Genomic DNA, 144,179 nt, shown 5'->3' with positions numbered 1-144,179 from the left:
CCGAGGATAGTCCACGTTTTGCATTTACTATCCCTGCATTAAATCATGAAGGTCCTGATCAGAGATATGAATGGAAAGTACTCCCTCAAGGGATGGCTAACAGTCCAACTATGTGTCAAATATATGTTAACAAAGCAATCCAGCCACTTAGAAATCAAAATCCTGAACTACAAATATTTCACTATATGGATGATGTATTATTGGCACATAAAGATAAAAACATATTGCTGGAATGTTATGCCACACTTACAAACTTATTGAAAAATTATAATCTAGAGATAGCAATAGATAAAGTACAATTAAATTTTCCAATTAATTATTTAGGAGTTCTATTATCCTCAACCATGGTCCGTCCACCAAAAATTCAAATACGAGTAGATCAACTCAAATCACTTAACGACTTTCAAAAGTTATTGGGAGACATAAATTGGATAAGGCCTTATCTAGGTATACCAACAGGAGAATTGGGACCTTTATTTGATATTCTAAAAGGTCCATCAGATCCAAATTCACCCCGCATGTTAACTCCTAAAGCAAGAAAGGCATTAAAAATTATTGAAACATATATGGAAAATATGCATTTGGATAGAATTGATATAAGTTTGCCTTTATTATTTATTGTACTACCAACAAAAAATATTCCTACAGGAGTATTTTGGCAAGAAGGTCCATTATTGTGGATACATTTATCTTATTCTCCTAACACTATTCTTACTAGGTATCCTGAGGCTGTAGGACAATTAATACTCAAAGGAATAAAAGCAGCAAAGGGAGTGTTTGGAATTTCTCCCAATAAAATTATTACTCCATATACTATGGATCAAATTGATGAGTTAGCTAATGAGTTAAATACTTGGGCAATAATCATGTGTAAATCTAATGTTTCATTTGATAATCATTTACCATCTAATCCTTTGTTGTCTTTTTGGTCTAAGCATCCTGTAGTTTTTCCTAAAATGACAAGAAAAACACCTATCATGAATGCTCCAAATATATTCACTGATGGGTCTAATAATGGTACAGCAGCAGTAGTTACCCCAGATCAAACTTTTACATTTTTAGTACCCAAACAATCAGCTCAAAAGGTAGAGCTTAATGCAGTTTTACAAGCTTTTTTGATGTTTAAAGATTCTGTATTTAATTTATTTTCTGATAGTCAGTATGTAGTTAATGCTATAGTATCTCTTGAAGATGCTGGTAGGATTTCCCCTTCTTCTACTGTTTTCTCTTTGTTTTCCACTATACAAAGTCTAATCTGGGACAGAAAAGATCCATTCTTTATAGGACATATCAGGGCACATACAGGATTGCCTGGAGCCCTTAGTTTAGGCAATGATTTAGCAGATAAAACTACACATGACATACATATTTTCTCTACATTTGAAGAAGCTACAAATTTTCATAAAAGGTTTCATGTTAATGCTAATACTTTACAAAAGCGTTTTAAAATAACTAAGGAACAAGCCAGACATATAATAAAACAATGTCAAAATTGTGTGACATTTTTACCACAAGTTAATCTTGGAGTCAATCCTAGAGGACTGATACCTAACCATATTTGGCAGATGGACGTCACACACTTGCCAGAATTTGGAAAATTAAAATATTTACACGTTACAGTCGATACTTCTTCTGGATTTTTGATGGGCTCCCTTCATGCCGGAGAAAAAACTAAAGATGTTATAGCTCATTGCTTACAAAATTTTGCCACTGTGGGCGTTCCTAAACAGTTAAAAACCGATAATGGTCCTGGCTATACCTCTACCTCTTTTAAACAATTTTGCTCATCATTTGGTATTACTCATATAACAGGAATCCCATACAATCCACAGGGACAAGGCATAGTTGAAAGAGCTCATCAAACTATTAAAACATACTTATTAAAGCAAAAAGAGGGAATTGGAAAGGGGTATATATCCCCCAAAGATAAACTTAAAATAACGCTTTTTACTCTAAACTTTTTAAATTTGGATTCATCAGGACTTAGTGCTGCGGAAAGGCATATGTATCCAAAAAATGTACATAAGCCTAAAGTACTTTGGAAAGATATTCTAACAGGACAATGGAAAGGTCCTGACCCAGTGATTGTCTGGAGTCGGGGGTCTGTTTGTGTTTTTCCACAGGGAGAACAGCAGCCCATTTGGATTCCAGAAAGATTAACTAAAACAGTCTCTACAGATTGAAAAGAAGATGATTTGACTCAAATCCATAACAGCTGATATCCAGAACTCCAGCTTGGCCATTCTTACATCTGTGACAGTGATTAACCAGGATGCTTTTTTCAATAGCTATTTTATTATTGCATTTTTCCACATCATAAGGTTCTATTTTTATTTTTTGAGCTCATACAAACCTAGGTTAATGTTTTTCTGATCAGTTTTATTTTTTGACTGTGGAGTTTTTAAACATTGCAATGGAGATTTCACCTAGGTAAAGCTACAAGGCCTTTACTATTTTCTTATGTGTTGTACGTTTGTGTACACTCTTGTGTTTTGTGTTGTATGTCTGTATGTGCGTATGTCCATATTTCTTATATGAGGAGCGCTCATGAAAAAATGGATCCGAATTATTATTATTTTTATTCACGTGATTTAAATGGTTTAATTTAAATTAGGTAAACAGCTGTTAAGGATTGTTTTTAAAGGTGGTTAACAGATCTGTTTGTTTACTAGTTTAAATTAGGTAAAAGGCTGTTAAGGATTGTTTTTAAAGTAGGTTAACAGATCTGTTTGTTTACTTTCACCTTTCCTTTTCATTATATTTAATAATTCTTTTCAGGATAATGTCTCTTTAGCATCATTGCCAGAATTCCTATCTCCATCCCAGTGCCGGTGAAGAACTCAACAAGTAATGCTCAATCAAAGAGTCAACTTACTTTGGGAGGAAACTTACTTTGGGAGGAAATGGACATATTGATAGATTCCTCCGCTTTGAACTGCTTGCAGAACTTGCCTGGACTATGTAACTATCGTTTGGTGCAGCGAATTGTGGTAATGCTGGCATATCTTTGCTGATGGTGTCACTAGTGATGCAATTTTTATTTCCTTGCCAGCGCACCCCATGTTAATTGTGGTATGCTGGCATATCTTTGCTGATGGTGTCACCAGTGATGCAATTTTTTCCCAAGGAGCCGTCAATTGGCTTGGTGTCGTGGCATTTCTGTATCCTCCTCCCTTCTGCTAGTGATGGTCTAAAATTTGGGGGCCAATGGCTTATGCTGGACCGGTAGTCAGTGACGGGTATGATCCAATTGCAGTGGTATCAACCTAAGACAGGAGGCTGACGCCTAAAGGTCAGTTTTCCGATGACGGGTAAGAACCATATGTTGAATTGGACAACCTACCAGGCACGGTCCATAAGCCACATTAACCTCACTCCCCCACTGGCACCAAGGCCAAATTTGGGGGCCAACAGAGGTGAGGCAAAGAACCTCACCCCCCCACTGGTGCATAGACCTATCCACAAGTATGGCTGTATGCTGGACCGGTAGTCAGTGACGGGTATGATTCAATTGCAGTGGTACCAACCTAAGACAGGAGGCTGACGCCTAAAGGTCAGTTTTCCGATGACGGGTAAGAACCATATGTTGAATTGGACAACCTACCAGGCACGGTCCTTAAGCCACATTGCTTGTTGTTTAATTAATCAGAAGGGGGGAGATGCTGGGAGCCATTAGCCAAGTAGGTATGACAATTTCCTTGCCAGCGTACCCCATGTTGCTGACATGTTGCAGCGACATTGAATGTAGGTGACCTTGCTCAAGGACCAAGGCAGATTAGGGTGTTCCCGGTTTTAAGATAATCCTGTTTAGGGCGTTCCCAGTTTAGGTTCCAGGTTTAAGGTTTAAGATTATTCCTCCCGGGAATAGGGCGTATCCTGCTGCCTGAGTTCCCCTTGAGTTCTCACGGGATTCAGACAATATATTTTGGAGATAGAAGCCCAGTGGAGGTGGATTTGGGCAGAGAACGTGGATTTGGGCAGAGAACGTGGACTTCCCCAGAACGTGATTGTAGACGGCTGGTGTGAGTTCGGGAATAAAGAGTTGCTGTTTGAATCTACAAGCTGTGTGGTGGCTCGTGATTGTGTGCCCAGCCAGACTGCGGCATTTGTGCCCAGCCAGACTGCGGCATCATTACAGTGTGTTCTACAGACATAATTCTCCATTGTTTTCTGGTCTCTGTTTCCATGGGTTCTACCACTACTCCACACATCATGACATCCTCATTCATCTCTGGAGGTCTGAATTTTGTCAACAAGTAGATATTTCAGGACTGACTCATTGAAGCCATATAACTTAAAAATCTGTTTCACGACTTTCCACTGGAATGACCAAACTACTGAGATACTGTTCGATACTGCTCTAGTATCTTCAGAAACCAATTAGTACTATTAAGAAGACTGAGGCCAAATAGATTTTTCCCTGGATAAGATTTTCATTTTCGGGCTAGGGATGTGGCTCAAGCGGTAGCACGCCTGCCTGGCATGCGTGCAACCCGGGTTCGATCCTCAGCACCACATGCAAAGATGTTGTGTCCACCAAAAACTAAAAAATAAACACTAAAATTCTCTCTCTCTCTCTCTCTCTCTCTCTCTCTCTTTAAAAAAAAAAACCAGATTTTCATTTTCTGACCACTGAGTTTTTCTTCCTAAAATTCAATAATTTAACCTACATATATCTTAATGCCAATTATCCTACATTACACATTTTATTTTTTTTTCTAAGATAAACTACCTTTTTAATCTCCAATTTTGTTTTTATTTAGTTGAGAAAGTTGTCTTTTATATATTTGGTCAATATTTTTCCTATATCTAAAGGTACCTAGTAGATGTGCAATAAATACTCTTTGAATGCATAGATATATTTGAATACTTTTCTGTTCCATTTACTCTGCTGTCTTCTTCACAAAATCTATTCCATATGTTGATTATGATTTTTCTGTCTTCACTTTGCCTGTTTTTTTAATAATCTTTTAAATATCTTTACCCTTTCTGTTTTTTTTACTCCCCAGGAAGCATATGAAAAGGTTTTTTTTATGCTTTATGCTAGAGTACACAAACAAAATATCCAGGATTTTTGAATTTCAAAATCATAAGATTTAGCATGAAAACATCATTAGTTAATTGATATTTATACTTAACAACTGGCAAATTGTGGCATTAGAGAAAAGCTGATCTTGAGGGCACCGTGGCACACACCTATAATCTCAGTGGCTCAGGAGGCTGAGACAGGAGGATGGCAAGTTCAAAACCAGCCTCAGCAATGGTGAGGTTCTAAGCAACACAGTGAGAAACTGTCTCTAAATAAAAATACAAAAATAGGGCAGGGGATGTGGCTCAGTGGCTGAGTGCCCCTGAATTCAATCCCTGGTACAAAAATAATAATAATAATAATAATAATAATAATAATAAATAATAATAAACTAATTAATTAAATGTCTTCTTTGGCAGATAACTGATTGAAGAAAAATTTAAAATAAAAATAAGCATCACAATTTCTAACTTAAATTGATTTATGAATTTCAGATTATGAGTTTTTAGAGCTTACTTAAGAATTCAAACTGTACCTCACCTTTTTTCAAAATCTGTGTGATTCCTAAATTTTCATTTTGCGGTGCAAATAATTAAAATTCAGATAGAGGGGTAAGGGTCTCAAAGATGATGCAATTAAGAAAAGGGGTACAACAGAGACCAGAACACAGCAGGTTATGACAGGTGTGGGCTTGGTTTGAACCAAGGTAACTTATAAGAAAATACAGGGCAGCTGTGGCAAGAAACAGAATCATCAAGGTTTCACTCTTCTTTATCTTCAGTATGTTTGTCAGAATCTCGTTTCATAGTATTTCCAAATGAAATCATACTTCACTCATTTACTGATACAATCAAGCTTAAAGCACAAACACAAAGCCCCACTGTTATCATCTTCATCGTTGTCGCTGCTGTAGCCTTCATCATCGCTGCTATCACCTTCATTGTGGTCACCTTCATCTTCATTGCCCTAGTGGTTGTCATCGTCGCCCCCTTCGTCATTGTGGTCGTCACTGTCGTTGTGGTCATCATCACTGTGGTCGTCACTATCGTTGTGGTCATCGTCATTGTGGTCTTCGTTGCCTTCATTGCGGCCCTCCCCATCACCATGATCATCACCTTTTAAATCTTCCTGGGTTTCCTCATCATCTGCACCTGTTTCATCATCCTCTTCTTTCTTAATCTTTTTCTTTTCTTTGATTTTATGATTAAACATCTCAGCCAAGTGTCTCTGGTGATTCTTTTTTTTTCAGGACTTTCATGACAACCTTCATTGCCTAACTTTGGCCCATAATGGTTGACCAGGATTTCAGCAATATGTTCACTAAAGGAGGTTTTCTTAATATCCCCCCTGAGAATATTTTTTTAGCTTGACAAGAGTAAGTTTACTCCTCAATTCTTCATCTACTAGTTTTTGAAGAGAATTTGGCAGGTGCTTATGCACCATTTTGTGCATCTTTGAAGAAGTTGACCAGTGTGTCTTGCTCTTATCTTGCGGTTCTCTCCAGCCAAGGGCTGGATGTCAAGGATTGGTGGAGTCGATGCAGGGACATACAAGAAAGCGTCCATTCTCGTTGATGTCCTTGGAGCAAACCCCTGTCTTTGCCCTTTCCATTTGGATTTGTGAAATGGCTGTGTTTTCCAAATTTATACTATTCCTGTTACTTATAAAGTGTATTTCATTTCTACAATGACTTTATTTTCCTGCAATTCTTCCCTAAGTTCTATTGACATACTATTAACTTCTTGCTTGATGTATTCTTTCTCAGAACTTTTTGAACTGTGTTTTAGAGAAAACATTGTAATTTTTAAAAAAATACATAGGTTCACTGCCTTCCTATATTTTAGGTAATGCTTTTTTTAATCTACTTTTTGTAGTATGTTTTTTAATCTACATCTTTAAAGTAAAAACAGTGATTCATCTTTAAACAGGGCTAAGGAATAATGTGAAGGGGAATGATCAAGGGCAATTACCATTGTAAATTCAGTTTATTGTGGGCACAATCTCACGAAGCCTGTTACTACGTGCAGGTGGGCTGGAGCTCTTGTATGTTAAGCTAACAGTTTAAATTGAAATACAAGGAAAGGGCCATTTGGACACCTTCATTTGCTCTACAAAGATGCTCATCACCAACCTTCCTTGCTGATAAAATATTTTTTTTAAAAAGAGATTGATATATATATATATATCTGTGCTATGGACTCATCCCTCTCAGAAATAGATTAATCTTTTTCCAATCTTCCATAGGAACAAGAGCTCCTAGAGGTATTAATGTCTGCTCAGTGTTGTTCTGCATCACTGTGAAATATTTCCTCCTCCCCAGTGAGATACTGAAATGGTAATGAAGACAGTTGGTGAATAATAAACCCAGGGATAAACAGGGGCAAAATTAGTTAGAAGCAAAAAAAAAATTGTATAACTGAGAGGGATTTGGGGAGAGAAAGGGGATGACTCATACTCAAAATTATGCAGCAGGCAGAGTTAAGTATATAAGAAATTCTAATATTGGGATATGCAGTTTAAGTATGGCAGAATTTCAGAACTGATCTGCGCCACTAGGCAGACAATAAATTAAGCTCTGATTATACACAGTCATCCTCCCGACTTACATTTCCAGGACCGACACAAAAAAGCCAAAAGCAGAACAAGGATTCAAGTCCCAGGCTTGACTGCTCTGCTCCTCCCCCAGAGCCTACTCCTACTGATCTTGGGAAGCTACAGTGGGTTTCAGAGCAGGAGCTGAGAAGGATGGTAAGGTCCATGTACAGGCTGGAGATCAAAGGTCCAGAGGGAGGACATGGCTGATGCAGTTGGACAAAGGGCAAGTTCATAGGTGGGAGGACTTCATGCTGTGCCTTGGAGGTCTGATGCAGCTGACAGTAAAGTCCTTTCTACATTGTGAATATATGAGCAGAGCTCCCCAAGCTCTTCATCCTGCTACTAGTCAAATGGGTCTTAGACATTGTCAGTGAAGGGTCTCTCTTAGAAAAGCTGTCCTTGCCATTGCAAACTACACTAGCTCTCCCTAACTCATTTCAGGAGCCCCCGTGGTTACTTGAAACCACAAGACAGTCCAAACCTTACATATACTATGATTTTTGCCTTTGTCTATTTACCTCTTATAAAGTTTAATTTTAAAATTAGAGAGAATAACAAAAAGTTGAACAACCACTGAAAGACATTTTAATAAAAAAAAAAAAGTTACTTAAAACTTATGGATCATTTATTTCTAGAATTTTCCATTTAATGTTCTTGGACCAAGCCTAACCACAGAAACTGAAATGGAAAGAAAAGCACCGTGAACTGGGTCCTGACAGGAATTGTAGGTCAGGTCTGCAGTAGGAGGGCCTCTGTGGCTTCTGCTCTCAGGTTCTTTCCTCTTTGGGTGAGAATACCGTTTGCAGCAGGGATGACTTACAGATTGCAGGCTGGTCTTGTGGCCATTTTATAGTTTCCTTGAACATGACAGGCTGTTCTTTTCCTTGGTTTTCATTCTTTTTATGGCTTCTGATGTGTTTTCAGGAAGAAAAGAGGATTAAAAGTGATTTTACACAGACATATGCTCTGGTATATATAAGAACCCCAAAAGGCACGTGTGATAAAGGTTTGTACCCCAGATTGGTGCTACTGGAGGTTTGTGGAAGCTTTAAGAGGAATGGCCTCGTAAGAGGTCTTTAGGTCACTGGCCATGCCCTCAAAGAGGATAATGGGACCCAGCCCCTTCCTTTTCCTCTCCCCGTTTGGCTGCCAGTCATCAGGTGAAGAGTTTGGCTCTGTCAGGCACAAAGCCGTGGACAGAAACCTCAAAAGCTCCAAATCAACATAAACCTTTTCTATTTAAAAGTTGTTCAGCTCAGGTATTTGTTACAGTGCCAGAAAGTTTACTAACACAACATATTTAACCAGAAAGTTATAGTTTAATTTACTATTTAGCATATTTTGATTGTAATTAAGTGAATGTACAGAGGAAGTTTGATGGTTTAGAGCGTGAAGTATCAAATAAGTTTAAATCCTGCCTCTATCACTATGAACTCCTGGATCATTGACTTAATAATTCTTATTTTTCAGTTCCCCTTATGAAAAATAAAGGTAATAGGATATCATTGATCAATTTATTTTCGGGCCATTCCATTAAATGAACATATGCCCTGGAGAATTTCTCTCTCTCTCTCTCTCTCTCTCTCTAACTCTAACTCTATCTCTATCTCTATCTCTATCTCTCTTTCCCATCCTTGATTTCTTTCAAAGACTTTTAACATTTTTATGTATAAAGTCTTTATTCTATAACATACATTAATTAGATGGCCATTTAGTATGCATAGTTGAATATGGGAAACAATGTTTACTTTATGAGCAATTTAAAGAATTTGAAGAGCAGTTCAAACTGGTAACAATTTTCATTTTATATACTAACACTAAAACCTAACCTCTATGTAAGGTAGGGGTCCATAAAAAAATGCATTTAAATGGAGTAACACCCATCATCACTAAGCACTATGTCCAGTATCCAAATATTATTTTCTCCACCCATCTCCCAGATCTCATTCATGGACTAACTCCTCTAACAAGTTCTTCTCTATCAATAGTAGTTGTAAGTCTGAGATCAAATGAATCAACAGAATTATAGAATATGTTTCCTTTTCTACAATCATTTCGGGCACTACTAAGTTTGAATAAGGTTTGAGTGTGTCCCCCAAGGGTTCATGTTTTGGTGGATTAGTCTTTAGTGTAGTGATGTTTTAGAGGTAGTGTGGGCATTTTTTGGAGGTGGGTCCTATTAGGATGTCCTTATGTCATTGAAGTCAGTACTCTTAGGAGTTAAACTAGTTCTCATGGGACCCCCTGGTTAGTTCTCAAAAGAAGGTTGTTATAAAAGAACCAAGACTGACCCCTCTCCCTGTCTTTGACATCCAGTCTCAAGATGTGATCTCTTCTTGCCACTCATGCTTTCACCATTGTGACACATCTGCCATTAGATCCTCACCAGAGCTGAGCTGATGCCTGCATCATATGCCCTTAAGTCTCCAGAAGGGTGAGCTAAATAAACCTCTTTTCTTCAAAAGTTAGCCTGCCTCAGGTATTTTGTCACAGTATCAAAATACAAACTAAGGCACCTAATGACATCCTTGCTGGAGCCATCTCTTAAACAACTAAGGAAATTAGCTAAAGACACTTTCCATTAACACTTCACTAGTCATATTTTCTTTTAGTTGAACTTTCATATTTTATCTTTAAAAGATGTCTCAAAAATAATTAGGACAGATATCTAAACTCATGTCATCTTAGACATTATGCATGTTCAAAGTTTCTGTCTAGCAATTTGAAACAATGTCAAGACAATTCAGTTTCTTGATTTCTTTCATTTAGCAATCACTTAAATAATTGAAACAAATTATCTAAGTCATATCCTTCCTTATTTATTCATAATTATCCAATCAATTGAAGTACTTTCCTGTACTTTTCAACCATAATATAATAAGTACTTTAATCAGATAAGTTTAAAGTTTAATCAACTAAGACTTCTATGTCTATGGAAATGTTTTAATAATCTAAATTAAAATCACCTATGATAATTCACTCACTCCTTTCAATGGTTTTAGGTAGTTCCAGGAGCTGAGGTTAACCTTTCATGGCTTGGTGTTGTATTAAGCCAAAATCATTTTTTTAAACACAACATAAATTGCATTTTAACATCTCTATAGATTTCCATATTGACAAGAAGAAAGTACAGCAAATTCACTAAGTAAATTTAAACAAAATTGCCTTGTGTTATTAACCATTTCATCTCCATATTTTAAGGATATGAATTTGCTTGCTTAAGAATCATCTGACAGACATTCTAGTGCTTCTATTTTGAAGGGCAGGTGGGCTCCATGTCATTAGAGTCTATACTGAACCAGCCAAGGTAAACAAACTATTTGCACTTTGGAAATGATCCACGCTATTGTTGAAATTCAATTAGTGTGTGCACATGCATGTCTGTTACAGAAAAGCAAAAGAATATAACTGGGTAGACAGGTAATTACAAGTAGGTAAATTCTGGACTACTGGGTTATCAGAGGCAAAAATCTACTAAGCCAGAAAAACCTCAGATGATCTTTCAGTTCACAGTAATATCAAATACTATGAATACCAAATACTGTGAACTGAGGCTTTTTTCCAATTATACATTCTATTAACATTTGAAAAAATGGCTTTTTGTTTTGTTTTGTTGTTTGTTTGGTTTGGTTTGGTACCAGGGATTAAACCCAGGAGCTCTTCCCCAGCCCTGAAAAATGTATAATAATACTTTCACTCAACCCTATTAAAAATGTATTTACCTCTAAAAGTTTAAAATATAGAAAAGTATAAAAAGGATATAATAATAAATATCCTACGATGTCAATATTCAGAGATGATATACACACATAAATATGTGTATATACATTCATGTACAAGGACATAGGCAAATGAATGTTTTTGAATTAGAACTTTACTACTATGTATGCAGTAGCTTATCTGTAGTTCTTCACTCAAAATGATACCTTTCTTTTTCTTTTGTTTTCTTTTATATTGTTATAACAATATAACAAATATATTGTTAACTATATTTCCAAAACATATTTATTGATAGCTATAAAATATTCCTATTAGATGAGAAACTCCGTGAGCATAGGGACTAAATCTAAAGGGTTCGGGTAACAGTAACAAACATACCATAATTTGTTTAACCTTTTCTCTCTTGTTTGATGTTCAGGTAATTTCCAAGGTACCACTGCCATAAATGTTGCCCTGTTATTAGATGAATAAACTTTCCCAGACTCTCCTTTTCTCCAATAGCTGTTTATTTGTTATCTCTCTTCTACCCTCAAAGAAAATTCTATTTTTCTAATAATTCTTTGAGCTTTCATGATACAGAGTAAGAAGGGAAGAGGTGAGGTTGAAGCTGAAGAATAAGAGCTATATTGGCTAGGATTGAAGGAGGAAATTTCTGAGATTTTTGGAGGATAAGATGCAATAATAGTGGTGTTACAGAATAAAATAGGATTAAAAAAAAAAAAAACTATTGCCATGGTGTGTGTAACCTCGTCACTGAGTTTTTAAAATGCAAGTACAGAAACTGAAGTAGATTCAGGGTTTTTGGCTTTTTTTGTTGTTGTTGTTTGTTTGTTTTGCCTGCCAATATGTGCTGGGAGCCATTAGCCAAGTAGGTATGACAATTTCCTTGCCAGCGTACCCCATGTTGCAGTGACATTGAATGTAGGTGACCTTGTTCAAGGACCAAGGCGGATTAGGGCGTTCCCGGTTTAGGTTCCAGGTTTAAGGTTTAAGATTATTCCTGCTGGGAATAGGGCATATCCTGCTGCCTGAGTTCCCCTTCAGTTCTCATGGGATTCAGACAATATATTTGGGAGATAGAAGCCCAGTGGAGGTGGATTTGGGCAGAGAACGTGGATTTCCCCAGAACGTGATTGTAGACGGCTGGTGTGAGTTCGGGAATAAAGAGTTGCTGTTTGAATCTACAAGCTGTGTGGTGGCTCGTGATTGTGTGCCCAGCCAGACTGCGGCATTTGTGCCCAGCCAGACTGCAGCAAATATGCATACCTGAGTATTAGGTAGCTTAACTTTTGAAATAAAGAAAACCCAAATCACAAAGACTTAACACCACTAAAATTGATTTTTCACTCCTGTCTCTGCAATGGTGTGTACACTGAATAGACATCATGTGATAATTGGGATACTCAGATCCTTCTATGTGGTGGACTTCCCACAGGGGTCTTTCCACGTTCTACCCAGAGATGAGGAAGCAGAAGAGTATGGAAGAGTCTATGGGAGTTGCAATGGGCCTCTGGAGGTGGCAAACATCACTTTTGCTCCATTCCAGTGCTAAGAACTCGGTCACATGTTCCTCATGTGAAATTTTAAAATGCAGTTTGTTGTGGCACTGACAGCCAACTTCTGCTATCATTCCCTATTCCGTAAGGTCTTAGCACAACTGTTATAAGGTGTCAGTGTGTTCCCCTGGCCAAATGAAGGACACAGGGCCCAGGTAAGGCTATTGACATAGCCTTCCTAGGTATTTGAATTTTTAGTAAAGTGAAAGAAGGATGGAAGTGAATTGGAGTTGATTTACCCTGATGGTCATGCCCTGTCAATCTCTTCATTTTTCCCCATAACCTGAATACCCATTTATATAAGAGCTAGACATTCAGCTTTTCCTCCATACCCATGATATGCCCACATTCTTCAATAAAGTCCTTTTTTCCCCCTAACTTGGCCACAACTATCTTTTGTTACTTATGACCAAAGGACCCTAGCTAACATAGGACGTGAAGTATTTTGAAATTATGTTTGGTTGTTATCATCATTCATCAGTGTTTCTCTGCACACAATATCCCTTTTGGGTAGTGGCTTTATAAGTTTTACACAAATAAAGTTGAGATAAATTGATTTGTCCACAAACCTTTACTCTTCTTGATTATTTTCTTAGGTCAAATGCCTAGATCAAGCACATTTTATTGTACTGCAATATTAATAATGTACTTAGGCCATTTAATATCAACATAAGATCTTTTCATATGATAAACATTCCATTTCAGCTTTAGAAAATAGTTATTTTGAGCCAGGCTCAGTGACAAAAGCCTCTGATTCCAGCTACTCAGAAGGTGGAAGCAAGGGAATCACAAGTTCAAGGCCAGCCTGAGTGATGAAGTAAAATCCAGCTTCAAAATAAAATTTTAAGAAAGGCTTGGAGTTATAGCTCAGTGGTAGAGAGCACTTGTCTGGCATGTGCCAGGCCCTGGGTTCAATCCCTAGTACTGAAATTTTAAAAAAGGGAAAAAGAAAAGAATGTTTTCACTATTCTGAGTAATTCAAACACTAGAACACACCATCTAACTGTTAATGCTAAAGTTAGATGAATGAAGCTAATCATGAATGAACAAACCCCTGTAGAAATTGCAGATGCAGTATAAGCTTTCCTAGAGAGGGATGTCCTTAGCTGAAGGAGAAAGACAAGACTGTGTCATTCATTAGTGCAACTGTCTGCTGCTTATTTCACTTGAGGTGCAGTTGGCTCAGATTCAGTGGAGCCCACTCCTCCCAACTAACACCCCTCCCATCCTCATCTCTCTCCCTCTACACCGTGTGGTCTCTGAGCCTTCCACAAACCACCAGGGCATATTAAGTTTTGCCCACATAAATTAGTCATGTCTTTATGAAATTGCACATGAGGTCTTGCTGTCACAAGGAGACACCTTCTTTTAGAAGGATTTGCTTGTCTTCTTGGCTTAGGAAAGGAAATAAGAAATTTCAGGATACAGACATTCGTGCTTTTTACTGAGAGAAAAAGCTTTTCTCAGCCTAGCATATTTAGGGTAATTCTTATACAATATTATGTTCAACTATGAAATTGGAATAGCTGTCATCTTTCACCATTTATTTCAGGTGTGACCAACATAGCCCAGGGTTTCTTACTGTCCTATTTGTTGTACTACTTGAGAAATACATTCTTTATTAAAATATTACCAGTTGCTAAGTATTATTTCAACCAAAATATAATACATAGTTAATCCCCCATATCTGCATATGCCACATCTGTAGATACAAACAACTGATATTGCATCAGTACTGAACATGTGCAGATTCTTTCCACAGATCATTATTCTCTAACCACTACAAAATGACACTGTGAAGCATTTACATTGCATTAGGTATTATAACTGATCTAGACAAGATTTACACAAATTATAGGCAAACAATGACATTTTATATAAAAAGACTTGAGCACCTGTAGATTTTTTGGTATCCTTTGGGGTTCCTGGAATCAATCCCTTCTGGATATAATAGATAACTGTATAAAGAAGCACAAACATAAAATTAACCAAAGGAAAAAAAACATTAGCCAAGTAATACCAAAGTACAAGCAAACAACCTTAACAAAAATAGGGTGGAGGGGAACCAAGATGGTGGGCTATAGGGAGTCTGTGTTCCTTGTCACTCTGTGACCTGGGATTCAAGCAGTGGGAATAATGTTTCTCTGTGAGTTATTAAAAGATCTCCAACAGCTGCTCCACGCAAGAATCCCAGCCGCCTTATACTCACAGGTCCTCCAGCCTCAGCATCTAAGCAGAACCCCAGGTCACTTGCCCATGAAGGACCCCCGGCCACCTTGCCCAAGCAGGATCCACAGCATCAGCGCCCACACAGGACCCCAGGCTGCTGCTTCCATCTACTAGCCTGGGGCTCCCCTGGTTGCCTCCATGTTGGGAAGCTGCAACTGTTGCCTTAGTCCTCTTCAGGACAGAAATTGAACCTGGAGACAAAGGACAGAGTCCTGAGACAGCCGCCCTCACAACACCCTGACACCCCATCTCTGAAAGCAGCCACCTCCATCTTGGGACACCTTTGTTACCATCTTGGGTTATCCTCACTACTGGCATCGCCATCTTTAGTTGGGGTAACTCCGAGCTTGGGACACCAGCTGAGGCCTAGAAGCAATATCAAGGTACCTATAGTCCCTCAATTCCCCCCTCTCCCCGACAGCCACTAACTGGGCACAGTGCTTGCAGCTACGTGGGCAGTCTACAGCTCACAAAGCCTTGACCTGATCTGCCTGATATAAAACAGCTCTGTGCAACAGGTGAGCAGGCCCCAGAACACAGCCTACAAGACCTCTGGACAGAGTGGTTCCTGATTGGGAAGTAGAAATGAATGGGGTGAGTGAGATAGTTTAGAGACTAAATTAGAGACCAGGAATTGTGAGGCCTATGGGAGATATAAAGAGATAAAACCCACATCACAGGAGTGGGCCCCAAAGGAGATTCTTGGGGTGTAGTCTTCCAACAGGGACCGGAAAGTGCTATACCCTACCTCCAGGAGTTCCACTCCCAAGACCAACCCTCCCACCCTAATAACCTTCACCATCCTGAGGTTAGAGATGCCAGCAAACAACAGACAACCCCACCTACTGAATGAGAATGGAAGCAGGAAAAATACTGAACCAACAAAAACAATCCTTTAATTTTCCACTGAGATTTTTTCTTTTCTTTTCTTTCTCTTTTCCTGCCCTCTCATCCCCAACATTTGTGAAACGAAACACTTTTTCATGCATTAGGCTATAGAGGCCTGGGATGTTTGAATAGTATATTATAGTTGTGTTGTATCTTCTTTTATCTTCTATTTTTACATTTTTTCTTTTTCATAATTTTTATGTTTGTTTGTTGTACTCTTAGAAGATGGAAAGATCTGCCTTGTTCTTGGATAGGCAGAATTAATATTGTCAAAATGACCATACTACCAAAAACACTATTCACATTTAATGCAATTCCAATCCAAATCCCAGTGACATTCCTTATAGAAATTGAAAAAGCAGTGAGATGAATAGAGAGCCTACATTTTGGGAGCAAATATTTTCCCCTCACACATCATATAGAGCACTAATCTCTAGGGTATATAAAGAACTCAAAAAGCTAAGCACTGAAAAAACAAATAACCCAATCAACAAATGGGCCAAGGACCTGAACAGTCACTTCTCAGAAGATGATATACAATCAATCAACAAATATATGAAAAAATGTCCAACATCTCTAGCAAATTAGAGAAATGTAATTCAAAACTACTCTAAGATTTCATCTCACTCCAGTCAGAATGGCAGCTATTATGCATACAAACAACAAAAAGTGTTGGCGAGGATGTGGGAGAATAGGCACACTCATACCTTGCTGGTGGGACTGCAAAATGGTGCAGTCAATATGGAAACCAGTATGGAGATTTCTTGGAAAACTTGGAATGGAATCACCATTTGACCCAGCTATTCCTCTCCTCAATCTATAACCAAAGCATATACTATAGGGACACAGCCCACAGCAATGTTTTTAAGTCCTTAGGGTATAGACCAAGGAGAGGGATAGCTGGGTCAAATTGTGGTTCCATTCCCAATTTTCCAAGAAATCTCCATACTGCTTTCCATATATGCTGCTACAAACAGCATTTAAAGGACTTAAAAACATTGTTTGTTAAGTTTATAAATGTTTATAGCAGCACAATTCACAATGGCTAAACTGTGGAATCAACCTAGATGTCCTTCAATAGAAGAATGCAAAAAGAAAATGTGGCATATATACAACATGGAATATTACTCAGCAATAAAAGAGAATAAAATCATGACATTTTCAAGTAAATGGAAATAATACTAAGTGAAGATAAAGAAGATAATACTAAGTGAAGTTAGCCAATCCCAAAAAAACCAAATGCCGAAGGTTTTCTTTGATTATACGGAGAATGATGCAAAGTGGGATAGAGAGAATGAGACTAATAGACAAACTCTAGATAGGACAGAGTGGTTAGAGGGGAAGGGAGGGGGCATGGGCTTATTAATGATGGTGGAATGTAAGGATCATTATTATCCAAAGTACAGGTATGAAGACACAAATTAGTGTGAATATATTTTGTGTATAACCAGAGATATGAAAAATTGTGCTCTATATGTGTAATAAGAATTGTAATGCATTCTGCTGTCATAATAAATAAATAAATATGAAAGTGCTTTTAAAATACCACCTCCCAAAAAGGCATGGTAGAACCATTTTATGAGAAAATTTATAAACAAATAATATTTATTTATATAAATTATTTTGCTAAGCCCCTGAGATAAAGGGATATTTCTAAATAAGTGTTACAAATAACGTAATTCCCCACATCCAATTAAGCAAACAAAGAAAAGCTACTGACAAAACTCACTTATGATGTGAATTTGGTGTTAACATACCTTATATACAAACAGAGATATGATAAATGGTGGTATAAAGGTGTATTAAGAATTGTATGCAAAAAAAAATGAGAGCTCATGCATAATGGCATAATGTGGTGTGAACATACTTTATATACAGAGTTACAAAAAATTATGCTGTGAATGGATAAGTATAAGTGTAATGCTCTCCACTATTATCATCTATATAATAAATAAATAAATAACTGGCTTATGAATATTGACCTCCCCCAAAAAATATCCTAGAGAAAACATTAGGAAATAGAATTAAATGACATGCTCAAAGAATATTAGATTGTCAAATATTGTCATTCTAGACTTCAAGTATAATTTTATAATAGTAAGTGAATTAACATACTCTCTTAGCTGCCCCGAACAACATTTTATTCATTCGAAATCTATTCTTGATTTAAAGAAAACAAATTGTGATATAGGTTTGGATGGGTACTGCCTAAATATTATTTAAAAATACATTTTGCAAATCTAAGGCCACAATTATATTTAGTGAAGAAATAATGGAAGTCTTTCCATTAAAGTCAGAAATAAGATAAGGATGTCTTGCATCATCACAATTATTACATATTGTTCTGAACATCCAAATGAATGCAATTAATTAAGAAAATGAAAGGAGAAATACAAAATGGAGGATTCAAAATTATTGTTCCAGCTAGTATAATTTTATATAATTTATACTTTTCTGTGAATGTCAGGGGGAAAACACTGAACATTTCTGAAATTATTAAGAATCAGTGTCAAGTGCTGTGGTGTACACCTATAATCCTAGTGGTTCCGGACCTGGTCACCGAGGTCTGAGTGAATGTACATCTGCTGGACATAAAGCCTAAGGCTTAAGATTTTTGAACTTAGCATGCAGAGGGAATGTATGTCATTAGCCTGTCAGGATTAAGTGTGTTTTGCAGTGCTTAGAATTAATCTAGAATTGTTTGCTGTGAATTGATTATGTCTATTGCAGCGCCCAGCATTAAGGATTGCAATTTTCTTGATTAAGAACCTATAGAGTGAAATTGTATTGAGTACTTTGAGTGAAAAAATCATTGAAAGGGGCAGAAATGCATGGACGTTCTTTATTTCTCCCCTCGACTGCATACGGTGCAATTTTGCCCCCTTGCGACGCCCTGTCTCTAAATAAAATACAATATAGGGCTGGGGATATGGCTCAGTGGTCAAGTGCCCCTGAGTTTAATTCTTAGACCAAAAAAAAAAAAAAAAAAAAGAATCGGTAAGGATCAGTAAGGTAGCTAGTTTCAAAATAGGTACATAAGAATGCCATTGTTCTTTTCACATAGCGGTGATAAGCATTTAGACCAACACATTAGCAATGGCAATACCATGTTAGAAAAAAACTAAAAAGAAAATACCATGTTAGAAAAAAACTAGAAAGAAATATACAGCATTATGAATTATAAGATTCTACCAAGAAAGATGAAATAATGATTGAATAAGTAAAAGACATAGCTTATTTCTGGACAGGAATATTTGGTGTTGTAAAGATGTAGATCTCTTGAAAAATTTACTATAAATTTTTTGTAATCCTACTAAAAATCTCAACAGGGCTAGTTTAGAATTTTTTTTTAAATTATTTAAAAACTCATCCATGAAGATACTAACAATAAATATGAAAGGGAGGGAAACACGAACACATTTCCCTTACTGGATAATAACGCCTTGTACTTAGCAATAATTATAACAATCGTAACAACATAGATGGCAACACAAGGAAAAAACAAACAGCAGAGAATTCCACAAGCAGACTCAAGTACTAGCAGAATTTATTGTATAATGAATGCAGCATTTCCAATCACAGGAAAACAATAATGATTCACTAAAATCTTTGGGGCAACCTTGTTACGGGAAAAAATTAAATTTCACAAATTAAGTTCCAATCAGATTAAAATTTGTTGTAAATATAATAAATGAAACAAAAGAATTAGTAAACACTTTTAATAGCAATTGTGTTGAACAAGATTTTCTGAAATTGACACCATAGCCAGAAACCAGAGAGGAAATATACGTGGAATTTAGATATTTCTGGACAACAAAAATAAAATACCACAATTACAGAAGTGTGAAAGATACAGGGGGAAAAAAACATTTAGTAACACACATGATGGATTAAAAAAAAATTTCTACTATACAAAGAGCTCTTCCAAACTCATTGCAAAAAGAAAAATGATTCTTAGTCAATCCACAGAAGAAATTAAAATGGAGAAAATAGAGGTTCTGTTTCATTATTTTCTAAAATGCAAACAGAAACAATAAAAGAAATAATTTAAAACCATCAAGCTGACATCATGAATGAAGACATAGAAATTAGCCAAGGGGAAGAAAATAGGTATTATCAAAAACTGATGATGAGTATCAATGAATACAACCATTCGAGGAGGCACTTTTCTCAGTCACATCACAATTACAATAAATGTTGTGATTTTTATAATCAGTTATAAATAAGTACTATTTGATCCAACAATTGCATCTCTAGAAATTTTGTACAAAGAGATAATTACAAAATAGGGAAAACATATGCTTAAATACGCCTACGGTTGTCTTTTTAAAACCTAAATTAGAAGCACACTACCAAATATCCATCATTAGATGGTATAATAGCACCGTAAAAATATAGATATAGCTTTTTATCTATCAATACAGAATCACAAGGAGAGGTTGAGAAGCCAGAATACAGAAGGTCATTTTCCAAACTGCCCCCAACGCAGGACCAGGAAAGATGACAAACAGCCTCTCTTTGAGGTCATTTTTTTTTTAATTCTTACTGGAATTTAATACTGGACTCTCAGAATGGCCTAGGTACACAGAAGGACTGATAGAATAAAATAAAGAAAGGTAACCCACCGCAGCACCAGCAATCACCATGTGCATCCACAGGAGTCGGTCCAAGAGCGAGACTATGAGCAGCCACATTTCTGGTGGCACTGAGGAATATCTTGAAATGAAGATTATAAATGAAGATACTCTCCATATAATCCAGTATGCGACCTTTACTTAGCTTTCTTATAAGAGGGATGCTGCGCGTGACTGCGCAGAACACTGTCCGGCGCCATCTTTTCTGCACTGCGCTACGGCAGCCCGCAGGCTGTCTGTCCATTAGGTAATAGCCAGCAATGCGCAGTGTACGCAACTACCAGCAATGCGCAGTGACCGCACAAAGCAATGCGCAGTGACCGCACAAATCAATGCGCAGTGAATGCAGGCAAAGTCACGTGTGTTATAAATAAACAAAAGTTCACATAAAAGCAGCTTTTTCTTTCACTGTTCTGGGCAAGTTAACGCTTAAGGATACCCCTTGCGAAAGGGAGAACTTCTTCTCCCCTTTCTTTTATTATTATTTTAGGGTCTTCTTTAAACTACTTCCAAAGCAGACAAGAAAGCAAAGGGTAGTAGTTAACGCGTAGAAAAGAGTTTGAATCCATCCCATTTATTGATTCTTAATATTACTTCTTACGCTTTAGGGGTCTTGTTATAGAAGTCAGATCCTAAGCCCGCATGGGGGAGATATGGACCTACTTTTTCTTTTAGTAGGCGCAAGGTCTCTGTTCTAATGCCCATGTCTTTGATCCACCTGTTAGTGTAGACGAGAGACATCTCAGAGTTCAAGCAAAGGTTTATTGAGAGAATATCTGCGAGGTTGCCCTTCTGCCAGGTGCAGCATCCTGCTGGAAAAAAATCTTCATGATATACTCATGTTCGATGGAGTTATTGTAGGCAGAGAGGAGGCAAGGCACCGAGACAACCGGAAACAGTTTTATTTGGCTGCAGCTAGGTTCAGAGGACACAGCTTTTGCGTAATCAATCAATCCTGCAAACCCCAAGTTCGGGTAGTTTCAGAACTTTATACCCAGCATGTAAGAGGAGGGGTTCAGAAGTTTACAGCCTAGGGCTGGGGATGAGGCTCAAGCGGTAGCGCACTCACCTGGCATGCGTGCGGCCCGGGTTCGATCCTCAGCACCACATACAAACAAAGATGTTGTGTCCGCCGAAAAAACTAAAAAAATAAATATTTAAATTCTCCCTCTCTCTTTAAAAAAAAAAAAGAAGAAGTTTACAGCCTACAAAAGTTCACGTAAAAGCAGCTTTTTCTGGGCTGTTTTTTCTGCCCACTGTTCTGGGCAAGTTAACGCCTTCCCAAGGGTAAGGACCCCTTCCTTGGGAAGGGGTCCTTCCCCTTTGGAAATACCCCTTGGGAAAGGGAGAACTTAACTTCTTCTCCCCTTTCTTTCCTCCTGCTGCCGGCTGTTAGCATAGAGCCCAATTGGTAACTTCTTGCTAGCAAATTGCCGTAAACCATAAACATGCCATTCCAAAGAATATCTGCCCATTGAAAAAGATTAAAATTTCCTCAGATACAACATTTAATGTATCTTGATTTTAAAACATACAATTTTGTATTCCTACTAAATGTTTTAAATTTCATACATTTGCTTTTTTACTTAATATTTCCTCTTTATACTAATTTGAATGTCATTATTGAAATTTTGAGTTTGTGTTGTATTATCAGTTTTTTTCCTACTTATTCTTATTTTCTTACATGTTTATTTATTTTTTGAGAGTAAAATCATTGCATATGCAGGTAAATGGATGGAGGTGGAGAATATAATACTAAGTGAAGTAAGCCTGTCCCCAAAATTCACAATAGCTAAATTGTGGAACCAACTTAGATGACCTTCAGTAGATGAATGGATAAAGAAAATATAATATATATACACAACTGAATATTATTCAACATTAAAGAGAATCAAATCATGGCATTTGCAGGTAAATGGATGGTGTTGGAAAATGTAAAGCTAAGTGAAATAAGCCAATCCCAAAAAACCAAATGCTGAATATTTTCTCTGATATAAGGATGCTGATTCATAATGGGGTTGGATGGGGGATTGTGGGAGGAATATAAAAACTCTAGATATGGCAAAGGGGAGTGAGGGGAAGAGAGTATATATAATAGGGGACAGGAAAGATGGTGGAATCAAGTGGACATCTTTACCTTAAGTACATGTAGGAAGACATGAATAGTGTGACTCTGTGTACAACCAAAGACATGAAAAATTGTGCTCTATTAGTGTAATATGAACCATGCCAAGTGGTTCTGGTTAAGAAATCTGTCAGGTGGTCTCAGTCTTCAGTCCCATAGTGACCAGCACAGATAAAAGCAGCAGGCAAAGGTAGCATCTTACTTCAAGAGGTCTCAGGGTTTCTACATGTGCTTCTTCTGAAGCGGGGCCATGCCGTATGGGCTTCCTCACAGCATGGCAGCCACAGGTTGTGCCTTCTACTAAACAGAAGGCTCAGGGCTCCAGTAAGCAAGCAGAAAGTTGCATCCTCCTTTCAGACCGAGTTTCAGAAGTCATGCAGCACCTGTCTGCTGAATTCTCTTGCTTACAACAAGTGAGGAGTTACTGCAGATTCAATTGGGAAGAAAGCAGGCTTTTCAGCTTAATGTGGAGTAATGTTCTAGAAGTGTTCTATGTGGGACAAAACCTTAGGGTATAGCACTGGTTCTATGTGGCACAAAAGATACACTGCAGTTGTCTTTGGGGAAAAAAAATTTAAAACATGAAGATGAAACCATTGTTTAAAACTAAAATGTAAAGTTATTTTAGTGACGACAATAATTGTATGTCTTCAATAGAACTCTTTCAAAGAGTTTAAGATAAAAATTCTAAATGATCAGAGAGTGTAGTCTCAGTTTCATCTGCAGAATTCTTCTTAGTAGCTGTACCAGAAAGGTCTTCCTTTGCCCTTCCAGCCCCTCTTACCACATTCTCCTTGTGAGACTAATATTTAGGCCATGTGGACGAGCTCCTGTGCCTTCTCGCTTTAGCTTGGGTTGGACCAGTGGGGAAGCCTGGCAGGATATGGGAGGGCAGAAAGGGAAGGACATTGGCTTTCCTCTTCCCTCGCTGTGACCTTACCTAGCCAAGGATGCCTGCTACACAAGGCTGTTCCTCCCATGGGTCTGTGACTTCTCCGTCCCCATGTTCTTTTGTGGTGACATGACAGCAGCTTCTCAGAGGCTAACCTTCTTTCCTCTATGGGTCCCCTACATCTTTGCAGAAAAATCCCTGAATAGTGAGGCAGTACAGAGAATAATGGAACAACATACAACCATGGTATTTAGACCAACATTCAAGTAGGTTTAGAGCTGACTTGCTTGCCTTTACTTTACAAGTTAGCAGGAAGAACTGAGATGGCCTATCAGAGATATTCCCACTCTGGGGAATTAGGCTGCCAGCAGCTAAAAGTGCAGGAGAGAGGTATCAGGAAAATCCCCTGTTGTGAAGGGTCATGGCACTGGCCCTGGGGATCCGTGATCCACTGCAATGTTCTGTGCAATTCCCTGTGCTGCAAAACACACCTTCAGTGATGTTTGCTCATTGCTACACCCCGAACTTATTTGACTTAAGCAGGGCCCAGACTTACCCTTGTGCAGCAGAAATGGAATAGCAGCACAAAGGAGAGTCTGGTGACCAGACAGCACAGAGTGACTTACAAAGAATAGAGAATGGCTATACAGCAATAGTTGACTGAGGTGGTAACTGAATGGAATTAGGTCATGGGTGATTCCACTGTGGTATCTCAGACATGTAGGGAGGAAAAGATTATAAAACCCAGGTTATCCATCTGCCACATGTGATGCATTGTGTCAAAAGACAGGTGACTCTGAATATCAGGACACCTGGCTTTCACACATAGTTTTAAGCCACTTTAGGTGAATTTATTTCTTGCACATCAAGCCCCATCTTGGCCACATCCTACATTTTAATGATGTGGATAAGTGAGAACTCCCAAAGTCATTTTGCAATCTTAACAGTCTAATCAATTTCAATATTACTACTTATGCCAGACATATATTGCATGGAAAAACAGGCATATTTTGTTTTCCACATAGAAATGGATGAAGGGACATTTCCTTGTTTACAGGTAAGAAATAACTCAATCTTAAAAAAAAAAAAAAAAAAGAAAGAAAGAACTCATTCTTTTGCAAAGTATCCACAAAAAAAAGTAGTGTGCAAACTGGTTGTGGAAAATAGTTTTATAAAATTTCAGTTGACTTTTTATTTAATCAAATCTTTATTTAAGATGACTATGAAGTTAATTTCATCAAAAATAATTCTATTTTTCCAATGATTCTAATTACTGAAATCTTCCCAGCAGAAAAAAAGATTGGTTTATCAAAAATTAAAAATAAGGGATCAAAAGGATCACAAGGAGAGCTAGAGCTTTGGCACAGAATTTCCCCTTCATACAGGGAAAGCTCATGCACCTCTATCCTTTCCCCTCCTCTTCTCCAGATAAGAAAAACTCCTTCTACATGCAAAGACTCTACTCCACAATCACAGTACTTCTTATTCACCTCCTCTCCTATGGGTATCTGTAGTGTCTCCTAAAGATCAGTTATAAATGTTACAACTTGCCAAAGGTGCCCTCCTCCCTTTAACATGAACTTCTGCAGCACAATTAATTCTTTAGTGTTTCAGACACAAGAATGCTTGTATTTAAATTGACGGTTACCTGAAAAATAATCCCATTTCTAGGATTTTCTACTTTCATCTGCTAATGGATTAATAAATGTAGTTGTGGATAAAGAGAGACAGATTTATCTTTATACTTTTTGCACCCCCACCTAAAATCATGCAGGTCTAGAAAGTCCCCATCTTACCAATCGTAGCAACACTGGACAAATATTCTCAGGAATTCCAACTGTCCACATTTGTAATGTGTGATGCACCTACTTCATGCCATAATTAGTAGGTAAAGACACACAAAATGTCATGCAATAAGGATGGTGAAGCAAAATGTCTGCTCTTTAAGACATAAAGAAGTTATTTGTAACAGAAAGACTAGGAGAGCCTTTGGAATGTTCCTTTGGGCACAGGATCGCTCTAGGCAGGATTCTCTTGGTTGCTGGTGTCAGAAATCTAATTCGAACTAACAAGTCAAACTGAAATTTATTAGTTCCTCCATCTGGCAAAGGTCAGGGTGAAGTGAGATTCAGACCCCACAGTATTCATGGATACGTGTTCTTTCCCCTGACTCTGCTCCTCCCTTCATGGGCAGCTGAAAACCTCAGCAAGGCAGACATCACCAGGAAGGCTTTCCTTTTAAGCACTCATTGTTCAAAGACTTTAGCAAATAGGCTGTGATATTAGATGGCCTTCATTTGGAAGAAAGGCCAATATAAAGGTTTTTGCGTTGCTGTTAGGGATATAAATTGGTCTAACCCCTTCATTAAAATATTTAATAGAATTTACTGGAGCTAAATGTACAGAGTGTGTGACTCAGCTATTCCATTCCTGAATACACTCCCATAAGAACTGACTGCTTATGTTTACAGAAAGACACACACAAGGATGGTCATAGCAGCAGCATCCACAATAGTCCCTAAAATGGAAACAATCCCATCATCCTTCGACAACAAAATGGAAATATTATAGTATAGCTATTCAATGGAATATAGAAAATTTGGGGGAGGGGGAACACCTAGTGCTATACACAGCAACATGAGTGGATAACATTAACAGAACTTTGAGTCAAATAAATCAGAGAGAGAAAAAGTACACAGTACATCATTTCATTTGTGTGAAGTTCAAAAAGAGCCAAAGCTAAACTATGGCAATTGAGGTCAGAATATTGCTAACCTTTGGGGGTTTGGAGTGATGGAGATATAGTGATCTGTTGGAGCACTGAACATGCTCAATAATGAAGGGAGAGCGCTTAGTGTGGGCATGCACATAGGGAAAACTTTGAGCTTCCCAAAACATGTATCCATTTTTTGAATGTAAAATATCCCTCACAAAAAGTTTATAAAAGAAAAAAAATTAAAAGAAACAAAAGGTACCTGAAGCAAAACAAACAAACAAACAAACAAAAATGAGTGTGGGGGACTGAGAAGGAATAGCTAGTCTTACTAGGGAATTGTCTTCTGACAATAAATATGCCACTCCAAAGAATATCTGTCCAATGGAAAAAATTAAAATTTGGACAGAAGCAACATTTAATGTATCTTGCTTTTAAAATATTTGAGTTTGTATGCCTAATAAATATTTTAAATTTCATATGCTTGGTTTTTTTACTTAATATTACTTAATATTTCCTCTTTGCACTAATTTGAGTGTCATTATTGAAATTTTGAGTCTTTGTTTTTATTATCAGTTTTTTCTTATTATTCTTATTTTCTTACATGTTTATTTATTCATTGAGAATAAAACTATGGCACTTGGAGATAAATGGATGGAGTTGGAGAATATAAAGCTAAGTGAAGTAAGCCAATCCCCAAATTCACAATAGGTAAATTGTGGAAGCAATCTAGATGCCCTTCACTAGATGGGTGGATAAAGGAACTGTGGTATATATACACAATGGAATATTATTCAGAATTAAAAGAGAATAAAATCATGACATTTGCAGGTAAATGGATGGAGTTGGAAAATATAATGTTAAGTGAATTAAGCCAATCCCAAAAAAGCTAAAGGCTGAATGTTTTCTCTGATATAAGAATGATGCTTCATAATGATTTTGGGAGGGGGGGCATGAGAGGAATAGATGAACTCTAGATAGGGCAAAGGGGAGGGAGAGGAAGGCAGTAGAAAAGAGGGTAGGAAAGATGGTGCAATTAGATGGACGTCATTACCTTAAGCACATGTATGAAGACATGAATAGTGTGACTGTGCTTTGTGTACAGCCAGAGACATGAAAAATTGTGCTCTATTAGTATAATATGATTTGTAATGCATTCTGCTGTCATAGATAACAAATCAGAATGAATTTAGAAGAAAAATAAGAGTAAAACCTCTCCTCTTTTCATGGAATTTCAGAATAAATTCCCAAAAATATGACAGGAGATGATTACAGGACTTCCTCATCACACGGAATATGCCTTGGGCCTCTTCTTCCACCCAGAGGAAGTCTGTTTTGACTTTAGTATTCTTTAATAAAGGTCTCATCAAAGTAACTGGTAGCCGGCCATGTCACCGATTCCTAATAGAAAGAGATTTCAGAAAGCTAGCACTGAGAAAAAAGCAAGTTGCGGGAGAATGTACATGATATAACACTACGTATAAAATTTAGTTATGTAAATTTTTAAAAGACACAAATATTGCATGTTGAATACATACAGGCATTGATAGGAAAGATGTAGAGGAAAGGCAGGAAAATGCCTTTGAAGTGGCACCCCCTTTCTCCACAGAAAAGCCTTCTTCACCATGGTTGATTTTAAGACTGTCAGCAAAAGAGTCCATTGTAGATAAACTTCCTATTCTCATGCCGCCCTGTTTACTTGGCCACTGGCCGAGAAGATACCAGCACTCCAGGTGCTGGACACCCCCTTACTAGTTTTGCACAAACATATCCAGTATAGTACTTTGAAGAAATGTGCAAACAAGGCCTCTGGCCTTGAGCTGAGCTTCACAGAGATGTCTATATTTTTAACATAAGTTACAAATGGGCCCAGCTGGCAGGGGGAAGAAAGAAAGGGGGGAAGAAGCTCTCCCCTTCTCAGGTGTTGTCCTTGAAGAGTTAACTTGCCCAGAACAGTGAAAGGAAAAGCTGCTTTTAAATGAACTTCTGCAGACTGTGAACTTCTGAGCCCCTCCCCTTACATGTTGGGTATAAAACTCTGAAACTCCCTGAACTCGGGGTTCAGGGGATTGACTGATTACAGCAAAGGCTGTACCCTCTGAACCTGGCTGCAGCCAAATAAAACTGTTTCCTGCTAAAAACTTCGGTGCCTTGCCTCCTTTGTCCCTACAACATTTTGGCGACCCAGAGGAGGTAGGGAAGGCTATTCTGCCTCTCTTGTCTCCAGGGGCCGGCTTCCCTGGGGCAATGGGGGACAGCAGTCCCCTTGGCGTGCCCAGGCCACTCTTGGCCTGAAGGAGGATCCACTCACCCAGTGCCCTGGGGCTGCCATCCTGGAGCACAACAGAACCCACAGGCAGCAGGAACCAGAATTAGGGTTTTGGAGCACCGCCCATCTGAACAGGTAGGACCTGGGTCCATTTGGTTTTGTAGCCCACCTGACTTCCCCTTTGAGGCCTAAGCGGGTGGAAGAGAGGCTTGATCACCCTCTGTTGGGTCCCGAGTACCCTCCAAAGTGGTTGGAGCTGAAACGGACCCGGGGAGTCGCCCAAGTAGTCTCTGTTTGGGGTCAGCGAGCAGAGGGGAAACCGTGACTCCCTTTTCTGTTTGGTTTAGAATTGTTGGAATTTGGGCGGTATAGAAATTCTGTCCTGGCCATGTCTGTGTGAAAGTGTGTGAATGAGACGGACAAAGGTAAGGGTTCTGACCCAACCCGAGGGCGGAAGCGAGTGCAGAGTCCTGATCCGCGGTTCCATGGCACCTCATACAGTCTATGGCGGAATTTCACCAACCAACATCTAGGTGGAAGCTCTAGGTCGGGGGTTGATACAGACCTGCAAGGCTAAGAGGGCCCTAAGTCCCCGAGAGGGGAGCGGCCGGAGATGGACAAAGCGAGTCTTGTCCTAAGTGTGTTTTGTTCTAAGTGTGCGACACCGATGCAGGGTGGAACATGGGAGGCACACTAAGGAAACCAAGCCTTCTGAAATGTGTGTTAGAAACCTTTAGGAAGGTTTTCCTGGTAACTGTGGGGTGAGACTCACTCCATAAAGGTTGCATACTCTGTGAATTAGAGTGGCTCACCCAAGACGTGGGCTGGCCACCAGAAGGATCTTTAGATGAGAGAGTCATTGCTGAGGTCCTTCGATTGTTGTTGAAACCCCTGAACCATTTCTCTTACATTGATTGCTATCAAGAGATAGTACAAAAACAGCCCCCTTGGTTGAGAGCCTGTCTAGATGGACTGTCCAAGCTGATGTTAACCAGGAGCATAATGGTCTCTAAGACCCAGCGGAACGCAGCTAAACAGAAAACCTGACTAGGAAAGATAGGAAAGGAAACAGTTTTCCCCATGAGCCAGAAGAAACAGTTTTCCCCATGACCAACTTTGCCAAGACGACTGGGACAACAGACTGTCCCCTCAGCCACCTTGTTCTCAGAGGCAACAAATGATGGCCCCCAATACTGGCTATTCCTTCCTCTGTGATGTCCTCAGAACCAAAGGCTTCCTAGGACCAAAGACTCTTTCACCTTCCAAGATTAAGGTGGGAGATTTGTCCCAAGATCAGAGCCATAACTCAGATGAGAACTCTCCAGATGCCCCAGCAAGGGATCCAAGACATGCCCATGTTGACCAGAAGGGAAACGTCTGAGGGAGACAAGCAGTTTTGTGTGCCAGCCTTTGTCCACCATTGAGCTCATAAGCTGGAAAAACCATACTCCCTCCTACATGGAGAAACCCTGGGCCATGACTGATCTGATGCATCCCATTTTCCAGACCTGGGGCCCCAAAAAGAAGAAGGTCTAAAATAAAGAGATGTCAAGAAGCCCTCATAGAAAGTCTAAAAAGAAAAGAAAAGAGAACAAAACACACTGTCTGTGCCCAAGAGTTAGAAGGAATCGGAGCCAGCCCTGAGCCCTAGCCTAAGCCGAATGCATCTGAAGACGAACAGAGCCGAGATAAGCCTCCCGCTGCTCCAGCATCTCCCTCTCACACCCTTGATAGCCCTGAACATTTCTCTCGGTCCCACATCTGCCTACGGCCCCTCTGCCCTATGAAACTGGCAGCAATGATCAAAAGAGATGTGTCCAACTGACTCAGAGCTAAATGTCCAGGCCACCACCGTTGTCGTCCCTCTCCCTGCCCAGAGGTGCCCCGGGGGAAGAGGGGCACCATACAAACATTGCAACCGCAGCAGTGCAAGTTTGTCAGTGAAGAAATGCATAGGCACAAGCAACAGGTGATCAGTGCAGCCTTTGTGGGACAGGCTCAAAGAGCCATTTGCCAAAAATTACAATCCTAGAGGGCTTTACTGAGAAGTATGCCAGTGAGCTGATTAAGGTGGCCACCACAGTTTTCATTAATCGAGATTAGAGACTCAAAGACAGGCAGACCAGAAAGATAAAAAGGAGGATGGATCTCCTTACAGCTGCCCTCACCACAAACCCAGAGGTCACTCAAAGGGGGGTCTCACTAGAACAAAGCCAATGCTCTAAATATTTATAAGGAAAAAAAAAAGCGTGGCCAGACAAAAGGGGAAGCCTCCAATGGCCCCAGCGGGAAAACACCCACTGCCAAGCTCAAATGCTAAGCCTTGAACAGAGAAGAGATGAATGTTTTGGCCCCAGCCCCTCCTTTCAGTTTCTTCCCACTTGCTCAGAAGTTGATGATTGACAAATATGGCAGGGGTCCCATAGACACACACAACTGCATCTGATGCACGGGACCCAGCGCCTCAGGAAGGCTCAGCTGCTGCAAGCCTCCAAATGAACCAGGAATATGTTCATGTTAACAGCTGATAGTGAGCCATAGGATGCTCACTCCAAAAGGACATGCCATCCTGGCTCCAAGCCACATGCTGTGAGCCACCAGCAGGAAGGGCCACAGAGCCCCATGCACCCAGGCATACTGAAAAAAAACACAAGCGGGCAGCAACTATAGACAATTAGAGCAGGCTCCCACCTGACAAGAGGAGAAAAGCCACACAGACAAGGAGAAACACCTAGGTGGGCACAATGTGGCTGCCACACTGGGACCTGCATGGAACCGCACTGCTGCCCTCCAACCTTGGCAGACAGCCCACAGCGAGATTAACATAGGTGCCTTTTATACAAATGATGTCCCAGGTCATCAGTCTCTGCTAAGATTTACATTAGATTTAAGAGTTGGAGAATCCCAGCAGCCAAGATCCTGCACTAGGAGATAACAAAAAAATTCCTGCATCTTAAAGCGCCAGACGCTCTATGTACGCCTCCCTTCCCTAAATGACAGTTCCTCCCAGGGGCTTGAGTACACCATCCTTGGGACAGCACTGGACTCTGACTTAAAAGCCCATATCTATCAAGAAAAAGGTCAAATACTTTGGTTACCATCTGACTCGGCAACAGAACAGACAATAGCAACTGGGCCTCAAAAGAAACAGGAGCTCTGCTCAATTCCAGTCCCTTCAACCTGCCATCAGACTAGAGAATTCTTGGGGGCTACTAGGTTCAGACTTATATGGATCCCCAACTTCCAGTTATGACAAAAGCCCTCTATGAAGCCACAAAGGGGGGAAAATGGGATCCTCTTATATGGGGGTCAACTAAGCAAAAGGCCTTTGAGGACATTAAGCAAGCACTCACCTGTGCACCTGGATTAGGGCTCCCTGACCTCACAAAGCCTTTCTTTCTGTATGTCCATGATTGGTCTGGAGTACCTATAGGAGTTTTGACTCAGATGCTTGGGACATGGCACCGTCCAGTGGCCTATTTGTCCAAACATCTGGACTCTGTAGCCCAGGGCTGGCCACCTTGTTTATGGGCCCTTGCAGCCACAGCTCTTCTGGTGTTGGAAGCTGATAAACTGAGAGTTCCTCATTCAATTTTGACATCGTTAAAATATAAAGGACACTATTGGTTGACTAATGAAAAATTGGTCAAATATCAGGGCATGTTATGTGAAAACCCACGTATCCACGTTGAGGTCGTCAGCAACTTTGCTGCCCATTGGACCTGGAAAACCTGATCACAAATGTGTTGAGGTCATGGATGAAGTGTTCTCCAGCAGACCAAACCTAACAGACCGGCCTCTCAAGGACCCTGATGTAGAGTACTTCACAGATGGAAGCAGTTTTATAAAAGATGAGGTATGTTTTGCTGGATATGAAATGGTCACTCTGGACTCTACTGTCGAGGCAGAACGTCTGCCTCAGGGAACTTCAGCACAAAAAGTAAAACTTATTGCTTTGATTCAAGCATCTCAGTTGACAGTAGGAGTCTGTGTAGATATTTACAGACTCAAAATATGAGTTCGCTACCCTTCATGTTCATAGGGCCTTATGTAAGGAAAAGGGGCTCTTTAACTCAGCAGAAAAAAAAAAAAAAGGCATGATGTATGGGCAAGAAATTCTTAAACTTTTGGATGTACTGTGGGCTCCCAGGAAGGCTGTGATTATATATTGCCAAGGTCATCGAAAGGAAAGAAACTGTGGTTTCTCAGGGCAACTGGAAAGCTAACAGAGAGGCCAGGTTAGCTGTCTGCAAGAAATGGGAAGAAAATCCAGTCCCAGGTTTAAATGCTGCCCTTCTGCCTGGCCAACTAGCTAATAGAATGGGAGCCAACATATTCCCAACATGAAAGTAAATGATTTAAGACTGAAAAAGAAAATTTTCTCCCAGGTGGATAGTGGAGATTTTCTGATGGCCGGAATAGCCATCCTGGAGATTCTAACCCCAGCCTTTGTCAGACAGTTTCGCAGGAAAAACATGTTGGACATACAGCACTTGAGACTTCTGAGTCAACATTTCTATGTCCCCTGGCTCACAAGCAACACCTGGATGATCTAAAAACATTGTGATATTTGTGCTCACAACAATCCTTGTCAGGGACCAGAGCTCCCACCAGGAATCCAAAGTATAGGAGGAGCACCTTTTGAAAACTTGGAAGTAAACTTCACTGAACTACCACGCTCACGGGGCTATAAATGACTTTTGTTTTTTTGTGTATTCATACTCTGACAGGGTGGAAGCCTTTCCCACCCTCACTGAAAAGGCTAGAGAGATACTAGGATGCTTCTCTGGGAAATTATTCCCAGATTTGGTGTCCCAATAATTATTGGCTCAGACAATGGGACAGCTTTTGGGCAGAAGTGATATGATTACTGACCAAGAGTTTAAATATCAGATGAAAGTTACGTACTGTACTGCATATAGGCTGCAAAGTTCTGGTAAAGTTCAAATGATGAACAGGACTTTGAGGCTCAATTGGGTAAGCTGTGTCAGGAGATTCACTTACATTGTGATGAACTTCTCCCTATTGCACTGTTGTGGATTAGATCCACTCCCACTAGGAGGACTGGATTCTTTTCTTTTGAGATAATATATGGGAGGCCCCCCTCTTATTAGGGGACTACAGGGAGACTTAAGGGAGATAAAAAAAAAAATTAACCCTGAGTTGACAGCTTCAGGTCTTAGGGAAAACTTTACAGGTTCTCAACCAATGGGTTAGAGAAAGATTGTCAGTAAGTTTGACCCAGGTGCACACTCCTTCAAGCCTGGAGATTGAATCTGGGTCAAAGAATGAAATATTCAACCCCTGAACTTCTTTGGAAGGGCCCTTTCACTGTTATTTTATCCACCTCAACTACAGTAAAGTTTGCAGAGATAGGTCCCTGGATTCACTACACCAGACTCATGCCTGCAGCAGTGGACTGGGAGTGTTCTCCAGATGCTGCTATGCCCTTGAAGCTGACCATCCTAAAGAAAAAGGAGCACCGGAGAAGCTTGAGGATCAGAAGGACAACAGCCCTGCTCCAGTCACTCTGGAAGCTTGAGGAGACTATGGCCCTGTTTCAGCCACACAGGAGGGACTGGCTGATCAATGCACGGTGAAAGATAAACTTCCCACCTGGATTAATGAACTCTTTCAACCTCTGAGATAGTTCTTATACAGTAATGCATTGCCACCCCTTGCTTCTAGGTATATACACAGTTCTCTGTTTGGTTTTAACTACTGGTTTGTTAACAGTAACTCCTAACTGACTGGACTCTGGGTAACAAAATTTCACTTATATTTTTTTATCTTTGGCTTTGTTAATTTATGCTGTTTAACCTATGCTAACCAAAATGTTAGTCTATTATCTAGTTTGGTTTCCTTTGATAACCTTAAGAGGTTCTGTTCTACTCCTATTCCAACCATGGAGATCCTGTGAACCATGTGTCAAGACCATCCACTATATCTAAGAGTTGGTAAAACATATATTTAGGACCTATCCCACCAGAGGAAAGCTATAGATGGATGACTGTTTGGAAAGGAAAAAGAGGTCCATTGGGAGGAAAATTGATTTAGGAGGTCACCAATCTTGGGGTGAAGGTAACTGGCCACCCTAGAGGATTATTGCCACTTATGGTCCTGCTACCTGGGCACAAAATGGCAGTTGAAATTATAGAACTCTTATTTACATGTTAAACAGTATTATTCACTAACAAGCTGTACTAAAAATTATTATTAATTAGACTGCCATAACCTTTGACCTCCTAGCCACACAACAGATCAGATGCAAGTGGCTAACTATCAAAACCGTTTGGCATTAGATTACCTACTGGCTGAGGAAAAAGAAATATATGTGGAGAGTTCAACAGCTCAGATTGCTGCATCCAGATGGATGACAATAGACAAGCAGTTAAGAATATAGCCATCAACCCAAGAGAACTAGCACATGTTAGTTCATACCTAAAAGGGCATTAAAGTTTGGGTCCCAAACATGCTTTTGGGAGATGGTTTTCAACTCTTGGTAGATTTAAAATTTAACTGGTGTAATGGGTATTCTGCTGTTAACCTGTTCATTGCTCCCATGTTTGGCTCCACTGTGCATTAAAACTATTGGGTCCACTGTAGAAGCTGCTATTAAAAGGATGACAACAACTAAGGTTTTGACATTGTATAGGCTTTAAGCCAAGATGATGGTAATGATGCTCTTAAATTTAAAGAATTAAATTATGGGGAGCATCATTAAAGGGGGGAATTGAAGTGGCACCCCCTTTCTCCACAGAAAAGCCTTCTTCACCATGGCTGATTTTAAGACTGTCAGCAAGAGAGTCCATTGTAGATAAACTTCCTATGTTCATGCCGCCCTGTTTACTTGGCCACTGGCCGAGAAGATACCAGCACTCCAGGTGCTGGACACCCCCTTCTCAGGTGTTGTCCTTGAAGAGTTAACTTGCCCAGAACAGTGAAAGGAAAAGCTGCTTTTAAATGAACTTCTACAGACTGTGAACTTCTGAGCCCCTCCCCTTACATGCTGGGTATAAAACTCTGAAACTCCCTGAACTCGGGGTTCAGGGGATTGATTGATTACAGCAAAGGCTGTACCCTCTGAATCTGGCTGCAGCCAAATAAAACTGTTTCCTGCTAAAAACCTTGGTGCCTTGCCTCATTTGTCCTTACAACACCTTTTTCTGGGAGAAGAAACAAGGACCATGGGACTGAGGAGCACAATAAGATCATGGTGGTGGACACCAATTGGGCATCAGAACATCAGGCTCTGTTCTTCATTCTTCATATTCTTATCCATTAATCCTCTCAACAACCCAATGAAATACTAGATAGAATTATGTCCATTTTGCCAATGAAGCAACTGAAACCCAGAAACAGATCAGGGAACTTGTCCAACATCAAGTAGCTCTAATAAAGAGCACACAAAAACGGTGCTCAGCTTATTTACTTTTGTTGTTGAAAAAGACTTGAGGAGATTCAAGAGTTCAGACTACAGGTAAGCTGCATTCCCTGTCATGTGGCCGTGGCCATCTCGGGATAGTGTCCGGGCCTGCGAGTCTGTGCAAGCAGCTGCCATCTTCTTGCCTATTCACAGAGTAGCTCCCTTGTGAGAGCGCATCCCTGATACTTATGCCCCAAACAATGGAGCATGTTTGTGCATCAAACAATTTCAAATTAAATAGGCCTCAACACAATAATACCATATATACCTCTCTCAATACTGGATAAATCTTCCAAGCAAAAATTAAATGAAGAAAACATGTAACTAAATAATACAATCAATAATTTATACTTAACAGAAATATATAGGGAATCCGCCAGGGTTTTCCCGAGGAACAGAATGAAGAGGTAGTATAAGTATAATAGAGGACTATTTAATTTGGTTTATGCGACCAGAAGCTGGATAGTCCATAATGGCCTGCAGGCTGGAGAGCTGAAAGAACCAATAGCTGCACAGTCCAAGAGCCTGAAGCCCCAGAACAAGTAGGTCAAAGGTGCCATCCTAGTTAGAGACCAAAAGCTTCTTGAAAATCTGCTTTAGAAAAGTGAATAAGTTGAGTCCGATATTCTCTGACGATTGCAGAACCAATCACGGGCAAAGGATATAGTTCATTTGGCAGAGTGCTTGCCTTGCGTGCTCAAGGACCTGGTTTCTAATCCTCAGTAACACACACAACATTCAAGAAGATTCGAGCTTGGAACATGCATCTGAGGCTGCTTCCTTGTTCTTCCAACTTTTAATCCCATCTAAGCCATCACCCTATTGGTTGGTGCTACCCACGTTTAGGGAGGTTCTCCAATTCAGTTGGCTAGCCCACATGCCAATCATTTCTAGACACAACTTCACTGAAACACCCATCAGCCTCTTATCCTAGGCATCTCTTAATCCAATCAAATTGAGGGTTCACATTGACCATTACAGGGAGTAGTTCATCCTTCAAGGACTGAAGACACTTTTTTCTCAGAAGCACACGGATTCTTCTTTAAAATAGATCATAGTTTATGCCACAAAGCAAACTTTAGCAAATACAAATAATAGAATTACTACCCTGCATTCTCTCAAATCATAATGGAATGAAAGGAGAAACCAATGATAAGATAAAAATCTGGAAGCTACTCCAATACCTGGATATTAAAATATATGCTATTGAATGACAAATGGATAGTAGAAAAAATCAGGGAAAAAATAAAAAATTCTTAGAGTAAATGAGAACACAAACACAACATACCAAAATGTCTGGGACACTATGAAGACAGTGCTAAGAGGAAAGTTTATTGCATTGAACTTATTCACTAAAAGAATAAAAAGTGAACCAATAAATGACCTAACATTACATCTCAAAGCTCTAAAAAGGAAGAGAAAATCAACACCAAAAATAGTAGAAATAATTAAAATCAGAGATGAAATCGAAACAAAATAAACAATTATAAAAATTGACAAAATAAAAAGTTTATTCTTTGAAAATTAACAAAATTGAAAAACCCTTAGCTACACTAATAACGAGAAAACTCAAATTTCTAAAATTCATGACAGAAAAAAAAAAAGGATTCAACCTAGCAAAAGATGCAAAGATCTGTACAATAAAATCTACAGAACACTAAAGAAACAAACTGATGAAGAACCTAGAAGATGGAAGGAACTCCCATGCTCTTAGGCAGAATTAATGTTAACTTTGTCAAAATAGTCATACTACCAAAAGCATTATATGCATTTTTAATTCTAATTTGTTATATATGACAGAGGTTTCATTACAATTCATATTCACATATAGAGCACAATTTTTCATGTCTCTGGTTGTACACAAATTGGAGTGACATCATTTGTGACTTCATACATATACTTGAGGTAATGATGTCCACCTCATCCCATGGTCTTTCCTACTCCCTTACCCTCTCCCTTCCCTTCCCTCCAATTTGCCCTATGTAGAGTTAGACTATTCCTCCCATGCTCCCCCTCCCAAACCCATTATGTATCAGCATCCTTATATTAGAGAAAACTTTCAGCATTTTTTTTTTTTTGGATTGGCTTACTTCACTAGCTTTATATTCTTCAACTCCATCCATTTGCCTGCAAATGCCATGATTTTATTCTCTTAATGCTGAATAATAATATTCCATTGTGTATATATACCACATTTTCTTTATCCATTTATCTACTGAAGGGTACCTAATTTGGTTCCACAACTCAGCTATTATGAGTTATGCTGCTATAAACATTGATGTGGCTACGTCCCTATATTATGCTGTTTTTAAGTTCTTTGGTACAGACTGAGGAGTGGGATAGTTGGTGGTTCAAATGGTGGTTCCATTCCCAGTTTTCTAAGAAATCTCCAATCTGCTTTCCAGATTGTCTGCACCAATTTGCAGTCCCACCAGCAATGTATGAGTGTGTCTTTTTCCTCGCCAATATTTATTGTTGTTTGTATTCTTAATATCTACCATTATGACTGATGTGTATGTGGTAAAAAAAATTTGCATTTTTGAAAGAAAAAGTTGGCCCAAATACTCATCATGTTGAATTAGGCCCTGACTTCCTTAATAAGCCTCCTAAAGCACAAGAAGTAAAATCAAGAATCAGTAAATGGGATGGATTCAAACTAAAAAGCTTCTTCTCAGCAAAGGAAACATTCAATAACATAAAGAGAGATCCCACAGAATGGGAGAAAATCTTTATCACATGCACCTCAGATAGAAACACTAATTTCTAGGAATATATAAAAAACTCAAAAAATTTAACACCATAAAAATAAATATTCCAATCAATAAATGGGCTAAAACAGAGACCTCACAGAAGAAGAAATACAATCAATCAACAAATACATGAAAAAATGTTCAACATCTCCAGCAATTAGAGAAATGCAAATCAAAACTACTCTAAGATTTCTTTTCACTCCCATAAGAAGGGCAATTACCAAGAATATAAGCAACAATAAATATTGACAAGGATGTGAGGGAAAGGTACACACACATACATTGCTGGTGGGAATGCCAATTGGAGCAACCACTATGGAAAACAGTATAGACATTCCTCAAAAAAAACTTGGAATAGAACCACTATTTGATCCAGCTATCTCACTCCTTGCTTAATATCCAAAGGACTTAAAATCAGTATACTACAGTGACACAGCCACATCAATGTTTATAGCAGCTCAATTTACAATAGCTAAACTATGGAAAAACCTAGGTGTCTTCAAACAGATGAATTGATAAAGAAAATGTGGTACATATATACACAATGGAATATTACTCAGCCTTAAAAAAGAATGAAATTATGGCATTTGCCAATAAACAGATGGCGCTAGAAAATACCATGCTAAATGAAATAAATCATACCCCAAACACCAAAGTTCAAATGTTTTCTGATCCATAATGGGGGTGAGAGGTAGGGAAGAATGGAGGAAGTTTTAGTTAGGCAGAGGGGAGTGAGGGGAGGGGATGGGATGTGGGAGTGGGAAGGATGGTAGAATGAGACACATTATTATCTATATATCTACGATTACACAATCCATGTGAATCTGCACCATGTACAGCCAGAGGAATGAGAAGTTGTGCTCTATTTGTGTACAATGTGTCAAAATGGACTGTCATGTATAACTAATTAGAACAAATTAAAAAATAAATGCTTATAATCTAAAAACATTTTGAGGGCTGGGGTTGTGGCTCAGAGGTAGAGCGTTCTCCTACCATGCATGAGGCACCAGGTTCAATCCTCAGCACCACATAAAAAAATTAAATAAAGATATTGTGTCTACCTATAACTAAAAAAATAAATATTTTTAAAAAAATTTGAAGTAAATATGACAAAATGGTAACATAAGGTTGAATTGGTTTTATTACACTTCATCTTTTTCTATTTGTTTGAAATATCAAATTTAAAAGCTCTGCTTTATTCTTTCAAAAGTTCAAATTTGTCTACTAAGATCATTCTAAAATTCTGGTTATAGTCTCTTTTTAAAAGCATATACTTTCCTGAATTGTCTTTACCAATGGTAGACAAATTAAATACCTTTGCATTCTTCTTTATATATATTTGCTATGAGAAAATGAAAATAAAAACATCTTATCTGTCTTTAATAGACAATTTTATTATAAATTCCATGCCTCACTAGAATTCACATTGTAATGTTTTAAAAATGGTTCTCATCCAAAAATCTGTGCTTTGAATTATACAAATGGATGAATGGGAATTAGGCCAAAATTTGCTTTAATTGATTTAATTAGGTAAAGCAGTTATTTCTTTGCAGATAAGTTAAAAGCCAATATTTAAAAGCTTGCTGCAATCGAATTCTTAAGAGCCAAGAGAAAAAGCAACAATTGCTGATCCATGCACCCAGAAATAGTTTGCAGTATTAATTTTATCTCAACTTCCAAAACAGAGTTTCAGATTTCAAACAAACCAGTTATGAGGAAGTTGATAGAAAATTGTGATGAGTCTAAGCATGCTTCTCTGGAACTAGTCCCTTGGGCTGGGCTCATAGAAGCAGATGTCCACAAAGACCAGGAGCTGGGGGCAACTGGCCAAATTGCCTTGACTAATCTCAGCTGTTACCTAATTGTCCTCATTCATTTATGTTTTAAAAAGCTAGAGAACTCCCTCAGTTCTCTGCTGTCTTGTTGGCAGGACAGAGACCTGGTTGGATAACAACATGCTTTCAGTTTTGGAGACCCCTGGGAAGTCTACAAGTAACTAAACAACTCAAAAGACTCACAGAATCCTAGTCAATGAAGGAAGCACACACAGGATGAGTCTAGTCACTGTCTCCACCACCAACACATCACACTGTCTCAAATTTCCATTGACATTTGTTGGGGGGGGGGTGAGACATAGATTCAGAAAATTGCTTGCCTCAATGTAACTATGTGTTTTGTAAGGAAAGGATATGGACCATTAGTGTATTTCTTCAAGTGATAAATGGAACACAGGACCCAGCAGTTTTAATGAGAAAAATATAGAAAGGTATATATTATAACAGGGCATGTTCTCCAGAAAAGCAGAACAAAAGGACAATCTACTAGTAGTGGGGCAGACAGAGATAGAGCGAGTGAGAGAGAGAGAGAGAGAGAGAGAAGATGGAGGAGCAATGCAGGGACATTTTTATATTTTTTAGAAGTAGTTGGGCATGATACCTTTATTTTGTTTATTTATTTTCATGTGGTGCTGAGGATCGAACCCAGGGCCTTGTATGTATTAGATGAGCACTGTACCAGTAAGCCACAATCCCAGCCCTAGAGAGACTTATTATGAGGAATTAACTCACACTATTATGGAGGCTGAAAAGTCCAATGATCTCTCATCTGCAACCTGCAGACCCAGGAAAGCTGGTGGTATAGTTCAGTAGAAGTCCAAAAGCCTAAAATCTGGAGGACTGATGCATCCAATCCAAGAGAAAAAGGCTGATGTCATAGTTCAAGCTGACAGGCAAAGAGTGAATTCTCTCTTCCTCTACCTTTTCAATCTATTCAGCCTCTCAAGGAATTGGATGCTACCATCCATGTGGGGATTCAAATGCTAACTTTATCTGGAAACGTCCTCACAGACACACACAGAAATAATGCTTATACCAAAATTAGGGTACTCTATGGTCTACTTAAGTTGACACATAAAATTAACCATCACAAGCAGGCTGCAATAGGTCAGGAGAAAATATCAGGAACCAGGTATCTGAAGATGGAGAAACCAAAGTTGAGGGTGGAGAAGTCACTTTAAAATCCATGTATCACATTTCCTTTGCTCCCTTCAGAATTTCACCTTGAACTTGGGAGCTCTGCAGTACTTAGTGTGAGAGAAGATATTTGGAGGCCCAAAAGTGGGTCTCCTCAGAGTACAGTTGCAAATTTCCAGGTTCACAAGATCAATCAGGAACCATTAAGATGCATTTTGTGGGATATAAAGGAGGAGGCAATGAAAAGTACATCAGCTGAGAAGTCAATTTTTCTACTTACAAGCAAATGTATGGAAAATTGTGATGGGAGTTAAATGACAATAGCTTGTGAAGATTACTGGAATAACTGATGAGTAATAAACAACACACGTGAGCTGCTATTAATCATTGCCCATAAAATATCCATACAAATTATATATACACATACATATCATGAATAATCATGAAAATGTGAACTTGGCCAATGTCAATATTTCATACTCAATTGACTAATATTCAATATATGTCATACAAAGATCTAATCTTTGTTTTGATGACAAACAAAGCAGATGTCATCTGCTTTGCCATGGGAACAGAAATGTGATACATGGATTTTAATGTGACCCCATGATAGTGCCAATATTAATTAATTAGTTAATGTGAGGAGTCACTCAATAATGTGGGGATTTCCAGCTCTGCACTTGTGAATTTAATATAATTGCTACCCTGACACCCATTTTGGGGACTGACATAAGTTACCTGAACCTACCTAATTAAAACTTCTCCTTTCCATGTGGTTGTTTTTGATATATTAGCCCACTTATTCAACTCACTGATCCCAGACCCAACATATTCCACAGCTGGGGGCCACATCAATCCAGTGGTTAACTCTAGAGTCATGTAAGTCATGACTTTAAGCCATCCCATCCACAGCCATCTCGAGATAGCCTAAAAGATCCCTCCCACTGACCTTAACTCAGGTATAGCCCCACAAGTCCTGTCTATATCCCCAACCAGTGGTTGAGCTCCCTGTTACCTCCAAGCTTCTCATTGTCTCCTATCAATACTCCTAACCTCTCTGGGACCTGTGAGGTAATAATTTGGGTTTCACTTCCTCATTGGCTTTCACCTGATAGATACACCTAAATATAACTACCTGCCCCCCGCATCAGAGTTTTCCTAAAAAGTGGCTGGCTATCCTGGTGTATAGCTACTCTCAAAAGAAAGACCTCAAGTCCAAGTTAGAAAGATACCATAACAGTAGAAATCACTTAAATATAATTGTATATATATATATATATATATATATATATATATATATATATATGCCTTTAAATATCATATTTGTAAGCTACCCAAGGAGATCTGTGGATTATTTTCCTCCACAAACTTCCTGAACTTTCGGTACCAAAATTTAGAACTGAGTACTAATGTAAAAGACCTTGTGGGAGGCTGTGTATTTTTTTTCGGCAAAGATACTAGAACCATATACAAATGATTTGCATATTATTTCCTATTGATCATGCTTTTCCACACTAATAGCACACACAATGGGCTACATAATTCAAGTTTTCATGAGGTTTGGAAACAGAAGTTCTCAATATTTGAAACCCAGTAACCATCTGCACCAGAATCACTGATAGGCTGGTTAGAAGCCCTCTTCACTGCACATCTCACCCCAGGACATAGCAAATGAGAATCTCTTGAAATGGGGCCCAGAAACCTTTACCTTTAACAAGTTTCCTATATAATCCTTATTCAGAGTGAAGTCTGGGAAACACTGGGTTTAAGATACAAGGCCTGGTGTTCACTTGCTGGTTATTTGTCTAATAACAACCTTTGCATTCAAAATCTCTTGGTGACACTATTGAAATTCAGTCTTTCTTTGCCTTAAGAACACTTTAATTATCATTCTAAAAATGAAGTACTTTTCAGTGTTTTCAGGTAAGTGTTGTGGATTCAGTGTAACTGAAGATAGCCAAAAAGGAAAGTTGCAGTTTCTTGCAGGCTGATTCACGATTTTCAGAGCACAGACCGAAGTAGGTAGCTTCTCTGTACTATCGTTGCTCTGGTACAGAGAACTACTCTGCTAGTTCTTAGAAGTGAGCTATTCCTCTCAGGTCCTTGCACTTCCAGTTAGGACATCGTTACCCTTGTCACAGTATGCTAGAAAAGAGCCTTGAAAATTTGGCATTCTGTACAGGCAATGATTATGCTTGGTAATTTCTTCCCAGAATAATTGTGAGATTTCTCCTAATTCAGCAACTGCTCATTTTTGGTGAACGATGGTCAATATTTGTTTTTTTTTTTCTTTTTCTCCATGTTACATTTGCTCAGATCATATTTATTGAAATGTAATTTCATGTCTAAACTTAAAACGAAAAAATGAGATTTCTGTTATATGTTTTTGTACTTCATTTTTTTTTTGTATTTTTCAAATACACAGCTATGTGAAAGATTTTAAAAATTGATTACTTCATCAAAGATATACTGTGGAGCAATGCTATACACAATTCTCCTTTAAATGAATTCAGAAAAAAATCACAGCTCTGCTTGAACATGTTCTCATCTGCAAAACAGTAGAGGGTCAGACTGGATCATCGATGAGAGTCTCTAGCTCTGTGATTCTCTGTGGACAGAGTTCTATCTCATTTATCTACAAGTGTGCTATTCACTTTGTGAATGATCCGTGACAAAGTTCTATATCTACAGGTGACTTTCTACTGCCTCTCTTCGTAGCTCTGAACCACTTCTCCTACTATGAGACTTTGTGGATTTAAAGAATAAAAAGTACTTTAATAGTAGCCTAATCATGATGTAATTAAGAAAGGTAATTTGGTACCAAAAATATTACATAATACACATCAAAGATAAACTGCATATTTCTTACCATCTGCTACTTCAGACTACCATTCCTGCCTTCCACTAATATGGGTATAATTTCTTCACTTTGTTTTATATAAAGTGAGGAAAACTTAACATGACTAATGTGCAAATCCACTTTTGCTACTTGTCAACTTTTCTCACCATCTCTTTCACATTAGCCATGGTACATGTTGCTTTTACATTTTTATTGATGATCACATCATAACTCTGTTAACTTGTACTACATGAGCAGGCTTTAGTGCACTAGGAACTTAAAAATCAAAGTCTTTTATGTTAATAACTTATTTTTCTTCTCCAGAGGAAGTGTAGACAAGTGTAAGCAAGTTTGAAGTTCCATTCCATTGAATAAACTTCTGTGTCTGGGAACTACATCTTCTGAGTTGGTTCTCAAAATCTGCACATTTACATATAACATCTAACGAGGTGTTCCTCATGTATGCTTAGAATAAGTAATGACATCACAATATGCATTCCAGTTGGTGTTTTCAAAATGTGCTGACCCTCTGAAAGTCTCCAAATGGCTTCTTTGTGTAGTGTTAAGGACCATCTGGCTAGTTGAAGATAAACAAGTTTCAACATATGGACCATAGAACATACACGGCTCTGCTCCACTAGTGCAGAAAATTAAGAAAAGGTCACTCTCTTGATATAAGTGACTTGTGCAAAAGAACCATCCATGTAGTGGACAGCTTGCCCTAAGGTGCACATGGAAGAGCTCAATTATGGTTCCTGCTCTGCCGCTTACTTGGAATGCCACCTGATCATGCCAAGTTTCTTCAGTTCCTCATACGAAAAACAATGCCAAGTCACCTCCTGTCCTTCCTTCCTTTCTTCTTTGCTTCCTTCCCTCTATCCCTCCTTCCTTCCCATAAAAAAAACACTAATCCATGCCTACCATATATATGTCTCCAGCATGGTGCTAGGTAAATGGGCATATTGCTAAGGAAAACAATCAGGATACCTGCCCTTGAAGAATTCCCAAACAATGAAGAGGACACCTATCAAATGACTATCCCAGACAGAGGGGGAAAGCATATGTGAGGGTCCTGAGATGGGAAGGAGCATGGATTGCTTAAAATAATTCAACATTTGTAAACATTTATATCCATTAAACTGGGCATTTGGTTGGTAATTAAAATGCTGAAAGGAAAATTTGCACCATCTCCAGATGGCAATGCAGACAATTATTAGACTAGCATAAACTCTTTGAAAAATAGCTTGCATCTTTAAGTCATATTGTTGGTTCCATGCCTGCAATCAATGAATCTAATAAAACTGTATGAAAATATAGCCATCAAATACATATACAAGCATCTCACGCAAAGGGTGAGATGCTTATGTATGTATTGTATATGTAAATGCTTAGAGAGTTTTGAAACTGTTTAGAGGAAACTCAGGAACTGTGAGTGGCACCTATTTCATATTTACAGAATAAAAACCAAACACTAAGGCAACAATGATTCAGTTACTTTCATAAGTTCTTCACTTCCTAAGCATGGCTTGCCAGTACTCAGCCTTGCCAGAAGATGACAGCTGACACCGTAGGGTGAGATAAGAGATTAGTCATAACAGTCATTTGTGCTTCAGCATTCACAAAATATATATAAATTGTTTACTTCAGTGATTTATCTTGATTCTTAGTTAAAATGAAAGCTGTACCTCTGGCACAGACAAATGATGCCACACGCAGAGTCGTATTAATTATTGGATATTTTTCTCATTACCTTCCAGTTGCTACCCTTTCTTTTCATTTAGTGCTGCCAAACACTTAGAGCACAGTGTCTAAATGAAGTACAGCCCCTGTAGCCAGAATGAAGCAGATAGTTCAATACTTGAAAATTCAAATTAGGTTGAATTAGAGTTTGACTACCTAAGGTTCTAAGAAATGGGAAAGAAATACACTTATAAACATAAATCAATCCCACCAAATAGGCTCTGTTTTATACTACAGGGAAGAAATATGTCACTCCCTACAACTTGCTAGAGCACTTACTCTATGTTGTGACAATCTGAGATGTGCCTTTCCACCTGATGGCAAACTTATTAAAAGGACTATGCTGTAGCCATCTTTGTTCCCTCGATGCTTACAGTGTTGAATACAGCAGGAGCCCAGTAAATGCTCACTGGTCAAATCAAGGAATGAACGGTCACAGTTTAAAAACAAAATGTCATTAAATGGATGTGTCCTTGTGTTGAAATGGAATTTAGTACAGAACTGTTAGCCACCTGTTAGGATTTTAGCAAACACTTATAGTTGGCCCTTCTGCCATCCTTCGTATAGCAGCATGTATGACGTCACACCTTTTATTAAAAACCAGCACTTAAATCAATTTATTTGGGCTATAAATAACCTTTATTTGATATAATATAATAAAACATTTTCAACTTTAACAACATGTATCAGACCATAGTTAATCATTTAAATTATTAATATAAGTATATATGTCACTTTAGCAAATCTGCGGTTCAGGAATTTGTACAAGCTTTGTCTGAAAGGACAGTGCCCACCTCCCCCTTGCAAAAGGCAGCCCTTCTCTGTCTCTGTTAAGAAGCAATGTCAATGTCCATCGAAAAAAGTCCATAATCCACACCGGAATTCCACTTTTTCCTGTGAGAGGACAGCTTCCTTCATTGTAGGAAAATAATATTCTCTTTCAGTTCTCTTTTATCAAACGAAGATCTGCATTCTTTTTTTTTTCTCCTTATAGTTACAGGTGCTCTCCTCTGACCTACCTGCCTTCCTGTTTTCTTAGCTTAGACTTACTACATAGTTCCATTTCTTACAAAAATACTATCCACAATGGGACCATTTCTGTTTTCTTATCTGCCTTTAACAACACCATTTTTTATTTGGGGGAGGGGGTTAGTGGACAGAATTACTCAGGCACACATTTGATTTAAGATACAGAGAACAAGGAAACAAACTCTATATAGATGAAACAGGGTGGTGTTCTGGAGCATCCGTCAACAGGGGTGCAGGTGACCTCCAGTTCACATAACTCAGTTGAATGTACATATTTACGCTCCGTCTCCAGAAGTACCACCACCCTCCGTGTAAACCTATTTTGCCCACGTCTTCCTTATAACATACAGTATAGGGACCAGCCCCGTGGGCTCAATGCACCCTTGTATAATATGATAGTAAACAACATGCCAATAATCATGTTAATATACAATGCAGTTAGGTAGCCCTCTCTCTTCATTCAGGTAATCCTCACAAAAGGAATCCCCTCACCTCTCAGGACCCCTCAAATGTGTGAATCCAAGAAAAGTCTTTTCAGATTTTATTCCTCTCTCCATCCATCTTTTCCTGAGTTACACCATAACAGTAAGGAAGTTCACAAAGAAAGTACATTGGTGAGAAATCACAGGGACCCTGCAGAAAAGCCATACTATTTGACAGAAGCTTGAAACAAACACTGCTCTGCGAAATCGTTTGTATTAGCTGATGACTGGATTCTGTTTTCTAACACGACATGCAACATATTCAACACTATGCTTACCACAGTTTGCTTGGAAAGACACCCTTCTGTCATACAATAAAATACATTCTGCCTCATGAATGACTCCTGAATATTCACCACAATGCCTAGACTCAGAAGCATGGGAAGTGTGCATTGGAACTTGTTCCAGCTTGCATGGATATGGATGTATGCAAAGCACCAGAAACTGCTTCCTTCTGGAACTCAGTTCTGTTAGTGTGCTCACTGCTGAGATGATCTGACTATCTTACACTGAGAATTATTTTCATTTGCACACAAAATAGCACTGATCCACAGAAAAAAAGGAGAGGTCATCATCTCCCCGGTAAAATACTTTGTACAACAGATCACTGTTGGTCACATTTTAGATCAAGAAAGGATAGAAGCCACATTCCATTTTGCAGTCTTGGTAAATGATTTCGTTCTGTTTCCGCCCGTTTTGCCTTGTTTATTTCATCTCCATTATTCCACCTTGGATCATGACTCATGACCTTTTTTCCTACAGTTCAGACTTTTGTCTATAAAAGAGAAAGAAAGAGAGAGAGAGACAGAAAAATGTTTTAGCAGAACTGTGAGTTTTCATTTGGTGGTGGGTGGATTTAATATTTTACAGAAGTCAGTAATCTGAATTATTTGTGGCTTATAAGGGTTTATGAACATCTCCAAAGGGAAAGAAAAAGTGCTGTGCCTCTTTTCATAAATTTTATAACTTCCACAAGTTGCCAATCCCTTAATATATTTGCAAATCAACCGCAAATAACCCAGTTAGAAATTGTCTTTGACAATACAACTCTTGCCAAAACTGGCTTTGCTCTCAAAAATCTTTGCAAAATACTATAGCACTTGCCCTACTTGAAAAAAAAAAAAAGACTACTAATGAGAAGTGTCCCCACCTCTTCAGACTAGGAAGGTATGTTACTATAATCTGTATGTGCAGAAACTGGAAAATCCTTCCCTTGCTTCCTCCCACCCATACTCACAGAAGTGGCATGAGTCATGAAGAACTGTTAGCTAACGGCAGAGAAAGAGTCCTTTTCCCCTGGTATAGAGCCATGTTCCCCTAACTCCACACCTGTATGGGCCTCAACTTACCACCCTACACCTTGTGCTTAGGAGCTGGATCTAGTAGGTACAAGCCTAGGGCTGTGTTCCTAGCCTCAGCCTCCTGACCCTGCTGAAAGAACCCCTATCTCTTAGCTACTATGCCTTCTGTCCTGTTCACCCTCATCTCATACCCCTCCCAGCCCCATCATTCAGATGGGTGACTCTATGGATGGATTTTCCTGATCACAGGGTCCATTTCTCCATAGGACAGGGTGTCTGGCTTTGCTCCTCAGTCTCCCACAATGATGCCTGGGGACAGAAGGTACAGGAGCCCAGACCCAGCTCTCCAGGATCCTGGTTATATGAGAGTGGGGACTGGAAACAGGTTGTGCTTCACAGTCATGCTTCACAGATCTGGTCGGACCTTTGCTTCTTCCTCAGTTTGAGGACAGACCACACCTATGCTTCCTCTGCAGCTCATGTGCGCTTACACCAGTTCATGAACTCTACTGAATTCCTCCAGGACTCAGCCACAGCATCATCTACAAGTCCTTTTCCTCATGACCCAACTGCTACCAGTCACAGGGTCACAGGGGGATTCCAGCTTCCAAATAGCTCGGACACCTGTGGCCTCTTTCCCAGGCTCAAAACTAGCCTCCTGGTGCACGCCTTCCTAACAGGAGACCCCACTCTTACATTAGTCTCCTCACTCATCTCCCTTCTCTTGTTGTGACCCTGCCTCCCTGGTTGCATGATGCCCCCACACAGTCTGGTCTTACTCCTGCTCAAAAGTCTTCACCTCCTTCCTCCAATCCCTGCCCGCCTGGCTTTCTAGGCTGACCCAAATCTACCCAGTTTCTCAATATTGCTGAAGATATGCCCCAGGCTCCTCATCCACCTCCATCCACAGCTGCACCACTCTGACCTTGCTGTCAATCTGCTTTAAAAAGCCCCTACCCCCACCTCCACTCCTACCACCCTTTCTTGTTAGAATCCTACTCTTTCTTTAGACCCACCTCAATGCATATTTTTCTTATGCATCCCTCTGTACTGTTTGATTTTACATTGGACTATGTGTATTTATTATCTAGTAAGAAAACGAAAGATAAAGCAAAAGAGGATAGGACTGGAGATGTAGCTCAGTGGAACAATGTATGCTTAGCACATGTCAGGCCCCTGGGTTTAATCAGCAGCATTTGGAAAAACACAAAGTGGGGGTGGAGAGAGGGAGAGAGAGAAAAGGAGGGAAATTATCTGTCTTTCCCACTTTAAGGAGTCATGCAAAGTTAAAATGTAAGCAATCGCAAATCATAAAGCAAATAAGCTATTATTATTACTAATTGATGATTTAGTAAAAGTAAAATGTTGAATTTCAGCTAATTGATGATGAAGAAAATACTACTGCAGAGGATTTTATCCATGAAATAACAATTTTTTGTTTGTTTGTTTCAGTCTTTAAGGCAACAGCCCATCATAGGCACCCAGGGTTTTAGGAGCTGTGATGGTTCTAGTTTCCTCTGGGATCTATTTCATTTTATTTTATTTTGTACATCACTGGTTTCCATAAAGAAAGGGTAGAATCACCCTGATTTCCACAAACTCTGGAGCAGCTTATTGACAGAATTCATGGCAGGAATTCAAGGTTACTCTGCTAAAAGTTACTGCTTAGAACCACTGCAACTGACAGGGATTATAAGAGACTCTTTGAAGAGAAAAACAGTACAATTGCCAAAGAGAAAAGGGGAGAGGGAAAGAAAGAGCTACTTGGAAACAATTTCTTGACATTCTTTTAGATGGAAGTATTATAGAAACCGATTTTCAGTATTGTTCATAAATGGTATCAAAGACAGTCATTGAAATTATACTTAAAAGTGATTTATGGCAATTCAAATAAAAAAAGAATCCCTGTTTATATCACATTATCATATTTGGTTGGGTATTATCAGTATTTGAATACTTGTGAAAGGATGAAAATGATTAACATTGATAGTATTGAATTAAAATTACCAGTTCAAAAGTATTCGCGGCATTTTCCCCACTATTCACTTCGTTAACCCAAGGAAAATTCGCGAGTCCCTGCTGGGCTTCTGAGACTCTGATCAAGAAAATGGGAAAAAAGTGGATAAATAATAGGAAATAGCAACACAGTCTAGTAAATTGTTCACACAGGAAAGGAAAGTGGTTAACGCAGGAGGGGAAAACCATGGAGTCAGTAAGGCACAGGAGCAAAAGTAATAGGGACTGGAACACAAGCAGCCAGATGCGAAGCAAGAGCTGGAGAAATTAAGGAAGGCGTGGCCACTGGATGTATGAGAACCAGAGCTCTGTGGCAGGGTTAGAAGACTTGCTGGGAAGTATAAACTGGATGCCCTTTGTCATTCTTGCAGAGACACTAGAGACAGGTTATGTGTTTTAGACCCGGTGGAGATTATGAGCTATTTGAGGTTATCTAACTAGTGTTTGCATGAAAGCAACCGTGCAGTGTGGACCATGTAGGTTCTTATTCTAGCTAGAAGCCTTTGCAACACCACAGCCACCTGGACTTCCAGAAACAAGTACTATCGCTATTCATCTCTCTACTCTCCCCCCATGCCCGGCACCATGTCTTACACCCCATAGGACCGCATGTTCCTGGAAAAAACAAACCAACAAAGAGACTCTTTATATCCAGTCTTTACCTTCTGATTCAACCCACACGGTGCCACAGAATCAGTCATCACTACTTTGATGACTACACTGTCTGGTTGCAGAGATTCATGGACAGACAACTACTGTCCACATTAAGGTATCCCAACTTTGGCAACAGAGTCTGGGTAATTCTTAGCTATTGGGATGCTGATATCTATATCATAAGATCTTTAGCATTTCCTCTTATCTTGATGTCAATAGAAACCTCTCCCTATACTCCACTTGTGACAACCCAAACATCTCCAAACATTGCCAAATATATGCAGGGGAGGGGGCAAATTTACTCCTGGTTGAGAACCACTTATCTACACTAAAAGCCCAAATTCTTGAAGCTAACATAGAAGACCCTTCATAATTTTGTCTTGACTACATTTTTACTCTGATCTCCAACTCTTCCCTCACCCAGTGCTTAGCCTCAGTCAGACTGTCTTTTGCATAAGCTCCCACTTATGGCGCCTCTATGTAAAATGTCCCCTTTACCTGAGACAACACTTCTGTTCACCTTTAGTTTTCCTTTGATCACCTCATAGGCATACCAGAGCCCATATCCTTCAGGAAGGCGTCTCTGATCAATCTTAGTGTAAACTCTGAGATATTTTCCTCTTCTTTGAATCTATAGTTTTCCTGCCTCCACCTTTCCTGGTACAAAAACGCTGAGTGCATATGTCTTGGTCTGCCTGGGCTGCTATAACAACATACCATGAACTCTGTAGCTTATAAACACCAGCAATTCATTGGTATAGGCTGGGAAACCACCATCTATATACCATCAAACTTCGTGTCTGATGAGAGCTTCTCACTATATCCTCACATAGTGGAAAGAACACATGAGTTCCCTTAGGCAACCACCTCCTAAATGGCCTACCTTTTAACACTACTGCATTGGAGACTGGATTTCAACATATGACTTTTAGGGGAACATAAACCTTCAAATCATAGCATATGTGTGTGTTTCTATGTGGTCTTTCCAACAGAAATATATTCACAAAAACAAGGAAGAGGTCACATATTTTCTGTATCATCCACCTCAGTTTATGGCAGTTAAACAAAAAAACTAAAACATAAATATGACAACACTATCTAGAACACTGCCAGGTTTAGAATTAGAAAAATAATGGCTATGACAACTCTGTAGAATAGCTCTATCACTAGAAATTTTTTGAAGTTGATTGGTATTTTTAGGCCAATCAGCTTAAATGATTTGAATGTCCTATAATTCAAGCTGAGAAAGTGGTAATGAAGGAAGAGTCATTCTCTTAAATAAAGAGGCAGCAGACTATAGCCTGTGGTCTGAATCCATCTGGTTATCTCCTTTTGCAAATAAAGTTTTAATGGTACACAGCAATTTCTCCCTTATTTCAGTGAATGACAAAGGGAAGGACAAATGGTTTTGATAAACACCCTGTTGCTAGCAAAGGTTAAAATATTTAATATTTGGCCCTTGACAGTAAAATTTTGCTGACCCTTGTCTTAGACTAGCAGGAAAACAACATCCAAGCCTCCATACTAACTAAAGATACAGAAGCAAATGCCCTTGTACTTTAGATTGGCCGATTTATTTTATAAAAGTAGCATGGAAACTAAAGCACTTTTAAGCACAAACTTCCTGGGTTCAAATTCATCTCTATCATTCTCATCTGTATGACTGTGGGAAAATTATTTGATCTTTTCAAGTCCTTATTTTGTCATCTTCAGAACGAAGGTGAAAAAAAAATACTAACCCAGGGCTGGGATTGTGGCTCAGTGGTAGAGCACTCGCCTCGTGCGTGCGAGACCCTGGGTTTGACCTCAGCACCACATAAAAATAATAAATAAAATAAAGGTATTTTTTAAAAAACTAACCTATCATGAAATTTTGAGGATTGAATGATAGAATTTTCATAGAGTCTGATTACACATAGTGACTGAGAATGAATCCTCAGTATATGTGGCTGCCTCGCTGGACCCCCTACCACCAGTCTTGCCCTTCTGTCTGCTCTTGTCATACTGCCAAGACTTTCCTCAAACACATTCCCTCATCCGGGTTCTCCAAAGAACTGAAACAACATGCTTTCCTTTTCCTGTGCTGAACAGTCCTAGGACCAGGCAAGATAACCTAGCTTCTTATTCCAAGAAAGAGCTGCTTCCAGGAGATAAGACTGTGAACCAACTAAAATAGCTTACTTGTCAAGACTAATAGTTTTCTCATTAATAGTTGCTTCTAAGTCTTCACCTTATTCACCAATCCCAAGCCATTAGGTCATGAAACCATCACTTTTCCACTTTATAAACACCCAGGCTAAGCCCTAAAACTCTACCAAAATTCTCATCTTATTTTCTTTATCCAAAAAACTACTAAGACTCTGTCTAGTAGGTGTCCTCCCACTGTGCAGTAAGTCTAATGAACCTAACTTAATTAAACTAGCAGGTTATTCTAGTTGTCTTCTTAAAGAGAAGTGACTACAATTCCTAGTTCAAAAATATTCAGCAGCTCTTCACTATCTCCAGACTGAAATCATTTATTTGACAAGTAATTTGCTTAACTATTAAAAGCACATGTATTGGGGTGATTCATACCCCAATAAATCAGTTATTTTATATCCCTGAGCCTTAAGTTATTCTAAAAACTGGGATACTAGAAGCACCTACTTTTCAGGTAGCATGGTGTATAGCATGTAGTAGGTGCTCAATAATTGTTAGCAATTTTTTATTTTTTATCATTTACTATATATCAGGCACTATATTGCAAAAAGAAATCTAAGTCTTAGCTTCTTCCCTTAAGATATTCAAAATCTAATGGGCAAATACTAGTGGTAAATTCAGTAGAATCTTATAGGCCTAGACTCTCTGAAGTTGTTTCATAGTACCTGTTCTGGAACCTAAAATTATACTTTATTAAAATGTTACTTTTTATATTGTGAACAACAGAGTGTATATAAAAGAAATAAAAATAAAACCTGAGAAGCTGTGTCCAGCTCGAGAATTAGCATAGCTACAATGTTCAGTTGTTAAATAAAGTCACATGGAAAATGTGTAGCACTAGGGATTAGACAGTGTGGGATCTTGACTTAGTTGGGACACTAGCTGAGTAGGGGATAACTCACTCTCTAAACCCCAGTTACCTCTTCTGTCAAGTGACAACAAGATGACCAGGAAAATCCCTTTCAGCTGGTGAGTCCCTACTTTCTAGTCTATTCCTTCCTTCTAGGTTCAGTACAAAGGAGCACCTCTTCCTCTCTCCTGCCCATTTTTTCATTCTAAGTTTCTTTTCCCTCAGCTATCAAATATGAAGATACCTCCTGTACTTAAACTTAAGGAAAATTTTTCATTCAACTTACTGCTGACTCTACTCTCCTGTCTCCATCCTTTTATGCAACCCAAAACTTGCCAATACATGGATTGCTTGTGAAATTTCATTTCCTGATCACAGTCAGCTCTTTGTGGTCCTTTTCCAGATCTCTACACACTTTTGCAATTTCTCCCTAGAAAGTCACTAAGGCTTCCCAGACAAATTCAACAACTCTATCAAACTGCCAAGATGGCAGACAGCACTTCCTGAAAGCTCCCAAGGCTTTTAAGACGTTGCCCCATCCTCACATCTTCTGTGGCCCCATTCTGGAAACATCATTTTGCTTCCTTCCTCAAAAGAAGAATTATCAGTGAAATATGAGATCATCAAAAAAAATGTTACCAGAGGGAAGAATAATTGCAATTAAAATGATAATGTCACAGCAATTCAGATATGAGGACATAATTTAGATATGATTTATGGAGAAAGAATGGAAAATATTGCTCTCCTTGTCATCAATCACATCCATTGCAATTCATGAGCAAAATCAATCTCCTCTTCCAATCTAACTAAGTACCTATCTTTTTTTGGCTATTGAAATGTTATTGGGTGGAGAACTGGAGTCTATACTATTCTGAATTCAAATCTGATATAAATGGTAGAAAATAAGCTATCTGTGGATTTGGGAAGACTTCTGTAATATGCTTCAAGAAGTTATATAAAAGGGAGGGGAATAAAGATAAAAACAGTGATAAATGACCTTACAGGATGAACTCCGGCTTCTCAGGTCTCTCTGCAAGCCTCAGGGCCTCATGCATACCAGCAGCGGAGAGCTTCCGGTTGATGTTACGGTACTGGCAGCGGAGCAGGCTGCGGTAGGTCGTTCTCAGGTCTCGGTTGAAGAAGGCGTAGATGAAGGGGTTGATGAGGGAGTTGGCATAGCCCAGCCACAGACATGTCCTTTCCACCCACAGCGGGATGCAGCTGCAGGAGGTGCCACAGATGAAGGGCCTGGCAGTTGAGAGAACGAAAAAGGGTAGCCAGCACACGGTAAACGCTCCAACGATGATCCCCAGGGTAGTAGCTGCCTTCTGCTCTCTCTTGAAGATGGAGATGTTCTTCCTCTCCTGCCTGATCAGTCGGGACAGATTTGCACACTCTTCCACCTCCTTCTGGGCCTTCACCACGCCATTCAGGGAGATGACGCTCTCGGGCTGGGTGCGGGGGAAGCCAGGGAACCGGTGCTTGGCAGCGCTCTTCTTGGCAGCCTTGTAGATCTGGTAGTACATGAACAGCATGACAGACATCGGGATGTAAAACGCCACGGCGGTGGAGTAGATGGTGTAGCCGAAATCCTGGCTGATCAGGCAGACCTTGTCATCATTCACGTTCTGGGCCCATCCGAAGAGTGGGGGGAGAGTGATGGAGGCAGACAGCAGCCAGACAGACAGAATCATCTTTGCCATGCATTTTCCATTCTGTCTCACAGGGTATGTGAGAGGGCGGGTGATCCCAAGGTACCTAGGAGGGAAATGGAAAGAGGACAGGTGAATACTGGGATGTAAGTGGTCCACTGAGGAAGTGCTACCAGCCAGACACTAGTGCCATCCTTGCGACATCTCATCTAGGTAGGCATCATTATTCCCATTTTGCAGAAAGATGAACGCAAAAGTTATGCTTTCACTCAAGTTTCTACAATTAGAAGTCAGACGGAGAGCCTTCTGGCCCTAAAGTTAGTCCATGCTTTTTTCATACCTTGAAGTTTCTGATAATCCACACAGTCAAACATCATAAAGGTTAAATAACCTGCCCCTTCCCATGACCCACGGCCACCAAAACCAGCCAGGAGCAAGATATCAAGCTGGATGTGGGATATTGTAACACATTCTCAGAAATCAAAGTCTACCACCCTTGGATAATGATCCCATCGTGGATCACTTCTACTGTCTTAATTCAAGTAGCTTTTAATGCATCTTAACTTCCCCTTTGTAGTGTAGCAAAAGCATTTTGTTCCACCCACAGAGATTGGTGAGATATTTTGGGAATCCAGGTTTGGGAATGGGAAGTAGGAAGTGATCATTTTTTTCCTATCCCAGAAAATTCTTACACAACACCAATGTCTGAGGAACATTCTTTAAAATAAAAACAGTTTGTCTCACTGTGCCAGTTTTAAGGTGGATCACAAGAAAGGGCACAACTCTGAAATATGTTAGGCAAACCTAACACTTTCCCTGTGCTTGGTTCTATATAGAGAATAAATATTTCTTCATTTCTATTATGAAGGATTTTAATGCAAAAGGCACTCAGAAAACAGAGAAAACATGTACAGTAACCTCTTTGGCCAAATGCTTAATATTTTTCAGCTTTTCAAAAAACTTTCCCTCTATATTTAATAGCCTTAGCTTTCATTTTGGGAAAGATGCACAAAAGCACTTGAGAAACAAAGACAGATACATGTTGGTCACTTTGTTTATACTTGTAAAAGATACACTCCTGAAACATGAAAAGGAAGGTATAGACAGTCTCTAATTTGCCAACAGATCATATTCTAAAAGTCAGTCAATTGGCAAATTAGAACTTAAGAATTTTCTGCTAGAAATACACTTGATACTTAAATTATCCCACATAAGTCCAAAATCCTGCTTTTACAAGGAAAATGAGTGTCACTACAATACTTGCAATGCAAAATTGAAATACAGTAAAAAGAAATAAGCCAAATTTGCTCATTCATCAAGAACATCTCTTAATTACTTCAACAAATATAGACATCCCTAGGTATTCACAGGGATCTGGTTCCAGGACACAATCCCCACTACCACCATGAATTCCTAAATCTCTGGATTTTCAAGGTTCTTATATAAAATAGTATAGTGTTTACACATATCTTACATACATGCTCCCATACACTTTAAATCATGTTAAGATTACTTACAATGCCTAATATGTTACACATACTATGAGCATGGCTGTTGTACTATATTGTTTAGGGAAGAGTAGTAAAAAAAAAAACAAAGTCTTTATATGTTCAGTATAGTCACAACCACAGTAGGCCTAATTATATAGTGTACCATCAGCAGTTGGTTGAATTTGCAAATACAGAACATACAGAGAACTGATTGTATTAATGAAGCTCCTTCTAAATGACTGTTCTAAATGTCAGAGATACAGCAGTAAATAAGAGACAAAAATTTTGAAAGCAGAAGAAAGAGTAAAACACGTGGGATGAAGGGAAGGACTGAGTCCACAGTAATGCTGAAGGGGATCTCTGATGATTTCCAAGAGCTCAACCTGTTCATGGCACATGAGTGTTCATTTCGTAAGTTCTTCCCTACCTTTTCCTTTTTAAGCTGACCCATAAGAACTATCCTTAGGTTAGTTTCCTTAGATCTATCGGATGAAGTTAGGATTATGTTTTGGCTCCCAAATAGAATGGAGAAGAGAAAGAAGGATTTTTTTTTTTCCTGAGAATGCAAAAATAAGAACTACAGAGAAAGCAAAAAGAGAAAAGGAATCAGGGAGAGAGAAATAAAAGGAAAATATTAAATTGGGATTGCTTTGTGGAATTATTTGAGTTTCAAGCTACGGAAACAAAGTTTTTGGAAAACAATTTAAAATATACAAGGTAACCCCCAAAGAAAGATATTGGTACTCTCTGGAGGCCCACAATTAAGCTGATCCTTGCTGAAGGCTGAATGCAGACATTTCACTAAAACAAAACAAAACAAACAAACAAACAAAAAACTCCTTCCCTTGCATTGCTTCAGGAATTTGTGGGTTTCCTGAAGGAAGTCCCTTACAGATCCCTCTTCTTGGATCTAGCCCTTGCTCTCTACCAGTCTCTCTGGAAGTAGGATTTGGGGCTCCTTCCTTGTTTTCCAGCTCCCCTATGCAGACTTTCTCAGGACTTGGAATAAGGAATTTAATATAAAAGAAGTAGTCATTTTAAAATTAGTAGTAAAAAAATGGATCTTCATGAATTCTGACAACTAACCAGCAATTCAGGTAAAAATAATATTGACTTCTTACTTTTCAACTTATTAAATATAAACCCCATGTGGATGAAGGATTACCAAGTAAAAATTAAATCCTAATACTACTATGAAAAAGTGAATGTATGTCTTCCATCCTGAGATGACAAAGATTATTCTTAACTAGGATAAAAGCGCTTATGTCTAATTATTGACATGGAACCAACAGAAGACTGCATAGAAAATAACATATAGCCTTCAAATATAAGTAACAGTATTATATAATGTATTAACCTTACATGTAAAATTAGGTCTATGTTTATATCTGTGGGTGTATATATACATTGTGTGTGTATGTGTGTGTGCGCCCCGCGCGCACATGCCTACTGAGATGGCCAAAGAATATCCACCAGAGTATCAATAGCAGTTTTACTGAAGTTATAGAGATTTTAGTGGTTTTAGCTTTTATATATATATATTTTACTATGCTTGAATTTTTTTCAACGAACATATAAAAATTACTATTTTAGTTTTAAGAACAAAATAAAACATTTAAGAAGATTCTGTGATCCTTAAATTACCTAAGCGATTCTGGCAACACAATCTGGTTCATAAAATTCCTAAAAAGCTGATAATTAAATCTTATATTGTTTTATTTAATTGGTTAGTCAAAAATGTTTTATTACATTCACAAATTTGCACAAAAGAAATGGAACTCATTGGCAGTTAAAATCTTATAATTAACTATATAAAGTAATATTGGTATTTAGGGAAGTGTTTGTTCAAATTATACATTCATCCTCCCAGCATTGTATTTGATAAATCTTATCTTCAAGAGAGAGAAAGCAAAAAAGAAGAAGAAAAAAAAACCTAGACTTATTGTGAGTATTCATTAGTATATAGCTTTAATATTTATCACAATAACTATTTATGCCCACTGTTAATTAGAAAGCAGGGTGCTTATAAAGCCTTCAGAATTTAACTTAAAGATGCATACAAATGTTAAAATACAGTAAATCTCAGACAAAGATACCAAAATATTATATATTGAGAAATGTATGCAACTCACATTAGGGGTTCCATTGAAGTAGGAGTTCAGAGAAAAAGAAGATTAGGGAGCTATAATCTGCATAGAGAGGGATTGGAAGCAAATTAACTCTGCTGCCTGTCTTCATTCTAACTGTTTAGAAATCATAGATAATGGTTCTTTGATTAAATTGCTTCTCCTGAGTTTCATTGCTATGGAATAATAATTCAAGGGGTAAAAGAAACTGGGTAAAATTATTCTGAAATACAGTGGCTTTTAAAGTGTTTAGTTTTAAAAAATGTTCACACTTTTAGAAAACCTCTTATGGAAGGAAATATACACTAGACTCTCCAGCCCATAGTAGGGATTCCCCAAACTGAAAAATTATCAGAATTATCAAAATCACTGAGAAGCTTTTGAAACATGCAGATTCCCAAACAACCCTTCTCCTTGAGGAAGGTCTGGAAACCGGAAACTTGTATTTAAGATTGACTTCTCTGGGTCTTTATCCCACATACTGCTAAGTAGCCCTCTCCCATTCATTTAGCAGGACTTTATGCTTATCATATGAAAGGCTTTACCTTTATCTTATATATTTCATGTTATGGACCTGATTTCAGCTTTGCCTGAAAAAAAAAAATCATCATGAATCATGTTTCCATTATCAGCTATTAGTTGTATCTCCTAATACAGGGCTAAATGAAGTGAGCATGATTATTATGTTTCAATCAAGTTGCAGATTTTATTTATTTATTTTATTTATTCTAATTTGTTACATATGACAGCAGAATGCAATTCATTTCATATTACACATATAGAGCACAATTTTTCATGTCTCTGGTTGACAAAGTAGAGTCACACCATTCATGTCTTCATATATGTTCTTAGGACAATGATGTCCATCTCACTCCACCATCTTTCCTACTCCCATGCCCCCTCCTTTCCACTTCCTCCTCTTTGCCCTATCTAAAGTTCTTCCATTCCTCCCAGCTCCACACACATCTCCAATATATGAGAAAACATTTGGCATTTGTTTTCTTGAGATTGGCTCACTTGACTTAGCATTATATTCTCCAACTCCATCAATTTACCTACAAATGCCATGATTTTATTCTCTTTTTATGCTGAGCAATATTAATTGTGTACATATACCACATTTTCTTTATCTATTCATCTAATGAAGGACATCTAGGTTGGTTCTACAATTTAGTTACTGTGAATTGTGCTGCTATAAACATTGATATGTCTGTGTCCTATAGTATACTGTCCTTTGGTGATAGATCAAGGAGTGGGATAGCTGGGTCAAATGGTGGTTCCATTCCCATATTGCTTTCCAGATTGGCTGCACCAAATTGCAGTCCCACAAGCAATGTATGAGTGTGCATTTTTTTCCCACATCCTCGCCAACACTTATTGTTGTTTGTCTTCATAATAGCTGCCATTCTGACTGGAGGGAGATGAAATCTTAGAATAGTTTTGATTTGCATTTCTCTAATTGCTAGACATGTTGAAATTTTTTCATATATTTATTGATTGCTTGTATGTCATCTTCTGAGAAGTATCTGTTCAGTTCCTAGGCCCATTTATTGATTGGGTTATTTGATTTTTTGGTAGTTAGCTTTTTGAGTTCTTCATGTAGTCTAGAGAGTAGTGCTCTATCTGATGTGTAAAAATTTGCTCCCAAGATGTAAACTCTCTATTTACCTCACAGATTGTTTATTTTGCTGAGAAGAAACTTTTTATGAATTCCTTGGGTATCATCCTAGATGCTGCTTCCTCCAGAAAGAACCTCCAGCTTCTCATGAGTACCCTACTCTGCATTCTCAAAACATCTCCCCCTCATCAAATGCACTGTATTCCTGGTGCCCACTTATTTCTCTGGATCCTCAGTAATGTAAGGTACATTAGGACAGGAACCATGTTTTCCCTTGCTCAGCCCTGAATCAAAATCCTAGTACAGTGACATAGGCATTAAATACATATCGGTTGGAGAAAGGAAGGAAGGGAACATGCAGAGAACTATGGGGAAAGACTTCTTTGTCCCACAGACATCACAGAGAGGCAATTAGAAACATCAAAAGTGTTTGATCACTCAGACAAACCTAATTATCAAAATCAAAGAAGTGATAGAGACTTTGAACTCCATCTTCTCAGTAAAAGCCAAGTAAAGTCTCGGAGACTTTAAAATCCTAGATGCAAATTCCTTTGTTGACTTTGCAATGTCCCCCATTTATCAATCTGTGATCCCCGCCCCCACAACCAAGAAGACCCACACACATACACACACAAACATACACACACACACACACATGCATTCACACATTTCTCCATGTAACATGTGACTCAGTACCTAGTAGACTGGCACTAAATAAATATGGTCTTAGTAACTGAACAGCACTCCTGTATTTTCCCCATCAATCCTAAACAGGGCCTTGGGTAACAGCATTTTAGGCAAGAAACAGCACTGGACTTGCACCAATTCACCTCAAGCCTCCATTCTGTGATACATTTTAAATAACGTCATGGTTCATTCTTATCCTTTACTTCAAACTGTGTTGATTTTCTCCCCAAGATTTCCTGCTGCTTCTCAGCCAGCACCCTTAACACTGGATGACAAGAATGCTGGGATCCACAAAGTCTCACAGCCCTCAGGGCCACTTCTCCCACTTGGGAGAGCAGGAAAGCAGTCACTGAGCTGCCTTCTAAGCAACACGGGGATGTTTTCACCCCAGGAGAGAGCTTTCTCACCTAAACTCATGTAACCATAGGGAGGTGGCCTTTCAGCAAGGTACTTTCACACCACCTGGCTTCCATCTTAAATATTGCTCCTTCCAGGCATTTCTGGGAAGGGAACTTCCTCAGCACATATGCCCAGGTTTCTCTCTGACCTGAACCAATCTATGTTTTCATTAAATACACATAATTTAGAAGATCAGGCTGGTTAACACCTGATCTATACTCAGCATGACAAACCCTGCACATCCCAACCAGCATGATAACCACAGGGGGGCTTTCATACTCTAGGAATGCCAAGTGGCCAAGGGCAGGCCTCAGCTAAGGATGAGAGTTCATTCACCTGGGTGGCAGGAAAATGCTGTGGTACTTGCCTGCTGCTATACGTCTGTTCATGTTTCTCTATGCAGGTCAGTGATTTGTTTTTTTAACTGAGCCTATTCTCTTGCAAATTTGAAGCTAATGAGGAACCCAGATGTGATGCCTTAGCTAATGTTTCCATGTTCATTTTTTTTCTTCCTGATATCTATACACCTAAGGTAGGAACGGGCTATGAAATGCATCAACAGATGGAAAAGTGATGAGATCTAGTAAGAGTGAGAAAACCTGACAGAGTTTAACTTCCCTTATTCTTGGTTATTACCTGAACTCTTATTTTTAAACTACAAAGCCTTGAAATTCATGAATAATACAGGAAATCTGTAAAATGCCACTTTTCTGGAATAAGCAGGACATCAAGATGCAAATTGCAATTCCACACACAGCTGTACTCGATGTGACAAATTAAGCTTTTCTTATTCCTAGTCTTGACATTTGCCTTCAAGATGTTTGATCAATGTAGAAAGAAAGTACCCAGGAGAAGCGGACAGAGAAGTGGAGGCAGCCCCAGAGAGGCCAGCCACCCCATAAGAGGTCCTCAGGTAGAAAGTACCAGAAGAATACAAGGAAAAACAAGCCTCTGCATTACTGTATCTTCTCAGGAAGACCCTCTTATGCAAAGGGCATTTTGCAAGGACAAAGAGACCTCTTTTAGAATGACCAGGACAGAAATCTAGAGGAAGCTAAGAAAACCTAAGAGCTTCTGAGTCCCTGTTAGACCCAGACTTCCACATCTCACACACTCAGCCAGATTCACAGAGCCACCTTCTCACCCTCCTTTATTCACTCAATATATTTACTGCCAAAGAGTGCCTGCTTCAGGCCAGGCACCTTTGAGATCCACTAGTAAATAATACTAACAAAGCTCCCTGGGCAAGCATGCTACAGCTGGGGGCAGGAGGTGAACACCATCACATACCAGCTGCAGTGGTAAGCTGCTTCACATATTTAACTCTTGAGTTCTTGAGGGAGGTACTATCATCATTCTCATCATACAGATGAAGAAACTGAGGCTCAGAGAAGTCAAGTCACTCAGCTCCTAAACTAATCCGGGGAGGAGTCAGGATGTGAACCCAGGTAGATTGCCTCTCTCTCATGGCCTTTTCTAGTTGTTCCCTTGTTAGTTGGGTACGACAATAAGAGTATAACCTCCCAAGGGCAGGATCTGCACCCTAGTTATATTTTTCACCCACTGCCCACAACCACTAGAGGGTCTGGTTCATGAGTGTTCAGTAAATATTTATTGAATACCAGATTCACCCTTATTGCTAAAATTACCCTTACCCTGGGCTGAAGCTGCAATAGCAAGTATTAGCACCATCTAGTGGAGAGAGGCCTGGCACAAGAAAGACAACCATTAGAAGGAGTAGTTGATGGCATTGCCAAGGGGTCCCAGAGGTGACAGCAATTATCTGGATAATTCGGGTCAATGTGTGCATGTAGGTGCTTTGCCATCATCCTTCAGACCTCTGACAGTGGGTTGCAGAACCCCTTCAGGTTTACCAGAAGCTTGTTTCTTAATATATATAATAACTAATATTTCAAAACCAGAATAAATTAAGCATCCATATATTTTTAAGATTTTTTTTTCCATTTTTGTATTGTTTTATTTTTATGTGGTGCTGAGGATCAAACTCAGTGCCTCACATATGCTAGGCAAGTGCTCTACCACTGAGCTACAGCCCCAGCCCAAGCATTCATATTTTTAAAGCATCAAGAAAACCAAACATTTAAACAGAGCTCTTGTGGGACATCCATGATTATGAACCCAATACAATATAGAGGAGACTTTAAATTCTTAGAAAAGACCTCCACACTTGTGTCTACAAAAAATTGCACTGGACTTATAAAACAAATAAAGCCAGTCATTTGGAGGCCAAAATTTAGCTTGGATCTAGACCTAAAACTTTAAAAAATATTGTTTCTGATCTCTATTTCTACAGGAACTCAATCTGCATACTTGTACTAAGAATTAGCCAACTAATACTGATGCAGTACTATAAAATTAAATGAAGCCTCCACCTATACTTTGTTTAAAGTAAGACAAAATAATCAATTGTAACTCTTTTCTTAAGGCCTCTTATTAAAAATAATAGGAAAAATTTAACAAGTATTTTATTTCAATTTGTCATTTTCAGTTGCTTTTTCCCTTGAACATTAAAGCAAAGATAGAGAAGAGGTAGATGAAAAATGCAGAGAAACAGAAACAGGCCAAAGAGGCAAGAATCTGCACTTGTAGTCCCCATTTCACAACCTGGCAAACTCCTATTCACCCTTCAACACCTTGCTCAAGAATCACCTCCATGGTGAAGTTCTTCCTGTCTGCACTCCACCCCTAGCTATTTACCCCCGTTACTGAGATCCTATAGCACTTGATACATAGTACCATGATACAATAGAGCATTATTTTATAATGGTGCACTGACTCCTCCTTCTTCCCCAGAGACTGTGAGTCCTTTCTTGAGTTTCTCAGCACATCTGCCAGCTAAATGACTGCTGAGACCAGAAGTAAATAACAATCATTTGAAACAAATATTATTTCCTTTTTCCTACACTATGCTTTGTATTGTTATACAACAAAAAGCTCTTGAAAGTAGAAAAAAGACCCTGCAATTCTCAAGACTTTGACTCTTCCTTTTGTGATCTTTTTCCCCCTATATGGTCTTCAAGACTAGTCTTTCCAATCCACAAAATCAGCAATCATTGAAATGTAAACTAGAAAAATAAAATAAAATAACCAACAGCTTTTATTTTAAATGCTATTTTCTTCTCTTCTGTCCACGATAAAAGTGTGTCAGGAGGGAGGCACCTCATGCATCAGTGCATCTGTCTGAACTGAAAAGAATGTGAAAGGCTTGCTGGGAACATCAGATGCCCTTCATCAGTCCAAATGCCCAGACACGATCTGTTTCTTTAAATGCTGCTGGCAAACATTCTGTTCAAGGTTAAGAGACAATTAAGAATCACGATATTTCCATGGAAATGATAAACGAAACAGAAAGATCAGCCTGGCATGATTACATAAAATCAGCTACAATTAAACAAAAATAAATCACTAGAGGAAGCACTGTACTTGCTAAATGCATTTTGTTGGTGTAGTGTCCTGGTTAGACATTTGGACTCAAGGAGATCAAAGAGCCAGAACTCAAATCCACACTCTGCAAGGTATACACATGCTGTGCAACCTTGAACACACTGCATGATCTCTTAATGTCTCAACTGTCTTATCTTTAAAATGGGAATAATAATAGTTCAATGCTGGGTTTGCAATGAACACTTAATATGTTGTGTCTGGCAGACAGGAGACATACAGTAAAGATTGTTATTATTCTTTCTCTTTTCTGATTTATTTATTCATTATTTCAAGGAAATATATATTTAGTATACACATATTTGATAATGTTCTAGAGACTTTCACACACATCACTGCAGTTCCAATCTGTAAAAAATGGAAGGGTCAGACTCAAGAACCTGCCCTATGCCAACATCCTTTGCTTCTAGTCACGGGGTATTTGAACCGCTCCCAGGCTTCTGCTAAATACTGGATTCAAATTTCGTTGTTAAAACATACTAATTCTTTCTAAAAGTGTGATAAAAAGCATCACCCTTATGTTCCCTTATCAACTTGTAACTCTAGGGATACCCCCAAATGCTTTCATCTGTGCTGCCTGGTAACTCTACTTTTTTCTGGGCCCCTCAAGATAAGGCTTCCATGGAGACATATTTGAACTTCTTAGAATGTGACACTCATTAAGAAAATTACTGGTCTTCTTTATTTTTTCTCTTTTTAAAATGCAGTCCTACGCACATCTATTCCCATAAAAATGTAAAACAAGCAAATATAATCCTATGACATTTGTGTGTTCCACTCTAATAAATGACAAGATATTTTCATAAGGTATTTTCTGTAACAAATTAAACTGGCTGAGTAATCCATTAATTGACTCTTTAAACTGAATACTTAACAATTAATACTGCATGCACTTGTTTCTTGCTGTGATTTTAATTTTAAACAAGCATTTCCTTCTCTTTTGAGCTACTGCATCAGTTAAATTAGAGAGCAAGTTATTTAAAATGCTGCAATTTGCAATAACTCATCTGTGTGAATCCAGATTTTTTTGATACCACGCAAAAAGATGTACAAGATAGGTCTGAAGGGAGAGAGAGAGAGAGAGAGAGAGAGAGAGAGAGAGAGAGAGAGTAAGGGAAGAAGAAAATTAAATTGGATACTTAGACTAATGGGGCTGCAACTGCCTTCCATAAACACAAATTGCACTAGAAGTTTATTAAATCAGTTTTATTGCTCTTTTGGATAATTATAAGAATCAAATGTCACAAATTTTACCTAATAAATTTATACCAATAAAATTCCCCTTAATCTCTTCTATACATTTTAATTTTTCTATATCATATTTCATTTAAAAGTGATATGCAGAAAGCTTTGCTCTAAGCCCCTCTCTTTTGTGAGCACTTATCATGGACCAGTAACTGTTATGGTTCCTAGGTGGGACACAAAGAAAAATTAAGATCACCAAGTGCCTGTCCACAAGAAGATTTAAGCTTAAAGCAGACAGTACAATGCATATTTAGAGTAAGATAATATATGGGAAGTTCCATCAAAGCATGTGTATATGCACACACACATTATGTATTACGTAGTAAATAGAATATAATACATAACTAAAGAAGTGAAGAGGAGATAGATTGTAGGATGGTTAATTTCAACTGGGAAGTTAGAGGAAGGTTACATAGATAACTTTTAAGTTAACTTAATATTTAAGTTGTACATTGAACGCTGAATAGAATTCACCAAGATGATTCAGTAGAAACTACCAAGGAAACATTCAGAAGTAAATAATTGAGAAAATGCTCAAGAGAGATGAGTGATTCAGGTGTATGTAAACATTTTTGTTCATGGAGAGATCATAAAAGTTAACTCTTATCATTTTACATTGCCTCCACAACCCTCTGAAATGTAAGTTAGACCATCTCATACCAGAAGTTGGTCACTCTCGACATACTTGCTAGTTCTAGAACCCTCACAGTTCCTCTTTGTGGTCAACCCTCATTGTGGTCAGTCCTGCCTTATAAACAGCTCCCTGGGGGCCACTTCACTATGTGACAGCTTAGGTTCAGCCTGCTTGACTGATTCCACTGCCATTCACACCTCACATCAACTGCATAGAAACACCATGAAGACCAAGCAAGCCTTAGTCACAGCAGGACCTCCCAGAACTTGTGCTTGCTTGCTTTAAACCCACCAGATAAAACTCCTGATTGGAAACTTGTTTGGGTAATACTCTGAATCCAACAAAGGCATTGGCCCACAGGTCCCTTTCTCCCTCTCTTTCTACCTATACTCCATGATCTCCATGTGTGTGGGCTACAGGCATACTAAGTATCCACCAGGATCTGCAAGTAATAAAATCTTCCATCTGAAAGATCTTTCCTAATCATTGCAGGGATGTTCTACATCTTAAAGACCCTAAACTAAAACAACTAGGAGAGATAAGGCTAGCCTAAATTAAAATACATAATAGCCCCCAAAATTGTATTAGAATTGTACTTATGTCTAATGTCCCCAAAGAGAAGAAATTTTTCCAGTTAACTCTGCTAATGTTCCCTCTCAGTTATTTCATTTACTCAAGATACAATTATAGGGGCTGAGGTTGTGGATCAGAGGTAGAATGTGCTTGCTTTGCACATGTGAGGCATTGGGTTCAATCCTCAGCAACACATAAAAATAAATAAACAAAATAAAAGCACTATGTCCACTACAACTAAAAAAAATTCAAAAAATTTTTAAAACAATACAATTATAATTTCTACTAAGTTGAAGTTCAATAATCCTCTCTTGAACTTTCTTAGCAATTTCTCACCAACATGAGAATTATTCCATTATTTGATGAGAATTTTGACTCCTCAGATCTGAAATACAGGTCATAGTTGTTTCTTATAGTTCTTTAGTGTTTACTTAGGAAATCTCCAAACTGGTTTGAATACAAAAAGGCATACGAAATTAAAGAGCTTGAAAAAGAGAAGAAATAATATGTCACAGAGCTTAAACTCCTCATTTTCAGAAGCATCTAACTCTCAGAAATATTGGGTAACTCTCTTAAAAAGATGAAATAAATCAGAATATGAAATTCTTTCATAAAAACCCTAGATTTTGTTTGAAGTGGTCAAAGTACTTCATGTATACACTCAGTGACTGGAACATAATCTTGATTCCATTATTCAGATTTTCAAAATTGTTGGTTTGCAGCATAAGGCAGAGTGCTGTGGGGATTAGAAATAAGACAATACCAAGTCCCTAATTCTAAAGACTTCAGGCTCTAATTAGGCAGATAAAAGATAAATTATGAATAGAGATTTTTGTTTGTATGTTCATTTGTGGGGATTTTGTTGTTTGTTTTTTGGCTGCAGTTACACAAGAGGGAATTAATCATAATTCTTAATATTTAACACATTATGAACATTGGTCCATGAATGATTCTTTTTATTATCTATTATTTATTTCATTTATGTTTTTTAAAAAAATAAAGGGCTATGGTTATACCTCAGTGCTACAGTGATTGCCTAGCATGTGGGAATACTTGGGTTTAATCCCCAGTATTGCCAAAAATATAGTAATAATAATAATAAGGACACCATAAATGTACCATCTATCTCAAGAACTAGAATCTAAATAATCATTGCCTTCTTTGCCCCTTCCTTCCCTCACACAGGAAAAGAGCTCACTTTCTGATGACTCAATGGAACTGGTCAGATTTGAGCCAAGGATGACCAGTAGGATGCGGATAGATGGAAAAGAATACCCATATGTGAATAAAAGCTAGAGGAAATTCTAACATAAAATATTATAAGGAATGTATGAAAGAGGAGGAGGAAGCAGAAATGAATTCAACTGAAGTGCTAATCTGTGTAAGGGCTTCATGGGAGACAATGGAAGATACATCCATTGGTCAAGAATGCTAAATGCCACTAAAAGTGCCCTAAATTTATCCTGAAGACAAAAGGGAGACAGTGAAGAACATTAAGTAAGGAAATAACTGATCAAAGTTGTATTTTGAGAAAAATCAACAGGATGGAAACAGATTCGATTTAAAGGAGAGAAATCAAAAATCAAAACGTTCAGTTCAGAGTTATATAAGAAAATGTCACTGGAAATGACATCTGCCTAACATTCTAGTAGTAGCCACTTCCAGATTCTCACAAAAGTGAAAACCAAAGACAGAAAAGTCATAAAAATCACTTACATGATTTTTAAGTGATTAAGAAATAGCCTCAAATTTACCTTTTTAAAAGTTCAACAAGACACAGCTTAAAATAAAAACAAGTATAAGAATCATAAAATGGTGCTCGCTTTGGCAGCACATATACTAAAACTGGAATGATACAGAGATTAGCATGGACCCTGCACAAGAATGACACGCAAATTCGTGAAGCATTCCATATTTTTCTTAGGGCCATACCTTTTGGGCATGTATTTTGTATCTAGAGAATACACTCTCTCTTGCTCTCTACTTTCTGATCATCATGTGAGCTGCTTCCTCTTCCCTTTACCACATTTTTTCACCATGATGTTCTTCTGCCTTACCTGGAATCCCAGGGAATGGAGCCAACTGTCTGTGGACAACCGTGATCACCAAAATAAAATTTTTCTCCTCTAAAAAAAATCATAAATGTTGAAGAGGTACTGGGACTGTATCTCAGTGATAAGAGTACTTACCTAGCATGTGCAAGGCCCTGGGTTTGATACCCAGCAACCTCCCCATAAAAGTTGAAGAACAAAGATTAATCAGTAAAACACTAATAAAAGAAAGCAAGAAAACACAGACAACCATATTAATTTTAGGTAGTGTATATATAATTGAGTTCACTTGAAATATCTGTGGGATAAATATAAATTTTCCCAAAGAACTAGACAATGTAAATATATCAAAAATAATAAAAGAAACTAAAAGATTTTTTTTAATTCTAGAACAGCACCAGATGGTTTCACTGTTGTGTCCTTATTTCCAAAATACACCAAAAACAAAGATACTTAAAAAATGAAAACTACAAGCCATATCTCTCATGAATATTGATGCAAAAATCCTCAACAAATTACTAGCAAGCCAAGTTCAATAAAATATTTAAAAGATTATACACCAATATTATGCAGGATTTATTACTGGAATGCAAGGACAGTTCAACACATGAAAAACAATCAATATACAATATATCCATACTACATAAGAGCTGGGCATGGTGGCACACACCTGTAATCCCAGCTACTCTGGAGGCTGAGGAAGCAGGATCACAAGTTTTGGCCAGCCTAGGCAACAGAGTAAGATCGTATCTCAAAAGAAAAGAAATGTACTACATTTACAGAATGAAGGACAAAAGACACAAGATCATCTCACTTGATGCATAAAAAGCTTTTGACAAAATTCAACACCCTTTCATGATAAAAGCACTCAACAAACTTCAGACAGAAAAAAAATCATTTCAATATAATAAACACTGTATGTGAAAAGCCCAAAATCCAAAATTAATACCAAACTCAATAATGAAAAATTGAAATTCAGAAACTCTAAGTTCAGAAACAACGCATGAATGCCTATTCTTGCCATTTCTACTCAACATGGTATATGCTAAATGTCATGGCCAAAGCAGTTAGTCAAATATTTTAAAAAGCATCCAAACTTCAAATGAAGAAGTAAGATTATTCCCACTCACAAATGACATGATCTCAGAGAGGAAAACTCTAAATATTCCCTCATAACATTTAGAACTAAGAAACAAATTCAGCAGAATTGCAGGATTATATAATCACCATGCAAAAATCAGCTCCATGTTTTATACACTAACAATAAACAATCTGAAAGGAAAATTTAAAAACCATTCCATTAAATTGGTATTGAAAAGAATACAATACTTTGGAATAAACTTAACCAAGAAGTCAAAGACTTACATACATAAAGCTATAAAACATTGGTGAAAGAAATTTAAAAAGACAAAATCAAATGAAACCCCCATATTCAGGGATTAAAGGAATTAATATCATTAAAAAGTCCATAACTACTAAAAGTGACTAATAGATTCAATGTAATCATCAACAAAATCCCAATGACATGTTTTAAAAATAGAAAAATGCATCATAAAATTCACATGGACTCTCAATATTCAAATGGAATAGCCAAAATAATTTTGAAACAGAACAAAATTGGAAAACTAATACTTCCTAATTTCAAACATTAATACGAAACTATAATCATCAAAACAATCTGGCATAAAGAAAGATTTATAGATGATTAGAACAAAATAGTGAGCCTCCAGATAAACTATCATGTATATGGTCAAATGATCTTTTGACAAAGGTACAAAGACCCCACAATGGGGAATAATAATCTCTTCAACAACTGGTACTAAGAAAACTGATATCCACATGCAAAGGAATAAAGTTGGATCCTTACCTCACACCACATAAAAAACTTAACTCAAAATAGATAAAAGACCTAAATGTAGGGCCCCAAATCAAAAATCCTACAAGAAAATATAGAAGGAAAGCTTTATAACATTGGATTTAGCAATGATCTTTCAAAAACACAGACAATAAAAGCAAAATATAGGACCCAGAAAACTTAAAAACTAGTACATTTCAAAGCAATCAAGATAGTGATAAGGAAAAACCATGTGCAAGTCATATATCTGATAAGGAGTTCATATCCAGAATATATAAAAATAACTCCCACAACAAAAAAACAAGCACAATTTTAAAATGGGCAAAGAACTTAGACATTTCTTCAAAGAAAATGTACAAATGCCCAATAAGCATATGAAAAGATCTCAATATCACTAAGTATTTGTGACATGCAAATCAAAACCATAATAAGGGGCTCCAATTGTAGCTCAGTGACTGGGTGCTTGCCTCACATAAAATAAATAAATAAATAAAACAAAGATCTTGTGTCCATCTACAACTAAAAAATTTTTGAAAAAAAAAAAACATGAGATATCATTTCACAACCATCAAGATAATCTGTAACTTACTTTCACCATGATGTGCTGCCTCATCACTGACCAGGGACTGAAACCTCCAAAATAACCTTTCCTTCTTTTTAGATTGATTGTCTTAGGTATTTTATTACAGTAACAAAAAGCTGACCAACAATAGAATAGAGATGTAAAAATCTATAATAACATGCTGACAGAATTTAAAATAAGCTAAAAGAATCACTAATGATGACCATTGATTAATCTAAGGAATGCAAGAAAAGTTTAATGTTAGGAAATCACTTATGTAATAGAAGCATATACCAATATGTCTAACAAAAAACATATGCACTATACACGGTGAAAATAAATTTAATAATAGTAACCAATTTTTTTTAAAAAGCTCTTCTAAATAGTAATAAAATCTGCTTGAAATGATAGACCATTGTATAATGTGCTCCAACCCTTGTACACCAATTCCTTGATGTGCAAAGATAGTTGTTTTAATTCATAACAGTAATAGAAAGCAAGAATGGACCAAAAATTGGGCTGGGATGTAGCTCAGGGGCAAAGCGTCTGCCTTGCATTTGCAAAGTCCTGGGTTCAACCCCGAGTTCCAAAAAAGACAAAAAAAAAAAAAAAAAAAAAGAACCCCACCAAAAAAATAAGATTAAAAAAAGAATGGAAACCTAAATACAATATGACAACAAAAATCATTAGAGAACTAAATGTAAAAAATCTTCAAAGCAAATTTCCCAATCAGTGGATGTTTATGCAGCAAAAATTTTGATATGCACTTTTGAGTGAAACTCTCCAAAAGTAATTTGTTGCTTGCTTTCTTGCATTCTGAAACAGTTTCTACAAAACAAAACCCCATCTTCCCCTGATGACTCAGTGTCATTATTACAAACATCAGGTACAGCACTATGACACAGTTATACCCACAGGAACAGCAATCTAGGATTATTTTCCCCATACTGGGTCTAGATTTCTAGGATTTTTTTCATTCTTATGTGTTCTTCTACAGCTTTTTATAGCTTTTTATCTTAAACACACTGAATTTTTAGAGCTGGAAGGGACCTCAGAGATTAATCTGTTCAACCCACTCATTTTAGAAAGGAGGAAACTACCTTCCTCCTCCACTATGAAACTCTGGCTCCAACTTTTTGCTGTTTTAATGTGCCTGCCATGAGCAACTCATATCCCTTTTCTAATTTTCTGCTTCTAATCTGACAACTGGGAAGCCAGATAAGCAACCTTGTTAGAATTGTACCAAAAATAACCATAATCTAAATGAAAAACTACGCTAAGAAAACAGAGTAGGAGTTTTAATGTTGTTCTCTGGGGTCATGCATTGTAGTAACTTGAAATCTCCTTCTCCTCTCTTCCTGTTTTGGAAAGGTGTTTACAACATTGAAGGTTTCCTAATGAACAACTTTGACACAAAAGTGCCAATGCTCTGAGAATGAGGAACTTGTCCCCTTATGGACCATATGTTTCAGGACTCGGAACCTCAATTTTTCTACCTGTAAAAAGGATATGAATTCTACCTGGGAAGATAGTTAATGGATTAAATGAGGACACAAACTTTACACTATGCTCAAAGCATGATTTGTTTTCTCTCTACTTTTGCTCAAGCAACAGAAGCCATGTTAGAACCCCAAATTGGCCCCTCAAATGCTTAGTCTGATACCTGGTTTCTACTTCTGGGAACCCTCCCCCCAGTCCTAACTGTCCTCTTGGTTCCTGAGATGGCTTCAATTCAGCATTATTCCTCCAAGCATATCTCAGACACAAAACCCCAAGTACCATCCCAGACTACAGGCCAGGATCCTCATTTAGAATGGCACCAACTAGCTTCCTGCAACACTCAGGAGGGGCACAATTCCGGCAGCATTGATCACATAAGCTTAAATGTTTAGCCCAGGGATTTCATTCTTTTTTAAAAATGAGGACCCCTTTCAAATGTCAAAACATTTTTCAAACCCACACTTAGTAGTAATTATACTTTTAGTATCAGTTGATTGAAAAAATACAGAATGACAAAAAGCTACTATGATAGCTTAAATGTTCTTAAGTAAATTTACATTTTATTAATCATAACCACACTGACATTTATGAGGAAGGAAAATCTATTTTTTTTTTTAAAAAAAAAAAGGAGATATACTTTCAAGCTGCTTCTGCATTCTGGGAAAGTGCAAAATTCACCTCAGAATAAGTCATTCCTTTGTTTGGGAAGACATAAACCTTAGGCTGTGAAAGAGAAGGTTCCAGGCTAGTCTGATGAGGGGGTTGGGCGAAGAGAACTACATTGTTTTGCATAATGAAAGATCTGCCCAGAATGTGAAGGTTGGACTATGCAATCTCAAAAATTATCAATCAAGGTTCCAGGAAGAAACAGATTGCACATACAAATTGGAATAATTCAGGGAAACCACTCATGGAGATTTGGGAATCCATGGAGGGGAGAATGCAGCAACAAGAGAACATCCCAGACCCATAAGGAAGAGAGAAGGGGTCACATACAGGACCCAAAGGAAGGAATCATGCCACAAGAGAGCCACCATAAGACAGCAGTGACTTCTAGTCAAGGGGCACAGCAAGTGCAAGTTGGCTCTACAGGCAGGTAGTTGGGGGTGACCTCTCCCTCACCCTCATTTATCCTTCCCTGGCTCAGTTATCCTTCTCCATTGGCTGAATCCAACCAGCCATTTTTCCAGGGAGTAACTAGCATGGATAATAGTGAATAGACACATTTGAAGGGACAACCTGACCTCAGGCATGTCAAGAGTAGAACTTCTGGACAAGTATGAATATATGGGGACCCTCATGTTAGCTCCCCTCCACATCTCACCCCTGCTCACTGTAAAGGATGTTTCAAGCTAAGAGAGATGACTAAGATGTTCCTGCCTCTAGGACCTCATGTCTCTAGGTGGTCCTCCATAACTACATAACCTATTTGATTTTCATCTTTAAAGAGGATATACGATCTACCATAAACAGGCAGTATTGTCCATTATCTTCTCTGTAAATATTAAGGGGTAAGACACCATCTCTGAAACATCCAGGTTTGATTCAAGATTCCAGGTTCCCCTGGATAACTGATTAAATTCTCTAAGCCTTTCTTTATTTGTAAGATGGAGACATGCGAAGGACAGACCCTAACCCATGGGGTTGTTGTGAAGATTAAATAAGACATTCAGCATGTAGCTGAAGGTTCGACTAATAAATGGTAACATTTATTATTAATCCTCCAGGTTTATCAGAGCCAGAGCTCTATCTGCCATGTCCATATTCCAGGCAACAGGTGGGAGAAAGGACAAAAAAGAAGAACACATCCACCAATCATCTTGAAGGAAGTCCCCAGAAAGCCAAAACACAGTGTCACTAACATCTCTTGGGCCCAAATTTAGTACTATGACCACACCTAGCTAGAAAGGAATCTAGGAACTGCTCTCTTTATTCAGAGCAGCCATATCTCCAGGCAAAAACAGGGATTCCCATAGGAAGAAGATGGAGGTTGGGATTAAGCAACCATCAGTATCTATTGCAAGGGGTAGAGACCCACTGACTCCCTTCTCTGAAGCTATTCTCTCACTCAGAAGGCTAGCCTGCTTCCTTTGTCTGAGATTACTAGGCAGATTCACTACCTCCGTGTGCTCTTCCCTTGCTGGGCTACTCTCCAGCCTTTTCATCATCAGTCAATTTCTTTTAAGATCTAAGACTTAGCTCCAAAATGGCCCATGTTTCAGCTTTTGCTATCTTCTTTAAATAAGTACATATATGTATATAAGAAACCTGGTGATTGAATAGTTTTAGCACAGTTCCATCCAAACAAACTGTATGTCCTTAAACAAGTCACTTCTGCTCTCTGAGTCTTTAGTTTCTCCCATATCAAGTAGAGTGAATAATGTACACCTCACAATTCCACAGGGAGGCTCAAAGGAGATTTCTGCAAGTGAAAGTGGTCTGTGAACAATAAAGCAATAAACATCTATTAGCTGTTACCATTTCTCCCCTGAGGTGTTTCTTCTTGTTAGTTAACAGAAGAAGAAAACTGAGGTTGTTTGTGGGAAGTGTTGTCTCCTGGAAAGAACAAAGCAGAAACGCCTGTTTCTTCTCTTCATTCTTACCTTCTCAAGGCAAAGCTGTAAGAGGATTCTGTCCATTCTTAAAACCTAAATACAAGCTGCAAAAGAAGTTCAGACATGATGAGCACAGATGACTTCCTTCGAAGAGAAAGGAGATTTGGAGAAGTCAGAATGCCCCTACAACTGCTCATCACAGCAGAATGAAAACCAACAGCAGAACTCATACCATCAAAGGGAATGAGTCATAGTACCTGATGAGGAAGCAAGACTTCAGCCAGACATCAGTCAGAAGAACTAAATATTACAGCTCTTGAAAATAAGCCAGATGAGTTCCTGTAACTGTGAATAACCCAAAGAGGACCCCTGCCCTCATACATGAAGCTAAACACAAACATTTGCTGATAGCATTAAAACAATAACTGTCTCTGCTCAGATTCATCATACATCTAATACAGATCCAAATATACCCTTCACAAGATGTCATCAAATAACTACTTTTCTCTCTTTTATTATAAAACAAAATGCATATGCTGGGAAGTGCCTATAATATTCATGGATGTGTTAACAATAGTTTTAAAGCAAACCCTCATGTAATTACCATTCTTGTCAAGAAACAGGACATTATACCACCTCAGAGACATGCCTCTCTGATCACAATTTCCTTCCCACCTAGAAGTTATTGCTATCCTAGTTCTCAAGATATATATTTCCTTCATCTTATTTACATTATTTTTGGGGTACATCCCTAAACAATGTTGTTTGTTTATTTCAAATTCTATATAAGTGGGATCACATGAATGTATTTTTAATACTTTGTTTCTTATGCTCAGCATTATGTTTGTGACCCCAAAATATTGACTTAAGATATGATGCAATATCTGAAATCTAATCTAAATTATACATAAATTTGTGTTTTAATAAGCTCTCCAGGTAGTTCCATTGCATGCTCAAGTTTGATAACTATTTCTGGATAGTACTATGTAAATATACCACAATTTATTTATCTCTTATACTATTGATATACATATGTATCATTTCAAATTTTAGAGTTTCAAGTTGATTTTTTTTTCATCAAGAATAGAAATTCATTTTCTTTCAGTATTAAGAGTCTGGGAAACCCAAGTTCAAGAGCTCCTTATCCTTGTAAGGGCTGCTTACCACCATGATGGTGCCTTGATGCTGCACTCACTGAAAGAGAGGACCACTGTGTCCTCACAGGCAGCAAGTGAAAGGGCCAAGGGTGAATTCACTCCATCAAGCCATTTTATAAGTGCACAGAATTGCATTCACAAGGGCCTCATCCTTGTGACTTAACCCCTCCCACAGACCCCACTCAGTACTGTTACATATTTCATTGGCAATTGTTTGAACATGAAGTTTGGAGGAGACAAAGCATTCAAACCATAACATGAAGGAAGGTGGGGAGAGCCACTGGGGGGAAGGAAAGATGGAAGGAAGAACTGGCAGAGTCACCATGGGCTGCTATGCGGTTAAAGGAGGTTGTGAGAATGTCCAAAACAGGCCTGCCCTAGTAGCCCTGCTCTGTGGTCACTGGCTAAGAGTAGTCTTTGAGAAGTGTGGACTTGTACAAATACAATGGGAAAAAGTTCTCAGGAGCAAAGAGACCTTATTTTCCCACAAAGCCAGGGAACCCCAAACCCCACCCCTTCACCTGACTCCTCTGTCCTTCAAATCTTTACTTGATCTCTGAGAATCTCTTGGGGATTCTTGGGTCACATTCAAATTGTCTGGAGTACTCTGGGTCCTTTCTACCTTCATAATATACCCATGAACAAATGGTACATTGGCTACAGTTTTGTAATGAAGCAAAGTTATTCCTGTGAGGGTGTCCTCTCGTGTATGGTGAGATATGCATATCTCACCATACACCATAAGACCCCTAGGTCACAGATCAAGTTGAAGCCATGCCCACAATACTTGCACAAAAAGCACTTCTCAACTAAGGGACTTCAAGGGCTTTTGTGGGACGACTTATTGCTAAACATTTGCTCACACTCCAGGCACCCAAAAGAACTCTCTCCTAAGTGTGTGCCTTCATGCACAATGTGGTTTGAATTACTGGTATAGGGTTTCCCAGACTCTTTACACACACAATATTTTTCCCCAGAGTGTGTCCTCTGGTGTCTAAGATTTTTCTTTACACCAAAACTTGGCTCACACTGTCTACACACAAAAGATTTCTCCCCTGAGTGTGTCCTCTGGTGGAAAAAAGGGTTGACTTTTTATTTTTTTATTCTGATTTGTTATATATGACAGAGGAATGCATTACAATTCATATTACACATATAGAGCACAATTTTTCATATCTCTGATTGTATACAAAGTATATTTACATCATTTGTGTCTTTATACACGTAATTTGGATAATGATGTCCATCTCATTCCAAGCGGGTTATCTTTTGAATAAAGCCTTGTCCATATTCCTTTCATGCATAAGCCTTCTCCCCTGAGTGCCCTCTGGTGGAAGCCTTGTCCATACTCTTTACACAAAAAAGTTTTCTCTCCTTAGTGTGCCCTCTGGTGTCTGAGATTTGATTTCAAGCTAAAACTCTCCTCACATTGCCTGCACACAAAGCTTCTCACCTGATTATGTCCTTTGGGGTGTGACAAAGTGTGATTTTGGCATCCTGAGCACTCCTGGCATTCTAAGTGTGTTCTCCCATGCAAGGTGAAATTTGAGTTATTGGTACAGGCTCACTCACACTCCTTGCACACAAAGGGCTTCTCCACAACCTGTGCCTTCAAGTGCTTATTGTAGTATGACTTATCCCTAAACCTTCCTCCACACACCTGACATCCATAAGGCTTCTCTCCTGAGTGGTCTATCATGCAGAGCAAGGTGTGACCTCCTGGTACAGGCCTGCCCACAATCCTTGCACACAAAGGGCGTCTCCCCTGCATGTGTCATCTGGTGTGCAACAAGGTGTGACTTATTGTCAAAGCCTTGCCCACACTCTGTGCACTCACAGGTCTTCTCTCCTGTGTGTCTTCTATGGTACAAAGGTAATGCTGACTCACGGTTAAAACCCTGTGGACACTTCCTGCAAATAACATGTTTCTGCCTGGAATGTGCTTTCATGTATGAGAGTAGCTTTGTCTTCAGGACGAAGTGTTGTCCAACCTCTACACAATCCAATGTTCCCCATCTTGAATTTTCTATTCCTTTAACTCTCTTTCCTCTTTCCATAAGACTTTCCCTTTGGATTTGGCTGGGCTCTATTTTTGTCATTCTGTGCCTTCTCCTTAAGTTTACTGATTATCTTGGGGGTGGGCTAGAAAAATACCCTTGAAGTCTGCCTCTCCCTTCTAAAAGGGCATTGACAGCCCCTTTTCTCTTGCCTTTTTGCTGTTTCTCTGGCAGCTTTTGGTCTTTTGATTTTTGATTTCTAGAATTGTAAAATTCAATTACTGAAATGAAGAATGCAGTAGGTAAAGTTAAACAACAGATTAGACATGGCAGAATAATAAAGTATGAAATATATAAAGCATAAAAGGTATAAATATGTATATTTGAAGATAGAGAAAAGAGAGACAAATGAAGCAGTGTCTGAAATGACAAGAACGAACTAATAAAAGTTAGCAATTCATAAATACAAAAATTACTAAGAACCTCAAGCAGGGTTATCAATAAATAAGCAAACAATAATCAATACTTCCAGACTTAGGGACATCAGAGAAAACTGATAAAAACTAAACACCAAGAGAAAGCCCTAAAAACAATCAAAGACAAAAAGGTAAGTTACTTTCAAAAGAGTAATAATAATGTTAGCTGATGGCTGATATTTCAACCAACACTATGGATATCTGAAGACAACAGAAAAAATGTTTTATGGTGCTGCAGGAAAACTACAAATATAGAATTCTATGCTCCACAAAAATTATTTTTAAATGAAAGATAAACCGAGGCATTTTCAGTTGAGTTTTGTGCAGGGTGAGAGATGGTGGTTTAATTTCATCTACTACATATGGATTGCCAATTTTCCCAGTACCATTTGTTGAAGAAACTATTTTTTCTCCAAGATATGTTTTTGGTGCTTTTGTCTAGAATGAGAGAATTGTTTTCATGTGGGTTTATCTCTGTGTCTTCTATTCTATTCCATTGGTCTTCATGTCTGTTTTGGTGCCGATACAATGCTGTTTTTGTTGCTATAGCTCAGTAGTATAATTTAAGGTCTGGTAATCTGATGCTTCTTGCTTCACTCTTCTTGCTAAGGATTGCTTTGGCTATCCTGAGACTCTTATTTTACCAAATGAATTTCATGACTGCTTTTTCTATTTCTATGAAGAACATCATTGGAATTTTAATAGGAATTGTATTAAATCTGTATAGCACTTTTAGTAGTATGGCCATTTTTACAATATTAATTCTGCCTATCCAAGAAAATGGGAGGATATTTCCATCTTCTAATTCTTCTTCAATTTCTTTTTTTTTTTGAACCAGCATGGAAATGTTTTATTACATAAATGTAGAATATATATATATATATATATATATATATATATATATATATATATATATAATTATTATTATTATATTATACCAGTATCCAGATTAAATACCCTGCTTATTACATGCAATTTTTATTTTTTCTATACTTCTACTCATTCCTCAACATAACAGTCCTGCTCCTCATTAATTTTTTGGTGAGGTCATATGCCTTGAATGTCACAGATATTAATTATACAGTTTTGATAAATAGAATGATAAAAATCTTGACTGCTTTTAAGCACAGAATATTTTAAAGCATCTCAAAAAATCTATTTTCTTTTACATTCAACTTTCTGTTCACAGAAGCATGTTACTGCAATGGATATTTAACTATAATTTTATTTTGCCTGACATCATGCATTATAATTGTAAATACAGCTGCTGAATTATACAGAATCTATGTGAGTCAGTCAGGGTGTGTGCTTCAAGAACATTTGAGTTATTTTTTATATTGGACCATTAGCACTACTGGGCCTATCAATACTCTTAACAAATAACTATATCACTCAGATTATTTCCCAGCATTTCGATGACACATTATTTCATTGTTAATGGTTGCTATGATGATTATAATTTTCTTTTTTTTTATTAGTTGCTCATGACAATACAATGATCTTGACATACATACATTTGAGTCAAATGGGGTATAATTTCTCATTTCTTTAGCGATCTGCAGTTTACTTTGTAGAGGTCATTCGCCTCTTTTGTTAGATTGATTCCCAAGTATTCTAAATTTTTAAGGCATTTTCAGAAAAGCAAAAATTGAGAAAATTTGTCACCAGCAAACTGTCACTAAAAAAAATGCTAATGGACGTCTAACTGGACAGAAGAAAATGATCGCAGATGAAAGCGTGGTAATGTAGAAAATTCAAAGAAGTTAGAAAAGTACACATGTTGTAAATATTAATTAATCATTGCTTTAATCAAAAATAAAATAATTTATATTTTTTAATCTATAGACTTAAATGTCAGGAAAATGATAATGCAAAAGGTATGAAGAGGTAGACAGAATTAAAATCCTCAACAGTACCTTATTACTCAGCTTTATATTTACCTAAAAGAAATTACAGCATGTCTACAGAATTACTTGTACAAAAAAAAAAAAAAAACATGTTTAGAGCAGCATTATAAGTAATAATCAAAAACTAGAAACTCAAATTTCTATCTAGAGGTGAGCTGATAAACAAATTATAGCATATTCATACAACAGAATACTATTCAGCTGTAAAATGAATGAACCACTGACAGGCTAAAAACTGTGGATGAGTCTCACAAACATTATATTGAGCAAATGAAGCCAAATTCAAAAAAGTACATATTATATAATTCCACTTATATTAAGTTTTGGCAAGTAAAACTTTATTATGATGCTAAAAGTCAGGACAATAGTTATATCTGGGGACATCAGAAATTAAAAAGGGAGAGGGGACCTGTGGAAGGTTGGCAATGTTCTTTTTCATTGACAGATGTGCTCACAAGGATGTGTTCACGTTGTGGAAATTCATCAAGCACCCACACTTAAGATTGTACATTTTTCAAATGAGAAATTATATCCTATCTGATTCAAATGTATGCTATGACAAGATCATTGTACTGTCATGTGTAACTAATTAAAACAAACAAATAAAAATATATTAAAAATAAAAAATAATAAAAGCATAGAGTCAGAGAAAAAAGAAAAAAAGATTGTACATTTTTCTATATATATATTTCAAAATAAAGTTGAAAATTATATTTCAGACATACAAAAACTATACCAAGAATAAAACCATATCTAGTATCAAGATTTAAAAGATTACCAATACAATTTACATGACTGTAATTATATGATTGATTACATTTTCACCCACCCCACCAGCAATAACCACATTCCTAAATGTGATGTCCATCAAACTCCACATTATTTTATACTTTTACTCCTTATCCAAGCTTCCCTGAAAAATATATAAAACTGTTTTTGCATGTTTTAAAACTATATATAAAAGGCAATTTGGTTTCCACTTTTAAAAGATGATTCCAGGAGGAGCACAAGAAAACTTTCTAGGGTGACTATACTTGATAAGCAGTATTAATTTTGTGGATTGAATTGGACAATTAAGATCTGTCCGTTCGGTTACATCTAAACTTTATATCACTTAAAATTTCAAAAAAATAGAACATTCTACCTTCTAAAAGGAAACAGATGGGGGATGGACAGAAGTGGAACTAGGAAAATACTTCAAATACTGCAATAAATGTGGTAAACATCAAACTCATCTATCTAAAGAATAAGCAAGGAAAGATATGTCGTAGGCACAATTCTTTGAGAAGCTTCAACTGTGAAGCTGCGCAGTAATTGGAGGAACAGGTAAAACCAAATCTTAAAGACAGAAGCCTGAGTTGACCTAGTAGAAATGAGAAGGTAAGACAGGAATGAGCTAATCAATACAGGAACAAAGTCTTTGAGAGGGACAGGGGATGCATTGTAAAATTCAGGTGGTTTGTTTTTTGCTAGGACACAATGTCTTCTTGCCTTTTAACTGCAAAGAAACAAAAAGAAGAGAACAGATGCAGGGAAGACTGTTTATCAGTGGTGGGAAAATAAGAAAGTTCCCTTCTCATGGCTGCTACTTCTTCAAAGAACAGGAATCATTATTTGAAAAGGGGGGTGTGGTGAGCATTTGGAAGAAAATCCTGGGAAGGCATCCCACATATCTCCTTGTTGACATGTGATCTTAGCCAAAAGCCTGAGAAACATTTCTCCTAGTCTAATTAGACACCCAAAGAAAAATCAGAGGTTTCACTTCAGCCAGGTTAAATGCCCAACAGGTATCCAAATTCTCACAATATAATTATATAAGTTAAAAAGCAAGGATATTGTTATTCATCTCTGTACTGCACAAAGTATAGTACAACCTATATTAGGTACTCAAGAGGGAATGAATAAAGATAATTTTTTCATATTTTCATAGCACACTTTATATCATCTGCCACACATAAGAACTGAAGAAAACATTCTTTTCAGAAATAATTCAGCCTAGATGTCAAATGCATTTTCCTTTTTCTCATGTTTATTATTGTGTGTTATTAGGAGAAAATCAATTTGTTTCTTCCACTTTTATCAATTCTTCATTTTATCTAAAGAAATGATACCCTAATCTTCTAAAATTAGTTTTAAGCAAAATTCACCAATAGGGCAACTCATAGGAAAAAAAAAAAGAGATTCTCTATGCCTATATTATCATAATTTGCAACTATCATAATGAAGAAATTAGAAATTCTTGCCAAGAAGAATTAACCTCTTCTCTGTATTCATGACATTCCTGTTGGTGCTAAATCACACACACACAAAGAGTGAAGAACGGCTTTAGCTCATGTACAGGAATCACAGTATGATCTCAGCCAAACCCGAACGTGTCCTCAGGAACAGAAGCACTGGCTGTATTAGGAAACAAGTTAGCACAATGTACTATTTATCTATCATTTATCAATTATGAAATGAAAAAAAGGGTTATAAATGTATTACTAGCAGTATAATTGTTATTCATTTTATTACACTAAAGCCCATTTACCCGGGCTCCATTCATGGAAGAACCACTGTTTTGGGTGGCTGAATAGTCGGATTTCTGCTCTTTTAATTCATACATATATTTATTATGTGTATTAAACATACTCTTCTAATTTTTGTTGCCACAGCCAGACTGTAAATACATATGTTTTTGTCATTCTTAACTACAGTAATTCATAACTTCGGCTGCCAAGTTTGGTGCCAGTATTCTCACATATACAGTTCCTGCTCCGCACTTAAAATAATTCCTCGTTTGCTGTCAGAAGCTCCTGCCACAATATATAAAATGACAGAATCATTTTTTTAAAAAAACTAAATCATTAAACGCAACTACAATGTGTTCCTTTTTTTCTTTCTTTCCTTTTTTTTTTTTTTTTTAACAATATCCCCTTTCTTATCATTCTCTTTATTTACGAATTGAAAAGCCTGGTCAAGTAGCAAAATGGAACATGTCAAATATAAACAAAACACAGAGTATTTTCAAGAAGGAAAAGAAAGAAAATCTCAGTTACATGCTAGACCATCCTTTGAGGCACTGTCATTTTAAATGCGGAAGCATCAATTATTTTTCCTATGTGTCCTATATTTAAAGGTTCTATAGGACCACTAAGAAAATAAATAATGTTTTATTTCTCTGTATCATTAAACACAACACCAGCAGAATTCTGAGTGTGAATACTAAGATTTAATATTTCAGTTTCAAATAAAACAGAGTTGTTCTGTGATGGAACAGCATGGAAATCTTACTTCAAGCCGTCAATTGCATAATATTTCTAGGGCTAAAGATTAGCTGCATTTCAAAATCCTTAATCTTGAAATCTGAAGAAACTCTGGACATCTCCTAGACTAATATGACACCCAAAACAGCAATTTTTCTCCAGCATCCTTAACAGATGGTCAGCCACTGTTTCATGACTCCGGGAATATAATGAAAGCCTAGAACAAACCTTTCATATACAGAGTAAGATTCCAGTCAGTGAGCTTGCAAGAAAACAACGTTGCCACACACTGAAAACAGACTTTAACAAGAACGAGATTCAGAATTAGCAATCCTAAAAGTGTAGCGTTTGAGATATGTAACACCCCATTCTGGGACCAGCCAAGGTCCTTTCATTGGCCCAAACAGTAGCTCCCACAATCAGGAAGCAGGGTGGCTTCTTTTTGGACTTATTCCTTAATGCAAGAAATGACTCTACTGCTCACAGAATGGGTTTGCCAAGTCAGAGAGCATCAAATCCCTTCCTTCTGAAAATCAAGCCAAGGGACCCCCTGGTGGAGCTGCTAATGCTTAAAATACTTTGGTCTAAATTTCGTCACTACTATAAACTAGAATATTTCGTACTTTTCTTTTAAAAGTGTATATAGGGTATGCTGTCACTGAAATTGTTTGATTGGTATAGGGTTGATACGTGTGGGGTTGTATTTTAAGCTCAGCCCTTAATACCACGATGAGGTCTGGCTTGATTCTCCCAGGAAACGCGAGCGCACGCGGCTTAGCTGACAGCACATCAACTGTCAGACCCCAGGACGGGGCGGCCCAGCGCTTACCTGTCGATGCTGATCACGCACAGGGTCATAATTGAGGCCGTGCAGCACATGACGTCCATGGCGATGAAGACGTTGCAAAAGAAGTGGCCAAATATCCACTTGCCCCCGATGAGGTCGGTGACACTGACAAAGGGCATCACCGCCACGGCCACCGAGAGGTCGGCCAGGGCAAGGGACACGATCAGGTAGTTGGAGGGCTGGCGGAGCTTCTTCACGAAGCACACGGAGATTACCACCAGGCAGTTGCCCGCGATCGTCAGAAGCGTGATGAGTGCCAGGATGGCACCGATCACAACTTTCTCAGTTCTGCCATAGTTGATCTGTTCCCCGCAGCCCAGGACAAGTTCCGGGGTTGTGTTCCAAGTGGGCGATGGAGTAGGGGTCACATCAGAGATGGTGCCCGACAGGCTCGGCGCCCAGGTACTCGTAACCGGGTCGGGTTCACCATCGGGGTTCGCCTCGGGCGCCCCTTCCCCCTCCGGCAGGAGGAGAGAACGGAGGTGCCCGTAAAGGTCCATGAGGGTGCTGCTGTTACTCATGGCTGTGCCGCTGTCTGCTACTGACTAGGAACTTCGCGCCCTAACTAAGCTGCCTGACTCTGGTTCAACTCACCGGTTCCGCTCCAGCCATGAAGCCCACGGTGGTCTCTGGGGACTCTTGCCTCGGGCTCTCGGACCGCACGTCCGAAGCCCCCAGCCGCTGCGGGAAACGCGGGGTGCGGCAGCGCGGGGACTCCCTTCGGGAGGCGCCGCGGCACCCGACGGACCCGGGAACGCGTGGGCTCGCGGGCCGGGCTCTGCTGTGTTGCGCCCAGTCCGCCGCAACTCAGCTCTGGCGAGGAGTGCTGAGCGGCTGTGTATAAGTTGAGGAGTGCGCCCCGCCCCTCGCGCCCGCCGCCTCTCCCCTGCGGCAACCGCGCCGCGTCCCCCCCGCCCCCGCCGCCGCTGCCGACGTCTCCACCTCCTCCTGCGCCCCTCGCACTCCGGGACGGGCACCCCCTCCCGGGCTGGACTGCAGCAGCTCCCGCGCCTCCCCACTGTGCAGGCGGACGGTGGGGAGGTCCTGCACGCGCCTCCCGGGATCCGGAGCGCGTTAGCTCCGGGATCTCGCCTTCCGGCTGCGGACTCTTACCCGCTCCAAAAGACCCCAACCTCTTCACAGTGGCAAAGGACAATTTTGGTGGGGGATTTATTTATTTATTTACTTATTTATTTATTTAGCACTCAGGAGGGTGTCAGTAGACGTTCAGACTCATTGTGAAGTAAAGAACCGTGTTGGGAAATATTTTTCCCCCTTAGTTAAAAAACCTTTTCCATCACTATACCAAGCAACGAAAAGATACTTCTGTTTCCCATTTTGACCACTTATGGGAGAAAACGAAGATGGAAAAAGAGAAGCAGCCAAATGGGGTGGAAGTAGGAGCTCAGAAGACGAAGAAAGAGAAATAAATGAATAAATAAATTAATTAATTAAACAAAGGAGAGGGAGGGATGCTTTGAGGCCCTAGCATCAAAAGGAGTTGAGGGTTCTGAACATGAGCCTCCGCGGGGGTTATACCCTCTCTGTCTAACCTTCCAGGCTCAGCCCTGAAAATAGAGCCCGCCGGTTGATGAGTGCCGGTTGCCTCGTTATTCAGACTTCAAAGCCTAATAGTTTGAAATGAGGGTTAATTTTCCTATGACAATCTAGAAATCGTGTACACAAGCGAAGAAATGACCAGTTATAATGTTCTGCAGAAGAATCCTGGAGATGTAAGTTGTTTTAATACCTATTGCCTAAAATCCACTTTGGTATTCAAACCCTGTCAGAGTGTCTGATTTTTATTATTTGTGAGACTTGCTTCGTTCCATTTTGTTTAAAGGTTTTATTGGAAGATAGCAGTGATTTCTTTAATTTAAGACTCCAAAAAATAATCAAATCTGTCTTTTATTTTCTAGTTAGGCTCTAGTGGATTATATATAAGAAGAAAAGGAACAAACACCTCAGAATGTGTTGATTTGAGTACCGAATAATACTCTCATTTGTCAAGGTGGGTAGTAGCCCTATTTTTGCAGATAAAGAAACAGTTGTTATTGCAATCAACTGGAAGTGACAATTATGTTTCACACCAGGCTTATGTCATTATTATGTCTATATTCATCCCTGTGTACGCTGAAAAAAATTAAGAATCCAATATTCACAGCTCCTTTACTACTATCATTAATTAAAAGGCTCTCCCTCGCCTGGAATAAGCAAAATGATCCATTGAGTCAGAGGAAAAGTGGAAGTTAATGTCCAGGTCACAAAGCAATATGATTTAATATTTAAGGAAATACTTTAAAAAGCTGTCTTTAGTTTTCCTTTGTGTGAAAAGCATGGAAAAGTATACATGAGATTTTAGGATTTTTATAAGGACCCAGTTGTTTGTTAGTGAAGGCTAGAGGAAAACAGAAAGAATTCCAAATTGTTCCATCAGGATTTCAGAATAATACAATGATAGATGAAATCTAAAGATATTCATAAAGTATTCAACCTTACTTGTGTATTTAATCTCAAGCAGGAGAAAAATAATCTGTATATGGAGGACATCATTGTTCACCATTCTATACAGAAGAGGAAATAGAGGCAGGGAGAAGTTAAAATTTGTCCAAGACCAAATGTGACTACATTGAAATGTCTCAATTTTTGCTTCTGAGGTTTAGAGTTGTCTTCAGGCCTCTTAAAAGTGATACATTTCCCAAGGTTCTTTTGACTTTTCTCATTCTAACTTTTTAAACTCATTTTAACTCACTTTGACTTTTCTCATTTTTTTTTCTCTTGAGTACTCTAATCAGTTCAGCATATACATTCTATCTTGGCTGTTTGAAATAATGTTCCACATTAATTAATTATACAATGATTTTGAAAATTAATAATTTTATTTTTACTCCAATCTATAGTCAATATAACTTTCTATCTACACTCTTATCAGTGCTTACCCACTTCAATTTCTTAGCAGCTTTCAGTTCTTGCTTTTGTTTTGATTTAGTCCATTCAGGCTGCTATAACAAAAGACCATAACAACCTTTAAACTGTGTGACATATAAACACACCAAATCATCATGAAATACTATTTTCAAAATTACTTTCTCTTTCATTGTCAATATAGCACTGGATCCAAACTCCCCTTTTACAGAATACTCACCTCTATTTCATTATCCCTAGGATAGCCGAGTGTATTTCTTAAGAGTTGCTAGGTTTTTAATTTATAAGCTGTCACAATGCATAAACATAGTTATTGAAAATCTTGGCTTCTACAGCATTACCTTGCTTATGTTGACTTTAGATTTCATCTATCATTGTATTATTCTGAAATCCTGACAGAACAATTTGGAATTCTTTGTTTCGTTCTAGCCTTCACTAACAAACAATTGGGTCCTTATAAGAATCCTAAAATCTCATGTATACCTTTCTATGCTTTTCACACAAAGGAAAACTAAAGATAGAGCTTCACAAGATATTCATAAAGTATCAAAACATACATCTAAATTTGCTGATCCCTTTGCCCGTGTTTCCTGGTGTTTTAAAATCCTTATCAGGGTGTTGCTCCCTCCACTCCTTCCCCTGCCTCCCTGCTCTTCCAGTTATGCTAGAGGTAATAAATGAAGTGTGTTGGCATCTAAATCAAATCATGACTTTAGTTTTTATCCATTTTCTTTCTTTCATTAAAAAACTACTGCTTTAAAAAGTATCTAACCTCATCTAGATTCTTGTTGCCTATAACAGCATTCTAATAAAATTGTCAGTGAGGGCACCTGAGAATATAGCTTTCTAATGTTTCCAACTGGCAATCTTCTGCTCTCAAAACTGCTCTAGGGGAGTGCAAAAGAGAAGCACAGTCCTACAACATGAATTATCATCTTTTCATAAGCCCTTCTTCCCTCTAGGTATTCATATAGCTCATCTAAATGCATATGCTTAATCATATCTATGCAAACCCACACATGCCCATGCATGGGATGTAAGCTTAGGATAGTAGATTTGCCCATAAACCAGCATGCTCTGACAATCTAGATTTGCTTAAGGAGCTTAAGTAAAATAAAGGTTCCTATACCACAGGGTTCATTGGCAACTCTCTAGTCAGTCAGGCATGTGGATGTCCTTCCTATTTGCTGGGGTTCAAATAACTTCACATACCCAGTGCAGCTGACTTTCTACAGGGCTATTCTTTCACTTCTCCAAATGTTTTCAGTCCCTCATTTATATATTCCATTCCCTTACTCAACTAATCATCTGGGTGTCCTCTGACTGCTCATTAGGATGACAAAAGACTAGAAAAACTACAATGCTGCAATAGTCTATACTTATAATTCCACCTACTTGGTAGGCTGAGGCAGGAGGATTGAAAGTTTGAAGCCCACTTAGAGAGACCCTGTCTCAAAATAGAAAGCAAAAGAGCTTGGGATGTAGCTTACTGGTAGAGCACTTGTCCAGCATATGTGAGGCCCTAGGCTAGATGCTCAGTAACACATACACATGCACACACACACACACACACACACACACACACACAAATTCTTAGATACATATTGTACAGATTGAGTATTTTTTATCCAAAATACTTGGGACCAAAAGTGTTTCCTATTTCAATTTCAGATTTTTCCAGATTCTGGAATATTTCCATATACATAATGAGAAACTATACTATCTGTTCTTTCAGTCATTTAATAAAAATGTACCAGATACATATTAATAGGCACTGTACTACGTGGTAAGGGTGGATAGTGCCTCTTTCATTCATGTTTTAAAATAATGCCTCAACCTACATTATGGGTTTTGTTTTAATTTAGAAAACACGTGTAATCATGCTGCTTTCATTTGTATTGTCCTTTAAACTGACTAAAATTAAAATGTACTTTTTTCTTTATTTCCTTCCACTTAGAAAATTTTCATTCATAAGTGTAACCTTTCAAAATTTTCCTCCAAACAAAATAAATAGAAAATCAGAGAAAAGATACCTCCAAGAGCAAATTTGTTTTATTTATTACTGATTTTTTTTTTCCTTACTAGGACTGTTTTTGAAACATAAATGATACCTGTGCACCCTCTAGTGGAGAATCTACTTAGCAACGCAAATTCCACAAAGATAACTTCCACATAAAGCTTTTGTCAAGAAACAAATTGGGCACTGTCGGAATCCACAGTCCAAACCTGAGATGTCTAGGGAAAAGGAAGATTTTTATTTAAGTTTCCAGACTTAAATAAAAATAGATAAAAGTAGCAGTCACTCATTAGTTAAGTCACCATTCATTACTGAATGTCAAATGCAAATCAGGCAGTTTCAGGAGTTCTTAAAAGATACATTAAATTCAAGATCTTATCATATACAAGTGGAAATGTTAGCAAGACAGATACAAGGGAAGTTATCTTAAGAGAAAGAGTAGACAGAGAAGATGTTATGGTTTAGATATGGAAAAGCTCATGAGTGAGGCAATGCAAAAAAGTTCAGAAGTGAAATGAGTGGGTTATGAAAGCCTTAATCTAATCAGTTCGTTATCCCATCTGAATGGATTATCTAGATGGTGATATAGGCAAATATGATGTGGCTGAAGAAGGTAGGCCACAGACAGTATGTCTTTGGCGTTTATATTTTTGTCCCTGGTGAGCAAAGCTGTCTTTCTCCTTTCTGATTGCCATGTCCTGAGCTGCTTTCCTCCTCAATAATATTCCACCATGATGTTCTGCCTCACCTCGGGCTCAGAGGAATAAAGTTAGGCATCAGTGGACTGAGACCTCTGAAACTGTGAGTCCCAAATAAACTTATAAACTTTTCCTCCTTTTGGTCACAGCAACAACAACAACAAAAATCTGACTAAACAGAAGAGGGCTGAGGACTTAACCTCAGGATGTTCCAATATTCTAAGGTCAGGGAGAGGAAAAGAACCAACAAAGAATGAGGAGAGGATATTTTCAAGAGAAAATGAATGCCTAAGGTCTAGGGAAGAGCATGTTTCAAGGAGGAGAGAAAATGTCAGGTAAGGTGAGAACTATTTCAATAGAGTAGTAAGGATATAAGTGATTGAAAAGGACTCAAGAACTGAAAAGAAAGAAAATGGTAACTCAGAAGATAAATAACACTTGGAATAGTTTTGCTGAAAAGAGTAGTCATCAATTGGGGAAGAAGCTAAAGGGATGCGTGGTATTTATTTATTTATTTTATGTTTTGGTACCTGGGATTGAACTCAGGGACACTTAACCACTGAGTCACATCTCCAGCTCTTTTTTATATTTTATTTAGAGACAGGGTCTCACTGAGTTGCTTAGGCCTTTGCTAAGTTGCTGAGGCTGGCTCTGAACTCATGATCCTCCTGTCTCAGCCTCCCAAGGCACCGGGATGTGTGGTATTTAAAGATTATCAAAATAAAAGAAAGGCTTTCTTTGAAGAATTAGGATGCATCTTATTCTACATTTTCTAAAGCTTTTTAGATTTGGGGGACTCCTTTGATAGTCTTCAAAATAATATTTGAAATGAAAATTGCCAGGCTAGGGGTAGAGCTCAGTGGTAGAGCATATGCTCACCATGCACAAGACCCTAAATTCAATCCCCAGCATACACACACACAAATTTGCCATCATATTTATGCTTCCAATTCAAAGCAAAACTACACCTGATTCATTCTTTCAGTTACTGAATAAATATATGCCAGCTACATATTAATAGGCAGTGTACCAAGTGCTAGTGGTGGATAAATAAGGCATGTTCTCAGCTCTGTAGATGTTTACTGCCTGGTGAAAGAGACGGAGAAATAAATAATTACAGTGCAAAATGAAAGCCTCTTATATAAATAAACCAATGATATGTAAGTTCAGAGGAAAGAGGCATTAACTCTGCCTAGGATGACCAAAAAAAAAAAAAAAAATCACAGGACTAACATTTCAGCTGAAGCCAAAAGTTCTTCAGAAGACTAAAGGAGAGTGCAATGCCATTAAACATGTGGAACTCATCATAGCTATGTAGTGTAAAAGACATTGAAAATGGTAAGGGTAGACCTGCTATAGTGGCTTATAAGAAAGTCTATGTGCCTCTCAAGGTAGTTATAAATTTTACTCTGTGTAGGAAGTGTCACATTATTCTTCTAAAATCAAATTAATTTTGACCCTGAACTCCCATCTTGTCTATCTGATGGGAAATTCAACTCCCCACATTGCCCTGTTCCTCATTGTTGCACAAAATGACACAGCACCACAATGCAGCACTTTGGTTCCTCTGCCCTTCAGAGGCTTCAGGATCACGGCTGAGGCTGCACACTTAGGTTTAAGGTCCTATCGTTCCTAGGTACGTCAAGCATCCATTCCCCAATAGGTTTCCCCACCTCTCTGAGGTCCCTACTACCTGAAGAAAGTCAAACCACATCTTCTCTGTTTACTACTGAAGAAAGTCAAACCACATCTTCTCTCTAATCAGAAATTTTTTTCCCTTCCGGTCTGACTTTCTGAAACATTCCTAAAAAAAAATTAATACACTGCCCTTACAATTACCTTACATGAACACTTTAATGTTAATGGCCTAGGATTTTGCCCTCTAAGGTATTTACCTATGTCTGGAAATATCTTCAATTGCCACAACTAGAGGGATTCTACTGGTATTTAGTGGGTAGAGGAGAGAGATGCCCCAAAATATTTTACATACACAGAATAAACCCCTACAACAAGATTATGTGACCCCAGATGTCAGTGGTGCTATTGAGAGACATGATGTAGACTATATATTAAACTGGAAATGCACAACATGAGAAATAAAATATTTAGTTCATTCTTAAAAAGTAATTCGGCATTTTAAAAATACTTTTTTTATCCCAAACCAAAATGAAGCACAGAGATTTTTTGTTATTATTATTATTATTATTATTATTACTATTTTGCATTATTATGTTCAGTACAGAATTCTGCCTTGAAACCTCCAACTAGAAGCAATAGCTAGTTTTATTCATTTTCGTAAACAAAGACTACTGTGCATAAATATAAGAAAATGAATAGATTCTTTGCACAATGGATTTTTATATTCAAGAAAATAATTCTCAACTTATAAGACCCCCAAATGGTTAAATAAAATATTTTATAATATTCCCTTAACTAATTTGAATCAAAATTCACAGCTATAATTTGCAGCTATAATTTTAGAAGTATCCAATTCTCTAACTATAAAATGTAACAGAATTCGGTGTTGCAATGACATGATTTTGTGGACTTGGCAATAGTCCTTGTAGATCTCTTAACAAAATTCAAAATATAATAATAATAGTCAAATACAATTGTTTGTAGTCCAAGTCTACTGATGAGAAGAATGGAATTCATTTTGAGGAGGCAACAGTTTACCTAATTGGTGTTCAAAGTTAGTATTCTATCATCAAATTACCTGGAAATATTCATTTCTTAATGATATTCTGTAATGAAAGTTTACATAGTTCATCTTTAAGAGAGCCTTTTCAAACATATAGGTACTAACATATACTGATATGTGTCCAAAAGCAGATGATTTTAATTGACATAAATTTCACATAACTTTAACTATTTGAAAATGTACAATTCAGTGGTTTTAATATATTCACCAAAGTGTCAACCACTACCACCAGAACACTGAACATTTTCATTATAATAAAGAGGTTCATCTGTGTTGAAGCATATAGTAATACTTTATTATTTCTATGCCTGAATAATCTTCCGGTATAAAGGTATACCTTATTTTGTTTACCCATTCATGAGTTGACATCAGCATATGTTTTTTTTTAGTTGTAGTTGGACACTATCTTTATTTTATTTATTGTTATGTGGTGCTGAGGATTGAACCTAGCGCCTCACACAGGCTAGGCGAGTGTTCTACTGCTGAGCCACAACCCCAGCCCCCCACCCCCACCCCCCGCCCCACACACATCAGCATATGATTTTAACTGAAAGCATTCATAACTTGGAAATAATTTATAGAATTCTATTAGATTCTTACTGTTTTAAATGTAATATGTCATTATATTTAATGTCAACTCGTCACTCCCAATGTAAGGTTAAGTGGAATCTCCTTAACTACACAATTAAGTGGATTTTCGATTCTGGACAATTTTTTTTTTTTTCCCCCTTAGTCAAGGACCACAAAACATTGCTGGAACTGTTGTTTCAGCTGAGGAAAAATATTGTTTACAAATTTATGTGAAAATGGAAATCTCACTTTTTAAAACTTTAATAGCACAAGAAAAATGTATTAGCATTATTTGTGATTCAAACAACTTAGTTGCTATTGAAATAAGTTTAACAAGTATGCATTGTTTTGTCATGGGAGAAGAGATGTCTCTAAAAGGTCCAAGGAGTTCCCCCCAAGAAGAGAAAGGGAATTCAATTCAGGACCAGCAGGGTTCTTGACAGACCTGGCAGAAAAGAATTTCAGCATTTAGCCAAGGCACAGATGAAGTTTACTTGGAAGCAGATGCACATTTAAGGGAGAATGAAGGCTACTTCAAGAGTGAGAAGTCCCTCCTTGGGTTGTGACTCCAATACTAATAGAGGGGTAATAAGGGGTCAGAGTAGAAGTAGAGTCAGGTGGAACCAGACAATTTTGCACCAGTTTTCCCTGTGCCTGGGCTTTTCCCTCATTTTACAAGAGTGTGGGCCAAGAGCATGTCACTAAGAGTTACAACTCTTCCTGAGTGCTTTCTGCATCTCAAGGGCTCATGACCATTTCCTCTGAGACCCAGTATATCTCTCTTTGTATCCTAAATCCCTATCTCATTTTACCTTGTAATTTTATGTTGCATCCATTATGCAACATTATCAAATCTGCAGAAAACCTATTTCTGAAGTCATTTAGTGTTTGAGAATGGTGGTTAAGGGGGATTCTTATTCTGGAAAAAAATTCAATCTTCAGTCTAAGCTCAAAACATCATAATAAAACTTTACCCCTCCTAAACCACTGAATTAATATATGGTAGAATAAATCACGATAGTCAACTTCTGTTTCTGACAAAAATTTATGGAACTGATAATAAATAAATTCATGGTTGACATTACTTATTAAATAAATGACATTAAAATATTTTCAACCATTTAAAAATGTAAGAATGATTCTTGGACTGCAGGCCATAGAAAAACATGTCTGATTGGATTTGACCCTTGGACCATAGTTTGCTAATCCCCAATTATGCTAATGATAATGCAAGATATTGGTAAAATTCTATATTTCAATATTTTTAATGTAATGAAATTCAAAATCTCCCTTTGCAATTTTCATTCACACTAATTGTAGTGATTGAAAACATGAAATTAAGCAATCTGATCATAAAGTTTAAAGATTTAAATCTGAGTATTTTTTTGAATCATAGTCTTTAACTCCACTATTTATTGCTGTAACACGGAGTTAGTCCAAAATTTTCATTATGAATTAACTGATTTGGTAATTGGCACATAATTTTCAAATGGTTTCATCTGAAAACCATTTGCACTGCAGGAATGGGTTAGATTATTCCTAACCAGATGAGTTTTCCAAAGATACAATTTTGCTATATATAAACAAATAAGTTTATATACTTCTTTGAAAAGGAGACTATTGGAGTACTTACAGGGGTTATATACCATCAATTAAAAGAATCAAATCCTTCATTTATTATTCAATGGTTGGGTGAGCTAGAGATTTTAGCTATGATGACATTTATAAGTAAATTTCTTTCAACAGTATAAACTTTACTCAGCATCCACTATAGCTATTTGGAATATGAACTATGTGAGAGCTCTTGTTTGTATGGTTTTTAAGTTTAGAGTGGTTTTTAGTCAATGGTATAATAAATTGGCTTAAATTTGTGTCCAAAATCTGGACATATTGCGCTTATGTTTCATAAGTCTGATGTGAACCCTGACCCCTGTAAGAGTCTCATCTGTAGTCATGCTTAGCAATTCTGAAAAATCTACTTTAGAATTCTCAAAACTCTTCTCCCTACACAAAAATAAGCTGCTTCCTAATATCATGCCTTTTTGGAGCATAATTCCCCAAAAATTAAAATTGTTAAAATTCTTAACAACACAAATCGCTTTTGGGTATCTGTTTACTTACCACCTGCAATGAAAAGCCAGAAATAAATTAGCTTTTTCATATAATTTGTCCAGCAAGTAGTAAGCCACATTACAATATACTAAGCAATAGAATGTATAGATATTACCTTTGTAAATGCTAGTTTCTGTTTAGAACCCATTCCTTCTTTTACCTTCAATAAGCATTCTTTGTAAACTTGCCTGCAATGAAAAGCTTTTGTTTTCTGAGCAGTATTTTTTTTTTCACTCAATTCACAGCAGTATCACTGTGATGGTTAATTTTATTTGTAAACTCATCCATGGAGGCCCAGATATTGGGTTATATTATTATTCTGTATGCAACTGTAAGTGCATATCTGGATAAGATCAGCATTTTGATAAGTAGACTGAGTAAAGCAAGTTGACCTTAAGATTGGTGGTCCTCATCCAATCAGTTGAAGATGAATACAATGAAAAGAGAATTCCCTCAATAAAAGAGAATTCCTCTGCCTGACTGCCCTTGAGCTGGAACATTAGCTGTTCCCTACCTTTAAACTCCAAATAATGTCAACTCTTTCTGAGTCTTCAACCTGCCTGCCTTGCCCGGACTAGAACTGCACCATCAGCAATCCTGATTCTCAGACCTTTGGGCTCAGACTGGAGCTTACACCATCAGCTCTCTTAGGTTGCCACCTTGCTGACTACAAATCATGGGACTTGTGAGCTTCCATAATGACTTGATGATTTAATATTCATTCTCTCTCTCTCTCTCTCTCTCTCTCTCTCTCTCTCTCCATACTTTGGTTCTGTTTCTCTGGAGAACCCTACTATAATCACTTATTTTACTTGAATTAAAAAAACCAACTGTGTTTAAATTACAGTCTTTTTCTCTCCATTCACTAAAATCATCAACATGTATCTTTTCCACTTACCATAGTTCTTCCTTTGATTTCTTCCATAACAACTTTTAAGCTGTATTTTTAAATTAATTTGTTTACCCTAATTTGTTATGTATGACAGCAGAATGCATTTCAATTCGTAGAAAACATATAGAGCTCAATTTTCATGTGTCTGGTTGTACACAAAGTAGAGTCACACCATTCATGTCTTCATACATGTACTTAGGATAATGATATCCATATCATTCCACCGTCATTCCTACCCCCTTACCCGCTCCCTTCTCTTCCCTCCCCTTTGCCCTATCTAAAGTTCCTCCATTCCTCTAATGCTACCCACTCCATCCACATTATGGATAAGCATCCTCATATCAGAGAAAACATTCAGCATTTGATTTTTTGGAATTGGCTTACTTCACTTAGCATACTATTCTCCACTTCCATTCATTTACCTGCAAATGCCATGATTTTATTCTCTTTTCATGCTGAGTAATATTCCATTGTGCATATATACCACAGTTTCTTTATCCATTCATCTACTGAAGAGCATTTAGGTTGGTTCCACAATTTAGGTAGTGTGAACTGTGCTTCTATAAACATTGATGTGACTGCATTACTATAGTATGCTGTTTTTTAGTCCTTTGAGTATAAACCAAGGAGTGGGATAGCTGGGTCAAATGGTGGTTCCATTCCCAGCTTTCCAAGGAATTTCCATACAGCTTTCCTTGTTGATTGAACCAATTTGCAGTCCCACCAGCAATGTATGAGTGTGCTTTTCTCTCCACATCCTCACCAACACTTATTGTTGTTTGTATTATAAATACCTACCTTTCTGACTGGAGTGAGATGAAATCTTAGAGTGGTTTTGATTTGCATTTCTCTAATTGCTATAGATGTTGAACATTTTTTCATATTTTGTTGAATGATTGTATATCATCTTATGAGAAGTGTCTTTTCAGTTCCTTGGCCCATTTATTGATTGGGTTATTTGTTTTTGTTTTTGTTTTTTGGTGTTAAGATTTTTGGATTCTTCATATATCCTACAGATTAGTGTTCTATCTAATGTGTGTGTGGTAAAAATTTGCTCCTAAAATATAGGTTCTCTATTCACCTCACTGATTATTTCTTTTGCTGCGAAAAAGCTTTTTAGTTTGAATCCATCCAATTTATTGATTCTTGATTTTATTTCTTGCACTATAGGAGTCTTATTAAGGAAATCGGGGCCTAATCTGACATGATGAAGATTTGGGCCTACTTTTTCTTCTATTAGGTGCAGGATCTCGGTTTAATTCCTAGGTCCTTATCATAAACAGCTTTTATAATGTTGAGATATGTTCCCATTATCCCTACTTTTTCTAGTGTTTTGAACATAAAGGGGTGCTGTAGTTTGTCAAATGATGGTTTGGCATCTATTGAGATGATAATATGGTTCTTATCTTTTAAGTCAATTGATGTGATGAATTACATTTATCGATTTCCGTATGTTGAACCAACTTTGCATCCCTGGGATGAACCCCACTTGATTGTAGTACACTCTTTTTGATATGTTTTTGTATTTGATTTGCCAGAATTTCATTGAGAATTTTTGTCTCTATGTTCATTAGAGATATTAGTCTTTGGTTTTCTTTCTTTGGTGAGTCTTTGGTGTTGGAATCAGGGTGATATTGGCCTCATAGAATGAGTTTGGAAGTGTTCCCTCTTTTTCTATTTCATGAAATAATTTGAGGAGTATTTGTATTAGTTCTTCTTTGAAGGTCTTGTGGAACTTAGCTGTGTATCCATCTGGTCTTGGGCTCTTCTTGGTTGGTAGTCTTCTGGTGGTATCTTCTATTTCATTGCTTGAAATTGATCTGTTTAACTTTTATATGTCATCCTGATTCAGTTTGGGCAAATCATATGACTCTAGAAATTTGTTGATGCCTTCCATATTTTCTATTTTATTGGAGTACAAATTTTCAAAATAATTTCTAATTATCTTAAATATTTCTAAGGTGTCTGTCATGATATTTCCTTTTTCATCATGGATGTTAGTAATATGATTTTTCTCTCTCCTTCTCTTCATTAGTATGGCTAATGGTTTACCAATTTTATTTATTTTTTTCAAAGAACCAGCTTTTTGTTTTGTCAATTTTTTCAATTGTTTATTTTGTTTCAATTGCATTGATTTCAGCTCTGGTTTTAATTATTTCCTGTCTTGTACTGCTTTGGGGTTTGATTTGTTCTTCTTTTTCTAGGACTTTGAGATGTAATGTTAGGTCACTTATTTTTTGACTTTTTCTTCTTTGAAGGAATAAACTCCATGCAATTAACTTTCCTCTTAGTACTGCCTTCATAGTGTCCCAGAGATTTCAATATGTTGTATCAGTGTTCTCATTTACCTCTAAGAATTTTTTAATCTCCTCTTTAATGTCTCTTGCAACCCATTGTTCATTCAGTCACATATTATTTAGTCTCCAGGTGTTTGCATAGCTTCTATTTTTTATTTTATCATTGATTTCTAATTTCATTCCATAAAGATCTGATAGAATTCAGGGTAATATCTCTATTTTTTTGTATCTGCTAATAGTTGCTTTGTGGCATAATATATGTTCTATTAGAGAAGGATCCATGTGTTGCTGAGAAGAAAGTGTATTTGCTTGTTGATGGATGAAATATTAGTTAAGTCTAAATTATTAATTATATCACTTAATTCTGTAGTTTCTTTATTCAGCTTTTGTTTATAAGATCTACCCAGTATTGAAAGAGGTGTGTTAAAGTCACCCAGAATCATTGTGTTGTAGTCTATTTGACTCTTGAATTTGAGAAAAGTTTGTTTGATGAATGTAGATGCTCCATTTTGAGGGGGGATATATTTATAATTATTATGTCTTGTTGATATATGGTTCCCTTAAGCAATATGAAATGTTCTTCTTTATCCCTTTTGATTAACTTTGGCTTGAAGTCTACTTTATTTGATATGAGGATGGAGACCCCTGCTTGTTTCCATAGTCCATATGAGTGATATGTTTTTCCCCAACCTTTTACCTTCAGTCTATGTATGGCTTTTCCTATGAGATGAGTCTCTTGAAGGCAGCATATTGTTGGGTCTTCTTTTTTAATACCCCTCTTTGATGATTTTCATTGTTGTTTTTCATTTTTTCCTCATGGAACATTTTGCTAAGGATATTCTGTAAATTTTTTTAACTTGTTTACCATGGAAGGTTTTTATTTCATCATCAAATCTAAATCTTAATTTTGCTGGATATAAGATTTGTGGTTGGTGTCCATTTTCTTTCAGAGCTTTGTATATGTTGTTATAGGATCTTCTAGTTTTCAGGGTCTGGGTTGAAAAAACTGCAGATATCCTAATTGAGTTTCCTCCTATATATAATCCTATTCCTTTCTCTTGTGGCTTTTAAAATTCTCTTCTTATTCTGTATGCTAGGAATTTTCATTATAATGTGCCTTCGTATGGATCTGTTGTAATTTTGTACATTTGGTGTCCTGTAAGCCTCTTGTATTTGATTTTGCAATTCATTTTTCATGTTTGGAAAAAATTTGATATTATTTCATTGAATAGGTTGTTCATTCCTTTGGTTTGGAACTATATGCTTTCTCTGTCTCAATAATTCTTAAATTTGGTCTTTTTATGTTATCCCACAATTCTTGAATATTCTGCTCATTATTTCTTACCATCTTCACTGTGTGGTCAACATTCTTTTCAAGATTATATATTTTGTCTTAATTGTCTGAGGTTCTGTTTTCCAAGTTATCTAATCTTTTGGTGATGATTTCTATTGAGCTTTTAATTTGATTTATGTTTCTTTCATTTCAAGGATTTCTTTTTGGGGTTTTTTTCAAAACCTCTCTCCTTATTGAAGTAATTTTTTGCTTCCTGTATTTGCTTATGTAACAGTTTATCAAAATGATCTTTTGCTGCCTGCATTTACTCTCTTATATCATCCTTTAATTCACAGACCATTTTAGTTATGTACATCCTGAGCTTCTCCTCTGTAATTTTTTCTGTTGTACTAGCCATGGATTCTAATAATGTAATATCTTGGTTTGTTAGGGGCACTTTCTTCCTTTGTATTTTCATGTTGTTCATGGGTCTTCCCTTCTAGCACTGTGGATCTGAGGCATTACAGTTTTAACCCTAAGGCTTATAGTGTCCCTGCAGGTTTCTAAAACCTCTCCTTTAAGGGAGAGAACAGTGTGAATACATCCCAATACAAACAATATGCAGCCTTAAACCAAATAGTTGCTATTAAGATGTTTACAGTTTTGTCACAATATACAGAAATGGGAAGTTCAATTATTATCTACATTATAAACAGTAGGTTTGCACAAAGGTCTACAGTTTCTGATGGTGGACAATGAGAGAACCGGTGGTAAGGTGTAGGATGAGATGTTGAGAGGGTAGGGGGTGAGGATATAGAGTTATTAGATCTTAGAAAGTGTGAAAGAGAAATCTAAAGAAGTTGGTTAGTAGCAGGAGAAGAGAGAGAAAGTGATTTTGGGGAGACAAGTGGAAAGACAGTAGAGTACAAAAACCAAGCAAACATAAATATTAAGAAAAGTAAAAAATGTAAAAATAGGAGATAAAAGAATATACAATACCACGGTAATACACCATTCAGACATCTCAGTCCTCAGTAGCCTAATTCATAACAAGTACTTCGTTTCACAAATGTTGGGGATGTGAGGGTGGGAGGAGAGAGAGAGGGGGGAAAAATCTCAAAAAAAGATGCAAAGATTGTTTTGTTTTTTCTTTTGGAGATCAGTATCTTTCTAGCTTCCTTTCTCACCCAATAGGTGAATGAGGATGGTAAAGTTCTTAAGGTGGGAGGGTTGTTTTGGGGGGCATAGGCCCTGGAGGTAGAGTATAGTACTTGCTGGTCCCCTATGGGAGACTGCATCCCAAGGATCTCCTTTGGGGTCCATTCGTGTGATGTGGGCACCTGGCCTTACCTTCTTATATCGCCTATAGATCTCACAATTCCTGGTCTCTAATTTAGTCTCTAAACTGTGTCTCACTCACCCCCTCCCTTTCTACTTCCCAATCAGAAACCTTTCTCTTAAGAGGTCTTGTGGGCTGCGCTCTGGGGGCTGCACACCTGTTGCAGAGTGCTGTTTTATACTGGGCAGTTCAGGACTTTGTTTTGCCAGCTAGGATCAGCTGTGTAGCCACTGACACTGTGCCAGGTTAGCAGCTGCTAGGGAGAGGGTGCAGTTGGGGATTTTGGGTAACTTGATATTGTTTCTAAGCCCCAATCAGTATTCTAAGCTGGGAGTTGCCCCAACTAAAGATGGCGATGAAGGCATCCCAAAATGGAGGTGGCTGCTTTCAGCGATGGAGTGTCAGGTCCAGTGGGGCCAGGCAGTGGTGATGAGTAGCATATTCAGAGATGCAGCTCTGTGACATGCAGTATTGTGGCTGGTAGATGTCACAGGACCAAGTAAAGTGTCCCCAGGTGCAGGCTACCACATGTAGGGGACTGTGGCATGGTTGTAGTGCCACAAGACGGAGGGGACTGGAGGAGCCCATGTTGATAGATGGGAGTCCACGCTGGAATGGCAGCCAGAATTCCCACGTGGGCTGTGGCTGGGATTCCTGCACCAGTGAGCGGCCAAGAGTCCTGCACAGGTGCTAATGCCAGTGGTCCTACTGGGGCACCCGGAGGACCTGTGTGGACCTGTAATTTTTTAATCACAGGCATATTTTGTATTCTAAAGAAGTGAGAATAATCTCTAATAATCAAAGAATGTTATCATGCTAATTTTTTATAACATAGAGGTCTTCGTCTGTCATTTTCCAAGTTTGACATTAACATAGGTATAAAAATACTTTGTTTTCAAAATATACTTCACTTTCATCTTAATAATACTGAAAATAAAACTCTCTAAAGCTGTATGCAAGGATAGACTACTCCAGCACATAAAGTGAGAAAACTGTCACTGACATCATTATTACATCAGGTCAGTAATAATAAACACAAGTTTCTGGGGGAAGGTAAGAAGGTGAGGGAAGAATTACTCCTGGATTGGTGTGAGAGTCTCAGTAGAGTTCTAGTTTTATGTCTTAATGTAGGTCCTCTTGGGAAAAGTTGGGAAGATAGTTGACTTCACAGACTTCCCTGCTGTTTCGTAATTAGATCAAATGTAATATCTGCCTGGTGGAAAGGAATCTTTTTTTTTAGCCTCCCCAAGAACTCCTATAAACACCCCATCATTTGGAATAGAAGAGAAAGGTTTTGTTTGAGTTGCTGCACATCATGTCAGTGTCTCATACACATAGTCCAGTGACTTTCCAGCTAAATCATTATGGAATTTAATAATTTAATAGTGCTGCAATTGTGCTGACATGGGTATGAAGTTGAACAAGAAGTCATGGGTTTGGTTATTCAATTGACAACTTTTGACTAAGCACCACCTGCTTTGTGATGGCTCTGGATATGCCCTAAGACCTCAGCATCATGTAACTCCTCTACTCCATGCAGCAAAAGCATTACCTCTTCCAAGAAATCATCCTTTTCTCCCTCCAAGTCTTCCAAACTTCCCCCTCAGTCTGGGAGAGAAAACCCTTCCCAGTGCTCCCAACATATCTGTGCAAATCAAGTAGTGCTTTCTTGCCTGGCTCCTCCTCAGTCTTAAGCTGCAAGAGGACACAAGCTAGTGGAAAGCTTCTTGGCTGACCCAGGAAGAATGAACCATATGAAAGGAGAAAAAGACTAACCAAGATCTATAGGTCAGTCCAAGAAAGCAAGGTCTTTAGAGAGAATGAGAGGGGATCAAAGGTTACTTTGAATACAAAAAAAAAAAAAAAAAAAAGAAAAAAAGAAAGAAAGAAAAAGAAGAAGAAGAAGAAAGAAAAAATTCACCTTCTTAGTTTGTATCCATCCCATTTATTGACTCTTGATTTTAATTCTTGTGCTATAGGAGACTTATTGAGTTGGGGCCTAATCTGACATGATGGAGATTTGGACCTACTTTTTCTTCTAATAGGAACAGTGTCTCTGGTTTAATTCCTAGGTCTTTGATCCTCTTTGAGTTAAATTTTGTGCATGGTGAGAGATAGGAGCTTAATTTCATTTTGTTGCATATGATTTCTAGTTTTCCCAGCACCATTTGTTGAAGAGGCTATCTTTTCTCCAATGTATGTTTTTGGTGCCTTTCTCTAAGACAACTGTAGTTATGTGGGTTAGTCTCTGTGTTCTCTACTCTGTACCATTGGTCTACCATTCTATTTTGGTGCCAATATCATGCTGTTTTTGTTACTATTGCTCTCTGTAATATAATTTAAGGTCTGGTATTTGTCTAGATTTGGTCATATGTGAAAATGCCTGTGTACTCCCACAAAAATCAATATTTTTTTTAATAAAAAGCAATGGGTTTATCTTTTGACCTTGTTTCATTTGTGCAAGTAATATTTTTATTTAGGAAATATCAAGTATTGACAAAGACAAAATACTACTTCTTTACAAAAGTCATTCAAGAGGAAAAAAATGCTTCCACAGGAACAGATTCCTCTTCACACTCTCTTGTGTAATCAATAAGAAAACCAATTGAGACCAATAAGTAAAGGAGTACTACCTCAACATGTGGTCCACAAGAGAAAGACTTCTTGTGTACTGTTTGTGATCAGTAAATGCAGAAAGTGAAAATGTTTAGAAATAGCATTGATACATCGTCCCACTATAGAAGCTGGCTACTCTTATTTCAGTTGGTTAGGGGACAGTTCAGATGATGTCACATTGAGGAGTCGCAAAGGGTTGGACCTGCTTACTGGTAATGCATAAGAGACCACATGCTGGCAGGTGAGAGAGGAGGAGACTGGTCCTTTGTTGCGGATAGTCTGGGAAGCACTGACAGTAAATTATACAGTAGTTTCACAATTTTATGTTGTCGGATAATTAATATACCAATCTTCAATTTACACAAAATTCAGAAAAGTGGAAGCATCGAGTGTGTCGTATATACTTTGTATATTTTTTCAGATGGAAAACTGTAAAAACATTTCAGTTTCGTGACTATCAAACTTGTCTGGCTAGGCCAACTTTGGCGTTCACCGCTCATCCTAGGGAGAGCCCTGCCATCTCGTGGGGGAAGCTGTTAGGTGTAACAGAGAAGCGCTTATCAGTTCTGACTGCAAAAATACTTCTTTCAGTCCTTTTTTGAGGTCTTAAAGTTTGTGTTTCTCTGTCTCTCTCTCTCTCTCACACACTCTCTCTCTCTCTCTCACACACACACACACACACACCCCTTCCCGTTAAATCTACTTTAAACTTAAAATTCTATTTTATAACGCAATGGACTTTGGAGAAAGGAAAGAAAACTGGATTACTACTCTTTACACGGCGCAAATGTCTTGTTCGTGGTAAATGCCCAATCGCTGCCGTACGGGTGCATTTTGAATAACCCACTTTCTACATGGTAAGAGGGATGTTGGGAGATTTGAACCCCTCCAGAAGGAACCAAACATTCTCACAAGACAAAGAAGGACTGAAGTGAATCTGTTGATTTGAACATGCTAATTTTTCTGGCGCTTGAAGGCAAAGAAAGTCTCAGCGCATCCCGGAAGTAGTCATTCCGAGAGAGGGGCGGGCCGTGCCGGTAAACCACAACTCCCAGCATGCCCCGGGGCAAGCCGACGACTGCGCAGAAGCGCGCGCGGGCGCTCACGGAACTTCAGCATGGCGGTGTTTGCAGATTTGGACATAAGAGCGGGTTCCGACCTGAAGGCTCTGCGCGGACTCGTGGAGACTGCCGCTCATCGTGAGTCTCCCTGGCCTCGCGGGTCGCAGCGCCTACCCCTCGCTCGATAGTTCTGCCAGTTCTCGTTCAGATCTCCTGGGGTCTCTGGGATGTCACTAGAAGCTGATGCTGTTACCCTAATCCCTGGTGTGGGAAACTCAAAAGATTCTAGAGGAATTTTAAGCAGTCCTGTTCCTTTTTTTTTTTTGTAATATTGAGGGAACAGGCCCAAGGAGGACAAGGGATTTTCGTAGGGCCCCATAGCTGAAGTGTGGCAGATGCCAGGGCTGGACTCCTAATGTGCTTTTAATCAGTCCTTTCTGACTCTCAGTAAAGAGTCTAAGCAAGTTCTGGAGACTGGGGCACAGTCAGGGAGTATGGAGAGTCAGAGAATGGAGAGGACATAGGAGTTTTTAAAATTTGGAACAGTAATACTTAAGAGGGATGGTAGATTGGGCACAGGACATACGTGACAGGAGAGAATGGGAAACATGGCTAGAATGTCAGTGTTATTCATGTTTGAGTCAAAGGGAAGCTAAAGCCCAAGAAATGAGACTCTTTTAATTATTATAGTTTATCACGGGTTTTATCTCTCTTAGACTGTAAAGTATGGGTATAGAGGAGATCAAAGAATAAAGAGGTTGGTGCAATAACATCCATTCCTAAGAGAACAGTCTCAGGTCCTTGTGAGAGCTGATTATTGCTATTTCTCAGAAGTGACGCTAGAAACCATCACAATCCTCCTGTGTAGTGTAAGTCATCTTTAGATTGCTTATAATAATTAATATGATGCAAATGCTGGGTAAATAGTTGGTATATGCATTGGTTAGGACATAATTATAAGGGGGAAAAGTCTGCATAGTACAGTCACAGCCCATTACCTACCCCACCCCACCACCCCCTGAAAAATATTTTCTGACCATGGTTGGTTGAATCCAAAGATTCAACTGTATCCACAGAAAAAGGACTCTTTCAATTGCAGCTATTAATTAACATTTCCTCTCTGTACTTTGCTCATCAGTAGAATGAAGAGGGTAGACATAATTCCTGGAACCATTTAGCACTAATATTTTTTTTAGCAGTTTCTATAAAATAAATTTTCCTGGATGTAACTTCAAGTATTACCTTCTCAATGAATCTTTTCCTAATGTTGTCCCCTTAATGAATACATGAGCTTCTTTAGAAATGGACCATGTATTCTTCTGTTACCTTATGCCCAATATAGTCAATCAGCAGGTAGTGGTACATGACAGTTACTCAGTTAATGAGTGGAGTAAGCAAACTGAACATCTTTTTAAAAATACACACAGAAAAGAAACATTATAATGATTTCTTTAGAGAATCACCCAGTTTAAAATATGCTTGAAAGACATGTCATTTATGTGCAGTATTAGTCATTCTCTATTTCTTTTTTATTTTTAATGCTTTTATTATTGTCTTATATATTACAGTGGGGTTTATTTTGACATCATTATAAATGCATAAAATATAATTTGCTCCATATTAATCTTCAGTACTTCTGCTTTTCCTTCCTTTTTCCTCCCCTGATATACTTCCTGTACTCTGTTGGTCTTCCTTCTATTTATTTAATGTTTCTTTTCTTTGGGGGGGGTGCCATTATAGTTATTCATAAAAGTGGAGTTCATCGTGATATATTCATATGTGCACATTTCCTCCCTTTTCTAATCCCTCCTTTCTCCCTTTTGATCTCCTTCCTTGACTCCACTGTTCTCCCTTCTATCTTCTTGAGATCCCCCTTTTAAATTTCTAGCTCCCTCATATAATAGTAGTTTATTTAAAAATGAAATGAAAGGCTGGATGCGGTGGTGCATCCTGTAATCCCAGTGGCTCAGGAGGCTGAGGCTGGAGGATCACAAGGTCAAAGCCAGCCTGAACAACTTAGTGAGACCCTGTCTCAAATTAAAAAGAGTTGGCCCTGGGTTCAATCCCTGATACCTGGAAAAAAATATGAAATACAAGGTCATTTCAACTTATGAGTCAAAAGGCAAAAGACTATGTTTTAGTCTGTGGAAATTTTTAAACCCTAAAGAAGACAAAGCCCCCATTTTTAGTTTATGATGTTATATAAGAAACCAGAGATAAGCTTCAGATATAAGATATATGAATTTAAGAAAATACACCAAAGACTGATTGGGGAATTACTCCTAAGATGCCAGATGAAGAGTACTTTAGGAGAAAGTTTTGTGGGAAAACAGTTTTCTTGACATTTCTGAAAAACAAGGACATTGTTTAATAACCAAATGATATCCTAAATGGTATAAAAAATTTTAGCATAGACTTGGGAGTGGTAAAGAAGAATGGGAAGGAAGTATGGTTGGTTGATTTGACTGGGTGAAAAGCAAAGACCAAAGTATAGGAATATTTTTGTTTTTAAATATTGCTTTCTCCAGGGGCTCTTTTCTGCCCCCACCCTGCAACCATGTTTCATTCTGCTGGGTTTTCCATAGAACCTTTCCTTAATGACAACAAAAAATTATTTACATATGATGACTTGTTTAATTGCCTTAATTCTCCAATGAAACATAGGATGAGAACTGTTTTATTTACCTTGTGTGCTCAGTACTTGGCTTAGGGCCTGTCAAGTAGTGAAGGCTCCATAAATATGTGAAGGAGGAAGGAAAGAAGGAAGTTAGAAAAACTGATGATAGGAAGACCACAATTTGGCATCACCATGCATTATTTTGAATATTAATAACTTGTCATCCCATTGGTTTAGATAACTTAAAGATTAGAGTTATGATTTAGATGCATCTTAAGTAGACCAAATGTCCAGAGCAATGTTAACTGTGAGGAGGAAGGTAAAGCAAGCTGCTGGCCTCAAAGAATTCCCAATCTGCTGATGGTAGGCAGCTGAAAAGGAGAAGTGGGTGGTGGTGTGATGAAGTCATCACTCCCATCTGTCCTTAGGAGAGGGAGGAAATAGGGTGAAAAGCAAAAGAAATGAATGATACTAAAGGTAATAGTGAAAGGTGTTAACTTGGTGTGATGAAAATGAACATAGGGACATGAAAGAGAGTGTTGATTAGAAAGAGCACAAAGTTAAAAGGCTTTAGTATCATGCCACCAATACGTCATAGTAGTGAAAGCCCTGACTATGTGACTAGCAGTGTTATAAAATACTTTTTGTATATTATCTCATTTAATTCTTATGATCAGCATATGAAATGAGTGCTGTTATTATCACTGTTTGACAGATGAAGAACCGAAACTACAATTAAGTAACTTATAAGAGGTAGTGCTTAGATTTGAAAGGAGACAGCTTAGATTTGAAAGGAGACAAAGTTCCCACCATAACTGCTTTGCTAAACTGCCTCCTTTTCTTTTCCTTTTTTCTTTTTTTATTTCCCAGTACTGAGATTCAAACCTGTGTGTCTGACCACGTGTTTGTGTTGCATAAATGAAGAGCTAATAGATGTTTCAAGGCAGTTTTTCATGTAAACTTATACAAGTTGAGAATCCCTCATCAAAAATGCTTGTAACCAGAGTGTTTTCAATTTGAGAGGTTTTCAGATTTTGAAATATTTGCATAGGCTTTACCAACAATCAAAAAGTTTTAGATTTTGGATTAGGGATACTCAACCTATATTCTCTTCTCTTTTGTCCTCAGCTCTCAACCCCCATACCCTCTTAAAGAGCACAATGAATGGCATTATGCTTTTAAACTGTGACCCTCTCTCCCATTTCTACCTTCCAGCAGTAGTTCAGCATGTATAAACCCATCACCTACAACACGGACCTGCTCACAGAAGAGACCAACTTCTTTGTGATCAAGTTGGATCCCAGCAAAGTGTTTAAGAGCACTCCTAGTCTTGGCATAGAACCAGAATGGGCCTGTATGTATAGGAAAGAAAATACTTAAGTATTTCTGTTTTTCTTTTCAGTTGGATATTCAGTTGTTGCCATCAATCATGTTGTTGACTTTAAGGAAAAAAAACAGGTAAAATAAGATTTCTGAAGTTAGTAAGTTAGGAGATATTATTTATGTTCATCCTGGAATCATGGAAGCTGCAGATAAGCATTTGTCTTAAATGTACTGTCTTTGTGTACTATTATTTTATGTTAATAGTTGAGCTGATGTTTATTTGTATAAAATGATTGAGATTTTTGTGAAGTATTTTGCCATGGTGTAAGTACACAAAGTTGATTTGATGTTATTTAAGTCACTGTCAATAATGTTTAAAAGTGCACTGTTATCAACTAAACTGTTATTACAATATTTTATCTTTTATTGTCTTAAATTCTTAAGCACATTAGTAAATGTATATTTCTCTTTAGGCCAACAACTTTATCTTATAGATTACTTCTGCCTAAAAATTAGTTTTTGTCCCTTTTATTCACTGATGTTCTTAGCTGCTTCTCTGATCTTTTGTTTCCTTCCTTAAAAAAAAGAAGAGGTTATGTAGTCTCCTGAATACAAGAAATTAGCTTTCTTTCTTTAAAACAATGTATGTGAACCCCATGTCAAGTTTTCCATTTTGCATTGTACCTTTAACATGTACAATCTAAGATGACTGTTTGTCATTTGTTTTAGGAAATTGAGAAACCCATAGCTATTTCTGACCTCTTCCCAACTTTCCCAATTGTACAGGTAGGTTTTTTGTTGTTTAAGAAGTATAATATCCTGAAATAATCTTTTACTATTGATTTGGTACTTCTTTCTTCGTTAATCTTCCTTCCTAAAGTCCTGCAACTTTTAAATTATCTCATTATATAGTTAGATATGCATACATCATATTTTTATCTTTCTGAATTATAAACTCAGAGAACTAGGCTTTATTGATCTTTTCTATTCCTTATAGCTAGTCCCTTTTAATGAGTTCTTTCTGCTGGTAAAGAGGAAAATCAGTTTTATTTTTATGCTTTTGATATTTTTATTTATAGGGAAAATCAAGACCAATTAAAATTTTAACGAGATTGACAATTATAGTTACCGATCCATCTCACTGCAATGTTTTGGTAAGTTAATTATTTTTTCCTTTTCTTTTGGCCTTGTAACCTGTATTGAATGGTAAACATTGTTGCATTTCATCTCACCCCATTTTTACATCTCCCCACCACATTCATGACACTTACCTGCTTTCCTTATTCTTAGAATTCACACAGTATAACATGTTATGTGTTACTTGTGGTGAATGTGTAAAGATAACACAATTAAGAATTCCATGTCAACTATTAGTCATTGAACTCATCATATGAACCAGACATAAAGTGGGTGCTGGGAATATTGCTGTGAATAACACAGACATGGTCCTTGAACTTATAAAGCTTATAAGTTTAATTGATAAGCACTGAACAATTAATTATTTCAGACGTGAGGAATACCTTTAAAGGGGAAGTGGCAAATAAAGGATGCTCTGGGAGTGTATAACCTTAATAACTTATTCAAACTGAGGCCAGAAGAATCAGTAAGGGTTACCTAGGAGCCAAGCAAGAAAGTGTGTTTCTGCAGACAGCATACAAATGCCCTAAAACAAAGGAAAACTGTGTTCTAGGAAGTGAGAAAAGACCTGAAGGACTGAGCCTTGTGAGCTGGCTACCTCCTAACAGGAGGCAGGGAGGTACAATGCAAACAGGCAGGGAGGCTTAGGTGACGATTCCAAGAACAGTGGGAAGTCCTTGAAGCCTTTAACCAAGGGAACAAGATTATGGGGTTTGCTTTACAGAGAATATATTAGAGGAAGTAAAGGAGGGGGGAATTTGAGAGGCACGAAGGAGGGAGGATTGAGACTCCCTGCTAAGAGTGTGATATGGGAAGAAGAGATCTAGAACAGTCCTGAGGAACTTCACCATTTAATAGTGAAACAGAGGATGAACCAAGATTGAAGTTGGAAAAGGAACTACCCTAGAAGTAGGAAGCAATGAGGAAAGAAAATGGAAAGTAGGAACAAAAGGTGAGTAGGTAGCATCAATATATCAGAGTAGTCAAGCAGGAGAAGGGCTTAAAAAAAGTCAGTTGGATTTATTCATGAGAAAGTCATTGGCAGTCTTAGCAGAAACCATTTCCATCAATATGATTGAGATAGAAGAAAATACAAATAGTGTGTGCTGCTGACTTTGCATAGGAATTTGACCCCTTTATATATATATAAAGATTTTGTTAAATGGGAGAGATTCATGTGATAAGAAAGATCATCACGTGTGAGAGAGAGAAAATGAATCCCTGAGAAGGTGAGCTGTTTTATCTTTAGCAAGAACTGACACTTCCATGGTGGAACAGGAATGATGAAGGACAGACCGACTCACTTTATAACACTTGACAAAAGAACTTGTGAGAAGCCCAGTTTTGATATTTTATACAGCTATAAGGTAACATTTTGGTTCTCTAGGTCCAGATGGACATAAATAGAACTGACTTTTGATAGGACGGGAAGACTTTGATTTACTCTTGTTATCATGAACATCCTAGTGGCTCCTTTTTGTCCCCCATCCCAAGTGGAAATGGGCAAGTGGAGAAGAGAATCCTGATCCTAGCTTTTTCCAGAACCTTTAACCTGCCCTATCTTAGCCCAAGTTTGTCCAGTATGCCCTCTTACCTGCTTAAGCAAGGCACTGGCTGCTTCTCTTAAACTTTGGTCTAACTTGTATTATGCTTTGCCTTTTCATGAAGAAGAGGTTGTAAAATTTTAAAAGGTACCAACATACAAAGAAGAGCTATCACACTTTATTCTAGCATTCAAAGATTGTACATTTGAATATATATTTTCCAATCTTTTCACGTTTAGATACATACATTATAGGTTTGAGACTTTCTTTTATAAACAATAATGCTGTCTTTACTGATGTATTCTCCTGTCCTAGAACTCTCAGGTGTTTATTTGTATTTATATTTTTTGATGCTATTCTTTTTGTATCACATACATTGCATAGTACACATGAACTTAGTCTTGTATATTTTTTGTCTTGGGAAAAAAAAGGTGAATTCCATTGAGGACAAATTTATGTCCTAGTGATTTTGTATCCACATAGTAGGTGCTCAGTGAATGTCTGGCAAGCTCATTCACTAGATTGTAAGATCAAATAGTGGATACAGTGCTGTATGTCAGACACAATGTTTGGTCTACAGATAGGGAAGACCACAATTTAGCATTGCCGTGCCTTATTTTGAATATTAATAACTTGTCATTCCATTGGTTTAGATAACTTAAAGATTAGAGTTATGATTTAGATTCATCTTTAATAAACCAAATGTCCAAAGCAATGTTAACTGGTGTACATTTAAAGCATAACAAGTGTAAGAAGGAGGAGGATGATTAGTGGGTTAGGTGTTAGTACCTAATTCTCATGTGCTTTTCTGCCAACATACAAAGCAAAACAGAAAAATCAGTAGCACATTAGAAGTGTTATGTGATTGAAATGTAAGTGTAGCTAGATCACTGTGCAGAATTCCATGTATGTATATTTTTTGTTACTGTATTAATAACATTCTTCTGTCACTAGAGGGCTACTTCTTCAAGAGTCCGGCTGTATGATATTGTTGCAGTTTTTCCAAAGACAGAAAAACTATTTCATGTAAGTAACAATTAAGTAAAAGAAACGAATTCCATTTAACAAATTTGATATATGCCTTTGCAGGTGACATGTTTTATCCCATCTGAAAACTGTTAGGATTTTTCATTTACAGTTGAGCTCTAGAATTTCAGAGGTATATTTGAGGGGATGTGTGGTTTTTTTGTTTTGTGTGTTGTTTTATCTAGACAGTTTATGGGCTCAGTTTGAAAGAGCCCATTGAGTTTTTCCCTGTTGATTTTTTTTTTTTTTTTTTTGGTACCAGGGATTGAACCCAGGGGCACTTAATCCCTGAGCCACATTCCAAGCCCTTTTTATTTTTTATTTTGAGACAAAGTCTCACTAAGTTGCTTAGGGCCTCTCTAAGTTGCTGATACTTGCCTTGAACTTGAGATCCTCCTGCCTCAGCCTCTCCCGTTGCTGGGATTATAGGCATGTGACATCATGACTGACTCTCCTGTTTCTTTCTTTTTGCTACATTCATTCAAAACTTCTCTTGGATAAATATTGGTCCATCACCCTCTAGCTCTAAAATCACTTGAGTTTCTGCCCTTCTTATTCAACTGTTGCCGAAAATGGAAGAAAAGGACATGAAAGCTACACCCTCTGTTTCAGCTTCTACCTTTGCATGCTCTGAGGTTCTGCCCATATGCCAGTATGATTGTCAGCCTTTAGTCTTCCAGAAATTCTTCATAATCTATCATCTGCTAATATGATTTCTTTTGCTATTCTGAGAGCCTTTATGAATTGAATTCCTTTTGACTTTTAAAATTGCCATTTTGGTACCTTTGCAGGAAAGAAAGGAGCTTAACATGTATACTCATTTTGTCAACTTGAGATAGATGACCCTGGGCATTTTCAATTATTATAGTAAAGGAAAAAAAATCAACTGTAATGTCGTTTTTCAGGAATATGTTTCAATGTGTAAAATGAGGTATAACTATGTTTTAGAAAGTTTGGAAAGTTATCTTTATCTATGCTCAAAAAAGGATTCATCTGCCAGAGGTATATCTGCCAAAGGGGAAAAAAAAAATACTGGTCTTAGATGTTTTAATTTTACCTCTGTTCTTTTTTAAGCAAAATTTGTTCTAAAATTGTAATTTTGTTGTTGTTTGTCTTAACTTTATCTAGTAGATGGAGCTATTGACTAGAGTCTGATGTGTGATAGGTTTAGTTTTTAAGGAACACTGTGAATTCTTAATTATATAAATGGAGGGAAACACCAAAACTTATCCATAGATACCTATTCTCTTTTGGTAGCATTTTTATAAAATGCAAAATTATAGTAATTCTCAATAACTTTGTTTCAGTTAAAGGGATGAGTAGAGTAGTTTTTAGACATCAAAGATCTCTATGGAAGTTTTAAATCAGTCATGTTTCATCCTTACCAGTAGGTTTACAGTTGAGTCTGGATATTTGATTTTTCAGGTTCCACAAGTAAAGTGTGATTCATTACTGAAATCACTGTATAAAGAGGACCATGGACTTTGCAAAATTGTTAAGCAACTGCAACTTAGTTTTGTTATTAAGTAGTAACTCAGCCATTGCATAGACTAAAAAAGTTGATCATATACCATGTTTTTTGTTTTATAATTGATTTCTGAATTAATTTTGAAGATCATATAATTTATGTTTCCATGACCCTTTACTAGTGATTAGGGAAACAAAATAAGTAACATTTTAGCTAGAAAAAATGTACTTATAGAACCTTCCAAAGACTTTTATGTGTTTATTTCTTTAACTTATGCAGCAATCTCAGGATAATTAGGCTGAGTATTTACTACTATCCCCTTTTTATAGAAGTGAAAACTGAGACTTAAGCTAAATGATTTGCTATAAATACCCCAGCAAGTATGTAATAGAGGTAGGACTTAGATTTTAGATTATAAATATATATGGCAGTTTTATCTTATTCATTTATCTTATTACTTTTTTTTTCTCAGACTATTCAAATTTGAACTTGCTGAAAAAATGCTTTATGGTGATGGATGGAACAGTCAGAAATATTTTGGAAATGGAAGATATATATAAAATATAAAAAATTCACACAGTAATTGTTTGGAATTGACTGATATTCCAAAAGTTACATGAGAACAGTTTTTAAAATTGGAATATCTCCATGTAAATCATACCCATTCTTCAGTTGAAGTTAGAATTCTTCCTATTTCCTGGAGAAAATAATTTAAAAAGATATCTTCCTTCTCATTATAAAGGTTTTGTTAAGTTTTTCATGGTTTATAGTCAGGTCAGGTGCAAGCAGTATGTTGTTTGATAGGTTGCTTTCCATAAGTGATTTGTTTTCTATGCAAGTTTATTACCCAGAATTTTAATGGATATTCAGATAGGTTTGATATTCTAAAAGTTAGGTCTCTAATATGAGTCATAAAGTGTTTAGATTTTATACTAGAAAGTATTGATATATATGTGTACTTGTATATGTACATTTAATAAGTAATTACTTATTAAGTAATTAAAAATAAATAAAAATGTATATATACAAGTACACGTATACATCAATATTTTCTGGTATAAAATCTAAACACTTTAAATAGCATCATTTCCACAGGAAATAGCATACTGTTTTCCACAGCATGGAAGATGTCTCATAAAAAAGAAACTCTGTTCCCTTAGCTTCTCCAGGGGATAAGGCAAAGATTAAAGATCATCACAGAGAGTGGATCTACTGGCCATGCCTCCTTGGGATCAGGGACAACCGTGGAATATTACAGAGAGATAGAGAGTTGCCTGGTACGTTTAGGAGCTTCCAAGTCATTTATTCCCATTTAAGATTAAAGTAACTGAGCAGGATAGAGGAAAACTCAGGTTATTTACTCCAGTAGACTCTGAACTGCTTAGATTAGGCACCCTATCAGTTTAAAGAAATATTGAGCCTACTTTTCCAGTATGTGTCTGTTTCTTGAAAGTATTTCATGTTCCATTATGCCAGTGCGCTTTGCAAAATATACATATAAAACAAATTTTAGGAAAGTGAATTAAGAAATAAATGAAAATAGAACTACTGTTTTTTTCTCTGCTCCTCAAATCTATGCCTTCTCTTTGCAGGGCACTGTTATAGAGTAACATTCAAGGCCATTTTCTCAGGATATGGTCTTCTAGCTTCAGATTTTCCTGTGATATTTGTTAAAATGCATATCGTTAGGCTCAACTTATTGAATGAATCATGGGAGATGGGGGCCTGGTAATCTTCACTTTTAGTACATTTTTTAAGGGGAGTTTTGTGACCTCTAACATTGAGAACCACTGTTCATGATCATCTCTTTTCCTTTGTAAGCCTGACTCTCCCTGGTATACTGTTAATCAAAAATTCCAAAGTATATTATCCCAACATCCATGAAAGAAGCTTAGGGGCTACAGTGCACTGCGAACCCCTACCCTCCTATTCCCTTTGTGTCATAAAGGCAAAGATGTATGTATTTTTATGGAAATATGTTTTCTTTGTCGTAGGAGTCCCTGGTACACGTGCATGTGTGCACAAACACACAAAATGTATATGTATGTGTATACACACACACACACACACTTCACATATATGTATGTGGCTAATTAATATGAATTCATATGTAGTCTATCATTTTTCAGAGAAAGCTATTAGAAGATTCTTTTTTTATCATTTATTTTATTTTTTTTATAATTTTTATTGTTGGTTGTTCAAAACATTACATAGTTCTTGATATATCATATTTCACATTTTGATTCAAGTGGGTTATGAACTCCCATTTTTACCCCGTATACAGATTGCAGAATCACATCGGTTACACATCCACTGATTTACATATTGCCATACAAGTGTCTGTTGTATTCTCCTGCCTTTCCTATCCTCTGCTATCCCCCCTCCCCTCCCCGCTCCTCCCCTCCCCTCTTCTCTATCTACCCCATCTACTGTAATTCATTTCTCCCCCTTGTTTTTTTTTTTTTTCCCTTTCCCCTCACTTCCTCTTGTATGTAATTTTGTATAACCCTGAGGGTCTCCTTCCATTTCCATGCAATTTCCCTTCTCTTTCCCTTTCCCTCCCACCTCTCATCCCTGTTTAATGTTAATCTTCTTCTCATGCTCTTCTTCCCTACTCTGTTCTTAGTTACTCTCCTTATATCAAAGAAGACATTTGGCATTTGTTTTTTAGGGATTGGCTAGCTTCACTTAGCATAATCTGCTCTAATGCCATCCATTTCCCTGCAAATTCTATGATTTTGTCATTTTTTAATGCAGAGTAATACTCCAATGTGTATAAATGCCACATTTTTTTTAATCCATTCGTCTATTGAAGGGCATCTAGGTTGGTTCCACAGTCGCTATTGTGAATTGTGCTGCTATGAACATCAATTTAGCAGTGTCCCTGTAGTATGCTCTTTTTAGGTCTTTAGGGAATAGACCAAGAAGGGGAATAGCTGGGTCAAATGGTGGTTCCATTCCCAGCTTTCCAAGAAATCTCCATACTGCTTTTCAAATTGGCCGCACCAATTTGCAGTCCCACCAGCAATGTACAAGTGTACCCTTTTCCCCACATCCTCGCCAGCACTTGTAGTTGTTTGACTTCATAATGGCTGCCAATCTTACTGGAGTGAGATGGTATCTTAGGGTGGTTTTGATTTGCATTTCTCTGACTGCTAGAGATGGTGAGCATTTTTTCATGTACTTGTTGATTGATTGTATGTCCTCCTCTGAGAAGTGTCTGTTCAGGTCCTTGGCCCATTTGTTGATTGGGTTATTTGATTTCTTATTGTTTAATTTTTTGAGTTCTTTGTATACTCTGGATATTAGGGCTCTATCTGAAGTGTGAGGAGTAAAGATTTGTTCCCAGGATGTAGGCTCCCTATTTACTTCTCTTATTGTTTCTTTTGCTGAGAAAAAACTTTTTAGTTTGAGTAAGTCCCATTTGTTGATTCTAGTTATTAACTCTTGTGCTATGAGTGTCCTATTGAGGAATTTGGAGCCCAACCCCACAGTATGTAGATCGTAGCCAACTTTTTCTTCTATCAGACGCTGTGTCTCTGATTTGATATCAAGCTCCTTGATCCATTTTGAGTTAACTTTTGTGCATGGCGAGATAAAGGGATTCAGTTTCATTTTGTTGCATATGGATTTCCAGTTTTCCCAGCACCATTTGTTGAAGATGCTATCCTTCCTCCATTGCACGCTTTTAGCCCCTTTGTCAAATATAAGATAGTTGTAATATTGTGGATTGGTTTCTGTGTCCTCTATTCTGTACCATTGGTCCACTCGCCTGTTTTGGTACCAATACCATGCTGTTTTTGTTACTATTGCTCTGTAGTATAGTTTGAAGTCTGGTATCGCTATACCGCCTGATTCACACTTCCTGCTTAGCATTGTTTTTGCTATTCTGGGTCTTTTATTTTTCCATGTGAATTTCATGATTGCTTTATCTATTTCTACAAGAAATGCTGTTGGGATTTTGATTGGCATTGCATTAAACCTATAGAGAACTTTTGGTAATATTGCCATTTTGATGATGTTAGTTCTGCCTATCCATGAACAGGGTATATTTTTCCATCTTCTAAGATCTTCTTCTATTTCTCTCTTTAGGGTTCTGTAGTTTTCATTGTATAAGTCTTTCACCTCTTTTGTTAGGTTGATTCCCAAGTATTTTATTTATTTATTTTTTTTTTTGAGGATATTGTGAATGGAGTGATTGTCCTCATTTCCATTTCAGAGGATTTGTCCCTGATATACAGGAATGCCTTTGATTTATGCGTGTTGATTTTATATCCTGCCACTTTACTGAATTCATTTATTCGCTCTAATAGTTTCTTTGTAGACCCTTTTGGGTCTGCTAGGTATAGAATCATGTGATCTGCAAATAGTGATAATTTAAGTTCTTCTTTTCCTATTTTTATGCCTTTAATTTCTTTCGTCTAATTGCTCTGGTCAGTGTTTCGAGAACTATGTTGAACAGAAGTGGTGAGAGAGGGCATCCCTGTCTTGTTCCAGATTTTAGAGGGAATGCCTTCAATTTTTCTCCGTTCAGAATGATGCTAGCCTGAGGCTTAGCATAGATAGCTTTTACAATATTGAGGTATGTTCCTGTTATCCCTAGTTTTTCTAGAGTTTTGAACATAAAGGGATGCTGTACTTTGTCGAATGCTTTTTCTGCATCTATCGAGATGATCATATGGTTCTTATCTTTAAGTCTATTGATGTGGTGAATAACATTTATTGATTTCCGTATATTGAACCAGCCTTGCATCCTAGGGATGAATCCTACTTGATCATGGTGCACAATATTTTTGATATGTTTTTGTATCCGATTCGCCAGAATTTTATTGAGGATTTTTGCATCTAGATTCATTAGAGATATTGGTCTGTAGTTTTCTTTCTTTGAAGTATCTTTGTCTGGTTTAAGAATCAGGGTGATGTTGGCCTCGTAGAATGAATTTGGAAGTTCTCCCTCTTTTTCTATTTCCTGGAATAGCTTGAAAAGTATTGGTATTAGTTCTTCTTTAAAGGTTTTGTAAAACTCTGCTGTATACCCATCCGGTCCTGGGCTTTTCTTAGTTGGTAGTCTTTTGATGGCTTCTTCTATTTCCTCAATTGATATTGGTTTGTTTAGGTTGTCTATATCCTCCTGACTCAATCTGGGTAGATCATATGACTTAAGAAATTTATCGATGCCTTCACTATCTTCTATTTTATTGGAGTATAAGGATTCAAAATAATTTCTAATTATCTTCTGTATTTCTGAAGTGTCTGTTGTGATATTGCCTTTTTCATCCCGTATGCTAGTAATTTGAGTTCTCTCTCTTCCTCTCTTCGTTAGCATGGCTAAGGGTCTGTCGATCTTATTTATTTTTTCAAAGAACCAATTTTTAGTTTTGTCAATTTTTTCAATTGTTTCTTTTGTTTTGATTTCATTAATTTCAGCTCTGATTTTAATTATTTCTTGCCTTCTACTTCTTTTGCTGTTGTTTTGCTCTTCTTTTTCTAGGATTTTGAGATGAAGTGTGAGATCATTTATTTGTTGGTTTTTCCTTTTTTTAAGGAATGAACTCCAGGCAATGAATTTTCCTCTCAGAACTGCTTTCATTGTGTCCCATATATTCCGATATGTTGTGTCTGTGTTTTCATTTATCTCTAAGAATTTTTTAATGTCTGTGTTTTCATTTATCTCTAAGAATTTTTTAATTTCCTCCTTGATGTCTTCTATAACCCATTGATCATTCAGTAACCTATTGTTCATTCTCCAAGTGATGCATGATTTTTCCTTCCTTCTTTTATCGTTGATTTCCAGTTTCATTCCATTATGATCAGATAAGATGCATGGTATTATCTCTACTCCTTTATAATGTCTAAGAGTTGCCCTGTGACATAATATATGATCTATTTTTGAGAAGGATCCATGTGCTGCTGAGAAAAATGTGTAACTGCTTGATGTTGGGTGGTATATTCTATATATGTCAATTAAGTCTAGGTTATTAATTGTATTATTGAGTTCTATAGTTTATTTATTCAACTTTTGTTTGGAAGATCTGTCCAGTGGTGAGAGAGGTGTGTTGAAGTCACCCATAATTATTGTATGGTGGTCTTTTAGATTCTGGACCTTGAGAAGAGTTTGTTTGATGAACATAGCTGCACCATTGTTTGGAGCATATATATTTATGATTGTTATGTCTTGTTGGTGTATGGTTCCCTTGAGCAGTATGTAGTGTCCCTCTTTATCCCTTTTGATTAACTTTGGCTTGAAATCTATTTTATCTGATATGAGTATGGACACACCTGCTTGTTTTTGAAGTCCATGTGAGTGATATGATTTTTCCCAACCTTTCACCTTCAGTCTTTGTATGTCTTTTCCTATCAAATGCATCTCCTGTAGGCAGCGTATTGTTGGATCTTTTTTTTTGATCCACTCTACTAGCCTGTGTCTCTTAATTGGTGAGTTTAAGCCATTAACATTTAGGGTTATTATTGAGATATGGATTGTTCTTCCAGCCATATTTGTTTATTTATGTTACTTAACATGGTTTGTTTTTCCTCTTTGATTATTTTTTCCCTTTACTGTACTACCTCCCACTGTTGGTTTTCATTGTTATTTTCCATTTCCTCTTCCTGTAATGTTTTGCCGAGGATGTTTTGAAGAGATGGTTTTCTAGCTGCAAATTCTTTTAGCTTTTGTTTACCATGGAAGGTTTTAATTTCATCTTCCATCCTGAAGCTTAATTTCGCTGGATACACAATTCTTGGTTGGAACCCATTTTCTTTCAGCATTTGAAATATGTTGTTCCAGGATCTTCTAGCTTTCAGAGTCTGTGTTGAAAGATCAGCTGTTATCCTGATTGGTTTACCCCTAAATGTAATCTGCTTCCTTTCTCTTGAAGCTTTTAAAATTCTCTCCTTATTCTGTATGTTGGGCATCTTCATTATAATGTGTCTGGATGTGGATCTCTTATGATTTTGCACTTTCGGCGTCCTGTAGGCTTCTAGGATTTGGGATTCTGTCTCATTCTTCAAGTCTGGGAAGTTTTCTCGTATTATTTCGTTGAACAGATTGCTCATTCCTTTGGTTTGGACATCTATATTTTCCTGTATCCCAGTGACTCTTAAGTTTGGTCTCTTTATGTTATCCCATATTTCTTGGATGTTCTGCTCATGGTTTCTTAAGAGTCTCGCTGAGCTGTCTATGTTTTTTCAAGTTGAAATACTTTGTCTTCATTGTCTGATGTTCTATCTTCTAAGTGTTCTACTCTGCTGGTAGTATTCTCATTTGAGTTTTTAAGTTGGTTTATTGCTTCCTGCATTTCTAGGATTTCTGTTTGTTTGTTTTTTATAATCTCTATCTCCCTGTACAGTTGATCCTTTGCTTCTGGGATTTGTTTATGTAATTCATTGTTGAAGTGATCTTTCATTGTCTGATTTTGCTGTCTAATGTCTTCCTTGAGACTCCAGATCATCTGAAGCATGTAAATCCTGAATTCTTTATCTGACATTCCATCTGCTGCAGGTATTACCTCTTCTAAAGTTGAGTTAACCTGCATTGCTTGTGGTCCTTTCTTTCCTTGTCTTTTCATACTGCTCACGTTTCTTTCTGCTTGGTGAAACTGTTGTGTTATTGAATTTTCCCCCTATATATTTATATTGCTCTTGTATAGTTGCAAAGTCTCCTTTGCAGGGGGCGGGTGGCGCCTGTGCTCCTCCTCCAATTGGGGTGATCTGTCTATCACGCCGGCGGGCCGCTGGGCCCCTTCTCCAGATCGCGTGGTCTGCCTACCTTGCAGGCAACGGCTGGGCCCCTCCTCCAATAGGGGTGATCTGTCTACCACGCTGGCGGGCCGCTGGGCCTGTTCTCCAGGTTGCAGGTCTGCCTACCTTGCAGGCGCGGGCGGCGGCTGTGCCCCTCCTCCAATTGGGGTGATCTTTCAACTAGGCTGGTGGTCCGCTGTGCCCCTTCTCTGGGATACGCGGTCTGCCTACCTTGCGGGCGGTAGCTGGGCCCTTCCTCCAATTGGGGTGATGTGTCTACCACGCCGGCGGGCTGTGGGCCTCTTCTGCCGTTTGGTCGCAGGTCTTAGAAGATTCTTAATCCCAAAATTTTATTGAATTTCATCTTTTTAATGATTTAGAAAGCATTTCCTTATAGTCTGAATATTAACACTTAACTTTATGGCTCTTTAAATGTACCAGTTAAACTTTGGGTTAATAGAAAGCTAAATAACAGAAGAACTCAGTTTGGGGCATTTTAAGTTCTCCGTGTCAGAAGGAGCCAAATGGAGCTGTCCTTTGAAATGAAAAGTTTCTTATAATGGATTACTTAAATACAAATTCATTGTTTAATCAGCCACTTCTATAGGAGAGGGGGAAGAAAGGAGCAATACATAAGAAAAAGTAACCTAATCTAGCTTTATTTTGAGGAGAGTGTCTATTACTGAGATTCTTATGTATCTTTTCAAAATATTATTTACCTAGTCCTTCCCTTCATTCTCCCCTCTGTCTCCTTTCCTTCCCATCTGATGCCTTGCTTTTTTCACCTTACAGTGTAATCTTGGAGATTGTTCCATAAAATCAATTAGAGATGAACTTTTTTCCCTATAAAAAGTTGGTATGTTCTATCATATAAAGGGATCATAATTATTTAAGTAAAACTGAGGGATGTTTAATTGTGTCTAGTCTTTTGTGATTGATGTTGCAATGACTATCCTTGCACTATTGTCCTTAGTCTTTGTATAGACTAAGGACAGAATGTTTCAGGAGTCCTATGGAGTACATTCCTCTAAGTGAAATTGCTAGTGTATGCATTTAAAATTTTGATAGCTATTGCTAAATTGCTTTTCAAGACCTTTTACTGGTTTAAAACCCTGGGTGTGCCTGTTTATTCATTTTCATATCAGCACTATATTATTGAACTTTTTGATCTTTACCAGTCTGGTAGTTAGAAAATGAATATAACTTGAACTTGTTTTATTTATTATTCAGAGCTTTTCTTCATCTATTCCTAAATTTTCAATGATTCTTTTATGAGTTGGACAGCTGGAGCAGTAGGGATGGGGCAAATTATTTATGAGCCAAGTGTTTCTGCCAAAACAGCATTGCTTCCCAGGCTTACTAAGTTACCATGACTGTCTTAGAGCCAGGCAGCCTCTGATCATTACTTGCTTCCTAAAGCCCTTGGGTGGGGGTAGGAGTGACCACAGTGGGAATTCTGTCGAAGGACAATATGTGCTATCCCTGTCAATGATGAAGGTTGGTACCAATCCTGTAGGGGATTACTACCCTCTCTTGACCCCCCTTCCATACTTCACCATTTTTCCTGGTGTGTGCCACTGATATTGGTTTGCTAACATAACTACGCAGGCTGTTTAAATTTGTTCATCAAGCCTGTACACATTGGCACTGTCAACAAGGATTATTTTTAATACAGTGCAAGACAACAATTCTTTTTATCTCTATAAATCAAGTAATGGCAAAAATCAAAGCCAGATAGGAATCTTTGAGCAGTATGCTCTGGCTTGCATTCTATCCAAGCAGCTCTGTTGCCCAGCTTTACTTTCCTTCCCTGATTTTCCACTTATCCTGATTTCTTTATCTGCTTAGTTTTTAATTTAGTATGTCATTTTTATTTTAGAAGAAAATGCAGACTATTAATCAATAATAGCAAAAATTAGATCAAATGAAAGGGAAATTAAAAGTTAAAAAATACATTCATTGTTATTTGATTTGTAACAGCTCTGCTTCTACCATTTATATCAACTGTTTCTATTATTTGAACAAAATGCTATCAGTAGTTCCATGTTATGTTTCTTTAGCCACTAAATAGACTGATTGGAGCGATAGGCTTGGGACAATTCCTAATAAAAAGGACAATTCCTCAATAAATAGTTTGTGGAACAAATGTACCGTGTATACATTCCTTTTGACTTACTGCTTATTTGGATTTCAAAACAATTTCTTCTTTCTGGAACAATCTGAAGTAATTCCTTAGATATTGAGCCTCAATAACCCATCCCTTTGTAGAAGACCATCTGAATTAGACAGTCCCCAGGCCTTGTCTTTTGAGGAACGTCTATAGACATGTCTCTCAGCTTCAGCTGGGTCACAGTTAAACCATTCAAACCAAACCTGAGGGAATGGCTAAAAATCGGCTTTGTAATGGGGTGAGATGTATTTCAACACAAACAACAATAACAAGCATAGAGCGATCCATACCTATCCATGTTTCTTTTTATTCAGGTCTGACTATATCTTATTTTTTCTTGTATACATTTTTCATTTTGCCTTACTTGTTTTTTTCTTCTTAATAGGTTGCTTGCACTCATTTGGATGTGGATTTAGTCTGCATAACTGTAACAGAAAAACTACCATTTTACTTCAAAAGACCTCCTATTAACGTGGTAAGTGTTACCCTTTCCATTGTATGTTTGAGTCTGTAGAAACTTACATTAGCATATTGGAAAGGAATAGAAGAAATCAACATTCTTAGAGGGAAAAATAAAAACTAGGTAAGAAAAAACAGTTTTAGAGAAGATGATTTTATTTTTGCAAGCTAAAATAAAAAGTATCAAGATGTTTTTGAAAAGTCTTAGAAATTAAAATTTATGAACAATGTTTTTTAAGAGGGTAACTACTAATAATGGGTGCTTATATCCTGAACATTGAATATTAAGGAGACAGAACAGTCAAGAAAGATAGGAAAAGTAAATAATAATAATAATGATAATACACAGAGAGTCCTTGAGATACTAGCAAACTCAAAAGGAGTAAGGAGCAAGGCATGGAATCACCTGGGCATTAATTATGCAAAATTATAATCTGCATTGAAGCATACTAGCTCACACAAGATCCCAGGGTTACTTTTATAATAACAGTGTGGCCACATGTTCAAAATACTTGGAACTCAGAAGAAGTAAAAGACCTCCACAACGAAAATTACAGAACTAAAAAACAAAACTAAGGAAATTGAAGAAGACCTTAGAAGATGGAAAGATCTTGCATGTTCTTAGATAGGCAGAGTTCATATTGTCAAAATGGCCATACTATCAAAACTGTTATATAGATTTAATGCGATTCCAATTAAAAGCCCAATGTCATTCTTTGTAGAACTTGAAAAAGCAATCATGAAATTCATTTGGAAATATAAGAGACCCAGAATAGCGAAAGCAATCCTTAGCAAGAAAAGTTAAGCAGGAGACATCACAATACCAGACCTTAACTATACTACAGAGCAATAGGAACAAAAACAGCATGGTATTGGCACCAAAATATTCTTCCCTGTTGCTACAGAATTTTCTTTTTCACCCATCTACATAATTTTTTCTTGTTTACCTTTCATCTGATATCTGTCACACTGCTCTCTAAAGTCTCAGTCCCCTTCCATTTCCATTCTAAAGGTGACATTATTTCATACTAGTAATTATTTGATAGTTATGAGGTCAACAAATATGTTAACTATTTGCTTTGGGAGCAAGATCTTAGGAATAATATTTTAGAACAATGGCTTCTAAAACTCAATCTTGTTCTCAAAAACTACTATCCAAGCAAAAAGTTTGGCAAATTAATCCAAATTACATACCAAAATTTTTTCAGAATTGGAATATTAATTTTTTTCAAAGTGGTTAATTCCTTATTCTTTTGTCTCTTTAGAATCATTACTCCTGGATTGTTGTTTTTTTGTTTTGGTTTTGACTTTTTTGTTTTTTATTTTGTTGGGATAGAACAAAATAAATTTGGGAAAGAACCTAGGAGTGTTTCACCCCTGAGCTACATTCCCAGCCCATTTTATTGATTTTGAAACAGGGTCTCACTAAATTACCCAGGCTCATCTCAGCCTCCCAAATCACTTGGTTTATAAGCATGTGCAATCACATCCTGCTTACTTGCTAGATTTTTGTTTCCATTTTCTCCTAAGGAACTGATTTGATGCTGAGTATTAAGAAGAGATAAGGATGGGAAAAAATGGATATGTTTGACATAGAAAAATTTAACTTGACTTATTTACTACCCCTGAAAATATGCTGCTAAATACAGCTCTTTTTTGGTTAATGAAGACCTCTGAACAAGTTCAGTATTGGCTGAACCTGAATCATTGGTCTCCCCACGCCTGTACTAATACTTCTAAATAAATGAAGAAACACTTACACCTGAATCATCACATTTTGGAGTTTGAAGCTCTGTGTACTGTTGAGCTCACTTATAAAATATGGGATAATGAAAACTAGTAAGAAGTCATTTAACTTTTCAGTCACAGGGTTAAGGCTGTTTTCATTGGTTGTCTATAAAGTAAGACCTCTGATGTGTGCCCCAAGTAGTTATGATAAAAGCCACAAATTAATACAGTACCCAAGTTTAGGACAGTAAGTCTTGTTGGCCTCATGTATTTTTTTCTCTCCAGAAGTAGCAATCTGTCTTTAGAAGTTTGCCTTAGCTTTTTACCAGCTTCATTCTGCCAACCCATTCCTACACAAATAGCATCTCCAGAGTTAGGCATTGCAGCCACTCTGCAAATTATTATTGAACTACAACTTTTTCACCTTTTTCTTCACCTTAATGAACTAGGAAGGCCATCTTCTAGGTGGCTCTGCCTGAATAAGTTCACACATGATACCATGTGTTGGTTGGGAGGAGACAGTGGCATGTGATGCTGAGGCCAAGTCCATGGAGAGGACAGCAATGCACAGCGCATAATTCCTCATGTTCCATGACAATGGTAAGATTGCCAGTGCTGATTTTGGTGAGGACTTGTAATTGAATTTCTTATGAACTCGCCTTCAATTTAAACCAGATTGCAAGCTTCTAGAGCATACCAGCTGTGCATAGGCCTTTTTTTAACTACTCCCAATATCTTGCCTAAAAGTCTTTCTTGAAATTTGCTCCTTGAATTGGAATATTTCTAACTTGATGTATCTGGGTTCAGCTTGGGAATCTGGCCTAAGTGGCTGTCAGTGTTGAGCAGGAAGTATATGCATTGAGGAAGTGGGGCATAGAAGCAACACGACCAGGAATGTGGCACTTGATGCAAAAGCACCAGGACATCCCAGCCCTTCCCCATTCCATCTGGAGGTGCAGGAAAGCTGCTATTGTGTGATGGGTATTTTTGGCATAATTCCCACATTTTTCAACTTAAGAATTCTTCAAGTAAAAAATTTGACGGGAGCGATGTGCAATATTTAACACAGTGTCTGCTTTAAAAAAAGTCTTGTGAACATATTACATATGTTGTTTAATAAAAACTAGATTATGGAGTGGAAAGAAAGGCTTGCATAAGATTATTTTTAGTTTTCATCTAGTATAGAAGTAGACTGTGGTATGAGTTGGTCAAGTAGCAGAAAAGTCCCTATTCTTTATTCACTTAAAAGAGAAAATGAAACACACAGGTATCCAGTTGATTGTCCAGGGCAAATAATAGTTGTTGCATAGGTGTGTGTTTATCATTTGCAATATCTTGTCTAATGTTGGTACGGAACTATTGGAGATATACTCATTGTGAAACCATCATTTAGTGCATATGGGTAATAGTTCAGTGTTAATTCTTGGTCCTTCCATGTTCGCATGGCTTTGAGGATAAATTTGTCTTTGGCCATGAGAAGTTGATAGGTTAGCTTTATAAGGATCACTTTATTCAGCACATAAGAAAACAACACAGATCTAAATTGGTGTCCTTTTCTTTAGTGATAGTGAAAAGCGGGAGTATTAAGATAGGTAATTCATTAGACTTACCTTTAGGCCAAAAGCCATGTGAGAATTATCAGCTCAGAAAATTGAGATTAGGGACTAGGAGCTGGAGTACCCAGCGTTTATACCAAAATGCTCCATTTGTGCACTTGACTCAACAGCACTAGGTCTTTTTGTCATCTTCACCATGTGCTTAGGGCACCATAATATCAGTTGTGCAGATTTCTACAAAATCTTCTACAAACCTCTTCTGGAATTTTTAGTTAATTTATATGGCTATCTCAGCTCTACTATGTGATAGATATATTTCCAAAAAATTGGATTCGACTGCTTTTTGTGGATTATCAAGTGACTTCCTCAGCATTTTATAGCAAAAGCATTTTCACACCTGTTGTGGCCCAGTAGCTTTGAAGTGGGGTGGATGTTCATTATCTCCATATGCAGGTAATGAAATTGAGCCTCAGGTAGTTTGTGACTCATGGTTAAATGTTTCTCTCAAAGAGTTGGCTAGGGATTTTTATTGTTTTGATTCCAAATCTGTCATTCTGAAATGCTATGTAAAGTTATTTTACATCTGAACTCTTTGTTAAACACAGAATAATTTCATATTTTAAAACATGATCTTTAGGCCTCCTGGTACTTACCACAGGCTGTGTTCTTACACTGACAATATAGAAAGAGGAGGTGGAGTAAGCATACCGCATGTACACCCAGCCCAGGCCCTGTGCCTGGTCTGCAGTATGAATAGGGAAACATGGAATTGAAGAGAGAGAGAGAAAAAAAAAAAAAATGATCTTTATTCATTTGTGTTTTGAGAAGGATTTTTTTTTAAGCACCACGTACCTTTACCTTTGCTCTTTTTGTTTTTTAATGTTATTGCCATTAACGGTGACTTCAAGTTATCTTTAATTACTTTAGAAATTTTTTTAAAAAAGAAAAAGAATAAACAATACAAAAAATGGATTAAAAATGTTAAAAGACATTTCATAGGAGAGGAAATACAAATTGTCCTTTAAACACAAGAAAAGTAGCCTAAGGTTTGTGGATGTAACTCAGTGATAGAATGCTTGCTTGGCATTTAGGGTCGCTGGGTTTGATTCCCAGTACCACCAAAACAAAAAGAAAGAGAAAAAGGAAGAAAAGATATTTAAATTCACTATAAGACAAATTCATATTAAAATCTGCCTATACACTGTCGTAATGCTTTGGGAAAATAGGCATTCTCATACTTTGTTTGTAATAGTGTAAATCAGAACAGTTCCTGAGGGGAGTGGGTAATTTGGCAACTATTAAAATCACAAATAAACTACCCTCTAACCTAGTATATTAGTTTCCTAGATCTTCTATAACTGAGTACCACAAACTTAAGTGGTTTAAAGCAGCAGAAATTTAAGAGCTGAATATGGCTTAATGATAAGAGTACTTGCCTAGCAAGTACTTGCCTTCTCAAGCCCCTGGTTTGATCCCTGGTGCCACCAAAAAAAAAAAAGTCTAAAACAATAGCAATTTATTGTTTCACAGTTCTGGAGAATAGAAGTCTAAAATCAAGGTATCAGTAGGATAGTGTTCCCCTTCAAACCTGTAGGTAAGCCTTGCTTACCTCTTCCTATCTTTTGGTGATTTTGCTAACAATCTTTGACTATCCTTGGCTGTTTGCTGCATTAACCCCAGTCTCTGCCTTTGTATTTATTTACAGTATGTTCTCCCTGTGTGTCTTCACATGGTCATCAATATATATATATATATATATATATATATATATATATATAATTAGTTAATCATTAGCACATATTAATTGTACAAATTAATCTTTTTTATGTGATGTTTCCATACATGCACATAACATAGTTTGATTATAACCACCCTCCTTATTCTTCCCCTCTTATTATCCTTGCCCTTCCCCACATGTTCATCTTCTTGTAAGGATACCAGTCCTGTAGGATTAGGAGCCTTCCTTCCTTCTTACAGTATGACCTCATCTTAATTATATTTGCAATGACCCTATTTTCAAATAAGATGTATTTGTTATGGTTGGGGACACAATTTATAATATCCAGCAAACCCACATTAGTGTTTATTCTACAAGTAGTTGATACAACCCAAATCTATCAGTAGAGGGTTGGTTAAACATTATATACGCTATATCTTTACAATGTAATACTATGCTGCTATAAAGAGAATAAAGAGGTTGTGGCCTGACATGGTAAAGCTTTCAGGATAAAGCTACCTTTAAGGTAAGAAAAAGAAAAATAATACATGTTCATAATTGCTTATGTTTGTGTGATGAAACTGGAAGAAGACAAGAAGTTAATAAAAGTGGTCACGGGAGGTGAAGATGGGGCAGATAAGAGCAGAGATGCACATAAGACTATTGTTTTCTTATTTTTATTTAATATGCGGCTCTTGTGAACAAATATGTATTGTCATCCATTTGAATTCAATTAAAAAACTATTTTTTTAGGAAATTGACAGAATATTGTCCTAGTAATCAACTCCCTGTTTTCTTCTCTTCTTTGTCTACAGCTTTGCTTAAGTTTTTATACTTGAATATTATGGCCATGTTCTCTTAATTCAAGTATTACACACCTGCCTTTGGTAGCATCTTTATGACTATTATTCTCATTAGTAAAGAAATCTAAGCATCGCCTGTTGCAGAACCTTTGGTCAGATATGGGAACAAAAGCCAATCAAGCAAGCACTGTCATTCTTTATGAAGAGGCTATTATGAACAATCATTTGATGAGTATACAGTGATTTACATTAAAATGGTCTTAGAAACAGGAGTGCAGGTAATGAGTCTAAATTTTATTCATCTAAAGATTTTAAATAAGGTGTTATGAGAGAAATGTGCACAACCTTCAATGGCACATTATCTTTTATTTTTCTTTCTCAAGAGTATTCTTGCCAGTTTTAAAATGAACTTGATTAATGTACCAAGATTAATATCATAACTTTTTTTAAAGAATTAAGCTGATAATTTTATCTTTATTTTTGTCTCCTCTACCTCACAATGAGTTTTTAATTTGCTCTGATCCCCGCAAGGGTTTAGAAATTTAGGTTCAGTCAATTAGGAATATTTGGGGATCTGATCATCCAGCTCTAAATCTTTCACTTATCCTCTTTATTCTACTGCTTTGTGTTTTAGTCCCTAAACTAGAGGAATGAGGAAAGGAAGTAGATTCCTTAGACTAACTAGTAGTTTTGGTAAAAGAAATAGCAAAGGAGATGATAATATGACTAAAAGAGATGTTTTTAATTTATCTGTGAATTTTAGGTAGCCAAGTTCACCCTTGTTCCTGGTCATTGTCATGACCTCTTTTCCATAAACTACTATTTATTCACTCAAAATATAAATTTATTGCTATTTGGATAAAAGGCAGTTGGGTGGTACAAAGAGGTGTTGTGACACCAGCTCTGAGTTTATAATTTAGGCAGGGATAAGGAGGTATAGATTTAATTATGGTACCAAGAGTGTCATAACAAATGTCATTCCTAGAAATAATCAACACAAGCCAAAGATTTAGAGGTGGGGGAAATTTTTCAAAAATAAAGGGAGAGAGAAAAGTCGCAGTTTAGAAACTAGTATTTAAATTCCAACTAAAGTAATACCAGATATGTAGGAAAATATAAAATTTGAGAGCCATAGGCCCAGGGAAAAGGGAAGATTTGGGGTTGGAAAGAAGGAAATCTTTGTTCAGGAAGGAAATGTAGAAGGGACCCTCAGTGTGCACCAGAGGTAAATCAAGGTGGACTGCCAGTTCTGAAGACAAGTTTCTTCATTCCCTGTAAACACTCAAGGGTAGACTTCAGCAGCCTCACCTGGACGAGTTCCAACTCATCCTCTGGGTAATATAAGCTCATTTACCAGCCACAGACTTGGACTGTCCTGCCCAGACCATGCCTACCACCCTTCCTTATTCATTCCAAACAACACCACAGCCTGTGTGACTTTTGTAACTGAGAGTCTAAAAATCCTTTAGACATTTCCCCTTGCTGTTAGGATTAATCTTTGTCACCATATATTATTAAGGCCTATACAAGTTGGCCCTTCCCATCCTCTTTAGCCTCAACTCTCACCACAAGGTTTCTTTCCCCTCCTCCTTTCTTCTCCACCCTCAGGCCTTCCATTTTGTTTTTTGTTTGTGTTTGTTTTTGTTTGACAGGTCTAATGGTTGAACACAGGCAACTGCTTTACCACTGAGCTATATCCCCAATCCCCTACATGTCACTGTGCTCCAACCCTACTTTTCTTCTCTCAAAAATGTTCCTTCTGCTATGATTTACTTAATTTCTCCATACCCACTTTCAGACTCTTCCTTAATAATATGTATTACAGCTGAAGTTTTAGATCTTTGTATATTTGATGGTCTCCGCCTCTAAACTATAAGCTCCTAGAAGGGAGCTTTTATACATAGTGGGCTTAAAACATCTGTTGTGAATGGATGAGTCACTCACCTGGGAAGCTCAATAGCATTGAAATTCATTTCAATCCCATTTCCATCCCTTCCAGGCTTTCTTACCTATAAGTCCCTATGTATTGAAAATACACTAAATGAGAGAACTTTTTTTTTTCCTATGAAAAAAGCCATGCTTGTATGGAGAGCTGGGTAAAATCCTCAAGGTCCCAGCTTCTTCCATCTTTTTTTTTTTTTTTCTTTTTTCTGGGATAAGCCAGCAATCTGAGAAATGAGCATCTCTGCCATAGTGTTCTATAAAGGTGTTATAAGCGTTAAATATATACATAGCATTCCTTTAGTACAGTGGTTGGCACATAGTCATCCCTCAGTGAACCATGACTATTATTCTCTCATTCCACTTAGTTTATAATAAATGACTTACCAGAAAGGCTTTACCATTCTGTAGGTGTTCCTGAAATCTTCGTTTGTCTCTTTATTCCTTTCTTCATTCTTAAGCCAAAGTACTTGTTTTTTGTTTGTTTTGTTTTTTACTATGTTTGCACTTAATTTACCCTATATTTAGGGAAACACACCTTTTTTTTCCTTTCCATAGTTCATGGAGTGGCTCTTCTGCCATCCTACTGGGACTTTGCTTTCCTTAGCCTCTTCATAATTCCTGTTTATATATAAAGTCAGCTTCCCCACAGCTAAGGTAAACTCTGTGGATCAAATTCAATGCAGAGCTGTTTTCTTCTTGTTGGTGTTGCCATTTGGGTGCATATCTGCCTTTGTTTAAGGCTATACCTTTTTCCAGATTGGCCGCACCAGTTTGCAGTCCCACCAGCAATGTACAAGAGTACCCTTTTCCCCACATCCTCTCCAGCACTTGTTGTTGTTTGACTTCATAGTGGCTGCCACTCTTACTGGAGTGAGATGGTATCTTAGGGTGGTTTTGATTTGCATTTCTCTGACTGCTAGAGATGGTGAGCATTTTTTCATGTATTTGTTGATTGATTGTATGTCCTCCTCTGAGAAGTGTCTGTTCAGGTCTTTGGCCCATTTGTTGATTGGGTTATTTGTTTTCTTATTGTTTAATTTTTTGAGTTCTTTGTATACTCTGGATATTAGGGCTCTATCTGAAGTGTGAGGAGTAAAAATTTGTTCCCATGATGTAGGCTCCCTATTTACCTCTTTTATTGTTTCTCTTGCTGAGAGAAAACTTTTCAGTTTAAGTAAGTCCCATTTGTTGATTTTTGTTATCAACTTTTGTGCTATGGGTGTCCTATTAAGGAATTTGGAGCCCGACCCTACAATATGTAGATCGTAGCCAACTTTTTCTTCTATCAGACGCAGAGTCTCTGATTTGATATCTAGCTCCTTGATCCACTTTGAGTTAACTTTTGTGCATGGCGAGAGGAGGGGATTCAGTTTCATTTTGTTGCATATGGATTTCCAGTTTTCCCAGCACCATTTGTTGAAGATGCTATCCTCCCTCCATTGCATGCTTTTAGCTCCTTTATCAAATATAAGATAGTTGTAGCTTTGTGGATTAGTCTCTGTGTCCTCTATTCTGTACCATTGGTCCACCCTCCTGTTTTGGTACCAGTACCATGCTGTTTTTGTTACTATTGCTCTGTAATATAGTTTTAAGTCTGGTATCACTATACCGCCTGATTTGGAACCACCATTTGACCCAGCTATTGCCCTTCTTGGACTTTTCCCCGAAGACCTTAAAAGAGCGTACTACAGGGATACTGCTACATCGATGTTCGTAGCAGCACAATTCACAATTGCTAGACTGTGGAACCAACCCAGATGCCCTTCAATAGATGAATGGATAAAAAAAATGTGGCATTTATACACCATGGAGTATTACGCAGCACTAAAAAATGACAAAATCATAGAATTTGCAGGGAAATGGATGGCACTAGAGCAGATTATGCTTAGTGAAGCTAGCCAATCCCTAAAAAACAAATACCAAATGTCTTCTTTGATATAATGAGAGCAACTAAGAACAGAGCAGGGAGGAAGAGCAGGAAGAAAAGATTAACATTAAACAGATAGATGAGGTGGGATGGAAAGGGAGAGAAAAGGGAAATTGCATGGTAATGGAGGGAGACCCTCATTGTTATACAAAATTACATATAAGAGGTTGTGAGGGGAATGGGAAAATAAACAAGGAGAGATACGAATTACAGTGGATGGGGTAGAGAGAGAAGATGGGAGGGGAGGGAGGGGGGATGGTAGAGGATAGGAAAGGTAGCAGAATGCAACAGTCACTAGTATGGCAATATGTAAAAACGTGGGTGTGTAACTGATGTGATTCTGCAATCTGTATTTGGGGTAAAATTGGGAGTTCATAACCAACTTGAATCTAATGTATGAAATATGATATGTCAAGAGCTTTATAATGTTTTTAACAACCAATAAAAAAAAAAATTAAAAAAAAAAAAAAGAAAAAAAAATAAAAAATAAAACCATGGCTAGACCAAAAAAAAAAAAAAAAAAAAGGCTATACCTTGATGTGTAGCGATGGAGTGGAGACTTAAGTGAAAAATTAAATAAGACAGTGTGTGTTCATCCTAGACAGTTTCTTTTCTTTATTTCCTGTGAAGGCAATTGACCGAGGCCTGGGCTTTGAACTTGTCTATAGTCCTGCCATCAAAGACTCCACAATGAGAAGGTACACAATTTCCAATGCCCTCAATTTGATGCAGATCTGCAAAGGAAAGGTATGGTTCCATAAATTTTAGAATTTAGAACATTTAGAATGTTTTAGATGTGAATCTGACAGTTTATTATTAATACCCTGAAATTGTCAAACTGATTCCCTTTTCCTAAAGCAGGAAATTCTCAAGGCACAGGCATAAATTCTTCAATTTCAATGAGCTCTGCAAGTTTTAAGGGAAAGAAAAATATCAACAGAACAATAGCAAAAGGGAGGGGAAAGATGTGTTGAAAGCCTTTATCTTTTGATAAGGAATTTGCAATTTACCACTATGAAAAGAGTAGTCTAGATAACAGTTGTTTTGTTATCAGTGAGTTGAATTAAGGGTATATGACCTTTTCAACTAGTTTTTTAAACTTAATTCATGTCTACTAAGATTTGTTTAGAAAGCCTGTTCTGTATCTTTTTATAGGCTGCCTTTAGTTTGACATGAGGTCTTTCATTTTTCACTTTAATTGTTTAACTTATCATTAGAAGAAGTTGGTTTTTGAGCCTTAAATGTTAAAATGTGGTTACTGGTTGTTTATAAGACATTTCGGTGATTTTTTTTTTTTTTTATTTTATCTAAGATTAATAGTGAGTACTTTCTGTTTTGTAGAATATAATTATATCCAGTGCTGCAGAAAGGGTAAGTCTAGCATGAAGTACTTTGTTTTTGCTCTTCCAGTTAGAAAACTTTGTTGGATTTCTATGGGAGAAATTAAAATAGTAATATAATGAGTTTCATGTTTTCTCTTTTAACTGTGCATTTGCTCATAATAATTGCTGAAAGGTAAAATTTATCCCCATTCATTCTGGGCTTCAAGTTTTGTTTATATAGTTTTCCTTTATACTGTTACAAATGCTTTTAAAGGTTTGTTTATATTTTCATAAACCTAAGAAACCCATCAAAACTATGAGGATCTAAATGTATGTAATTGATTTGTTTTTGGATACTTAGGCATCCTATTAATTCACTGCAAATAAAGCCATTGAAATGGTATTAAATAACTTCTCATATCAATTTTTCGTTCATTTTATTTTAGCCTTTGGAAATAAGAGGACCATATGATGTGGCAAACTTGTATCCTTTAGTTTGACATGAGATTTCCCGTTTTTAACTTTAATTATTTTACCTTATCATGAAAATAAGTTGGTATTTTAGCTGTAAATATTAAAATGTGATTATTTGTTATTTGGGTTATTGGACTCTTCAGTTTTTTTTTTACATTAGTCTAATATTAATATTAATCACTTTCTATTGATATGTTCTTTTAAGAAATTTAGAATTTGAAGTGGTACTAGAGTGTAATACGATTTTTTTCTCAACCTCTTACTGTAAGCTTACCAATTAATGTCTTCAGAAATTTTCTCTTGTTATAGAGAGCTTCATCCTTCTATTTTGTTTTCATATTTGGATTAATCATCAGATAGAAAATGAGAAAAGAGTTAAATAAGTCTCTTCTCAGATGCATGTTCCAGTTGGGGTAAGAACTACTGTAGAATTCATTAGTCTCTCTCAATGTGACAAGATGAGCTGGCATTTAGTGTCATGTTTGTGTTAGTTTCGTGTCCTTAGCTGACTATGAGTTGAGATCCTTAATGGTGCTACCAGAGGGTTGCTGTTTGGACTATCTGAAAGTGATGCTAAGGCTGCAGTGTCCACCAATTGCCGAGCAGCACTTCTCCATGGAGGTGAGCAAGTTCTTTCAATAAAAACTGAATGGTCCTGTTAGAGGCAACTCATTTTTATCAGACAGTTGAACCATTATCTACTTTTATTATCCTATCTCCAGAGTTCCTTTGAGGTCATCTTTTCTCACCTGTTTTACCCATATCCATCATTTCAGGCTGTCATTTCTGTAGTTTGCAGAATGAATATACTTCACATTACAGAAATAAATATTGAATGCTGTTTCAAGCTACATATGTGTGCTGTAGCCCACATGATAACTTCTAATCTTTCCTCATCCCACCTCTCCAGAGGAATATGCTTTCCTTGATGAAAATTGCTATTTTAGAGAATTGGTATGTTAGAAATATATGGTAAGCTGTTTATTAGAAAAACAGAAACAGTGAATACATTTTCAAAAACCCACCTAACAAAACTTGGACTGTAACTTTTACATTTATAACAACTCAGAATGTTTCTTTTTATATTTTTGTTGTATATGTACAGACTTTATTTTTAAGTCACATTTTTTAAAGTATATATATATATATTTCTTTCTTAGCCTTAATTCCACTACTATAACCCACTAAATTTCTTGTTCATCGCATGATAAAAATTTAAATAGAAGTATAACAAAATTGTGGAAAATGAGAATAAGTTTTATTACATAATTTAAATTTTTGACCTGTGGTTTTGCTTCATTCTCTGTAATTTTTAATAGTAGTTGCTGGGGTTAAGAAGCAGTTTAAGTGGTAGCATCCAAATGAATCTTAAAGTTTAGAATAGGTTATTACATAGACTAAGTTATTTGTGATAGGAATAGCTAGGTTATTGAGGGCTTGTTTTATTTGTTTGTTTGTGTGTGTACTTTAATGATCTGATTTCCACTTGAGAAAACTGCTTATTTTATTGGCTTACCATAAATTACATGATTTTCCTTTTAACATTTTTATTTGGAGATTTTTGTATTATATAATCTTTACCTGATCATGTGAGCTCTGGGAATGATCAAATTAATTGGGATCTTTATCAAGACATTCTTGAAATTAGGGAAGAGTTGGTTCACATTTTGGTAGTACTTCCATTATTTCTGTATATTTTTAAATGAGTGCATAATGGGCTGGGAGTGGTAGTACAATAACAGAATGCTTGCCTCGCATGTGCAAGGCCCTGGATTCAATCTAGAGATTGAATACTGGGGGCAAAAAGAAGAAAAACGATTTTGGATAACTTGTGTTCAAAAATAGACTAAACAAGAAAGGGAACCGAAAGGAAAAGTAGAAAATGTGAAATTACATTTCTGCATCTGACTTAAAAGGCTTAACTACTTAACATATGATATTTAAAGTAAGGCTTTTCTAGAATCTAAACTAAAAGACTCTTTAGCTTCAGGTGGCATTACCAATGTGTTTAGGACAGGCATAGTTCATAACTGTTATTTCTGTAAAATTCTGATTATCATAAAAATATAATAAATTATAATTAGATAATAAATTAAAGTTACCCTGGTTTTAGTTGACATCAGAATGAGATGGTAGAATGAGGTATCTTAAGATTATAATTCACAGTATTTAAATGAAGAGTAATCTGGATTCTGATTAATGAATAACTTAACACAATTTGTTTCTTTCAGCTCTTCCAACTATTTCAGTGGATTGTATGTTTTGGGTGGTATATACATAGCTGGATAGATAATTGATGGAAATTATAGGGGAATGCAATGATCTGTATATTTGACAGAGTCATTGAAATATTTCTCATGAAAATTTTCTCTCATTAATAGTGCTTATAAATCATATAAGAAAACATCATCACTGTAAGAAAACAAAAAGAGTAGTGGACCTTTATGAAAAAACAGACACAATATGAATACTGGTAAATGTCTATGGTTCACCTTTGAGCTAATGGTTACCCATGCTTTAACATCAGCCTTTACTAATGAGAGCCCTTGAGAATTTAGTTCTGTTGCTTAAGGCCATTGAGAAAATCCAATTAATACTGAAAGACACACAAAAACTAGTTGGAAAAAATGCATTCCATTCATAAATTTTAGAGATAAAGGACTATCGTTTGACTCTCCGTTTGTAGTGTGTCTTCCTGCATTAAGGAAAAAGTAGAATCTTATTTTATAGTCTGAAAAAATCTCTTCTGTTTTGCTCTTTTAGTAGCAATGTGTTTGTAGAGAAAGTGACTTGAGTAAAATAAAGTTGATGGCCTTTGATCTCAAAAAAAAAAAAAGATTACTAATTCAGCGTGGGTTACATTAGAAGAGAGAAATGATTCGGAGGAAAAGGATTCAAAGTGTCATTATACTTTCATTGATGAAATCTCAGGTGGCATCTGTATCATTTTGAGTGCCACATTTAAAAACGATGGCACTTCACTGGAGCACTTCCAGAAGATGGCTGATAAGTGCTTAAAGGGTCTAGAAACCTCATGATGAGGGAGTCATTGAAAGCAGTGCAGGAATGCTTACTTGGCAAACAATACTTTGAATATGTTGTGGTTTTCAACATTGAAAGGCTTGCCCCTGGCAATCAGAACTAGACAGATTCTAGGTTTCCAGAAAACAGTAGAAATTCTGAGGAGGTTATGAGTAAAAAGTTTCAAGGGCACAGTCTTCAATGTATGAAGTGTCCTCAGCCATTGGACTGAAATGGACCTGGTAGGAACAAGGCTTTAACTCTCTTGAACAAAATAGCACACTCATCAATGATTGTTTTAGAGCTAGTTGTAGATTTTCCTTGGCAAGATGATTAAAGAAAATGCTTTGTGTAAAAGCAAATTAAAACAAAAGCTCCACACAAATAAAACTTCTTGTTGTTATAAAAATATATATTTTTTTAAAAGACACTAAAAGAGCTACTTTAATTGATAGCTATAAACTGAACTTACTGTTCAGTTATTTATGTCAGCTTAATTAAGGAGAAAATATTCATGTAGTAAAAATAAAACATTTCTGAGATGGAACTAAAATAATTCTTAGTGAAATTAACAATGTTATAAAGTGCTTGTTTTCACAATTCATGTATTTTTATTTATTCAACTGTTTTTAGACTATTATCAATCATAATGATATAAATATAAATGCAACATTTTTCATTTGGTGAAATAGAAATCATTGACAGTTTTTGAGGTTTTCTCATTGTGTTGGCATTTTAATGTTCTTGAAATCAATTTTGTCTCTTTTATAAATTAAAATGTTTTTAAAACAACTGGTAGTTAGTCCTCACAAATGGAAAGGTAATGCTTAGCTCTTCTGAGCCGACTTTACTTTTATTACTTAAAATAAGAAATAATGCTTAACTGAATTCCTGTTCATCATTTATTTTTCCATTTTATCTCCTTTGTATCTAAAAGGTATCTTCTTCCTTCTTCATAATCCCTCTCCATTTCTTAAGGACAAAGTTTGAGTCTCTTCATGACATTCTGACCTTTCCTAAGCTACCCTTCCAGCTTCATTTCCTCTACACATTCTTGCCCAGGTTATTCTTACCTCTGTCTCCTTGCTTTCTTTCCTCACCTTGTCACCACCTTTTTCTTTATTCCAAATAGTGTCACTTTTTTAGAGAAGATAGTTTATTGGTTTATCCACATGATTCTTAATGGTTTTCTCCATACCTATTGTATTTGCTCTTAATGTGTTTATTCCAGTGTATTGTAGGAAAAGCATAGTCTATTACGGATCTTTATGCCCTGTGTGTATGACATAGTGATAGTACCTGACCCATTAGTAGGTTTTAGCAGAAGTTGGCTAAATTTAAGTGGACCTCTGCTGCTAACTTGATCTGAGCATCTAAAATAATCCCTGTTGTTCTTTGCCCATTGTCACTAACACATAAAGGATCAATAACTGAATGTTTGACTGGGCACGGTGGTGCACACCTGTAATCCCAGTGGCTCAGGAGGCTGAGGCAAGAGGATCACAAGTTCAAAGTCAGCCTCAGCAACTTAGCAAGCCCCTAAGCAACTCAGTGAGACCCTGTCTCTAAATAAAATATAAAAAAGGGCTGGGGATGTGGCTCCTTGGTAAAGCACCCCTGTGTTCAATCCCTGGTACCAAAAAATAAATAAGTAAATAGAGTGTGTTTGGTTTTGTTCATTTATTCAACAAGCATTTATTGGACACTTGTTATATAATGAGGGTATAGGCGGTACAATATAATTGATTTTTCAGAGATACATTAATCCTGAGTGTGTGAAAGAGAGATGTTACATGCTATTAAATGAGGTGAGCCCACCCCCCACTATAGGAGCAATACAGTTGACTTACTGCTATATTCACTCTTGTGATTTGTTCAGCTTCTACCAAATACGCGATTTGGGTTCTGGCTGCATAATATGCTACAGACAGACCATGACCATTAAAGATAAAATCTTGGGCTGGGGTTGTGGCTCAATGGTAGAGTGCTTGCCTAGAATGTATGAGGCACTGGGTTTGATCCTCAGCACTACATTAAAAATAACAATAATAAGTAAATAAGCAAATAAAACAAAGTTATAAAAAGATAAAATCCTATTCTGAGGTTTTTACCCATGAGGTAATCCTTAGGAATAAATTAGATGTTAGTAATATATGATTTGTATATATTTAGGAAAAAGATAATGACCATAAATGGCATCAGCAGCCATAGCAGTTCACTATGGTTTTATCATTTGCTAATGCCATCAGCCAAAGTCAAAGACATACTTGTTAAACCACTTCTCTTTAAATTGTGTCTTTCCTTCACACACTAATTTCTGTTTTATAGAAACTAGAAAAACTGCTTTTGGAATTATTTCTACAGTGAAGAAACCTCGGCCATCAGAAGAGGGTGATGATTCTCTTCCAGCTTGCAAAAAAGCTAAGTGTGAAAGCTGAAAAGAATGGACCAGTCTCTGTCAGCACTACTTTCTTCCGTTTTGTAGGTTATCATCCACAATAAAAAGAAAATTTTGCATGATTTGCTGTTTTGATTTGAAGCTAGAAACCAATGGTCTTAATAATTATTTTACACTGAAGCCATTAAAACAACTAACAAAACCTAGTGACGCATTTAAAAAAAAAAACAGGCCAACAGTTTAATGGATTTAGTATATTTTAAAAGAAAAACAGGCTAGTTTGTTTATCCTTTGTGTAAGTGAAAAATAATAGAGACAAAGGCCTATAATCCCAGCAGTTTGAGAGGCTGAGGAGGAG

The 144,179-nt window shown here is 37.4% G+C and overlaps 2 protein-coding genes, 1 long non-coding RNA gene and 2 other non-coding genes across 6 annotated transcripts; 3 read left to right on the top strand and 2 right to left on the bottom strand.

Annotated features, from left to right (window-relative positions):
• Positions 1–8,231: 8,231 nt before the first annotated feature.
• Positions 8,232–20,851, bottom strand: LOC114096398 (uncharacterized). Its single transcript, XR_003583425.3, has 3 exons — positions 20,643–20,851; positions 14,796–14,858; positions 8,232–8,533 (listed from the first exon to the last, which is right to left on the bottom strand). It is a non-coding gene; the product is annotated as an uncharacterized lncRNA (long non-coding RNA).
• Positions 20,852–49,768: 28,917 nt separating this feature from the next.
• Htr7 (5-hydroxytryptamine receptor 7) lies at positions 49,769–87,467 on the bottom strand. The gene is made up of 3 exons (XM_027939946.2): positions 86,929–87,467; positions 55,911–56,666; positions 49,769–49,862 (listed from the first exon to the last, which is right to left on the bottom strand). Exons 1-3 carry the CDS (start codon positions 87,465–87,467, stop codon positions 49,769–49,771), a joined length of 1,389 nt encoding a protein of 462 aa, XP_027795747.1.
• LOC114096496 (U6 spliceosomal RNA) lies at positions 70,610–70,713 on the top strand. The gene has a single exon (XR_003583438.2). It is a non-coding gene; the product is annotated as a U6 spliceosomal RNA (small nuclear RNA).
• Positions 87,468–107,467: 20,000 nt separating the features above from the next.
• Rpp30 (ribonuclease P/MRP subunit p30) lies at positions 107,468–143,943 on the top strand. Of its 2 annotated transcripts, XM_027940007.2 has the most exons (12): positions 107,468–107,585; positions 111,467–111,522; positions 112,117–112,173; positions 112,467–112,541; positions 115,023–115,094; positions 117,723–117,839; positions 126,858–126,947; positions 137,237–137,353; positions 137,948–137,977; positions 138,375–138,412; positions 138,944–139,023; positions 143,752–143,943. In XM_027940007.2, the coding sequence occupies exons 1-12, from the start codon at positions 107,504–107,506 to the stop codon at positions 143,859–143,861; spliced, it is 924 nt and encodes a 307-aa protein (XP_027795808.2). In that variant the 5' UTR covers positions 107,468–107,503; the 3' UTR covers positions 143,862–143,943. The 2 variants fall into 2 exon arrangements, with proteins under 2 accessions (XP_027795808.2, XP_027795809.1); XM_027940008.2 differs by lacking the exon at positions 117,723–117,839.
• LOC114096494 (small nucleolar RNA SNORA51) lies at positions 130,852–130,982 on the top strand. The gene has a single exon (XR_003583436.2). It is a non-coding gene; the product is annotated as a small nucleolar RNA SNORA51 (small nucleolar RNA).
• Positions 143,944–144,179: the final 236 nt, after the last annotated feature.

This window comes from Marmota flaviventris, chromosome 4, assembly GCF_047511675.1.
Source record: "Marmota flaviventris isolate mMarFla1 chromosome 4, mMarFla1.hap1, whole genome shotgun sequence".
Taxonomy (NCBI): domain Eukaryota; kingdom Metazoa; phylum Chordata; class Mammalia; order Rodentia; family Sciuridae; genus Marmota; species Marmota flaviventris.
This window is presented reverse-complemented; position numbering and strand designations above follow the sequence as displayed.

Excerpts from the sequence above, each read along its gene's own strand:
- Rpp30 (XM_027940007.2), top strand. The coding sequence starts at position 107,504 with ATGGCGGTGTTTGCAGATTTGGACATAAGAGCGGGTTCCGACCTGAAG. Across the intron at positions 117,840-126,857 it reads GAGAGATAGAGAGTTGCCTG|GTTGCTTGCACTCATTTGGA; the intron begins GTACGTTTAGGA and ends TCTTCTTAATAG. Across the intron at positions 138,413-138,943 it reads CCATATGATGTGGCAAACTT|AGGGTTGCTGTTTGGACTAT; the intron begins GTATCCTTTAGT and ends TGGTGCTACCAG.
- Htr7 (XM_027939946.2), bottom strand. The coding sequence starts at position 87,467 with ATGAGTAACAGCAGCACCCTCATGGACCTTTACGGGCACCTCCGTTCT. Across the intron at positions 56,667-86,928 it reads TGCGTGATCAGCATCGACAG|GTACCTTGGGATCACCCGCC; the intron begins GTAAGCGCTGGG and ends TTTCCCTCCTAG. Across the intron at positions 49,863-55,910 it reads GAGAAGCCGGAGTTCATCCT|GAAGGCGTGCACCAGGAGGC; the intron begins GTAAGGTCATTT and ends GTCTCCTGTTAG.